The 143,143-nt window shown below is 45.5% G+C and overlaps 3 protein-coding genes across 8 annotated transcripts; 2 read left to right on the top strand and 1 right to left on the bottom strand.

Annotated features, from left to right (window-relative positions):
• Nucleotides 1-47,022: 47,022 nt before the first annotated feature.
• Nucleotides 47,023-53,414, top strand: PTMA (prothymosin alpha). 2 transcript variants are annotated; one of them, XM_084891899.1, is made up of 6 exons: nt 47,023-47,157; nt 48,750-49,000; nt 51,558-51,629; nt 51,838-51,931; nt 52,435-52,508; nt 52,681-53,414. In XM_084891899.1, the coding sequence occupies exons 2-6, from the start codon at nt 48,956-48,958 to the stop codon at nt 52,726-52,728; spliced, it is 333 nt and encodes a 110-aa protein (XP_084748025.1). In that variant the 5' UTR covers nt 47,023-47,157; nt 48,750-48,955; the 3' UTR covers nt 52,729-53,414. The 2 variants fall into 2 exon arrangements, with proteins under 2 accessions (XP_084748025.1, XP_084748024.1); XM_084891898.1 differs by lacking the exon at nt 47,023-47,157 and having other exon boundaries at nt 48,755-49,000; nt 51,835-51,931.
• A 10,927-nt stretch (nt 53,415-64,341) lies between these two features.
• Nucleotides 64,342-117,841, bottom strand: PDE6D (phosphodiesterase 6D). Its single transcript, XM_084891890.1, has 5 exons — nt 117,597-117,841; nt 68,573-68,661; nt 67,676-67,801; nt 66,948-67,053; nt 64,342-64,949 (listed from the first exon to the last, which is right to left on the bottom strand). The coding sequence occupies exons 1-5, from the start codon at nt 117,644-117,646 to the stop codon at nt 64,868-64,870; spliced, it is 453 nt and encodes a 150-aa protein (XP_084748016.1). The 5' UTR covers nt 117,647-117,841; the 3' UTR covers nt 64,342-64,867.
• A 377-nt stretch (nt 117,842-118,218) lies between these two features.
• Nucleotides 118,219-142,281, top strand: COPS7B (COP9 signalosome subunit 7B). Of its 5 annotated transcripts, none has more exons than XM_084891867.1 (7): nt 118,219-118,407; nt 125,361-125,538; nt 129,985-130,060; nt 133,356-133,444; nt 135,408-135,610; nt 137,637-137,742; nt 141,088-142,281. In XM_084891867.1, exons 2-7 carry the CDS (start codon nt 125,377-125,379, stop codon nt 141,244-141,246), a joined length of 795 nt encoding a protein of 264 aa, XP_084747993.1. In that variant the 5' UTR covers nt 118,219-118,407; nt 125,361-125,376; the 3' UTR covers nt 141,247-142,281. The 5 variants fall into 5 exon arrangements, with proteins under 5 accessions (XP_084747993.1, XP_084747996.1, XP_084747992.1 ...); XM_084891866.1 differs by lacking the exon at nt 118,219-118,407 and adding an exon at nt 123,557-123,711; XM_084891868.1 differs by lacking the exon at nt 118,219-118,407 and adding an exon at nt 123,569-123,674.
• The last annotated feature ends 862 nt before the right edge of the window (nt 142,282-143,143 follow it).

Below are 143,143 nucleotides of genomic sequence, written 5' to 3'. Positions count from 1 at the left end.
AAAGTGTATTCTCCGGATCACCTTTCCTTGTGGCAATGGTGTGGGACAGTGCTGCACCAGAGAGACAGCAGGGTGGGTGATGGGGGAGGCAGAAGTCTGTTGGCCCCTCCTGTAAAGGACTTCTCATCCCAGACATATGGCTCAGCATCCAGGCTCCGGTTACCTGTAATCCAACCTCCCAGCTACTTCCCAGGAGCCTGCCACTTGTACCTCTGCCAACTTCTCTCCACTGTGTCCTTGCCCATCTCCTGGGTCTCAGTCAGCCCAGGTCCCACGCCCCACAAACCTCAGAGTGGGAAATTGAAGGGGAAAGAAGTTCCTTTCTATGGTCACAGAGCCAGCAAGGGGCTGAGTTAATTCTCAGACTCACCCCAACTTAAAATATTTCTAATCAACTGCATTCTTTATTAAGATACTAAAATACAATATAATATTCTGGCACAGTGTGCTGAGAATTTAAATAAATATAACATAAAACAGGCTGAGAGGAATTGAGTATATTCTCAAGAAATAGAGAGAAAAATTATAAATACATTTTTTTTTCTTTTAGCAATAATAATGCAATGAGCATTTTTGTAGCTATATCTTTTGGATACCTTAACGATTCTAGAGGTGAGATTGACAGGTCAAACAGTACTGGTGCCCTAACTGGTTTGGCTCAGTGGATAGAGCATCGGACTGTGGACCAAACGGTGCTGGGTACAATTCTGGTCAAGGGCACATACCTCGGTTGCAGGCTCCTCCCCTGCCCGGGCCCTGGACCAGGTGCAACCAATCGTTTTTTCCCCCACATCGATATTTCTCTCTGTCTTTCCCTCTCTCTAAAAAAATCAATGGAAAAGTATCCTCTGGTGATGATTTAAAAAATAATAAATAAAATAAAAACCTGGGAGACCAGGTTATCTCACCCAGAGATTTTATTTCATTCTTTGTTTTAAAAAGAGGTACTGGTAATTTTAAGGGTTAATTTTCTTCCAAAAGGCTCTCCCAGTTATCATGCATTTTTTAAAAATATGTTTTTATTGATTTTTAGAGAAAGAGGAAGGGAGAGGATAGAAAGATAGAAACATCTATGAGAGAGAAACTTCATCAATTGGCTGCCTTCTGCATGAACCCCCACTGAGGATTCAATACCTGGTAGGGGCACATATGGGAGGCAACCAATCATTGATGTGTCTCTCTCTCATCGATGTTTCTCTCTCCCTTCCTCTCTTTAAACATATCCTCCGGTGAGGATTAAAAAAGGGATTTAAATGTAGTAGGCTTTTTTTGTTTATTTCTGTCTTGGGTGAGGCACCAATTAATCTTTTCAGGCATAAAAAGTAAGAATAGAATGGAGCCCAGCCAGAGTGGCTCAGTGGTTGAGTGTCAACCTATAAACCAGGAGGTCATGTTTCACGGTTTGATTCCTGGTCAGGGTACATTCCCTAGATTGCAGGCTCAGTCCCCAGTAAGGGGGGTGGGGGGACGTGCAGGAGGCAGCTGATCAATGATTCTCTCTCATCATTGATGTTTCCCTCTCTTTCTCATTCTCCCTTCTTCTCTGAAGTTAATAAAAGTATATTTTTTAAAAAGAATAGAAAGGAATTTGGATGGGGAGAGGGGGAATATTTAATCTCTGGGAGAACAGGTTGAACATGTGAGACTTCAGTTCACTAAAGGTGACTGTTCCAGATTTACACAAGAATCCCTGAGGGGGAGGCGAGGAGAGAGAAAAAGGACAAAGGGCAGAAGGATCTGCATGGCAGGGAAGAGCCTGGCCACACCCAGTGTGTAGAAGGTGGGTGGGTCCTGTTTGGTGATGGACTGGAGAGAAGCCTGGGAGACCAGGTTATCTCATCCAAAACACACAAATGTCTGAAATATCTAGAGAAGGGGGCAGAATCTACACAAAGGGGTTGTCCTGGAACCCAAATGTGGTCACCGTTGTCCACTAGACAGGCAGCCTAGAACCCCATGCCGGAAGCTCTGCCTACTCCCAAATAAAGACAGAGTGACACCAGATGGAGGTCCAGTCCTCAGTTTATACCCATTCCCCAGACCTGGGGGCGCTGCCCAGAGGAGTATTTTCCTGTTGTTCATGCTACACTTTCAGACTCAAGGTTGCTGTTGTATCCTATTCACCACGTGGGGATTCTAAGAATCACTGAAAAGCTGGTAAACTTGCCCCTCTCCTGCCTCCCGAAATGGAAAAACCCTCCAGCTTGGCTTGTCTGTGAAACTGAAAAACTGTCCTCGAAGTTTTCATTGTGTGTTTAGTGTTTGCATATTGAATTTGAAAACAAAGGTCAGAGGCATTCTTTGTGACTTACTATGGACGTTTCAAAAGAGCGACCTTTGTCTAATAATAATAAGTTACAGAAATAGACTATTTGGTCACTGGCTGATTACGATGGAAAAGCCAAAGGTTTTCCAAGAGGAAACAAAGGGAGGTAGGGAGTTTAGACTGGCCGCTAAGTAGAGTGTGTCACTGAGATGCCCCATCACCACATAGGAAGTTTGGGGGGCTTGCCGAGGCCCCCAAACTAAATCTGGGTGAGCATTTTGGCATATGGATGAGCAGGCTCTTTAATTACACAGCTGTTTCTGACTTGACTTCCTGGTGGGTTTATTCGCTTGATGAGAGGATCTGCATTGAGCTGCCTGATGTGGGCCTGGCATTATGGGTTTCCAGGCAACCCAGGGTGTCTGGGTGTGTCCCCTTAGTGCTCTCTCTCCCGATGATGTTTCTGGGTGCAGTCTCTGTGCTGGCTTCTGGGCTGTGCCAATCCCCACGTGATCAGGTATGTGACAGCCCCTGGACTCTAGGCTCCGTGAACACACACAAAAGCACAAACGCTGGCTGGGTCGGCTGGGGTTCTTCCAAACTGCTGCCCTGGGAGGTTGTGGCTGAAACTGTAAGTTTCCATTTGGCCAATGGTGCACAGGGCCCTCCATGCCTGAATATGGGACTATTTAAGGTTCTAGCAGGACCCTGCTTGTGGCTGAGGGTTTAGAATGGAATTGGCCGCTCCCAGAGCAGAGTCAGTCCCTCTCTGGGGTCTGGCCTAGGCCATCAGTAGCTTTGCAGGAGTGATGGTGCCTGCCAGACACTTCTCACCATCCTCACAGGAAGCTTTTGAATTGGATATTTGGAACCAGCCCAAAGTCGATCCCTCTAGGCAGAAAGGAAACGTCTGGGTCTGTAACAAGGCTGACTTGTGAGTGCCTAAAACTGGTCCTGAAAGGACCTTTTCAGAAAATAGAAAAGGACTTCAAAAATATTTTGAACAATGAAAGAAAAATCTTTGAAATAGAGAACTTTCTAGGGTGATTCCCTTAGAGTTCTGTTCTGTTTAGATTTTTAAGAGATCTATTTTAATATTCTAGAGGTGAAAAAGTGGGTTCCTTAAAGGAGTTATTCACTCAGACCTCTGCACAGGGAGGTGGAGCAGAGCTGGGACCAGAACTGGCTCCTGGGGCCCCAGGGTTTTCCTGGCCTGTTTGTGTTTCTGTTTACATCTGTGTGTCTCTGGGCGTGTCCCCTCTACATTGTGCACGGGCAGGCTCTAGGTGTGTCCCAGCCGCTCAGCAGCCAGTGTTTCTTCACAGCAGGGAAATTCCAGGGGCAGATTCTGCCTCAGCTGCGGTGAGACAATATTTCCTTGGGAGGAAACCAGCTCTCGGAGCCAAGAACCAAACAGTTTCCACTCCTGGAGTGGGGAGGCAGGAGTGAGGAGGGAGCAGAGAGGAGGGAGGAAGCAGGAAGGAGTAAGGGTGCAGGGAGGCAGCAAGAAGGAGGGGAGAGCAGGAAGGAGGCAGGAGGGAGCTGGGAGGAGGCTGGAGGCAGGAGGGAGGAGGAAGGAGGAAAAAAGAGGAAGTTAGAGCTGTCCTCACGGAGATCCCCCTGGAAGGGAGCTGCCTCAGGACCCACAGGCCCCAGGCTCTTTGAACCCTCCAAGACACGGTTTAAATTTAGATTTTCTATTCTGGTCCTTGTAGCTTGGCCTCACCCTGTAGCCTTACAGCTAGCCAGTTTTCCCAAGCACAATTCCTCCTGGACCCAAGGGCCAAATGTGCAGGAAGCTTTTCTCCCAAAGGCAAGTCATACCCTAATAACTGTTTTGTGGATTTGGGATGGAAAGAGGGATGGAAGAAAGATCCAAGCCAGAAAAATCCACCATCCTAACTCACTTTTCCAAACCTGGTGCTCCTCCCTCCCCATGTTCACACACCCTAAAATGTATTTGTCCCACAGGCATTCCTGGAGAGTTAGTCACTGAACAACTGTGATGGGAACCCACTCAGTCCATTCACTGTCTAGTAGAAATTCAGACAAGAAAAGAACTGGTTGAGTGGTGGGGAAAGTGCTAAGGATGACAGTTGCTAGGGGGTTGAAGGGGTTGGGGTGCTGGATAAAAAGGTGAAGGGATTAAGAACTATGAATTAGTAATCACAACAAAGTCCCAGGGATGTAAAGAGCAGCATAAGGAATATAGTCAATAATCCTATATAATAAAAGCCTAATATACAAAGTGTCTGACTGTTCATTTGACCATTCAACCAGTCAGTATGACTGACCACCAAGGGGCAGACACTCTGACTGGTAGATTAGCTTGCTGCTGGGGTCCTGCCGATCAGGACTGGGTGAGACAGGCCAGACACGCCCTGGAGCCCTCTCATGGTCCTTCCCTGCCCCGATTGTGCACCAGTGGGGCCCCTCAGCCTGGCCTGTGCCCTCTCACAATCCAGGACCCTTCAGGGGATGTCAGAGAGCTGGTTTTGGCCTGATCCCCACAGACCAGACCGAAGGACCCTACCGGTACACAAATTTATGCAAAAGGCCTCTAGTATTATAATATGTGTGGTGCCAGGTGGGTACCTAAAATACCAAGGGAACAACTTTGTAAAGACTATGATTGCCTAATCACTATGCTGTTCACCTGAAACTAATATAAATAACTAGAGTCCCGGTGCATGAAAATTCATGCACTGGAGAGTAGTCTCTCAGCCCGGCCTGTTCCCTCTCACAGTCCGGGAGCCCTCAGGGCAGGAGGTGACCCCCAGAGGGGAAGGCGACACCCCATCACAGCTCTGTTGCTGCCACTGCTGGAAATGCAAGCCTCAGATGGCTCTGGTTACCTGCATCTGGGTCCAGCCCTAGGTAGCTGAGCAGCCAACATCCAAGGCTTGTCTGTGCCTTGGGCCAGCCCTGGGTGGCTGCGGGGGTCTGAGGGGACTGAGCGCCACCATCTTTGAGGGAGGGGCAGTCAATTAGCATATTCCCTCCTTATTGGTTGTGGGCACCATCATCTTTGAGATGGTGTGAGGGTCAATTAGCATATCCCCTCTTTATTAGATAGGATACTGAATGTATTAGTAAACTGTAATTGAAAAATAAAATTTTAAGTCAAAATTTAAAAGAAAGAAAGAAAATGCTCTGGGGATGTTCAGGTAAGGCATCAAAATAACATAATTCTAACTCTCTAGAATTGATGACTCAGGGGGGAACAAATTTGGTTCTACTCACTGCTTCTAGAGAGGTTAGCTGTATTAACTGAACACTTGCTATGTGCCAGATACTGTTTAAGTGCTTTAAATGTAATATCTAATCTTTCTTTCACACAAGGCTGACCTGATCACATTTTTCTGTCAATTCCCTTGCATACATGTGAATTAAAAACCTGTCTTTTTGGCCCTGGCCTGTGTGGTCTGGTTGGAGCATTGTCCTGTACACCAAAAGGTGATGGGTTTGATTCCCGATCAAGGCAATACCTGATTGGGACACATGTGGGAGGCAACTGCTCAATGTTTCTCTCTTTCTAAAATCAATAAACATATCCTTGGGCGAGGAGTTAAAAAGCACACGCATCTGTCTTTTCTCTTGCTAATCTGTATTTTGCCAGTTAATTTGCAGCCCCCAATATAAGAGGATGGAGAAAAAGGGTTTCCCTATAATCTGGAGGGAGAAACACTGGTGCTGCCATCCTCCAGCTAGGAGGGGACCTTCTGACACCAGTTGGTGGTGGTCAGGATGGATTTGTGTTTTTTTCTCTGCCTGGTCACTGTGCACCTGAGGACACTATAATTCTGCAACTGAATTTCTCTCACATAAAGCAAACATATAATGGAAACTGCTCCCTCAGCCTCATCAACACACTTCCAGCTGAAAGAAGTGGTCCAAGTGTTATAGCTCAGAGAAGAACCAAGCAAAGCTTAGAGAAATGGAGTTACACAGCTTTATTACACTAGCAGACTCAGAGGAGGTTGCCTCTCAAATTCTGAGCAAACCAATATGGTGGAAGCCCTTCTTTTATCCCTTTTGGTGTCTTTGTCCCCCAAATATGGATTATACTTCTGAACCTTTCACGGGCTTTGCAAAATGCCCCAGGTGTTGGGGGTCTTGAGACCATACCTAAGGGCCTGGCCTAGTGCCAGCACTAATAACCTCCCTCTGGGGGCTGTGTCATGGTTTATGGCCTCTGTAAAATGAGAGCATTTAGATAACAGATCTTACAAGAACAGTTGTGGAGAAAGGGACAATGACTTAATTATAGGTTATCAAGAATGTACATTGGGACTGTTGTCACAGATTCAGATTGCTAGTTCCCTCACGCCCCAGCCCCCCCCCCCAAAAAAAAAAAAAAAAAATCAGTGTTACACTGGAATTAGCCTTTCAGCCTCTCACAAGCAGTGGCTTGGCTGGCCTGAGAGAGCAAGTGGATACTTACTCTGGGGAATACACGATGTTCTGAAGTGCTGCCCTGAGCTCTGTGGGACAGAGGGGATCCCTTTTGGCAGGACTGACTCACACTAAACAGACTCATCAAGCACTGATGTAAAAACCAGAAAGCTCTCCTTGCCTCTCACTACTTGAGCCAATTAGGTAGAGACAAGGTTGAATCATAGATGCATGTTTATTCCAATAATTCCGGCAGTAGGGGAGAGCAGCAGGTCATCCACAAAAATCTGCTCTGCCTCTGTCCATAGACCAGCTGCTTATATTGGGTAGAAGGACAAAGATTACGTGAGAAAGTAGGAATTACAGGCATGAGAAAGAAAGTAGGCACGGGATAATCATTACAGGTTACAAGTCATGCGGGCTGGAGAGGGGTTTTCAGAGGGCTGACCCCTCCAGGCACCCAAGGACCAGATAACAGGTAATAGGGACTGGGAGTTGTAAAGAGCAGGTACCTCTGGGACTAGGGACTAGATTGTTTCAACCAAGAGGTTGTAAATCTTCCCATAGTGACAGGCAGTTCTCGGGACAGGAGGATGGACTGCATTCCAATGTTAGGCGTACAAGACTCAGCCAGGTTAGAATGTGTTTCCTCTAATCAGAACGGAACCATCATAGTTAATAGAGCATGGTCAATATTATAATTATAGCTGGTCCCTAATATTCTATTTCTGCTCCTAACAGGGACACCACAGATAGTCTTCTACCCAAAAACCAACCTACTCCAACCACCCCACCTGCCCCAAATTCTATCATGTGGTTGATTTTTGTTGTTTTGTTTTTGTTTTTTTAATTGATCCGAGAGAGGGAGAGGGAGAGGGAGGAAACATCAACGATGCCAGAGAATCATTGATCGGCTGCCTCCTGCACACCCCCTACTGGGGATCCAGCCCAAAACCCGGGCATGTGCCCTTGAGGCACAGAGAAGATGAAGAAACCTGCCTATACTGCCCAGGGCATCTCCTGCCCTAACAGTCACCTTGCTAGCCCTCTCTTGTTGCGCTGTGTGTGACTGGCACCTTTCCTTGGCAGGCTGGCCACACGCTGCCATGTGTGGGGTCAGTGCTTGTGGTCCTCCTATTCCTCTCTGACCAGGACCCTTCAGTCCACAGACCAACACTATCCACCACGCCAAACCGACTAGGGCGAGGCCCCTTCTGAAATGCAAATCTGCCTAAGAGGAATTCGGAACTATTTAACCCAGTATTCCTGGAATTTTGAAGGTGAGTAAATGAATCCAAGAGTTATCCTGAAATTTCTGGTTAGGTCTGAGGACTCCTGTTTCTGTGGAAAGGCATTCTTTAAAAAGAAACAAAAAAACCTACTTGGAAATGACCAGATAAATACCTGAAATGAAAGGAGGATGGAGCTATTTATATGTAGACAAGGAGCAATTTCCAAGACAATATTGTTAAATAAAAAAGCCAGGTGCAGAGCAGGTGCCTAATATCCTAGTCTTTAAATAATAAAAGAAACCTAATTTGAGCTGTAGATGTGGAGAATGGCTCTGGAAGGAAAGAGACTCTGGTAAAGTTTGAGGCTAAGGGACAGAGAGGAAGAGAACCTTCTCACCACATTCTCTTTTCAACTTCTCAATGCTGTCTCATGTGCTCATTTATCAATTCAAAGAACATTTTTCCCTTGCTCCAAAAACCCATTCAATATATTGTCCTCAGATAGAGGACATATCAGGCGTTAAACCGATAAGAACAGATACCACAAAAAAAAAAGAAAAAAAAAAAGAACAGATACTACATTGGAACTCAGCCAAAAGGCCGAGAAGCTATAATAATTTGTTTTTAAAAATGCATTTGGCCTGCCCAACCAGTGTGGTTCAGTGATGGAATGTTGACCTATGAACCAGAAGGTCATGGTTCAATTCCTGGTGAGGACACATGCCTGGGTTATCGACTCGATGCCAGTAGGGGGTGTGCCGGAGGCAGCTGATCAATGTTTCTATCTCATCATTCATGTTTCTGTCTCTCCCTCCCCCTACCTCTCTGAAACCATAAAAGCATATATTTTTAAATGCTTTTAGCTCCACAGTCCAGTCCTGTGCTCTGCCACTAACCTGCTCCCAAGTCCTCATCAGGAGCCAGACAAAACTGCATGTCCATGGCCTGGGGACCTAGGGACCAGGTGCCAGAGGGAGTGGCACATGGGGTTCTATGGCAACCATTTGGGGCATGGTCCCTGTCTTCACTTATACCTCATAATGCCCAGAAGGAATAGGAGGACCACAAGCACTGACCCCACACATGGCAGCGTGTGGCCAGCCTGCCAAGGAAAGGTGCCAGTCACACACAGCGCAACAAGAGAGGGCTAGCAAGGTGACTGTTAGGGCAGGAGATGCCCTGGGCAGTATAGGCAGGTTTCTTCATCTTCTCTGTGCCTCAGGCCCCTCTAGAGTCTGGTGAGACCTCTGGACCTTTCTGAGTGAGGTTTTTTATTTTATTTTAATATATTTTTATTGACTTCAGAGAGGAAGGTAGAGGGAGAAAGTTAGAAACATCAATAATGAGAGAGCATTACTGATCAGCTGCTTCCTGCACAGCCCCTCCCGGGATGGAGCCTATAACCAGGGCATGGGCCCTGACTGGGAATCAAAACATGACCTCCTGGTTCATAGTTCAACACTTAATCACAGAGCCAGCTGGGCAGAGTTAAGTTTTTATTTTTTTAAAATATATTTTATTGATTTTTTACAGAGAGGAAGGGAGAGGGATAAAGAGCTAGAAACATCGATGAGAGAGAAACACCGATCAGCTGCCTCCTGCACACCCCCCACTGGGGATGTGCCCACAACCAAGGTACATGCCCTTGACCAGAATCAAACCTGTGACCCTTCAGTCCGCAGGCTGACGCTCTATCCACTGAGCCACACCAGTTTCAATGTAGAGTGAAGTTTTTAAATGCATAAAGAAAATAGCCCACCTGGTGTGGCTCAGTGATTGAGTGACCTAGAAGATCATGGGTTGGAGTCCAAGTCAGGTCACATGTCAGGTTTCGGACTTGATCCCCAGTGTGGGACTTACAGGAAGCAGCTGATCAATGATTCTCATCATTAATGTTTCTATCTCTCTATCTTCCTCTCCCTTCCTCTCTGAAATCAATAAAAAATTGTGGAACAAAGGGGCCACATGCTAACCTGATAAGCTCAGGGAAGGCCTCCATGGCGGTCTTGAAAACTCAGAGACCTAAAGTAACCACAAAGGATGGTCTGAAGTTAAACTTTAACTAAAGCAGTTATGGTTGCCCTAACTGGTTTGGCTCAGTGGATAGAGCCTCGGCCTCTGGACTCAAGGGTTCCAGGTTTGATTCCTGTCAAGGCAGGGCATGTACCTTGGTTGCGAGCACATCCCCAATAGGGGGTGTGTAGGAGGCAGCTGATTGATGTTTCTCTCGCATTGATGTTTCTCTCTCTCCCTCTCCCTTCCTCTCTGTAAAAAATCAATAAAATATATAAGTACAACCAATGGACACAAAACTCTGGGGAGGGAGGGCATCTATGGGAGGGGGGGGCAATGCTATATGTACACAGATAATATTTAATTTAAAAAAATTTCTTTTGACATGTAAAAAAAAAATATATATATAAAATAAATAAAAGCAGTTATGGTAGGTAGTTACATCCTAGGCTGCTATCTTCACTGACAAGGTCAACCTTTATCTTAACTGAGCCTACGTCTCTTTTTGCATCTATAATAACATACCCTTTGAAATGTCTGGGTAACTTGTAACTTCCCTTTTTCTAGACCCCTTGGGGCACAACCTAATGTGCCTGGGCGCCAGAACAGATACAGAGGGAGAGAGAGAAACATCAATGCGAGAGAAACATCAATCAGCTGCCTCCTACACACCCTACACACCACAAATCCCTTCATTGTTATCATGTTAATTTTTCCTGCACCCACCTGAGTGTGTGTCTATCATTTTACTTTTTATCCATTCCCAGGGTTTTCCCTGCTTTGCTTTCTCTCACCTCTCTAGTCTATCACCAATGGATTTTATGTAAACCCTCCTATATTCCTTCCTTTGATTGCAATGTATAAATATAAATGTAACCCGCCATTCTCCAGAACATTATCTCAATCTGTTGAGGCTCTGCTTCTTAGCAATTGTTGACTGTTTGGCTCAAATAAACTCACAAAAATTCTTTACAGGTTTGAATGTTTTTATGTCTCCTGTTAATCTGTCTCATGTCAGTTTGATTATTAGCCAGAAAAATTTAGAAAGGTAGAAAGAAAATTATTTTTCCTCCCTGACATGAGCAACTGTGGTGTGATATGAGAAGAGCTGTGACTTCTATTGTTAACAAAGTCCCAAGGACCACCTATAATACTGTGGTGTGATTTCTACGCACACAATGGAAAGAAATGCTAGATTTCAATGAAAGATTATGGAAAATACCGTATTTTTGGGACCATAAGACGCACCGGACCATAAGACGCACCAGTTTTTAGAGAAGGGAAATGAAGAAAAAAAGATTCTGAAACAAATAGTGTCCTAAAATATTTTATGTGCATTAAAACCCAACATCACAGTCATAAACACATGTAATCAACCCTGTAAAATAAACAGCAGCATTTAGAACCATTTTAGAGCTGGGCAAGCACACAGAGACCACACAGAGCCGGGCAAGTAAAAAAACTTTTTTTTTTACAGTATATGTGTAGGCTATATTTGGACCATAAGACGCAGGGACTTTTTCCCCCCACTTCTGGGGGGAAAAAAGTGCGTCTTATGGTCCGAAAAATACGGTAAACATGTAAATTCTACTCATTCAAGTTCACCACCTCCCAAAACCATAACTGCAGGCTAAGACTCTAAGGAGTGAAAGTTTTGAAAGGGCACAAGTTGGGTAGAAAGCATGGATTTCTAGACCAGCTCCCTGAACAAATGTTTACCTAAAAAAAAAAAAAAAAAAAGTATTTATTTATTTTAGAGAAAGGAAGGGAGGGAGAGAAACATCAGTTCAGTGTTCCGCCTATTCATGTATTCATGGGTTGATTTTTGTATGTGCCCCGACCACAATGGAACCAGAAACCCCTTGGTGCAGGGGACGCTGCCCAAACAACTGAGCCACTGAGCAACACTGGTCAGGGTGTTACTTTTATTTTTAAAAATATATATTTTATTGATTTTTTACAGAGAGGAAGGGAGAGAGATAGAGAGTAAGAAACATTGATGAGAAAGAGTCATCGATCAGCTGTCTCTTGCACACCCCCCACTAGGGATGTGCCCACAACCAAGGTACATGCCCTTGACTGGAATCGAACCCGGGACCTTTCAGTCTGCAGACTGACACTCTGTCCACTGAGCCAAACTGATTTTGGCAGGGTGTTATTTAAAAAAAAAAAAAAAAAAGTTTTTATTGATTTAAGAGAGAGGGGAAGGGAAAGGGAAAGAGATAAAAACAATCAACTGCCTCCTACACACACCCTACTGGGGATGAACCCACAACCTGGATATGTGCCTGACCAGAATAGAAATCGGCGACTTTTTTTTTTTAATATATATATTTTTTAATTTTTATTTATTTGTTTATTTATTTATTTATTTATTTTTACAGAGAGGAAGGGAGAAGGATAGTTAGAAACATCATTGAGAGAGAAACATCAATCAGCTGCCTCCTGCACACCTCCCAAGGTACATACATGCCCTTGACCGGAATCGAACCTGGGACTAATGCTCTATCCACTGAACCAAACCGGTTAGGGCCAGCAATCTCTTGATGCATGGGAAGATGCTCACACCTGTTGGACGGAATATACAATAGCGACCTGTGGGCAGAACAAAGGGGGTCACATACTAAACCTGACAAGCTCAAGGGAGACCTGCATGGGGGCCTTACAAACTCGAGACCAAAAGTAACCACATAGGATGGTCTGAAATGAAAACTTTCTAATTAAAAGTGAAGCCTGTATCTTCCCTGACAAAAGTCAATCTTTAACCTTGAGCCTATCTATTGTCTTTTTGCATCTAGAATAACATTTGGAATGTTAGGGTTACTTCCTTTATCCAGATCTCTCAGGGCACAATTATTGCACCAGAGCAGTCCAAAAAACCTCTCATTGTTATGTTGTTAACTATCCTGCACCCACCTATGTAAGAGAACTTAGTGTCTATTCCTTTCATTTTTTATCCAATCCCAAAGATTTTCCCTAATTTGCTTTCTCCTGCCTTCCTCATCTATTACCAAAGAATTTCATGTAACCACTTTAAGCCTCTTCCTGTTATTGTAATGTATACAATGAGGTGCAATACTTTCATTCTCTGAAGCATTTTCTCAGTCTAATGAGATTTGGCTTCCCAGCAATTATTATAAGTTTGACTCAAACTCATAAAAATTCTCTACAGGTTTGAAGATTTATGTTAAAAATAAAAAACAATTTCTGCCACTTTTTTTATTGAGCATCTACAATGGTCTATGATCCTAGCACTTTACAAATATCATCTTTAATCTCCCCCATCCCAGATATACACACATACTCTCTTCCAGGACATATTCTTATCCATGTTTTACAGATGAGAAGACAATTAGGAGTTAGAAAACTTGGCAAAACCACAAGTTAGTAAGTGTTAAAGGACTTTCTTTTACAACATTTAAGAAAAGGCAATTATCTAGAGAGTTTTTCACAGTTGCTGGAACTTTTCTAAGGACATTTCAAAATGCTTATTAGGAATTTGTGATTTAATAAAGAAAGGAAACAAAAAGACAAGATATCTATGTAAAACCTGAAATTATATCCTGTTTCCATTTCCTACTTTTTCTCTTCTAAAGATTAAAAGCACTATTTTCCCCCCTCGTATTAATGAAGAAATAATGAATAAAACTAAACCTGGCCTGCATGGCTCAGTGGTTAAGCAATGACCTATGAACCAGGAGATAACGGTTCAATTCCTGGTCAGGGCACGTGCAGGGATTTTGGACTTGATCTCCAGTGCAGGACATGCAGGAGGCAACTGATCAATGGTCCTCTCTCATTTTTATTTTCTAATATTATTCTTTTTAAAATATATATATTTCCATTAACTTCAAAGAGAAAGAGAGAGGGAGAGAAAGATAGAAATATCAATGATGAGAATCATTGATCTGCTGCCCCCTGCAGCATGTGCCCTTGACAGAAATCGAACCTGGGACCCTCCAGTCCTCAGGCAGATGTTTTATCCATTGAGCCAAATCAGGTAGGGCTCTCTCCCATTATTGATGTTTCTATCTCTCCCTCTCCCTTCCTCTCTGAAGTCAATAAAAATATATATATTTAAAAATAAAAATAAAAACAGGCAACCTTTGTTACTTGGTAAAGAAGAAAAGCCAAATCCATATTGTAATAAAAGGCCAGGCGATGTAATGAGTAAACTGAAAGTGGGTAAAAATGGGTTTTGATAAACAAGAGAGTTCTTAAAGGTTTAAGAATGGGAGTAAGGAATGTCTTGGCTGCATACCTCTCACCTGTTTAGAACCGATGCACTTTCATCACGCAAGAGGAAAGCACCTACCATTTATCTGCTGGGTTTGGGGATTCCCATCTTGTTAAAAGTTTACACATAAAAAACAAGCAAGTCTGGCCCACCCGTGTGGCCCGGTGGTTGAGCACCACCATGAACCAGGAGGTCAAGGCCTGATTCCCATCAGGGTTGTGCAGGAGGCAGCCAATTGATTTCTCTTTCTCCCTTAAATCAATTGAAAAAAACATACACACACACACACACACACACACACACACACACACACACGCATGGACATAGTTGCAGATCCTATGGAAGCCAAGGACTTGGAGACTGAGTTGCTGGGCAGCCGCCTCAAAACGTGAAGCGCCTCTGCTCCGTTGTTTGTTTTGTTTTTTAATATATATTTTATTGATTTTTTACAGAGAGGAAGAGAGAGGGATAGAGAGCTAGAAACATCAATCGGCTGCCTCCTGCACACCCCCCACTGGGGATGTAACCGCAACCAAAGTACATGCCCTTGACTGGAATTGAACCTGGGACCCCTCAGTCCGCAGGCAGCCGCTCTATCCACTGAGCCAAACCGGTTTCGGCTGCTCCGTTGTTAATGGATGAACTTGGGCGAGATTTTTGGGTAACTCCCGGCTGCTTCACCTGTAAATGAGGCATCATTCCTGCACTGCCCTCTGCCTTGAACTGCTACTCTGATCTGTAAAAATACGGTCCTCGTAGACTCAAATGAGGGAGACTAAAAGTAAAAGGTGATGGCCTGAGAACATACTACAGCAGAGAAAACGGAGTGAGGCTCTTCCTTCAGAAAGGGTCACATGAGTCATGAGAATTCCCCAGGGATCACTGGAGGCCCACTGTAAAGCGGGGTGCTCCTCAGACCTCCCTAGAGCACCCCCATCCCCCTCCTTTTACACACCACCCCGCCCCCGCCCATCTCCCCCTTGCACAGGATGGAGCTGCCCAAGGGCCCCCTCCTGAGCCTGACTTTCCACCGGCCCAACCCCGCTCTCCATAATAAAAATGGCCCCAGGTTGCACGAATGACATGAATCAAACTTAACGCACAGAAAAAACACCGCTGGGACCACACCAGTGTGTTTAACCGTGGTTATCGTGGAAAGTGGGTTTATTCCTTTTATTTTCCCGCACTGTAAGTACTTTTAGTTTCTCTCTGCACACGGTTATGGAAATTAAAAAGCTAAAAAATAGGGCCTGGCAAGAAGTACTCAGGGACTGTCAGTTATTTCTTTTGAAATTACCTACCGAGAACATAATATATGGGGGGAAAAAATTAAATCTTTTACTGCTTATTGCTCTTAACGAATCTCTTTAATGAAAAAAAAAAGTTTTTTCACTTTTTTTTTGCATCAGTGTCCTCCCCCCCCCCCTCTCCAATCCATTCCCAATTTGAAGTAGCAGGTTGAAAGCTTTCGCAGTAAATTTGTGGAGTCTGCCTTTTTTTAATAAAAACTCTGGGGATCACACCCAAAGCTTTCTGAAGAGCCGCATCTCCCAGCTTCCGAAGCGCAAACCAAGGAAAGAGTTTGGGAGAAGGTCTCGGGCGGTCCCCGAGGCGGCACTTCGCTCCGCCGCGGGGAGGAGCGCCCGGTTCCGCCATTAGAGCGCGCGAGGGAAAATGGAGGCGTCCGGCCCCCTCGGCGGCCCCAGAGCGGCGCCTGCGCCCTGCGCGCCCGCCCGCCCAGGCCCGGCCCGCGCGGCGGTTACAGCGGTTGAGGAAGGGCGAGGGGAGGGGGAAGGGCGCCACGCCACCCCACCCCCGCCCGCGCGCGGTTCCGTCGAGCCCGCTCCAGCCCAGTACTCCGGTCCAGGCCGCTTCGGGCCGCTAGCCGCTCCGCAGGCACTAGTCGCGCTCCGCGCTTTCCCTCCAACCCTTTGTGTCCGGGCGCGCGACGGAAGAAGCCCGGGAACGCGCGCCGCGCTGTGCGCCTGCGCCTGGGGGCGGGCGGCGCGCCCGGCCGGGAGTCGGGAGTGGGCGCTCTTCCCAGTCGCCCCGCCCTTGACCCGCCCCTCGGCCGCCATTTCGTGCTCCGGCGCACGCGGCCTCAGCGTGATGGACGCCCGGGATCCCAGACAACAAAAGCCTGAGCGTAGGACTTGGGCGGCCTGCTGGTCTTTCCGATGCCCGAGGGAAGGAGGTGGCACCCAGCGACTGCATTATGCCCGAGTATGGGGAGGAAATGGGCTTGCGAGTGTGCACGTGTCCCCAAACCCATATTTGTATCTTTCATGTAGGTGTCCGTGGCTTTACACGTAACGCCTGTGTGCAAGACCTCGAGGATGTTCTCTCGAGTGTGCCCACTCTTGTGTTTGCTCCGCCTGGTTACTTACACAGGTCCGGTGTGCATGTACTCGTGTTTTCACCAGTCTGGGACATGCACTGACACATGTATTCATGAGTTTGATTTATCCACTGACCTTTTCATGCCCCGGATGTGCGCAGACCTGGAGTGCAAGCCCTGCCTCCGAAAGTCTGGGGTACCCCCCAAAACCATCCCGTTTCTGGCCTGTTTTGGGTTAATTCCCTCTTGTTTACATGCAAAGCATAACCACCAGCCTGCTACCCTGTGCCATTCTTAAGCTTGGCTTCTTTTCTTCCCTCCTGTTCACTGCTCTCCTGCTGGCACCCTCTAAGGTCCCAGCTGAGAGGTTTGCGACTTAGAAGCAAGACACGGGATCCAGGCCATTAAAAGGGGGGAAGGTTTTAATCTGCGCTCCCAGGCGAAGCTAGCTGGTCCGAGGGTGGGCCAGGGAAGTTAGCGCCAAAAAGCGGCATAGGTACTTTTTATTTTTATTTTTATTTTTTATTGATTTTTTACAGAGAGGAAGGGAGAGGGATAGAGAGCTAGAAACGTCCATGAGAGAGAAACATCCGACCAGCTGCCTCCTGCACACCCCCCACCAGGGATGTGCCCGCAACCACAGTACATGCCCTTGACTGGAATCGAACCCGGGACCTTCCAGTCCGCAGGCCAACGCTCTATTCACTGAGCCAAACCGATTTTTGGCAGGTACTTCTTTTATACAGCTGTTTAGGGAGGGGAGGGTGGAGGGCATGAGAGGCATGGAATTCCTGCCTGGGGCCAGGGGTCTAGGAAGGCGCCAGCTAGCCAGCTATCTTTGTCACCATCCACCTTGCAGATGCTTGTATGGGCTCTGGGCTTCCCCCCTGCCTCGACCTAACACACCCCAACTTTGCACTAGGGACAAGTGGAGACAGTGACCCTCTTTCTGTGAGAGTAAACAAAATGGAAATCAAAGGCATGATACAGCAAGAAAGGAGGAGCCTGAAAAGCTTCCTGGAGAAAACCATGAAGCAAGGCCAGTGCAGGTGGTCAGGGCCAGGCCCCAGAGGGAGCCAGGGCTCAAGCTTGAAACTATGGTTCTAGAAGGCATTTAAACAGAAGATGGCACCAAATCCACATTTGTGGGAGGACAGGGGTTGAAGCAGTGGGAGCAGGTGATAGAGAGGAGAGTGTAGGAAAAGGAGGCCTTTGGGGGCCCATTGAGGCAAGAGACCTTGGGGACCAGGTTCAGGCAAAAGTGGCCTCCCCAGGAAGGGAAGTGGAAGGAAAAGCAGGATGGGGGACTGATCTGTCCAGCTGTTAATACCTCCTGCTGCTTCTGGCTCTTCTATGTTAAGCACATGCCTCTCCCCAGGAATGGGACACGGACTCAAGTCCTTTACCAGCTGGGCACCGGGCAACACCTACTCAGCAGGAATGGAGGGAGATACTGCCTGGGAGAGAACAGCCTGGGTATGCAGTAAGTGTTCAGTAAACATGGGATGTTAGCATTTGAGCTGGATTGACTTTAGAAGTCCCCTTGTCTAGCCCTCCTTCCCCTTCCACCTCAAAACCACCTCATATGGCCAAGCGGTAGTTGAGTGTTGACCCATGAACCAGGAGGTCAGGGTTCAATTCCCCGTCAGGGCAAATGCTCAGGTTTGGGGCTCCAGCCCCAGTGCATGGGATTTGCAGGAGGCAGCTGATCAATGATTCTCTTTCATCATTGATGTTGTAGTGCTCTCTTCCAATCTGAAATCAATACAAATATATATATGTTTCTCCATCTCCATCCTCTATATATATTAAACCCACCTCAGCCAGCGGACCAAGAAGTCACAGGTTTGATTCTGGGTCAGGGCATATGCCTAGGGTACAGGCTAGATACCTAGTGGGGGACATACAGAAGGTAGTTGGTCAATGATTCTCTCCATTTCTATCTTTCCCTCTCCCTTTTCTGAAATCAATAAAAAATATTTTTTACAACCCATCTCACTTGTGTACCTTTCATCTCCTTATGGATAACCTCTTATTATGCTAACTATTCCTAAGTACGTTTTAAGGACATGAGAGTCCATTTCCTCTAACATTCCTCTGCTTTCCCATTGAGAACCCCTCTACAACATCCCCAACATATCATTAAACCTTCATTTGAATGGAGAATGGGCCACTTACAAATTTAGCATGTAAAGTTTAGCTTAAGAGGCCCAGATCTTTGCATCTGAAATGAAGGTACTCCCCCCTCCCCCCCCCCCCATCATTCAAAAGGTATTTTCTGAGCCATCTTTGTGTTAGGCCTGGAGATAGAGTAGCCAGACACAATTCCTGCCTCTAAGAGCTTTTAGAATAAAATTTCAAGACACCAGGGTCCAAGAGCAGAAAATAGCTTCTTCATATTTGATATGACGGTGTTGAAAGTCTATGCAGTGTGGCTATCACACACTGGACTGTTATGTGCGTCTTGAATTAAAACTGTAGGGGCTCTGTGGGTGGGATTGGATTGAGCACATGTTCGCCTCCCCACATGGGGTTTGACCATGTCAAGCACAACCTAACATCAAGCACAACTCCTCCATCCATTTCAGTTGCCCCAGGCCTGGGCATGGTCCATAGTTAATGCTATTGGGGTAGGCAAAGCTGATCCCAGTGATGGGAAGCACCAGCCACTTCATACAGAAAGAACCAACAGGGTCCCTCCTCAGAAGGGGGCTGTGGGCAAGCCTGAGGGGTGAGGTGATCCAGCTAATTGAGCCCTCTCAGCAACAACTCTGACAACCCTGCCTGCCTGGGAGGTGGGGCTTTGGGATAAGTGGCCGTTCTATTCTTCGGAGTCACTCAGGCATGGGGCAAGTTTTTCTACCACTTTAATCTGCCAGCAGGAGCTTCCTAGGAAACCAAGTCTGTGTGACCGGAAAGTGGGTGAGGTGGTTCTACTTTCCCTTCTGCTGAAAGGACGGACAAGTAGTACCAGATTACTGCTCCACATTTCACCCTTTCCCTGGATGATGTCAGTGATGTTATCCTCAAGGGCCCTTTCCTGGAGTATGCACTCCAGAGGTGAGTCCTCACCCCCAGTCCCCCAGTACTGGGCCCAGAGCTGCCCCTGACTGCTACACTGGGTTTGGGGGTCTTTGCCCAGAAAACACCTGGTGGGGAATTTCCCTGGCTCCCAAGAATGAACCATGAGGACCTACACCAGCGGTTCTCAACCTGTGGGTCATGCATGACCCCTTTGGAGTCGAACGACCCTTTCACAGGGGTCGCCTAAGATATCCTGCATATCAGGTATTTACATTACGATTCACAACAGTAGCAAAATTACAGTTAGGAAGTAGCAACGAAAATAAGTTTGTGGTTGGGGGGTGACCACAACATGAGGAACTGTATTAAAGGGTCACGGCATGAGGAAGGCCTTCCTTAGGCAGCTTCTTACCTCCAAAAGGTCACATTTAAGAGAGGAGGGGGGGTCCCTGGAGAAATGAGGCTGTTTGCAGAAGAATAAATGCCACTTTGTGCCTGCTGATTTCCTGTAGAGGTCTGTGGGCTTGTTCCGGGCCTGTGTAAATAATTTAATGGAAAACTCCAGAAGGCAGACAGCCCACGTGAGCCTGGCCTTGCCTGCCTCCAGCAGGCAGGCTATGAAATGTTTCCCCTCTGAGCAGCGGCTGGGTGGGGGTCGGGATACTTCAGTCACAATCCGGGGAAATAAGGCATTGCTCTGGGCTCCTGGGGAGGACAGCGGGGCGGGGGGGATTTCTTCAGGGAGCCCAGCCCTCCATGCTGCCTCCCAGGCCCTGGCCATAGACTTCAGGATGTGGCGCCTCTCAGATGCAAAGCCAGGGTCCCTAGGCTCTAGGCTGTCCCAGATGTGTCCTGCTCGCCTCCCCCTCCCCCACAGGGCAGCCTGGGGGCCCAGGCAGTTTGCTGGGTTTAGGGGCGGGGAGGTTTCCTGCCGGTTCCAGCCTCCGCTCGCAGGATGTCCCTCCCTCCCCTCCCTCGGGCAGCAGGGCTGGAGGACCACCGAGCACGGCCCCTGCCCACCCACTTCCCGGCCCAACCCACTCCGCCTTCCCTGCCATCCGGCCAGGCCCAGGGCGGTTCCTCCTGGGTCCAACCGCCCCAGTCCGGCCCGTCTGGGAGGCGGCCTGGGCGGGGAGGCGGGAGGAGGGATCCAGTGGAGTCACTGCCCAGAGGCCGCCGCTGAAGCACAAACATTTCCTTATGTGGTGGCTCTGCAGGCCCGGCTGGGGCGGTGCCCTGGGGCTGCTGGACACGCCCTGGGTGATGGTGACCACCCTGGTCTCAGAGGCGGGCCGCTGCCCAATGGGATCTCAGCCTCATCCTATAGCCTAGACAAAGAGGAAAGGCCGCTGGCCCTGATCTTTGTCCCCTGGAGTGTGTCCCTCATCCCCCAGGAGGAAGTGGCCATTGCTTCTGAACCAGACCCTCCTCCCCTCCCCCAACTTCCCCCGCATTTGTGGGAAAGTGTCCCGGAGATCTGAGGTTCAGGCTGAGCCCTCAGGCCTGGGCGAGGAAGGGGAGGAGGGGTGGGCTGCCTGGCTTTCTTGCCTGGGGCGCCATCCTGGCCCCTCCCTGGCCCCTGTGCACGGTGCAGCACCCTGGTTTGCCTTGGGAGCTATATTTGGCCATGGGGATAACAGGGTGACTCATGGGAGGGACAGCCCTATGGGGAGTGGATGAGCTGCATCCCTCCGGCTCTTTCTGTTCCAGGCCTGCTTCAGGCCCTAGCCCTCCAAGGACGCTGGACAGGAAAACGGGGCTGCCAGGCCTGCCTTCGCACAAAGGCAGGTCTCCGGGGCCCCTGCCTTGCTGGGGGTGGGGACAGCAGTGACCTGGGCAGGTGCCCAAGCTTCCCAGAGCCTGATTGATTAGTGCAGCTTCAGCCTTAACACCCCCTCTCGAGGTTCTGGGGTGTCTGCTCTGAGCCCCTGAAGTGTCCTGGATTTTTAGGCCAATATCTCATTTCTCCAATATTACAGCCTTTGAGCAGAATTTAATATCTGACAGGATAGGTTCCCTATGGGATATTTTTTAAAGTGGGGCTTTTAGCAGGATATTTGCTCATCCCAGTGAATTTCTAATTGGTCTCATTTCAGGGATATAATTTGAGGCTGCATGTGAGAGAGAATTCCTGTCTGGGAGGCTTGTGCACGCAGCAGCACCCCACAGGCTGAGGGAGAAGAAATTTTCCATGCCAGGCCCCAGCCCTCCCACCAGCTTCCTGGTGATTCTCATTCCTCCTCTGGGTCCGTGATCCTGGCTCCCTGGGGTCTGTTCCTGTGTCACAGGACACTCGCCCAAACTGCCTTCTACCATTGCCCTTATTACCCATTTCCAGGTTCTCCTCGGCACACAGACACACACACACACAACCATCCTGGTTCAGTGGGATGGGACAGGATTCAAGCCCAAAATTAAACCCCTGTTCTGTAAGATGCAAGGTCCTAGGAGCTGAAGTCAAAATCCTGACAGTAAAAGGACAAAGAGCCATCCTTGCCCAGTGCACTAAAGCAACGTCAGTGGATTAGGCTGTCCAGTTTTAAGATTCTCTTTCCACACCTGGGGAGAAGTCCCCAAGGAATCTGAAGAAGAGAGATGGGGAAGTGGACACTCAAAAGCAGGAGACCCTGTAATCCATACACTGACAAAATGGCCAAGTGTCCCAGTTAGAAGGGATCAAGTAGCCATCTCATTCATCCTGGCTACCGAGGGCAGAACTCTCTTCTACGTGAGTCCTGGAATGCTTCGTGAGTCCTGGAATGCTTCGAATGGCAGGGAACTCTCACTACTGGGATGTGCCGTGTCAGATTGTCTTCACAGCCCTTGTCTGCCAGGCTGTGGTCTGACGGCAGGGTCCTGGTGAGTCCCACTGAGGGAGCATGGTGATGTTCAATGAATGTGGAGCCGGGATAAATAAGTGCCACCTTGAAGCCCCCCACCCTAGGCCAAACTATTCCAGCTTTTCCCACAATCCCATATATGACACTGTGTCCTGAACACTCTTCATCCTTCCCACCTGGACACCATATGCAGGTGGCAGTGTTTCTTCTTAGCAGTGGACGCTGAAGCAAACTCAGTCCTCCAGATGTGCCTGGACCAGCACAGCAGTGGAGCGGGGCACCTCTCGCTGTGTGCTCTGCTCTGTCTGCTCTGCTCTGTCATCCCTGCAGCCTGGCCTTGCCAGGCTGTATTTTTAGCTCCTGCTGTGGTTGCATCTCTAAGCTCCAGGCTGGTCCTTTGTGTGGCACAGCTGTAACTTCAACTGTCACAATTCTAACCAAGAGGAGGGCTCCTTCCTGCAGATGTCAATAGTGCCTTGTCCTAAGATGGGCCCCTGGCATCACAGGGGGCAGCCCGGGGAATGGGCATTCTCAGTCCTCCTAGGGTTCCTGCTCACGGGACCAAGACTCACTCTGGTTGTGGGCAAAGATGCCAGAGTGTGCCCTTTGCTCAGGAAGTAAAACCTGGCTGTGGGGCTCTCCCCCAGGCCCCAAGCTAGACTCATAATTGGCTAATCAGCAGATGCCTGACTACCATCAGCCCAGGGCTCCCAGATGCCTTGCCCTCGACATACTGAACAGTGTGGGGTAGCTGAACACACAGCTCTGGGTTAACATGTGTTTGTTGACTGAGTCCTGGGTGGCTAAGAGGTAGGGAGCAATCCCAGGAGTGTCCACACCCTGGACACCTGCTTCTCCTGTCCCCTCTGCAAGGGCCAACTCACACCTCTTGCCCTCGGTCTGTGGATCTGATGAAGGGTGGCGAGAGGAGGCTCTGGCCCTGAAGCTGCCTCCGGCAGACTAGGAGTCTGGCTGGGACCAGGCCTGGCCGGAACTTGCAGACCAAAGACAGATGGTGACGTTCATAAGGTCTTCCCAAGAAGGATGGGGGACTCTTCCCAGAGAGGTTTTCCTCCCAGAAGGGGTTTTATGCCACACTGAGTGCCCACCTTCTAGAATGACCTGTCAGCCAGGGAGAGGGCAGGCATCCATCCAGGTCACAGCACCTGATGGTGCGCTGGTGGGAGCTCAGGCAGGGGCCTGGCCTGTGGGGAAGGGGCACGAGGAGGGAAGGCGCAGGACCATGGCTCCGCTGAATCCCACTGCAGCTCACTGTGAAGAGAGGGAACCCCAGAAACCCACATGCCAGTGCAGGGCAACTGAAAGGAAGATAAAACCAAGTCTAAGAGGAAAGGAGGGCTGGGGAGAGACCCCTGGGTGGCTCAGATGTACAAAGGAAAGCAGGAGCCCCACCCAGATCCCACCCTCCCATCCCCTGCTCTCCACCCAGTTCCTAACACACCTTCCCACTGTCCTCACCTTCCCACTGTGTTGACACTAAGTGTGGACAGGTGCCATCCTCCCTGACATTGGTGTGGGTTTGAAGACATGCTCAGGCCCAGATCCTCGGTGCTGCCCCAGGACTTGGAGACCCTAAGAGAGCCCCCCTGGGACCCTTGCTGTCTAGGCAGAGGCAGGCTGCATGTAGGAAAAGAGCCCTGGACAGGTTCTCGGGGCCAGCATGGAGGTCCAACTCTGACCGTAGCTGGCTGGCAGATCCCAACTCTGCTGGTCAATGTGTCATTGTTGTGATGTTCAGAGCCCAGGCCATATGAACCTTCCCTAGGTAGAAAGGAGCAGTGAGGAGGTCAAGGCCAGACCTGATGTGTGAAATAAATAAGAACCCAATATGTAAATCAATGTTTGCTTCTCTTATGACAAGGTCCAGGGTGACCCAGATACCCCCAAGGAGTGCTGGCACCTGGGTGTCCTCACAGAGAGGAGCAGTCTGGGCACCTCGGGGGCACAGTGGCATTGACCTGTTGGGGACAGGGGCCCAGATGGAAGCCAGCACTCCCCTGCATGAGCCCAGGGCCCTTGGTCCTCTCCCCAGTGAAATGCACAGCATTCTGTTTCTTCTACAGGCACTTGTTTCAGACAATGTATTCTTTATTTCTTGTTGATCCCTTATCATTTCTTGATGACTCCTTATTAATTCTAGTTGATCTCTTTTCATATCCTCATAGGTCTTATCCATCTTTTCTAGGAAATTCTTGAAAAACCTTATAAGCGTAGATTTGAACTCTATATCCAGACGCTTTTTGTCCTCCATTTCTTTTGTTTGTGATCTATTTTGTTGTCGCATTTCGCAGTTACAGATGGGACTCCTTCTACAGGCACTTGTGTCCTGGGTCAAATTTAGACTATAGGGGGCAGGTATCTATCCCCCTAGCTCAGAGGGGAACATCTTTCAGTCTGGGGTGGAGCTGGCCCTATGAGTCTGGGACAGATGTGGCAAAGACCTTTGAGGACACCCACTATAATAGGAACAGTTGTGGCTTTGGGTAGGGGTCTCTGTAGGCCAGGCCCCCAAGGCTCTTTCTTGCATAAAATACCTTGGGAGTGAGAGAGGGCCAAGCTCAGGACCCTGCCTCAAAGGATGCCAGGCATTCAAATGATGCAGGGCTAGGTGACACCACCCTGGGGGAGGGGATAGCTGTTTCCTGCGGCTGCTGACCAAGCAGGCAGCTGGGCCCTGGGCCCTGGGGAGTCCCAGATGTTGTCTCTTTTCAGCTCATTGCTTCCCAAAGTGAAAGGGGGGAGACTGGAGAGGCCACAAAGAGGAGCCAAGGGGCCCCCAGGGTTTACTAAGGAGCAGTCAAGGAGGGAGAGAGGGGGACATCTGTTCCCCAGGCTGCAGGCTTCCAGGACTAGAATGGGCTGTGGGCGGGACTTCATAGCACCAGCATGCAGGCCTCCAGGAGTGGACTCCAGGGAGTCCTGGTGGGGGGCCTAGTGGGTTGAGGAAGAGATAGGTTCCAAGACCCCTGCATAGAGAGAGCTCCAATCAAGCCCTAGGAATTTGTTATGAGGGACATAAGGCCAGGAAAGGAGGTTAAGTACACAAGGGAAGATAAGGGGGTCCACCCCCAGGTCCTCTCCCCCTGCCTGCTGGAGATCCTGAATGAGGCCAGAGGTCCCCATTTTACTGAAACTCTTGTTTTCCACTGAGGTTCCAACCCTCTTTGAGGGTCCTTAGAATTTCCCTGAAGAGCTGGGTAAGAAAGGAGGAGGCATGGGGATGGGGTTACTGACCTGGGAGGCTGTGTCTGGTTCTCCCTCCTCCTCCCTCCTCCCTCAAGTACCCACCTCTCTGGCCCTTCCTGTCCTCCCTACAGGTCCTCTGTCTGCCTGGGTCTCAGTGCTGTCATTCTCCCTCCCGGAGTGGTAGGGGGCAGGGGAGAGGTTGGACACTGGCATCAGACACTCTGGGTTTAAAGAGGTCTCTGCTTACCAGCTGGGGGGCACAGGGCAAGTTCCTTCACCCTCTGGGCCACCATCTCCTCAGCTGTAAAGGGGGGAGGACAACATGGAAGCCGTCTCCCCACATCCTGGGGGCTGGGAGGATTTATTTGTTTTTGTTTGTTTATCCTTACCAGTTAATGTTTTCCCCCATTGATTTTTAGAGAGAGTGGGAAGGAGAGGGAGAGACAGAAGCACTGATGTGAGAGAAACACATCGATGGGTTCCTCCTGCACGTACCCAGCCAGGGCCGGGAGCCTGCAAACAAGGTACATGCCCTTGACCAGAATCAAACCTGGGACCCTTCCGTCCACAGGCTGATGCTCTATCCATTGAGCAAACCAGCTAGGGCCCGGGGTCTTAGGATTCAGAAGCACTCCTGAAGCCCGGCTGTCACGGGGCAGCTGCTGCTCAGAGGAGCTGGAGGGAGCACCAGTTCTAAGCTCTGCCTAGTGGACCCTACACAGCTCCTCTGACAGCGATGGGCCAGATAACCAAGGCGAAGGGTCATGGAGGGTTTCAGGCAGTTGGGCTGATGTGAGAAGCTACATGCACTCTCATGCTTACTTCTCCTGAGGACATTTTGAGGTGCTCAGTCATTTGCAAGGAATACCAGGTCTTTCTCCTCTGCTGTCAGTGCTCCCAAGGAGATCAAATCACTCCTTCCCCACACTGGGCATCTTTACCTTGAACCCTAGGTCCCTGGGGCATAAAGGGTAGAGGCTGGCAATAGATGGGTTAACTCTTGGCCTGCCTCCTAGAAGGGGCACTTCTTAAGGTATCTTCCCGCCTCCACTCCTGGACTTTCTTTGGTCCCCAAAGCAGCCAGCACCCCTCCTCTCTTCACTCACCCCCTCCACTCCCTCTGATCAAAGGGGACAGAGGGCTCCCCCAGGTGGCCAAATGTGCCAAGACCAGAAGCTGGGGAGTCTGCAAGGACCAGTTTCAAACCTTTTGCTCCTTCAGCCCCATAAATAGATCTGCCAGGTCAGAACAGGGGTAGCAAAGTGGGGTCTGGAAAAGCAGGTCATCTGTATGTACATTTACATCTGAATGAAAGGGGCAGTCCGTGCTGTAAAGTATTCTGAGCCAGGCTGTGGGGAGTTGCTTATAAGACTGCCTGCAGGGCCTGGCCTAACACTTGCCTTGTGTCATGGGTCACAGGACACAGAGACATGGGGACAGGAAGCACAGGGCAGAGGCCCAGCTAGAAGCCAAAAACACACCAGCAGCAGTAATCACCAGCATCTATCACGTGCCTTCTGTGTGCCTGCTACCCTGTCCCAGGCTTTCCATTCTTTGTTTACTTCTCACAACAACCTAGGAATTAGACATTATTATAATCCCCATTTAGCAGATTGGGGATTATAATCTGCTAAATGGGGATTATAAGGAGGAGGCATGGGGATGGGGTTACTGACCTGGGAGGCTGTGTCTGGTTCTCCCTCCTCCTCCCTCCTCCCTCAAGTACCCACCTCTCTGGCCCTGAGGAAACTGAAGCTCAGTGAAGTTAAATCCCTTATTTAAATCACACAGTTTGAATTTGAATGCAAACATGTCTGACTCTAAAGTCCTTCCTTTTACAAAAGTCTACCAATACACAGGAAGATAATTTTGCCCAATAATGTAGGAGAGACACGAGTATCTCATGCTGTCACCACAGTGAGTTCATGAATGAAGATGTACAACTCCTTCCTGCCCCAGAAGTACACACAGCAGGTGATCAGCAGAAGCAAATGGAATGATGACAGACCAGATACCATACTGTGAATACACACACGTATGAAAGAAGGGGCCCAGGCCCTACTTAGTACCTGCCAATGCATGCCGAAGGCTTGCAGCTTGGGCACTGGTCCTTCTAGAATATGGATACTTGGACACCAGAAAGTTCCAGTGATGGACTGCAGCTCACCCTCCGCTCACTGGCAGGCTGAGGCCCAGTGTTCCCAACCTAGATAGGTTCTGGTGAGCCACACATATTCATGTATGTGTCTCCACTACACATTCATGAATTCTCCACCACACATGCCTCTTCCCAAGACAGAACCTGCTGCTGCCATCTGTTCTGTGCAAACAAGTTGAACTCTTGACCTCATCAGCACACAGTCCTGCTCACACTGACAAGTTACATACACAGCTCTGACAGAAGAGAAAGATCGAGTTGGATGGGGGTCTGAAAATCCCTGAAGCTCCATAGACATTTGGGGACTAAGCCCTGGGGACAATCCCCTGGGTTCAGCGTCTGACCTCATGTAGAAGTCTTCCAGCTTCCCAGGCCTTGCCTGAGACTGTCTTCAACCCTCCCATTTTAAAGGTTGGACCAAGGCTTGGAATGCCCACAATGGCCACCAGGGGGCGGATGAGCATTGAATAATCCCTTCAGTCCAACCTCTTCACTAAAACCTTATCCACTCATTCCTCAATATGTATTAAGCACCCATTCTGTGTCAGATGACAGGACACAGAAAAGGGGAGAGCAGGGGAGAGCAGGGGAGGGAAGGAGAGAGGAAACAGGACAAGTGAAGAGGCAAATCCCTACGCTTCAGTGGGACTGGAGGTTAGCTGGGGAAGGTGTTGGCAGGAGGTGCTGGGTCCAAAATACCAGCTAGAATGTACTGAGCACCAGCTGTGTCTAAGCTCTTCTAGATTTTGATATGAATTAACTCATTTAATCACAACTGTAAGTGCTCCCATTATTCTTTTATTGTGGGTTTTATGGGTACACAGTAAAGCAGGCTCCATCCCAGCCTCATATCATAAGATAATGAGTTACTTATCTCATAGAGTTGTGGTAAGGATTAAATGGATCAATGATTATGTGCAAAGCACTTGGAATACTGCCCAGTTGTTATCATTATCCCATCCCCATTCCACAGATGGGGAAAGCAAGTCACTGTTAGCCTCAGAATTTAATCACCAGCAGGCTGGTTCCAGGTGTGGGCTTATGCAGTTACTAGACTGAAAGGTCCCATTAGGGGGTCCTGGGGGCAGTGGGGAGCCACTGAAGAACTTTAGCAGGGACGGGACAAAACCTAATTTGCATTTCATGCTGTCACCACGGTACAGGTGTGACCAGGATGGCAGTGGAGGGATAGAGAAGACAGATTTTTCTCCCCTTCTTTTTCTTTTTGTTGTTAATCCTCACCCAAGGATATTTCTCTATTGATTTTCAGAGAGTGGAAAGACAGAGAGATAGAAACATCGATGTGAGAGAAACACATCCATTGATTGCCTCCCACACGTGCCCTGATCAGGGCTGGAATCGAGCCTGCAACTGAGGAACGTGACCTTGGCCAGAATCGAACCCAGGACCTTTCAATCCATGGGGAGATGCTTTATCCACTGAGCCAAACCAGCCAGGGCAAGAAGACAGATTTGAAAGACATTAAGAAAGTAGTCTAGCCGAAACCGGTTTGGCTCAGTGGATAGAGTCGGCCTGCGGACTGAAAGGTCCCGGGTTTGATTCCGGTCAAGGGCACGTACCTTGGTTGCGGGCACATCCCCAGTGGGGGGTGTGCAAGAGGCGGCTGATCGATGACTCTCTCTCATCGATGTTTCTAACTCTCTATCCCTCTCAATTCCTCTCTGTGTAAAATCAATAATATAAAAGAAAGCAGTCTAGATGTCTTAATATCCAATTTCATGCCAGAGATGGAGGAGGAAGGAGGCAGAAAGCCATAGATGGTGAAGCACAGTGGGAGAATGTAGGGGCACGGGGGCCCCCAACCTGCTCTCTGGCCTTCACGTGGGAGATGGCTCCAGCTCGCAGGTCAGGACTGAAGAAAAAGGAAAAGTAGCCCCCAGACCCCTCTGCCCTGTTTTTCCTGGAGAACCTGGGGGTGGTGTGAGGGCCGGGACCCTAAAATCTGCTTCCCCTTTGTTCAGGGCCTGTGGGGCTCTGAACTCCATGGGGATGGCACTATTCTCTCTCATTTTGCCCCCCAGGAGTCTCACCGCCCTCTCTGGCTGTCCCAAACATTGACACAGAATGCTAACACCCCTCTCCCCTCCCACTCACCCAGCCGAGGCTTTCTCTCACAAAACATCCCTTCTGCAGGATCACCTTTAATCCTCACAAACACCTGGAAGCAGGCTCTTATGATCTTGATTTCACAACTGTAGGGGTCACGTTTGTGAGAAGGGGGTGCTCTGGGTCACAGAGCTTGTGCCTGGACCAGCCCTCTGCCAGGACTTTGCCGCATATCATGGGCTCTTTCCACTCGGCTCCAGCACCACCAGGCCCTTGGTGGCCATCTTGGGAGATGGAAGCAGCTGTGCTTTGCAACTTGTCTCTGCAGAGCTGAGAAGGGGGCCAAGAGAGGCATGGTTTGGAGTCATCAGGACTCCCGGGCAGAACCAGGGTCCAGCTTCTGTACCAGCTAGCTAGGGAAACCAGTAGAGGAGGGTAAACAGCTGGGTGGGGCAGGAGCCTCCGAAGGGTGGGGGTGGAGTGGGGCGTGCCTGGGCAGGCGAGTGGGGACAAAGAGGACGCCAGCACACCTGGCAGCCATGCAGCGGAACCCGCCAGCCCGGATTCAAAACGGAGCCGAGGCTGTGATTGGTGGCCCGGGCCTCTGGCTCCACCCCTTCCCTCTCACCTCCCAGGCGGCGGGGAAGGAGGGATGGAGTTGGGAAGGCCCTTCACTCATCCTAAGTCCTTAGCCCCGGCGGTGGCCTGGCTGGCAGGTCAATTACCTCCCCCTCCGCTCCTCTCACCCCCAGGCGGCTGCTCTGAGTGTCCCCTCACCCTGACCCCTCTCCCAGTCCAGCCTCGAGGCCCTGGCCAGGCTCCCGGAAGGAGCAGCTTCCTGAGCCCGAGCCCTTTCCTTTAGGCTCCTGGTCTTCCCGGGCCGGGAACTCTGGCCGCCAGGCCTTTCCGCCTGGGCCTGGGGGCGACGGTGGGCGGGGAGGGGGGGCGGCGGGGGACACAGGTCGCCCAGCCAGGCGAGGGGGGCTGGGCAGGAACCGGACTCCGGCCAGCGCCCTGCCCCGGGGGCAGATGGCGGGGGCCGGGCAGGTTCTGGGCCAGCGTTTCAGGCTCAAGTTTCGGCCTCGAGGGGCGGGGCGGGCTCTAGGGGCTCCGCTGAGGCCTCGGCCAATCACCGCCGGACCGGGACTCGCAGCCACCAATCACGGCCCGGCTCAGTTGCCCCCGCCCCGCCGTGTCCTTTGTTCCCTGTTACCCTGGCGGCCCTCGGCGCGGCTCCCACGGCCGGCTCCCGGCCCCCAGCCCTGTGGCTTCCGGCCCGCGCAGACCGGCTGTGTGCACGCGACCGTGTACTCGGTGTGGGCACGCGCGTGTGCACGGCCCGCCCCCGCCAGTCCCAGGGCACTTGGGGCCCGCCACCAGGCACAGGCCTGCCCATGATCTTGCACATTCGAGTGCCCTCAGCTGCCCAGGGGACCCCGGAGGGCCTGGCCCAAGCCTTTTCCAGAAAAGCTCTTTTGAGAGGCTGAACTTTGACCTTGGGCTGGGGGCAGGGGAACTCCGAGTGAGCACCAGGACTGGGCAGTGGTCCAGCTCAGGCCCCACCTTTCCTTCCTGGGCCGCGGTTTTCCTCCCTCCCTCATGCTTCCTTGCCTTTGCTCAGTCTCCTTCCCAGTCTGCTGCCTTGCAGATACATTCACCTAATGAACCCGTGGTCTTCCTTCCAGACCAATCTTAGAGATTGCATCCTCTGTGATGCCTTTGGGAGTCGTGGGTGCCCCCTCCCTCAGATGTCCCCACCACCACCACTCAGCTAGCATGTGGTCCCCTCTAATCTGGGTTTGGGAATCTTAGCAGTGAGGCGCTGAAAAACTCAGACTCGATCACCCCAGCTTGGCAAAGTATAGTGCTCCATCTTTGCCTAATCAAGAGACTGCAACAAGCTATCTCGGTTGCACCTGAGAAAGGCTTGTTATTCCCAGGCCTATTACAGGATTAAGAGCTAAAATCTGCCGAAAATGGTTTGGCTCAGTGGATAGAGCATCGGAATGAGGGGTCCTGGGTTCGATTCCAGTCGAGGGCATGTACATTGGTTGTGGGCACATCTCCAGTGGGAGGTGTGCAGGAGGGAGCTGATCGATGTTTCTCTCTCATAGATGTTTCTGGCTCTCCCTCTCCCTTCCTCTCTGTAAAAAATCAATAAAATATATATTTTTTAAAAAGAGCTAAAATCTATGAAGAACAGAGTGAGTGCCTGGTAAGGAGCCGCACAGTCCACAGCCCTTACCTCTTCCAAGTTCCCAAATCCAGTGCACACTCTTCTTGCTCTCCCTCACCTACTCCTTAACTCCCCCCGCCCCCAAGTCTGCTCAGGATGCCATCCTCAGTCCCTTTCTTCCCATATTCCCTTTGCTTTCCGTGAGCTCATCTACTCGTAGACCCCCATCTGCCCTGCCCAGACCTGTTTCCTGGGTCTCCTGGACACCTCCACCTCAACATCCTTCAAATATCTCAAACCCAGTTTGTCTCAAACTCAAGGTCCTCATCCTGCCACACCATCTTCTGTATCTGTAAGGACTCACATCCTCACCATTGCCTGCCAAAACCTGGGTGTCATCCCCACCCCCCTCATAGACCAAGTCTCCCAGTTCTGACTGCCCACTCCCCCAGGGCCAGTGCCTTGGTCCACACTTTTGTAGTTTTTGCTTTTTCTCCTAATGGGTCCCCTTGCTCTCTGCCTCCACAATCTGCAGGGCCTGCTGCTTGCAAGGTTCCCTCTCCCATTGCCCATGACCAAGCACCCAGTCCCAACTCCTGGGTATAACTGACAGGGCCCTCCCATTCAGCCTTGCTTGCCTTCCTGTCTCAGCCACAGGCACACAGAATTCCTTCGATTAAAGCCCTTGACACAGGCCAGGACATCTTTCCGAGCACCCAGTAGAAGTGATGCTAAGCCCTGGGGTGACCAGAGGAACAGTTAAGCTTGGGGAATAGACTGACTCAGCAAACAGGCACACTTAGGTCTGGTCCCTGCTCTGCACTTTGTGACCTTAGCTTTGTTACTCTCTGGATCTCATGTCCCAAAGGGATTTAATATCTTTGAAGGGCTCAAGGAGAACTTTGGGCCCAGGGCCAAGAATGGACAGGGGCCACCTCCCCTCCGAGGTGCTCCCCAGAGTCCCAGTTTTAAATCACCTGGGGGGGGATAGGCAGGACCTGAGATGGATGAGCCATTTGGGAGGCATTGGGAGGAGAGAAGGAGCTGGGGGGCGGGGATAGAGGGGGAGGGAAGGCTGACAAAAGAGACCAGCTGCTGTTTGCACACAAACCCCGAGTTGATAATGAGTAGAGGGGCTGGGGAGGGGCAGGGAAATGTGTTGGCAGGAGTCTGCCCAGAATCACCATGCCCCTCCCTCCACCAGCCCCCACTCTGGGCCCTCACTACTCGCTCCCACCCATACATCTGCTTCTAGGACTGCAGCAGGGAAGGGCAGGAAAGGCCCATTCTGGTGACCTGGCCCCCTCAGCCCAAGGCTCAAATCCTCCCCTTCAGGCCACTCACATCTTGAGAGCAGCCTCAGGGAAGACCGCAAGAAGGACCAGAGCCTGTGAGAGCACAAGGGCATCAGCGGGCCTGAAGCAGCCCCGTCTCTAAGGCCCTGGTCAGAATGAAGGTCATGGAGGAGCTCTGAGTGCCTGGAGCTCTGGAGGAGAGAGGAGACTCCCAGATATGAGACCTGGAAGAGTTCCTTATCCCCGGGTCCTCCCGCACAGGGGCAAAGGGGCAGAGCAAGGGCTGGGGGGTGAGCCAGGACATTCCTATCAGCCCCTTGGCCCCAAGTAATACCAGGAGGGGCCCTGGGTGACCCAACAGACAGGGTGAACATTAATAAGGCTCTTAAAGAAGACTCCTTGGTATCAGGAGTGGGAACCCCCACCATCATTTGGTCACCCTTGCCTGTTGAGGGTCATAGAAGGGCTTCACTTCCTGTGGCCCCAGGGCCCTTGCTCCATCTCCCCCTGCCCCATGGTCATGTTATCCTGTTGGCACCTCCCCTGGGTGAAGAGCTGCCCCGTGCCCACAGCCAGCTCCTGCCATGTGGGCTGTGGGTGCAGCTGACAGGCTGTGTCTGCAGTGAGACAGTGTGCTCCCACTGCTGCCATGTGCTAGCCTAGCAACCACTCCCAGGGGCCTGGAGAGGTGGTGCGGGGAAGGATGGCAGCACTCATGCTCCCTTCTGCCTGCTGCCTCTTCTTTCCCTCCATGCTTGAGCTCCCTGTCAACACCTGCTCCAGAACAGGTCAGTCTGGCACCCTCCCTCCCTCAGTCGCTCCCTCCCTCCCTTTATAAACTATTAAACATGAGTAATATCATTTTTTAAAAGAAGGCTATTAGTATTGTAGAAAAATAAAGCTATACTTTTCCCACATTTGTGCGTACACATGTGCCCATTTTGTTGAATGAATGTGTGTTTGGGGACATTTTCCCTGAGCTGGATTTCACAAGTGAGCACAGGCCCAGCCTCAGCAGGGGCTTTGGGAGCACCGGGCCCTAAGGATGGAGAATGCCTACTTAGGACCCCGATCCCAGTGCCGAGGCCAGCCCGTGCCACCCTGAGAGGGGACCAGGCTGGCTGGGGCCCAAGGCCTTACCCGGCCCACCCTCCCAGGCCCAGGCACAGAGGAGGCATTGATGGGAGAAGAGGCGCCCAGAGCCACTGCAGCTGGCGGACCATCACTGGGCCTTGGAGGGGGGAGCAGGTTGATCCCACAGCACCCAGGCCTCTGTTGGGCTTGAGGCCCAGGTCTGAGCATCTGTGGTCAGTGTGGGTGCCCCAGGCATCCTCATCCTGAGGTACTTCTGTGCACAAGGTGGGAGAGCCTGCCTTGGTGCCTGCATATCCCTAGAGGGAAAAACTATGGGCCTTCTTTCCCAGGTATTGGTATGAGGCAGAGGGTCCCCATCCACCCTTGAACCCCACACAGGTAGTCTCTGCCCTGCCTAGACCTCGACAGCAACCCTCCACCACCAGGCAGTATTGGGGCACCTGTGCCTGCCCCCCTCTCTGGACTGCCAATGGATCTTTCACTTGCTCGGCTTGCCCTCACCTTCCTCTCTGATTCTTTGCTTTCTATGTCATTAGCCCTTTGGGTCCCCATTTGAAGACAAGTCACATTTGTCTTACCCACTTGCCTGCCTGACCAACTCTCAGGCTTTACCTCAGCTTTACCTTCATGGATGAGGCAAGCCTCAGCTCGGGCTTGCCTCATCCATGAAGCCTTCCAGGATTGTTCCAGGCCTTACTTAGGCTTTCCTACGCTCCCTCTGCATTTTGCCAGCACTCCAGCACAGTTATCATTTTAATCATCATGCTAGATTACAACTGTTCCCATGCATAGCTCCTTAGGGATGGAACTCATTCAATATCTTCCTTTTTTTCTCCTCGAAGGCACTAAATAACAGAGTGGCCAATGGCCAACTCTGTTAATGTGTTGTCCCCTGGAAGAAGGCCCCCTCAACACTGAAATGGGAGCTACCGTGTTTCCCCGAAAACAAGACATCCTCCGAAAATAAGACCTAGCGCATGGAAAGATAAGATATCCTTTGAAAATAAGGATATCTTATCTTTTTCTCCCTAGCACAACTTTGGGAGAAAAAATTAATATAAGACACTGTCTTATTTTTGGGGAAACAGGGTAGGAACCCAAAGGCAAGACTTTCAATCCCCCCCTTTCACCAGTGTACAGCCCTTCTGGCCCCATTGAGCCACTGGTGTGGCCTTCAGTTTCTGAAGGACAAAAGCCGAGTCCTGGAGCTGTGCCAAGCAGGTCACACATGGGAGTCATTCAAGACCTGCTGCTTACAAGTTAAGGGTGAGTATCTACCCTTCTGAGTCTCAGTTTTACCCTCTGTAAAATGGGCACCCTTAACAGTCCCTGCCTCCCAGGTGAATGCGAGGACAAATGCAGCTCGCAGAGATCTGGTTTGGGGCTGGGCACATAGTGCATGCAGTTGGCTATTATTCCTGTGCTGAGACCTTTCCTGGCTGAGTCTTTGGGATGGTGTTTGGAGCCCAACAGAAAGTCACTTACTAAACCTAGGGACATGCACAGGATGGGGTTCAGCCCTAGAATGTCACACTTCCCCCTTCGGGGAGGACTAGGCTGGTCCTTCCTGTCCACACCCCCATATGCCCTTCCCTGTTGTCCCATCATAATTAGGCTCTTTGTGGCTTGGGGGAATGGAGGGGAGTCTGTGCCTCCTTTCCACCCCCAGACTTAAGCTGGCCCCAGGTAGGGTCTTCCCTCCCTCAGGGGCATTGCTGCCTCTCCTGAAGGCAGGTGGGCCCTCACATCCCCTGCTGCCCTACTCGTTGTACATTGGTCAGCTGCGCAAGGAGCTCCACAGGGCCTGTGCAGGCTGCTCTCATCATGAGCCGTCCGGCCTCACTCCAAGTGAATTAGTTGGTCCTCAGGGAATGAGTGCTGAGGCCTGCAGGCTCCTAGCACCAGCCAGTGATTCATTCACCACAGCCGCATCCCTGCCAGAGGCCAGCAGCATCCCTGCCCCAAGCCACTGGCCTGGTTCTCAGCTGGGGAGCAGGAGGCTGGTGCCCAGAGTAGCCCTGGTTGCCCTTCCATCTGCCCCCATCATCCTATTAATCATGCTGCTCCCCGCTTGGGTCATGCTGGCCTCCATCCGCCAGCCCCTCCCACATGCAGGCCTGGTGGCCCTGGATCTGCTCCTGGCCCTGCTTCCGCCAGCTTGGCCCGCCCTGCCAGGCCCCTGGGCACTTTGAGTGACTGGAGGGAGGCCCACTCATCTTCTTTCCTCCTCCTGTGCTTTCCTGCCCCCACTCAATCAAGGCTCTGGGGTCCACTTAACTGGTCTTGATGAAAAACAGAGGCTCTACCCATGCATAGAAGGCTCCTGCTAACTGACTGGGACTGGTCCCTGCCAGCCTCAGGCTGGGTCTTGGCTTTAGCACTAATGAGGACAGAGGAATAACCCCTTAGGAGCCCACACACTTCCCTTCAATGACTCCCCTTCCTTGTTTTCATTGACTTAACAGGATATAGGTGTTCAGAAGCAGGTATTGATGAATGAATAAGTGAATGAGTGAATGAATGAATGAATGTCCTTCCCCCATAGCAAATGTGACTTATCTTCATCAATTCCTGTGACTCACATCTGCTCAGATCTCTGACTTGAAATCTGTCCCACTGCAGCTGCAGAGTAGGAGCATCCACATTTTGCTGCCAGAAGACCCACATTCTGGACCCAGCCTGATGTCTAAGACCCGACTAAGCCAGTGGTCGGCAAACTCATTAGTCAACAGCGCCAAATATCAACAGTAAAATGAATGAAATTTCTTTTGAGAGCCAAATTTTTAAAACTTAAACTTCTTCTAACGCCACTTCTTCAAAATAGACTCTCTCAGGCCATGGTATTTTGTAGAAGAGCCACACTCAAGGGGCCAAAGAGCCGCATGTGCCTTGCGAGCTGCAGTTTGCCAATCCCGGGACTAAGCCAACAGGTCCTCATGGTCAAGTGGGGATGACCTCCCCTCCCTTCCCCAGGCTGCTTTAAGGATTAGAGGCAGTTTATCTTGTTTGAGAATGAGCATAGATACTCCCCAAATGGAAGCCTCGAGAGGACTCTGCCCGCAGTGCTCTCCAGGGGGGCCTCTCTAGCATATATACCCGTATGTGCCATACCCCTGCATTGTTCTTTAACCTTGATGGCTGCTAATTGCCCTCAAATGGTCTCATCATAATGAATATCATCTGCAGAGCAGTTGAAAGTTTACAAACTGTAACTTCTTCCTCATTCCCTTCCCACCTTTACAAAAAGAAACAGAGGCTTAGAGAAGTTCACCGATTTCTCTAAGACCACACAGTGAGGAATAGGCAGAGCTCGTGGGCCTGCTGGTCCCCAGCCCAGGATGTCCCCAGTTCCAGGCAGGGGAGAGGCACAGGGAGGGAGCTCAGCAGGAGGCAAGGCTGATGGCCCATGGGGGAGGCAGGCTGGGGGTCATCCCTGTAATGTGACTCTTCCTCCTTCTCCCAAGAGGGGAGGACTAGGCAGGCTGGGTGCATGGGTGTCCCTGCAGGCTTGTGTGATCACCTGCGTGTGCAGGTAGGTGTTCAGGCTGAGACCAGGTGGCCCCGAAGGGAGCGTATCGAGGAATCACGCCTCCCAGGCTGGGATGTGGTTCTGGGTTACCTTCATCACCTCTTTCTATTCTTAGGCTTAGGTGTCTCAAAAATATTTAGAAAAAGACTGGGCCAAATGAAATGTTTCTATTGGAACTAAAGTTTCATTACCACGCAGATAAGCTACATTTTTTGCTGTTTGACTTCTTATTTTTGTTGTTGTTTTGGTCAAAAACGGAGGCACCATGGAGATATGTACCAGAGGCACAGTGAGGGGTTAGAGGAGAGATGGATACAGCAAAGCCAGGAGCCACGGGTGGACGGGCTCAGCCTGAGGAAAGGGGATGGGGACAGGGAGGAGCATGAGCAGGGAAAGATCTCCTCCTCTTTGAAGTACCCGCTCAGAGGATGCCTTCCCTAACTGCTCCGGGGGAGCTCGTCTCTCTCCTCCGGTTCCTGCTTCTGTGACCCTTGCCACACTTACTGTGGACCTTCCTGACTGTGCCTGCCTCTCCCTTGGGTGTTGAGCAGGGCAGGGAAACTGTGTGTGTGAGCTTACATTTGGGAAGGTTTTTTAAAAAAAACCACCATAAAAGTATAAAGGAGAATGAAGCAAACACCCATGTGCCTGCCGGGAAGCTTCCCTGGACGGGAAGGGTGCTTGTTGGTCTGCCAACATCACAGGCACATGCACGAAGACACATCCGGCCCCCACTCACAAAACATGTCCCTGATATGGATATGTGTTCATGGTCATACTTCCAACGCAGGTGCACACCCATAATCGGGATGTGGACGGACTGGAAAAGGGTGGTTCCAGAGAAGAAAGGTGGTCTGGCTCCTAGATGACTTCCCCACAGTTTGGATACATGGGGACTGAGGGCAGAAACAAGAGCCTTGAGGGCAGAGCTGGGTGGCCTCAGAGCAATTACCACCAACAGCACTGCCACAGTTTCTTGAAAGGCAACAAATCATGAGCTTTGTGTGCCAAGAAGGGAATTTACCACCAACTAATAAAAATAAAACTTACCAACAAGTTTCTAAGTTGTGGGTTGCTTTGTCACTGAGATGTCAACCGAATGACTCCTGCCAGTGTCCTGGCAAGGCTCAAATGCTCCCACATTCTGCAGAGCCATTCAGCTCTCTCCACTCGACTCCAACTCAGCTCCAGGCCCAGGTGGCTGGGAGTGGGGGCAGCCACTCACGGAGCCAGGCCAGTGGCAAGGGGAGGCCAGTGCTGGGCGGGTGGGGCGGTAGCATGGGGTGACCTGTCTCCATCTACCAGCTTGTTCTGGGAGCCCAGTTTCCTCTCCCGTAAAATGAGGCACCTACCTGGATTGGTGTGAAGCTTAAATGACACAACCTGTGAGGCAGTGCTTTAGGTAAAAAAAAAAAAAAGGCTCCACCCAACTCTTTAACTAATTACCATTTTAATTAGTTGAGGCCTCAGTTCTAAAGTTTCTAGAAATACTTAAAGGCTAATAGGGGGGAAAAAAAGTCACTGAAGAAGTTGGACTAAGGGAAAGGAGAATAGGAATGGGAGGAAGCCAGGTTAGGGTTAGTCCCACCCACCTGAGGTGGTTCTGGAACCCAGAAGTGCCTTCCAGGTGGGCGCCCAGATGGGGAGGGAAATGTGACTAGTTACAAGACACGGAGGGTGTGTAAACAAAAATGGAATGAATGAGCCGAGACCGGTTTGGCTCAATGGATAGAGCGTCGGCTTGGGGACTGAAGGGTCCCGGGTTCGATTCCGGTCAAGGGCATGTACCTTGGTTGCGGGCACATCCCCAGTAGGGGGTGTGCAAGAGGCAGCTGATCGATGACTCTCTCTCATCGATGTTTCTAACTCTCTATCTCTCTCCCTTCCTCTCTGTACAAAATCAATAAAATATATTAAAAACAAACAAACAAACAAAAAAAAAACTCATAATCTAAAAAAAAAAAAAAAAAAAAATGGAATGAATGAGTTGAGAGAAGTCTTAGAAGGCTTCTAGTCTCATTTTGCAGGTGAAAAAACTGAAGTTCGGCTGAAACCGGTTTGGTTCAATGGATAGAGCGTAGGCCTGCGGACTGAAAGGTCCCAGGTTCGATTCCGGTCAAGGGCATGTACCTTGGTTGCGAGCACATCCCCAGTGGGGTGTGTGCAGGAGGCAGGCGATAGATGTTCCTCTCTCATCGATGTTTCTTTCTATCCCTCTCCCTTCCTCTTTGTAAAAAAATCAATAAAATGTTTAAAAACAAAACAAAACAAAAAACCAAAACACTGAAGTTCACTGGGGTTAATCTTGCCCAACGCGCACACTCGAAGTCACAGATGCAGGCATGACATGATGTCTTCACAGGACAGGAGGGGGAACCCAGCGTTTGTGCCCCTGACCACCAGGCAATATTGCCTGATTTCTGAGGCCCGGAGAGATTGGTCCTGTGGGTCGCTCTGAAAGGGACCTTGAGCAACACTGTACCCCAGCCCAGAGCCAGGCTGTGGTAAATGGTAGCCTAGAAAAACAGCCAGGGCAGATGTTACCAATTGTCTTCTGATGCCATGGAAAAGCACAATAGAACACCCTGGGAGCTCATGGCTAACTTCCTGCTGAGCCCTTGGCAACAAACAGTTGCAAAATGCCCTTCTCCCCAAGTCACCAGGTCCCACCGGAAAAATCTTGTCTCACAATCAGAAGCCACCTATATGCGAAGCCTTCTCTGCCCCCCACACCCAGTCCCATCCCACTCCCCCGCCCCAACCTGAGATGCATTTGCTAGGGGATGAGGCCTCAGTTGGTGAAAATAAATTCCTTCTGACCTGGGACTTTTCCCTTTGAAAACGGAAGCTGCACCTACAACTGCAGGTGGCATGGGGCTCTGGAGTCAGGCTGCTGGTTTCAAATCCCAGCTCTGCTTTCTTTGTGCCTCAGTTTCCCCTTTAGTAAGTGGGTTAACAGCAAGCCTCATAGGATTCAGTGAGTTAATGTGTGTCTAGAACTCCGAACAATGTCTGGCCAAAAGTTTGTTGGCTGCTCCATTCTCACATGGCCTCTCTGCCTCTTGCATTGAAATGTGCTGGGTTGTGGCAATGGTACTTCTGCCCCAGCCTGGTAGCGATGCACCAAGGTAGAAGGGCACACTTGGAATGCCTCTGTGTGATTGGGCAAGCCAGGCGTCTGCAGGGAGGTGGGTGCTTACATGTCTGTCCACCCCCAGAATCCCAGATGATGGAACAAGGTAGGAAAGTGAAAGGACTTCTTAGAACCACTGTCAAACAAGCCTCTGGTACCCCACTCCTGGTGGCCCCAGCTAAGGATGTTTTCCTGTTGTTTTTTTTAAAATGTTTTCCTGTTGTTTTTTTAAAAATTATTATTATTAGAGAAAGAAAGAGAAACATTGACATGAGCCCTAGGCAGTTTGGCTCAGTGGATAGAGCATCAGCCTACAGACTGAAGAGTCCTGGGTTCGATTTCTGTCAAAGGCACATGCCTGGGTTTCAGTTTTGATTCCCAGTTGGGGGCGTGCAGGAGGCAGCCAATCAATGACTCTTTCTCATCATTAATATTTCTGTCTCTCTCTCCCTCTCCCTTCCTCTCTGAAATCAATAAAAGTATTTTTTTTAAAAAAAGAAAAAGAAACATCGATGTGAGAGCAGAACATGGATTGGCTGCCTCCAGCACACACATCCCCTCCCCCTCCACTGGGGATCAAGTCCTCCTGAGCCTGGGCCCTGACTGGGAATCAAAGTAGCAACCTTTTGGTGCAGAGGATAACACCTAATCGAGCTACACCAGCCAAGGCTAAGGATATTAAAAAAAATTTTGTTAATTGATTTCAAAGAGGAAGGGAGAGGGAGAGTAAGAGAAAAATATTAATGATGAGAGAGAATCACTTATTGGCTGCCTCCTGCACACCCCCTACTGGGGATTAAGCCCAACCCAGGCATGTGCCTTTGACAGGAATTGAACCTGGAACCCTTCAGTCAGCAGGCCAATGCTCTAATCACTGAGCCAAACCTGCTTGGACTAAGGAAATTTTTTAATGCTTGTCCCTCCCTGATTTGAGCTGTTTCACTTATTAATATTATTCTTTTCTAATTGGCCTTTTATGTTTCTGCAAGTATTCAGAACACATTTTACTTCCACCATGAAAGCTCCTGAATCCAGACTCAGCCTTGTTTAATAGTAGTGGTGATGTCTGAAGAACATTCGGGAATATATTATCCTGACAATCTTAGTTGAGGAAATCTCCAACATACCACATGTGGCCCAAGAGGGGGTCTCAAAACCAGGTCTTGCACCGCAGAGCGCTGTGGCCCTATGAGCAGCCCAGGACAGAGCAGGTACAGGCAGCCATATTGTTCTCTCCCTGGGAGCTGGGCCATATTCTTGTCTCCATTCAGCAAGTGGAAAAACTGAGACTTACCACCAGCCCAGTGGATGGGGAGGTCTTTGGCCCATGCTTTTTTTTTTTTTTTTTTTTTTTTTTAAATATATTTTATTGAATTTTCACAGAGAGGAAAGGAGAGGGATAGAGAGTTAGAAACATCAATGAGAGAGAATCAACGATCAGCTGCCTCCTGCACACCCCCTACTGGGGATGTGCCTGCAACCAAGGTACATGCCCTTGACTGGAATTGAACCCGGGACCTTTCCGTCCGCAGACCGATGCTCTATCCATTGAGCCAAACCGGTTTTGGCTGGCCCATGCTTTTAAGTAACACTCTTAAAGCACTTAGTGGCAAGAGTGGCCTAGGGAAAGCTGCCGAGAGCCTGTAATGGTCACGATCAAGACCTGGCCGGCCACGAGGCAGCACGTTGAGATCGGTGAGATACCTGGACTCGAGTTCTCCTCTCAGGCTTTATTTATTTATTTTTTTTAATTTTTAAAAAAATATATTTTATTGATTTTGTACAGAGAGGAAGGGAGAGAGATAGAGAGTCAGGAACATCGATGAGAGAGAGTAATCGATCAGCTGCCTCTTGCACACCCCCTACTGGGGATATGCCCGCAACCAAGGTACATGCCCTTGACCGGAATCGAACCCAGGACCCTTCAGTCCCCAAGCCGACGCTCTATCCATTGAGCCAAACCGGTCCCGGCTCCTCTCAGGCTTTAAATGTATGGAGCTCACACGTCCCTGGAAAAGGTTTGAATTCTGAGGTAATTCTATATTCCATTTTGAGATTTTCCTATCACATCATTCAACTGAGAGCTACACTATTTCCCCCTGTGAGCGTCTCAGAAAACCTCTTAGAGGGAGAACGTTTTTCAAAGGAGCCCAAGGGATCTCCTCCTTCAGTTCTAGAGACTCTTGCTCCCACCTGGATCTAGAAACTAAGACTCCCATGTTTACAGTCGTCACCGCACGTGGCAGGTGTCACCACACATGGCAGGTAAGAGCCGCCGGAGGGTGTGGGGCCGCTCATGCCCGCGCTGCCAGCTTGCTCTGTGATTTTGCTAAGCCCTTCAGTCCCTCTGCTCTGCCCTGTGCAAACCAAATGCTGCCTGCACCACCCTGGGTTCTCCACCGCAAAGAGAAGCAGAATCTAAGTGAGAGGCTGTCTTTGGCTGAGGGTCACAGGTGACAGGTGACGGCCTTGGTGGTGGCTGTAGATTTCTTCAGGAATGCCATTCTTACCAGCTTGTGACTAAGGACTGGATAGAGTGCCTAGGAATTTCCTGGTTGTAGCACTGGGAGCTCTCCCTCCAGGAACAACCTGGCTGTACTACCCTTTGGGGTGAGAGTAAGTCCTGGTTGGGCATGTGTCCTCCTGCCCTTACACCTTCTCCCCCCAAACAGGACTGGGGTGGCTTCTCTGCTTAGGGTGACAAGAAGGTAGAAAAGACCCATTTGAGATTAAAAGAGCAGAGGAAAGAGGATGCTCTGAGATATCAAAGAACCTGCCTCTCCTCAAATTCAGGCTTACCTGGGCACACAGATCCTCAGCGAGGGCCCACTGAGGCTCCTGTCTCTTGGGTTCTCCTGTGAGGTCAGGTGGCAGGAGGTGACAGATGTGCAGGTGCCCAGTTAAATGCCTCCTGACAGTCACAAACAGGTGTTTAACATTTCCTGGGGCACACTGCTCTCACAGGCAAGGGGACTGGGCGTGTGTCTGCACCTGCTCCCCCAACTGGCACCGTCACCTGCCACCATGCTGCTGGGCCCACGCACTCCTGAACGGGTAACCAGAGCTTAAGCAAAACACCCACGGAGTTCGAACTATGCAAATAGACACACACTCAGATGGATGCAGGGAAGGGGAGGGGGCTGGGAAATGGAAGAGGCAGGAGATTCCTGAGGATATGGCATGGGACGTGTGTGCAGGGAGTCCAGAAGTGGCACCTCTGCTCAGGGGCCGGTACACACACTTCCCCCAGGCTCCTTTCCCTGCCTCCAATTGGGCTCCAGTTTGGCATTAGATTTGGGGCAGGCCCTGAATGTCAGGAGATGCCCCCACCCTCTCCCTGCCAAGCAGGGGCAGCCAGACCTGTGTGGGTACCAGGGCCCCTGGCACAGCTTCCCGGGAGACCGGGCAGGCCCGGGCGTGATGCACAGGGAGGAGGTGTTTGGGGGTGGCTCTGAAAAAAGCCCGGCTCGGCAGGGCGGGAGAGTTGAAAGGCCCCTGGCAGCTCCCCAAGCTCTTGTGCCTGGGCAAGGAAAGCACAGCCTGAAACTCCTGGTTTCTGAAGGGTGGGAAGGAGGGATTTTTTGAGGCCTGCTCCATTCAGGCTGCCTCCCAGATTCTGTCATTCCTCTGAGGCCAGAGGGGCCGCCAAGCGTGGCGGGCACCGAATCATAGGCTTCCAGAAACAGCTAGGCTGGTGCCCTCATTTCCCACCGAATATGGGAAGAATTTGCCGAAGACATTGTTCCTTTGACCAGGGTTCTACAAACACTGTGAAATGAACCCTCTTAGGTACAGACAGCAGCTGAAAACGGGGTCCTGGAGGTGCCAGACACTATTTTAAAGCACTTTCTGGATATTAACCCCTTCAGTTCCAATTATACCCCTAGAAAGTAGGAACATTATTGTCGTCTCCGTCTTTTAGAAATGAGAAAGTAATTTGCCCAAGTTCACACAGCTAGCATATGGCAGGGCTGGGATTTGAACCTAGGACACTTTAAATTCTGTTTCTTTGGGAATCAAGCAGACAACCATTTAGGAATAGGTTGGAAATGGCTCGGGAGTAAGTATTGCAAACTTGAGTGCCTACAGGGCCAGGGAGGTGAAATAGATGTGTGACTCAGGCTGGACAGGGAGGCCTGAGCTCCAACTTGAGAGGTGTCCCTATGCAAATTCCGAAATACAAAACTTGCCTGAGGCCATTTTGTGGCTAGCTTAGAGAAGCTCTAACCTAAACCCAGTGCACTTGGGGCTGAAAACAGACCCCAGCCAGGAAAATGTGGCCTACCAGGGCATTTCACTTGTTTTGGGGATGGCCTGAAAGGCCACAGAAGAAGCAAAGGTAGAGATGGATCAATGACAAAGTGGGGAGTTGCTTGTCACTGGAGGAACAAGGCTCATGTTAGCCTAAGTCAAATGCCACACCCCTACGGCTAGGAGGAGATGGTCCAAGGAGGCTACTCCAGCTCCAGGGCTTGTCTAGCACATGGATTCCTCCATTCTAGGATTTTATTTTATTTATTTTTTTAAAAAGTGTATTTTATTGATTTTTTACAGAGAGGAAGGGAGAGGGATAGAGAGTTAGAAACATCTACCAGCTGCCTCCTGCACACCCCCTACTGGGACGTGCCAGCAACCAATGTACTTGCCCTTGACCAAAGTCGAACCTGGGACCTTTCAGTCCACAGACCAAGGCTCTATCACTGAGCCAAACTGGTTTCGGCCATTCTAGGATTTTAGCTTCAACCCCATTATAGTTCCTTGCTATAATCCTTTAATCTGCTTTTCTGATCTGTTAAAAGTAGAGTGATAGCCCTGACTGGTTTGACTCAGTGGATAGAGCGTTGGCCTGAGAACTGAGAAGTCCCAGGTTCAATTCTGGTCGAGGGCATGTACCTTGGTTGCTGACACATCCCCAGTAGGGGGTGTGCAGGAGGCAGCTGATAGATGTTTCTCTCTCATCGATGTTTCTAACTCTCTATCCCTCTCGTTCCTCTCTCTAAAAAATCAATAAAATGTATTTTTTTAAGAGAGTGATATCATATTAGAGGCCGAATCTATATATGTGCTCATTTTCAGTTGGTTTTGACCTACAAAAATATCAATTTCTTACGATTCAACCCTATAATTTTCCTACGTACCTTGCAAGGTTCAGAGAATAAAGGAAAATGCTGAAAGCCAAAGGCTCACTGCCATGCACATAGCAGGTGCTCAGTGAGTGCTTGGTGAATGTAAATGCTGGTTCCAGAACCAGGTGGGCATAGCCTTCCCTCCTCACTTCTAGCCAAAGTCAACTTGATGCAGACAAGTCAGGCAAAGTAGTTCTTTGAGGGAAATTCACGTCCATACAGCTCCTCCTGGATACTCTCACCCCCCCATCCCCACCATAACAGCCAGAATTCAGAGCAGTCATCATGGCCAGTTTTCAGCTGTAGACGGAGACAACCGCCCAAGGCCACCGGACAGGGAAGACGATTCAGACGCTTAGATGTGGCACAGACCAAGCTCTTGGTGCATCAGGTTTTTCGGACTACACGATCCCCTCGAGAGAGAGTAGCTAAATGGATGCGCCCCAGGTAGAAGGCCCTCTCCCGCGCTATTAACCATGAATGTGGCACAAAGGAGGGGGTGGTGGCGCCTACGGCCAAGGACCTCCTTTCTCCTCTGAGACGAAGAGTGGCCCCAGGCCCGCGCCTCAATAAAGACGGCTGGCGGTGGTCCCCAGGGGACCGAACAAGAGTGGGGACGCGTGGTCCCTAGGATTGGCGCGCGCCCACCTGAGAGAACCCCACCGTCAGCCATCGGGACGCCTTGGACAGGGCGGAGACGCGGCGAGCGTTCCCTCCGCCGCCGGGAGGGGACAGTCCGCCGGGCTGCGGGAGGTGGCGTGGTTCCCTCTCCCGGTCCAGAACCAGCCCGCGTTTCTACCGGCCAAAGGACAGGGAGGGCGGACCTCGCCCCCCCCCCCCCCCCCCTTAATTCTGTGGAGAAAGCCCCACGGGACAGCGAGCAGGCGGGCAGATGTGATGGGGATGAGGCCGTACGGGACGGGCAGAAGGGGAGCGGGCTCAGAGCCGGCCGGCGCCCAGGCATTCCGGCCCTTTCCCGGCCGGGTAGCGGAGTCGGAGGCCCGGGGGCAGCCGGCAGAGTGCAGGGTAAGCTCAGCCAGTGGGTTTCGCGGTGGAACTGGGGCCAGCTGGCCCCTGACCTAGGAAAACCAAAAAGGAGACTCAGTCTCTCCTCTGCGCCAGGCTTACAGCTCCACAGACCTTGGCAACCTTCCCTGTCCTGCGATCCCAGACTCCGGGTTTTCTCCATTCCCAAATCGGCGGCCCCAGGAGACGGACAGTGGAACCCGCCAATGGAAGGACGCAAAGCGTCAACTTTGTGTTCGCCCGCCACTCTCAGCCAGTGAGCGCTCGTTCCTCCGGAGTCCCGCCTTCCGTGTGGGGCGCCCCCTTCTGGCAGCACAGGGACGAACCCTGTCAGTCGCCATGTTGTGTGTGGCAAAGATATTTTTCTGGATCGTACTTGCACCTCTTCTAATCTTTCCTCCCACACAGCTGGTTTCTTAAATCGACAGCCAAGTGCGGTGTCGATAAAGAGGGAGCAGCTTAGGGGTTTACGATCCTCTGCTTGGGGTGGGTCGACACGTCACGCCACGCTCGCGAAGCCCGACGCCATTTTGAGTGTGGCGTTTCGATGGTTCCCTTCTCCCGGCTCCGCGTGGTCCCCTACAGGGCGCCCCAAACTTCAAGGAGCCCCCCAAGGATTAACCCAACTGATTATTGCCCCCTTATACTTCATCGCATTCATGTGCCCCTCGCAGCCCCTTCAGTGGGAGGGGAGCCGGGGAGACTAGGTGGCCGGGCTCTGGAAGGAAGCTCCCCGAGGCTGTCGCGACGGCAGTGACCGTCGGGGAAGGCGCTATCCCGAACCCTGAGACAACGCCCGTGGGCTGCCCAGGTCGGGTAGTAGCCCGCACCGGTCCTCCGGGCCCTTCGATGTATGGGACACCGAGTGTGTGTGCTTGGCGTGGAGCCCGCTCGTCGGCAGTCTTTGGGGGTGCACGCAGGGGCAAGTGGTGGGTAAAGGTGGTGACATCCCCAAAGACTCGGAACCCCCGCGGCTGGGCAGAGGGGGCGAACCAAGTAAGAGAGTCGTGCGGACAGCCCAGGCGCGCGGGTCTTGGCCTCGCAGCCCTCAACGCTAGTCGTGGGACCTATGCCCACTTGCACTGGAGCAATTCTTGGTGGAAGGTACCCAGGCTTGTGGGGCAGGGATCTCTGCGGGCACTGCGCAGGCACCGCCCGGGGTGAGCGCAGCCCAGCACCCAGCCTTCCCCTCCCCCTCGCTGGCAGCCGTCGTTCGCGCAGGCCGCCACCTCCTCTGCCCTCCCCCTCCTTCCGCGGGGAGGGGTGAAGGGGGGCTGGGCGGGCAACTTTGCCGCGCTTTGGCTTTTGGCGTCGGCGGCTCCAGCAAAACAGCGGCGGGAGCGCGCGCCCAGAGCTCGCGCGCGCGAGCCCATCCCCCGCGGCCTCGGCGCCGCTGAGACCCAGCAAACTGAGGCCCTGAATGACAGAGCGACCTGCGATTGCGCAGCGCGGGACGCACCGAGGCACTGCCGCTTTAAGCACGCTTGCCCATTGTTCAGATTGGAGCCAATGAGCGAGCGCCCGCTCCCTAAGCTCAACCAATAGCATTTGGGTAAGGGAGGCCGGGCGCCGCCCACTAATCTATATTAAAGGTTCTGGCGCCGCGTGAGTCCCCCACTGGCTGCTCCGAAAAGCCATCTTTGCATTGTTCCTGTGGCTTCCTCTCCGCTCGCTGCATCCACCTCCGCCGCGCGCCTCCTCCCCCGCCGCGGACTCCGGCAGCTTCTTCGCCAGAGTCCTCCAACTCTCCCGTTTTTTAAAAAAAATCCTCTGCACAGGATCACCGGCGTGCCCCACCATGTCAGACACGGCCGTGGACACCAGCTCCGAGATCACCACCAAGGTGAGCTGGACGCCGCCGCCCGCCCCTTCGGGGTTGGCGCGCTGTTGTCGCCTGAGCGGTGCTTGGCGCGCGGCGGTTGGGCTTTCCTGAACCCGCTGTTGCTCTCTCCCGCGGAGAGCTCGGCCTAGGCCCTCGAGGCAGCCCACTCTTTGTGTGCGGGGGAGGGGGCGGGAAGTGCTGCGGGCAGACGTGATGCCGGTCGTGGAGCGGGCGGGCCACCCTCGGAGACTCGGGGAGGGCGGGAGCGGAGGCTGAGGGGCTCGAGGAAAGACTGCTCCTCGGCTCTGGAAACTTGCTGGACTCTCCCGAGCAGTGGCGGGAGGAGAGGGGCCCAGCCAGGGGGTCGTCGGCCAGGCGGGCGCACGGAAATAACTTTGAAACTCCTGTGCGTTTGGAATCGGAAGCGTTGTGGGGGCGCGTATGCGGGCTGGCCGCGGGAAGTGGCCGCTCCGCGGTGAGCGCTCGCCGGCGGCGCTGCTCTTTGTTTGGCGTGAGGTTGCCTCGTTTCGCGCCATGCAGCGGGTCCGAGGCTTATCTGCGCAGAGCTCTGATAAGCGGAGTGGGAGGCGGGCCGTCCGCGACGTCAGTTTTCTCCGCGGAGATGTTCGGTCTTATCCTCCCTAGGTGTGGGGAGGCGGGGGTGGACGTCCTCCCGGGGCCAGTGCGCCGGGAGCCTCCCGGTTTTCGTACACCAGCGGAGCCGGGCTTGGCGGAGGAGAAGCCCACGCGCCGGAGGGAGGAAACAGAAAGTGAAGGAGCTGCGCCCCGGGGCGACTATGGGCGCCCCCCGCGGCTGCCGGGAGAGACCGTGCGCGCAGCTCCTCCCGGGGCGACGCGGCCGAACAAAAGCTGCGGCCGCAGGTAGCCCGCTGTGGGGTCGTGCGGGGCCCCAAGGTGATCGGGATCCTGTGCTGAGGGGTCATTGCCGCCTCGGTTTTGAGGTCCTGCGCGCTTGGCGCAGCGGGGCTTGTGCGCGCCGCGTCGGTCCCTTGCCGGCCCCGGCAGTGTCTCCGCCGTCGGCGGGAGCGCGACCCTTTAAAGCGGACTAGGTTTTTTAGCCCTCGGCTCTTGGCCTCGTCTCTAACGGCCCCGAGTCACCTTGGCGTCTCCTTAACCCTAGTGCCCCTGGCGTCACCTCTGGCTCTCCCCAGGGGCGACTCTCCAGGCAGACGCGGGCTTGCGACCGGCTTTCTGAAGAGGCTCCCTCCGACCCGCTCTGGGCACAGCCGGAGCCTGGTTTAGATAGGAAGGTTGTCCCTCCGCCGTACGGGCGTACGCGCTTGCTTTCCCCCAGGGTGGTTTCCCACCAGAGGCATTTAATAGCCGGGTGGAGCGCGTCCCTGACGGCCTCGGAGCTGCGATACCGAAAAAGCCCGGCACACTTTGGGGCGGCCTCCCGCGGGACTTTGCCCGCCAAATGCAGAGGCGCAAAACCCCGCGTTTCTAGTTCTGCCGGGCGGGGTGTTGCGCAGTCGTCCGGAGCCCGGAAAGATTGGTGCACACCTCAAGCGCGCGGCGGGGCCAGCGCAGCCCGCCGGCGACGGGTCTCCAGGGTCAGGGGCACACTCGGCGGCCCCGGGCCACGTGCTCTGCGCGCGCGGTGCGTGCAGAGCCCGCGCGCAAAGCTCGCCGGGCGGGGGCTGCGCGCCTGCGCAGTGCGGCCTCCCCGCCCCCACTCGTTCCCTAGGGCTTCAGCCGCCAGGGGGCGGGAGTGGGCAGCGCCCAGCGGGGTCGGAGTGGGGCGGGCCGGGGCAAACCGGGCCGACAGGTGCCCCGAGGCCACTTTCTGGACGTCGCCCGGGGCAGCTCGATGCCTGTCTGTTGGCAGTTGGCCCAGCCGCACTATATGGAAAAAATTACGGGGCTTCAGGGCGTCCGCAGCGGCACTGCCCTTTGGAATGCCGGCCGTCTCGCCCCCCTGAGGTGCGCGGGGGGGCTAGAGGCATTTGGGGCCTAGGCACTGGTTACCTTAGCCCAAACCCGTTTCCAGACAACGATCTGCAGCCCCCTGGGATAGCTGTCAGATATGGGGAGCTTGGTGGAATTTGGTTTTTTTCAAAGGCCTGAGCTTGCCAGATCCTAGACCTGCGGCTTAGGGCTGGAGCTCTGCTGCAAGGACTCTGGCTGCGAGGCGGCCTCCTCAGTTCTGCCTGTTAGCTCCATCCCTTCCTGGGTTAGTCCACCCCCGGAACTCCCGAAGTGTTAGGGTCCTCCCTCTGCCTTATTTATGGCGCATACCTGCTGCCTTCCCAGAAGGACTTGGGAGAGGCGGAGCTTCCTCTGGCTGGAAACAAGTCTGATGAGGGCGGGTGAGTTCCCTGGGCTCGTCCACCCAGTCAGACGGGTTTGGGGCTGTGGTGCCACATGGCATTTTAAGTGTTTCTCAAGGACTGAAAAATCGGACGACAACCTGACCACAGACAGACTGTATTTGTGGCCTTTTCTTCCGTTGGGTCCACGTGTTAAGTGCGGCGCTTTTAACTTGGGCATCCAATTAGCACTATAATACCTGGAGTCTAGGGCCCATTAAAAGACTTTTCCTCCTTCCTCTTTGAAGGACTTAAAAGAGAAGAAGGAAGTTGTGGAGGAGGCAGAGAACGGAAGAGATGCACCTGCGAATGGAAATGCTGTGAGTGCCCACCACTCTCAATACCCCCTAGCTGCTCCTGGCGGGAAAGTTCTCTTCCTGGGCTTAGTCCAGAGTCGGGGAGGAGGCTGGACAGTGTTGTGTCAAGTCACCTGGTGTCTCTTCAGGGGTAGAAGTGTATTGGGCAGGGTTTGGGGCAGCAGTGATGCTCTGTCCTAGGTAATAACCTGGTATGTTTTCTGTCGAGGAGAATGAGGAAAATGGGGAGCAGGAGGCTGACAATGAGGTAGATGAAGAAGAGGAAGAAGGAGGGGAGGAGGAGGAAGAGGAAGAGGAAGGTGATGGTGAGTAGCCTTGTCTGCCTCCTCTTTTGGGGGTACCTTTCCTGGGTTTCTGTCACAGGGGGAGGAGTTGGCTCCCAGAGTGGGGGCCAATATACTACCTACAACTGGATTTGTGCCTGTGGAGTGAGGGCCTGCCTTGTTTTAGATTAAAGCTGTGCCTCAAACTGTCTCACCCGATGGAAATTTCCCTCCACCCACTGATCTGTGTGGGTCTGGCCTCTAGGTGCATCTGCTTGCACTTGCACCTCTGGGTCCTCTCTCACATCTGAAGACAAGTGCCTGCATGGATAGTACGGGTACCCCAGCTGCTCTCTCAGGCAGCGGGGACATTACACCTGGGAAATCTGTTACTGGGAGAGTCCTTAAGGAATGCAGTCCAGTTTTCCATTTTTCCTGCTGCTTTCCCCTGAGTTCTGGGTCCCACTGGGTGGAAGGGAGCCAAGACCCTCCCTGGTTGGTTGGTTTCTGAAGGGTTGTGGTTCACCTGGGGTTTGATTGTCCAGGTGAAGAAGAGGATGGAGATGAAGATGAGGAGGCTGAGGCAGCTACAGGCAAACGGGCAGCTGAAGATGATGAGGTGGGTTCTGGCTTTTGAGGACAGGGTCTGGGTGAGGGGACTCGGTTGTATTTGGGTGCTGGGTATTTCTGAGTTGCTCTAAAGGCCTCTGGAACTATCAGCAGGAGCGGAGGCAGTTGGTGGGTGGGCCCAGTGGGTTGAAATGGACCTTAACAATGTTTTTCCTGCTCAGGATGACGACGTTGACACCAAGAAGCAGAAGACTGATGAGGATGACTAGACAGCAAAAAAAGGAAAAGTTAAGGCCTCCGTGACCTATTCACCCTCCACTTCCCGTCTCAGAATCTAAACGTGGTCACCTTCGAGTAGAGACTCCCGCCCGCCTGCCCCCACCCACCGCGGGCAGCGCCACCTGCAGATGACACGCGCTCTTCACCGCCCAACCAAAACCACAACGTGAATTTGCAACGGGAGAAAAAAGAACCAAAACTTCCAAGGCCCTGCTTTTTTTCTTAAAAATACTTTAAAAAGGAAAATTTGTTTGTATTTTTTATTTACATTTTATATTTTTGTACATATTGTTAGGGGTCAGCCATTTTTAATGATCTTGGGATGACCAAACCAGCCTTTGGAGCATTCTCTGTCCTACTTCTGACTTTACTTGTGGTGTGACCATGTTCATTATAATCTCAAAAGGAGAAAAAAAACCTTGTAAAAAAAGCAAAAACAACAACAAAAAAACAATCTTATTCCGAGCATTCCAGTAACTTTGTGTATGTACTTAGCTGTACTATAAGTAGTTGGTTTGTATGAGATGGTTAAAAAGGCCAAAGATAAAAGTTTCTTTTTTCCCTTTTTTTGTCTATGAAATTGCTGTTTATTTTTTTTGGCCTGTTTGATGTATGTGTGAAACAATGTTGTCCACAATAAACGGGAATTTTATTTTGCTGAGTTGTTCTAACAAAACTGTCTCAAGCCTGCTTTTTCTTGTTTTGGTTTCTTGAAATCTGGGGAGGGACAAAGAGATGGGAGATGATCTTGAACTCAGCTCCAGCTCTTGATTGGGGGAGGGATAGGGGTTGAAGTCTGGGCATCGGTGTATTGTGGGGGGCGCTGGACTTAGGAGCTGAGGGGAGCTGCTTACCAGGTTTGTCTCCTGGTGATAACAAAAATCTTTTCCTGGGACCACATTATTGGATGCTAAGTGAATCTGTGTGCCCTGGAAGATGTCTAGGGCCTCAGACAGGCACAGACCTGGCTACACAGCAGTGTAGCTACCATTCTGGATGCACTCTTCCAGTGAGACAGCTGGCCTTCCCCTGAATAGGCCTTATTGGATTTGTTAGCTGAGCAGCTCCCCCTCGTGGTGGTAGGTGGCACCTTGTCCCTTAGGATTTAATTTCCAGGGCAGTGATGCACTTTGTCCTCATTCTGTAAGCTCTGGCCTACAGAAATGAGTTCCTTGGTTAGTCTGGCAGGCCATCCTGTCCTGTGAGCATAGCTGAAGATGATAGGTGGGCCAGTTTTGACTAACTGGAGGAGGTGTGCGACCTCAAGTTCTAGGCCTCGGAGGAAAGGTGATGGTTAGGAGCCCACCAAGAATCTTCTGGGGCCTGTTTCCTAAGCTGGGGTCCACAGGTGAGCTTTAGGGGCAGAAGTCTCCTGTAATTCAGTGAGGGAGGTTTGACAATCCAGCTGTGGAGATACAGGGGATAGGGTGGAGGCTGCAGGACATTGCCAGATCTAAATATACTGATCCTGATTTCATCTGTGCCTCCTTTGTCTCTCCTGAATAGTCTTAAACATCTCTGGTGTCTTGGGTTACAAGTGAAATACTTGTTTTGGGTGAAAGAAAACCAGTTTGGCTCAATGGATAGAGCGTTGGCCTGCAGACTGAGGGGTCCCAGGTTTGATTCTGGTTAAGGGCATGTACCTTGGTTGTAGGCACATCCCCAGTAGGGGGTGTGCAGGAAGCAAGGAGGCAGCTGATTGATGTTTCTCTCATTGATGTTTCTAACTCTACCTCAATAAAATACATTTTTTTAAAAAGGGGTTGAGGGTGGGGTACATGACTACTCCCCGCGGCCCCCCCCCCCACACACACTCCTTAGCCTGGAGTTCAGATTTTGTAGGGCTGGGTGTGGACAAAGATGGGTGGGGGACTGAAAAGTCATGTACCCACCCTGCCCCTTCTAACACTGGCTATGTGGGGGTTCCTTTTCTCACCTTGGAATGGGGGCACACTGCTTTATCACAAGAGTTTCTGGGGCTCCAGCCCCTTCTAATAGGAGACATTGGGGGGGGGGGGTGGTATTTCATCCACACCTCACACTGGGGCCTGGGGTAAGGGGAGATGCTGGAAGGGAGAGAAGCAGACACACTTAAGACATCTAGGGTAAAGCATCATGATTCAGAGATGGATTGGATGTTGGAGCCCTTCCCATGGAGGATCCCCCAGGCTTTGGCCTTAGCCGTTGAGCACAAGAAGGAGCCATTTACCACAAGGAAGGGGGGCAGAGATGAAGGTCTGGGGGTCAGGAGAGAGACCAGGGCTGCACCAGAGTAACAGGCCTAGGTGTGAATAAGGCAACCCAGTGCAAGGGCACAGCGAGAAGAGACAAGGCTCAAGTCACACACCAGGGACCATACCACGCTGGGCACTGCCCCTCCTGATATAGAAAAACAGACCAGGACCTCCTCTCGCTCTTGACTATCCTGTGCCTCACCTCCCTTGCTCACCAGCCAAATCAGCCTCTTGTGTCCACAGCAACCTTGGTCCTCCTTTATAGCCTTTGCACTTGTTCCTGCTACAGGTATGTCTGACTTCCAGACTTCTCATGACTCACTCCATGTTAGGTCTCAGTGCCAACGTTATCTTTCCAGACGCCTTCCTTGGTCCCCAGAGTAACAAGGCCCTTCCCAGTTCTGGCCCTCCATTGAAGAGCAGTTCTCACAATGTGAGCTTATATATTTACCAGCTTGTGTGTTTTGGCCCACTGAGGTCAAGGGCCACTTCTTTAAAGAAAAATAAAATAAAATAAAATAAACACACACACACATATACACACACACAGAGTGGCGAGATTATTATGACCACCTGATGTTTGCAGGCAAATTAGCCATACACTGCATTGTATGGGATATGGAAGCCAAAGGTCTGTTCGAACACCTTTGCTGTCTGCAGTTACCAAGATAAAACATCTCCAATTCGCACAGGAACACAAGGATTGGACAGTCGAGCATTGGAAAAAAGTCACGTGGTCTGATGAATCACATTTCCAGTTGCATCATACAGATGGCAGAGTGAGAATTTCATGAAAGCATGCACCCTACATGCATGAGTACAACCCTTCAAGCTGGTGGTGGCAGTGTTTATGGTTTGGGGCATTTTTCCTGGCATTATTTGGGCCCTTTAATTCATGTAGAATAACGTCTGAATAGCACAACATACCTAAGTTTCGTTGCTGATCAAGTTCACGCTATCATGTTGATGGCGTATCCCAATGGAGATGGCTTCTTCCAACAAGACAATGCGTCATGCTCATATTGTGCAGGAGTGGTTTCAAGAACATGAGGGAGACTTTACCTTGCTTAGGTGGCCCCCACAATCACCAGATCTCAATCCAATTGAGCATTTGTGGGACGAAGTTAAAAGAGCCATCAGGCAGCTGGTTCCACAACCATTAAATCTCACAGAACTGGACAGTGCTATTCATCAGGCATGGTGTCAGATTCCTCGCATCACCTTTCAACATCTCATGGAGTTAATGCCAAGAAAAATCGCTGCAGTATTGAAGGCAAAAGGTGGCCCAATGAAGTACTGATAGGGTGTTCATAATAATCTAGCCACTCAGTGTAATATAGAGTATATATATTTCAGAGAGGAAGGGAGAAATAGAAACCAGTGATGAGAATCATTGATTGGCTGCTTCCACTGGGGTTTGAGCCTGCAACCCAGGCATGTGCCTGACCAGGTATTGAACCATGATCTGGTTCATAGGTCAATGCTCAACCACTGAGCCATACGGCCAGGCCACTTTTTTTCTTTTTTAAAATGTTTTCATTGATTTTAGAGAGACAAGAAGGGAGAGGGACAAAGAGATAGAAACATCAATGAGAAACATTGATTAGCTGCCTTTTGCACGCCCCCTACTGGGATCCAGCCCACAACCTGGGCATGTTCCCTAACTAGGAATCCAACTGGTGACCTCTTGGTTCATTCAACCACTGGAGTCACTTTTGGGGACAATTGGCTTCTGACTTTTCAAGGTAAGACTGGCCAGCTGGGCTAGGGGCCACTTCTTATTAAACACTTTCTCCTCCACATGGTAAGTATTCTGTCAATTCCATTCATTTGTTCATTCGTTCATTCATTAGTTTGAAATACATACCTGATGCTTTCTGTGCTAGACACTATAATAGGCTCCAGAGATAAAAGAACAAGAAAGACAAGCCCTCCTCATCATGACATGACTGGTGGGATACCATGCACGACCATTCCACACCTGTCTCCACACATTTGTGGTTTCTCCAGATGCCCAAATTCTGGGAAGGCCCCTCACCCCTTCACAGGGGCTAGAGCTCAGCTTTCCTCACTGGGCCACTCAGGCCCCAGAATGCCCATTCTCCCATTGAATTGTTCCCAAACTGCTGCCAGGTTCAGGGTTAGATAAAGGCAATGTAGGAGGGAATTTCGACCCTGTGTGACCACCTTACAGCCTTGCACAGGCTGGGCTGCTGACTTTTCAAAGTAAGACTGGCCAGCTGCTCTCTGTCCTGCTGCCCAGGACAGTACAGTCTTGATGATGTTCCCAAGGCCTGGAGCCCAGGGCCACTTAAGGCAGAAGAAGGGGGTTAGGAAGGTCACATAGCAGGCAACGTGAAAAGCTGGGGTCAGGTCTAACCCAGCTCCCTCAGGCTGTGGCTCTGCTCTGCTCAGAGCTACTACTCTGCAACTCCCCGGAAAAGAGGTGAGAAGCTGCCCCATACACAGACATGGCAGTTAATAAGGGGCAAATAACTGAACCTTACTGAGTCTTCATTTGTTCCTCTGCACAATGAGAACAATAGCATGAGGCATGAGTCAGGGTGCAGGGCTGCCTCTCTTGGAGTCCCACATCTGCACTGAGCTCCCAGTTGTACCCTTTGTCCAAGCACCCCTTCACTCCACCAAAAGTTTGGCCTGGAATAGCCCTTGCTGACTCCAGCAGAACGCCCTTTTCTCTTGTCCTGAGCCTGGCACATCACATGATAAAACACTGCCTGGGAACCTGTCCTCAGGGTCCAGAGTCACCTCCATCCTACCTACTTCCAAAGTCTCCTCCGACAGCAAGGACAGATTGGAAGATTTGTGAGAGATTGGCGCCCTCTCGTGGCCATAGAGGAACTACAGGGGGCTCCCTGAGTTCTGCTCAGTCCAGGAAAAAGCCCTTCAGTGGGCCCTGGGCCCAGGGGCAGCTCACCCCCTCCACCTCGCAACTGCCCCGCAACAAGATCTTCCTCCATCTCTGTTGCTAAAACCTCAGTCAGACATGACAGCCAGTGGTAATTTCCCAAGCTGTCCTGGGCATCTAAGGGTCCAATAAGGCTCGACCCTTTTCCTAGGAGACCCCAGGCCTCCTCAGAGCTAAGAGACCACAGTTGGCTCCTCCAAGGTCAGCAGCCATCTCTGGGTTTTACCTCTGGGCTCCTCTTGTTTAGCTCCATTAAAGAGCTTGCTGTGCAAAGCACTGTCCTCAGGAAGGCTCATCTCTTAGTCATTTCTGGGCCCCGTTGTAGGACTCCTCACAGTGGCCACTGTCCTGATACAGCTGCAGGTCCCTAGGTTGCTTGGAATTGGGGTTTGGCTTTGGTGGCCAGAGGCACCCATCTGCACTCCATGGCAGGCTACCCCAGGTCTGAGAGCCAGGATCTGGTGTCACCTCTCCGCTGTCAGGGCTGGCACAGGGTCCAAAGGCCTCCTATATCTTAGTCTCCCCAAGGCCCCAATGCCCGACCTGCTTCTACCAGCATCTGCTGTGGCCTCCTGTGTTCTGGACACAGGCCATTCCATGGTCCCTTCCTGGTGGAAGTTGCTTCATGGGGATGGAAGCCCTGGTCCCAGCTTTACTCAGGATACTCCAATTTTGCATGTGGTTGCTTATCTCTTCCTCACCCCAAACCCAAGACCAGTCCAGCCAGGGAAGTGGCAAGGTTGTCCCCAGGCCCTACCCTTCCAGGGACCTCAGGCCATGCTCACAGGGTCTGATCTGAGAACAGAGGTGATGGAAGCTCAAATTAGGAAACATTCTAAAACCACCTGGGAGCATTGACCTTATGTACTGGGTGAATGGTATTCATTATTTATGGAGAAAGTCTAGCAACCAGTGGCTGGTGTGAATTCTGTGAGTGGACCCAGCTTGGAGGGTGCGTGCGCTCATGGGCTCTCTGTCATGTCTGCTGTCTGTAGCAACATGAAGTGCCAGGTGGTCACTTGAAACAACCTCATTTCACATGCATCCATGCATCCTTGCAGGAAGGAGCTGCTGGTGAGGATTCCAGAAGGTACCAGGAGACAGCTGTTGTTTTTGACACCAGCAGCCATCTCTTCACCCTGCTTTGGCAATAATCCCCTGAAACAGTATCCAGTTTTCCTTCAGGAGAACTTCCCCTACCCCACTCTCAATCAAAGCAGAGAGGAGGGCAGAGCATGTGACTTGGTCCTGGCCAATCAATGCCCCGATGCCATCTGTCCATACTACTGATTGGATGGAAGTTGACACATGACCTAGTTGATCCAGTAAGAGTGAGCCTTGGGATTATTTATTTATTTATTTTTTAATCCTCACCTAAAGACATGTTTGTGGAGAGTGGGGGAGAGAAAGGAGGGGAGAGAAAGATTGATGTGTGAGAAACATGAATTAGTTGCCTTCTGCATGCACTCTGATTGGGGTTGGGGATGGAACCTGCAACCTAGGTATGTGCCCTAACTGGGAATTGAACCCACAATGTTTTGCTATATAGGACGATGCTCCAACCAACTAAGCCACTCTGGCCAGGGTTACCCTGGGATTTTTTATTGAGTTTCTGGAGAGGAAACATTTTTGTCCCCTTTGGAGACTCAAATCTAGGCAGCTGAGAGGCTGAGGCTGCAGCCCACACAGATAGGGAGCAGAGTTGAGTTATGAGGTTTTCTGTTATCTATAACTAACAGAACACAGGGCTCCAGGTTTCAAGGCCTCCGTGAACAAAGACAGCTTGAAAGGGATGAGCACAGAGTGTGGGGGATCTCTTCTGTGGTGTGGTCTCCATGATAAACAGAGCGGCGAATAGGCCTCAGAAGGGGTTGTGATGCTCATGGTCCATCTCTGGACAGGATCAAAGATTACTGCTTGAATCATTCCCACCCAGGTTGCGGGGGATGGCCCAGGCTAATCTGAGCTGCCCACCATCATCCCTCTTTTCCAGCCTTCAGTGATAGCTGGTCCTCTGACCTCTCAGGGACACACTGAATTTCCAGTGTTTCCACCCATGCCTCATAGTCATACCGTCCACCTGAACTAACTCAATTGCCCTGTGAAGTCCTGGATAAGGAATGAGACCCCCATCTTCATGCAGACTGGCACCTCCTAACTCTGTCTGCCTGAAGGTATGCCTAAGAGGTGAGATCCATCCTGTTTGGAATAGTGCTAAGGTAAGCAATGTTAAAAGGGCTTTCTTTCTGTAGAACTCACTGGGTTTTTAACGTACCAAGGAGTCTCCAAGAGGAAGGTTTAACATGCAGCTTGTCCCAAATTTATTTATTTTTTAAATATATATTTTTATTGATTTCAGAGAGGGAGAGGGAGAGATAAAAACATCAACATGAATTGTCGATTGGCTGTCTCCTGCACGCCCCCTGCTGGGGACTGAGCCCACAACTTGAGCATGTGCCTTTGACTTGAATAGAACCTGGGACCCTTCAGAATGCAGGCTGATGCTCTAGCCACTGAGCCAAACCAGCTAGGGCTGTCCCAAATTTATTTTACTTGGATTTTTTTTTTTTTTTTTTTTTTTTTTACAGAAAGATTTATAATATTGAAGGATATTAGTGCCAAGAAAAAAAGCTGATCTGGCACAAGGACCCTCACCAAGGTTCAGGGAACATTTTAAATAGATTGACTGGAAAGGATTCCTTTGGGAACTGCTGGCCAGAATGGTGATGTATGTTTTTAACTCTCTGAAAGGCATATTTTAAAACCAAGGGCTTACTAGAGGCCCCCAAACATTCTCTGCTCACTATATCTTTAGTGACTCAGTAATTTTTGCAGTTACTTTATTTGGGCAAAAAACCCCACCAAACTAATGATTCCCTTTTTTAAACACTTAGGTCCAAATGACTTCGGTATTTATGTCCTAACACTGGCTGCCATATTATTTCTTGGGGGGTGGGGGTTGGGGGAAGGAAAGCCATATAAATTGAGAGAAAAAATATTTTTATTTCATTTATAATCACAATGACTTCCTAATGCGTGTGCCTGTTGGGCACGGCACTGCTTCTTAATCCTTGGAATCAGACTGGACACCACCATACTTATTGTCTAGTCACATTATTCTTGAAAGGCAGTAATTGCTTCTTATCACCAAAACCTTCAAAAACCTAGTTTACCAAAGATACCTCATAAAAAAAGAACATAGTGTGTTCTACTGTTGAAACTGAACTATCTTGAGCTAATAGTTTGAGCAATATATGACAGATGTCCTGTATTACTGTATTTCCTTTGAAAATTAAAAGATCCTGCAGCACCTCTGTGAGTTTGCTGCAGAGCTAGAGGGTGCCTTTGTGTACAGTTTGGGAACCTAATGAATTCACCAAATCTCTGCTTTTCACTCCATTCCATTCTGCCCCTCAATTTATTCAAAGCTACAGTCAAAGCTGCTCAGTTTCAGACCAAATAAAAGCACCAGAAAGAATTGCAAAGCCGGATGATGTCTTCACTTTGAGCACCATTTTAACTGGGCACTCCAAAAGCCACAAAACAACAACCAGGTCACTAAGCCAGAAGTTCTAAAAATAACGTGGTAATACAAAGGGATTGACCATCAGATACACATCTTGGGGCTCTCTCTGGTTGTGAAGGATAAATCAGAAGGGGAGGCAGTGCCATCAGCTGGTCCAGCCCCAGATGGTTGTAGGAACTGCGGAGGGGGAAGAGGGAAGGAGGACAATGGGGGACATGTTTAGAAGGAAAAGTCAATAGGCCTGGACCACTGCGTTGTGGGACAGCTCATTCTTCCCCATGAACTTCCTGAAGTTCTCATCTTTCCCCCACATCCGGGCAGATATTTCTATCCACCCCTCCCACCCATGGCTGGGGGTGGAGAACAAGGACGTCACCTTTGTCCTGCTTCCTCCTCATTTCTCCTCCCCATCCTACACCAGGCCCCATCCTACACCAGGCTGGAAGGGGCAGGCTTCTTTCTCACACAGGGCAGGGCCTTTCCTATCATATTCTGTGTTCTTTGTGGGAAACTAGACAATTAAGTGTGCGCACCTGGTTTCTGCTTTGTTGATGATAGCTTAAGGATTTTTAAAAAATATTTTCTTTCTACAATAGTAGAGGCTGGCTTTCCAGGCTGTTAGCTTGGTGGGGAATGGTCAACCATTTTGGTGGTCAAAAGCTAAACGCCACCGAAACTGGTTTGCCCTGTGGATAGAGCGTCGGTCTGTGGGCTGAAAGGTCCCAGGTTTGATTCCGGTCAAGGGCATGTACATTGGTTGTGGGCACATTCCCAGTAGGGCATGTGCAGGAGGCAGTTGGTCGATGGTTCTCTCTCATTGATGTTTCTAGCTCTCTATCCTTCTCCCTTCCTCTCTGTAAAAAAATCAATAAAATCTCTTTTAAAAAAAAATCTTAAAAAAAAAAAAAAGCTAAACGCCATCTACTTCCTTTTTCATCAACTGCTTACTCCGGATGGATAGTGTCATTGCTCTGTCCTGTTTTCTTCAGAGCCCTGGTTACTATCTGAAATTATTTGCCTTCTGTCTCCTCACATTAGAATCTAATGGTAGGGACAGACTCATCTTGTCCAGTAAATATCTCCATCATTTAGAACAGTGTCTGCTACATAAAAAGTGTTCATTAAATATGTGTGGAGTGAATGTATTATGTGTAATGCTTAAAGAATGCACACATAAGGCCCTGGCTGGGTAGCTCAGTTGGTTAGAGCATCGTCCTAATACATGAGATTTTGAGTTCGGTCCCTGGTCAGGGCACATACGATAATCAACTAATGAATGCATGAATAAGTGGAACAACAAATAGATGTCTCTCTTTCTCCCTTCCTCCCTCAATCAATAAAAAAAAAAGTGCATGTAGCATGTTTTCAATAGGCAATAATTAAAAAAAAATGCTACCAACAAACATTTTAGGGATAAGGTAGCTATAAAAAAATGAAGATCCTCAAAGAAGCAAGGAGCAGGACACCCAGGAGAAGGGAAGTCCTTTCTCCACTGGAATGTGTCCAGGCCCCTGATAGCCCTGCCTGTTGGAATTCTGGGGAGCAGATATGGTTCAGGAAAAGGAAAGAAGATGAGTTCACTCTGAGAAGAGATGGCATTTTCAGAAAGCAAAAGGAAACATTCACTCATTTTTACCTAGTATTTTATCCAATCTTTGATAATTAAAAATTAGCTTTTAAGACAATAGATCTGTGAGGGACAGAACTGTCTCTGAAAAATGGCAATAATATACTAAAAATGTACAGCTTCTCCCGTTCACCAATGTAAACAGCCCCTTCAGCAATAGAGCAGGGACTGGGAGCAGGGGCTATGGCAGAGGGCAGGTCTCTGAGTGTACTCTCCTCGCCCTGGGACTTACTACCACGGTAACCTGAAAACTTTTAATTGTTGGTATTTTATATTTATTGATTTTTTTTTCTTAGAGAGAAAGGGAGGGAGTGAGCAAGAAAGAAACACTGATTTGTTGTTCCACTTATTTATGCATTCATTTGATGATTCTTTTTTTAAAAAATATATTTTTATTGATTTTTTTACAGAGAGGAAGGGAGAGAGATAGAGAGCTAGAAACGTCGATGAGAGAGAAACATCAACCAGCTGCCTCCTGCACACCCCCCACCGGGGATGTGCCCGCAACCAATGTACATGCCCTTGACCGGAATCAAACCTGGGACCTTTCAGTCCGCAGACCGACGCTCTACCACTGAGCCAAACCGGCTTCGGCCATTTGATGATTCTTGTATGTGCCCTGTCCAGGCCTTGACCTGCAACTTTGGCATATCGGGACGATGAGGTACCTGGCCAGGGACTAATTATTGGTATTTTATAAAGGATAGTGGAGGGTACTGGTAACTCAGAGGTAAGTTCCTAAAAAAGAACACTTTTAAATGTTCTCTCTCACATCAGACTGGAAAGCACTATAGATGTATAATCACTTCTCTCCCACATGAACTTCTCTGACTGACTTTCACGGCCTCCCAGCATCCCACAGCATTCCAGGTGCTTTCCCAGTGCTCTCCGGTCAACTTCAGAAAGAGCTTTTCTTCATTCTGTACTTATTCTCTCATTTAGGAATATAGTCCCTACCCTACCAACTTAGCACATCTACTCTTTCTGGAAACCTCTTAAACAAATGAACATTATAAAGAAATAGAAAAAGTTAAAAACATAAAACAAAGACAGGGTGCATGTATGCTGTGAAAGAGAACCACTAAATATAATGTCTAAAAGATAAGTATTAAGGTCATAGGTCTTGCTATTCTTTGGAAATCAGCAATTGAAGCACTCAGGAACCGTAAGATCTATCAGCCGGTCTCTGGAGTAAAACAGAATTGTGATTCTACGGTCTGACAAATGTCATTTTCTCATCATGGAGCCAAGTTTGCAATCCAGAAAAAGGAGAGATGAAAACAGTGCCATGTTAAAGACTGTAGGAATATTTTAATTCATATTTCAATTCATTACATAATAATATCACAGTCTATTTTACAAGTTAAATGTATGAGAATGTATGAAATAGAAAAGGTAGGAAAAGACTAAATATGGGTCAAGAACATGAATTTTTCCAAAGCCAGCGGCCAAAAGAAGATGTGTGCCCTGTAGGACCCAAGGAGGAGGCAGGGAGGGTGACAGGAACAGCATCGGCTCCTGCACTGGCTCCCGGTGTGTGTTTGTCCTGTGTTTTCCCTGGGAAAGAGTCGAGGCATGCCCTCTGCCCTGGTCTGAGGTGGGAGTTAGCCTGTCAGCGGAAGATGGCAGCTTGAGGGGAAAAAGCCATCTGGTTACCTATGCAGAGCTGGTCCCCTTGTGGCCGAAGGTGGGTTTTCTTGTAGAGGGAGTTAGGGGTGGAAGTGTCAAAAATCAAATGTGTGGAGGAAAAAAGTAAACAGTTTCCTCCGTTTCCCCCAAAACCCAAATTCTTGAAATGCAATACATTCTTCTCTCAAACGTAGAAAAGTCTCACTCTGGATGTGCTTACGAGAAGATCGTCGTCAAAAAACTTTGTCTCTATGATAACATTCCCACTGTGAGTAAGAAGAGACGGCAAAAGAGTGATGTGTTAGGCAACAGATTTAATTTCCAGAAAGTTATTTCAATCTGGGTTTGATGGGCCCCTGGGACATATACCCACCTAGCACCTTGGCTTGGGGACATTCAAATCTGTGTCTACATGGGGTTAGAAGTCTAATATGACATTTAACTTATGTGACAAGGTTTGTCTTCCTCAGGTTCAGAAACCAGAAGAGAGAGCATTTCTTTCTTTCTTTCTTTCTTTCTTTCTTTCTTTCTTTCTTTCTTTCTTTCTTTCTTTCTTTCTTTCTTTTCTTTCTTTCTTTCTTTTTTTAAAATTATCTTTCATTAAAAAAAAATATATATATATATTTTATTGATTTTTTTACAGAGAGGAAGGAAGGACAGAGAGCTAGAAACGTCGATGAGAGAGAAACATCGACCAGCTGCATCTTGCACACCCCCTACCTGGGGATCTGCCCGCAGCCAAGGTACATGCCCTCGACCGGAATCGAACCCGGGACCTTTCAGTCTGCAGGCCCACGCTCTATCCATTGAGCCAAACCGGTTTCGGCGAGAGAGCATTTCTTAATCCTTGGTACAACTTCAAGCCCTTAGTGGAGTGCTCTGCACACAGGGTGCTTATAAATATGACTGCTTTTCTGATACACAGAGGTGGTATCTTTCCCTACAACACTGCTGTGGTTGGTCTGTCATTCCTCTGCTCTCCTCACTTCGGATAATAGCACTTTGCTCTTCTTTTGGGGAACCACCCATCTCCAGTCCCCCTCCTGGCAAAAGGGTGGACAAAGGATGTAATTTGGCCAAGCAGGCTCTCTCCCTTGAGCAGGATCCTTCCTTATGGCTGCTCCTTGAAGAAAACATCCACAGATTTTTGCCACCTTCAAGTTGCCTAGAGCTCAGCCCTTTCAACTCTGTCATGTTAGCCAGGGTCAATTTCTATGGCTGGCAACGAAAGAATCCCGAATGACAGATTGGTGTTGGGAACCGAGTTAAGGGCAACAGAGGTATTATTTTGGGGTTCTAAAAAAAGTAACATATGACTTCAATAACCTAAATATATTATCAAAGACTTACTGGTTCTAGTACCTAAAAGAAATCAGGCGTGGCCAAGAAGTCAGATTATGGTTAATAAAAATCTAAAAAAGCCCTTCTACACACTATGCTGTATTTTCTCAGGACAATTAATAGCCAGAAGATACATTTTTGCTGATAATTAATTATAAGGTAGGTAAATAAGCAATTCAAGATCTGACTGGTTTATAGAATATAAAAATACCTACTGTTGTAATTAAAAAACTACTAAAGACTTAACTCATTACTAGGCACTTTACTAAAACCTTTAAAAGACAAATATCTTTTTCTTAAGATAAAATGGTGGGTGGGCAGTTATTGACAGTGTTTTTGGACAAAGGACAAAGTGATTATTTTTTGAGTAGGAAGAATAGCTATAAATACGGAAAGGTATAATGAAAAACTGTAACCAAACATTATCTCTAAAACAGAATTAGGACTTTACCAGATTCTGTTAAAGGCCATTCAAACAAAGTACAGAGTACCAGAAGTTTGGTAGTCAGGAAAGGGAGGAAATTAGCATAGATTTAATATAATATATATTATATGCCAGCTTCCTTCTATGGCATCTCACTTTATTCTCACTACACTTCTGTGAGAGAGAATTATTAATTCTATAAGGAGAGAGAAGAATAAGGACCAGAGAGGTAAAATATAAGATTGTCCAAGATTACATAACTAGTCAAGTTTCATCAGGAATTTACACTAAAGGTCTAAAGTTTTCTATCCCTTCCATTTGATCACACTGCCTTTTTCATATGACAAAAGTCAGCACCTGTAAACTCAGATCGCCCTGGATATTCTTTTAGCCTCTTTTTAGAGTAGGCTGCCTGCTCACTGAACGGGACCATGAGTCCCACCTGTCTGGAATGCCTGCTTCTACACACATCCACAGTTCCTGCAGCCTGCTCACTCACGTTAGCACGCTGGCGGTCATCATCTGGGACTCGGGCGCTGCCTCTATCAGGGACTGCCAGGTGTTTGTGGAGTTCGGGATCACAAAGCCAAACTCGAAGGACCACTCTGCGGGAAGAAGGAAGATTGGATCAGTGGGCATCTCAGATAGAGTCTCAGGGCTCCTTGTCCCCCTCCGTTAGAGCGAGCCTCTTTTTTTACCTTGAGAACCACCAGTGAAGCCATCAGAAGCCTCCCAGCACAGAGGCATAGAAAAGGACTCCCTTAGGCTGTCCTCTGAACCACACCAGAGGCCTAGTCCCTATGCTCTTGAGTCTAAAGAACTAGGACCAGTGAGTGAATACAGTATAAGCAAAGTTTTCTTAGAAGGCTGGATGTAAATAGAAGGATAGAACAGAAGTATAGAATAGGCCTTTTCACTTGGAATTGTAGCTCTAGGACACATATGTGCACTCATACTTCATGGTGAAAACTCAATGCAGAGTGGCCCTGCCAGTCAAATCTGTGAGCCTGTACCAGACCCTAGTCAGCAGCTTCGCTGTGACCGTCAAGCAGGCACCAATGCCTGGCCCATAGTGTCAGGAACCTTTTGTTGAGCTCAAAGCCCCTTATAGTGCCAGCTTTGTTTCTGACTATTCTCACTGGGGTCCCCAATCTTGCAGGGTGTAGGAATCCTGTTACAAACTGAGTTGCAAAATGAATGGATTTCAGGCCCGGAGCAGCAGAATACCTTCTAGGCATTGCCCTTTGAAGTAAACTTTTTGTTCCAGGCGGAATTTTTCCATTTGTTCTGCTGAAGAGAAGTTCAATTCTCGAGACACTGCCTTGCACTTGAGAATTTTCTTCGGAACACGGGCTGATAAAGAAAGAGAAATATTGAAGCCATTCTAAATTAAAGCACATTACTGTGGTGCTTCAAGTTTCTGGAAACTGATTTAGAGAGCCCATTTTCTATGTCTAATTTCAGAGAATGCCTTGGTAACAGAATTACACTTTTAATTAAAGAGGTCCCCAATTGGTAAAGTGTATCTGACTGAAAGATCATTAAGGCACATCAGATTTAGTGAGTTTAAGGGTTTTACCTAGCTGAATGGGCACCTTCTCTCTACTCTGTTCTATTGGTTTTAACCCCTTAGTTTTTCTTTTTATTTAAGGGAGATTAAAATGCAAATTTTATTTGGGGGAAATAGTTGAGTCTTAGTTTATATCTTTAGGTATATTCTAATGCTAAAATTTCAACACAAAGTGGGTTCTGGGAAGTGTGAGACAGAAACAAGAAAGAAACTAGAAATCTCAGTAACATGTAGATTAATGTGCTGTGCCTCCAGGGTTCACCCTCCCATTAGGTCTGCACTCTATAATGTAGGGGTGTCGAACTCAATCAGAGAAGGGGCCAAAATCTAAAATCCAGCCAAAATCGCTGGCCGAATGGTTTACTGAACAGTCATAAACTAACAATGTCATAAACTGACAGCGGAGTGCAGTGATGACAGCGCGGTGCGAGCCACATTGCAAGGCCTGGCGGGCTGGATTTGGCCCGCGGGCCTTGTGTTTGACACATGTGCTATAATGCTTAGGCCCTGCTCCCCAATTATCAAGAGCTTTGCAGACAAAGGGTCGGAAATACCTTCATGCTCCACTCCAGGGACTGATAGGTCTTCCGTTCCTTGCCAGAGTATCTTCCCTGTCTCAGCATCCCGGAGGTTCATCCAATTTCTGATCAAATATATTGAGGAAAATTAAGGCACCAAAAGTGACTTCTTTGTACTTGGCCTAACTGCTAAGTGCCATCCAAGCCAATAAGTTTGTGTAGGCGAGTCCATAAGACATGTAAAGGAAGGAGCATGAAACCCGGAGGAGATATTTTCATCTATAACATAAGAACCAAAGATTTCACACATCTAGAGAGCGGTAAAAAATGAACAGTGCAGCTCCGCCAGCGTGGCTCAGTGGTTGAGCATCGATTCCTGGTCAGGGCACATGCCGGGGTTGTGGGTTCGATCCACAGTGGGGGGCATAAGGAGGCAGCTGATTAATGATTGTCTCTCATCACTAAAGTTTCTATCTGTCTGTCTTCCCTTCTTCTCTGAAATAAATTTTAAAAAAATTTAAAAAGGACACGCAGAGAACAAAAAAAGAAATCTAGAAAAAATATACATTAAAAAATATATTTTTTTTATTGATTTTTTACAGAGAGGAAGGAAGAGGGATAGAGAGCTAGAAACATCGATGAGAGAGAAACATCGACCAGCTGCCTCTTGCACACCCCCCACCGGGGATGCGCCCGCAACCAATGTACATGCCCTTGACTGGAATCGAACACGGGACCCTTCAGTCCGCAGACCGACGCTCCATCCACTGAGCCAAACCGGCTTCGGCAAAAATATACATTTTGATAGCAGAACCAAGTAGTTCAAATGGAAACAAAGGTTTTTTGTTGTTGTTTAGTTTTTAAAAACTATGGACAAATCATTAAAGGAAAAGAAGATTAATATTATCCATGCATGGAAGTGAAAGATGGTTAATATTTGTAAAGAAATTGAGCTTCAATTCAAATAGTTGATATAGCTTATGTCCTTTTTTTTCTTTTTTTTTTTTTTCTGTCTAGCAACCAAATCCTCTTCCCAGCAGCACACTGCAGCCTCGCTTCCCCAATTGGAGGCAGTGACTGCTTTGCACTATAGCAACTAGAAGATCCAGAACCTTTTTTCCTGGCCCTGCAGCTGGAGGCAAGGACATAATTAGGCTAAGACACCTGGGTACTTCATTCTGGGTTCTGAAACTGTAGTCACACAGGACTTGAGGAAAAGCCAGCAGTTCTTCAGGGGGGAGGCAGCAGGTAGTGTCAACCTGGCCATTCCTGCAGTGTGACCACTGCTATGGGCCTTGGTCCTCCACTGCCAGTCAGTTTCCAAAGCCCCAGAGAGCCTTTGAGCCTTTCCCACTGTTTTTTGGTAGCTTGCAGCTGACAACCCTGAACAACACCGTTTTTTGTTTGTTTTGGTTTTGGTTAATCCAAACCAGAACATATATTTTTATTTTTTTATTTTATTGATTTATTCAGAGAGGAAGGGAGAGGGATAGAGAGCCAGAAACATCGACCAGCTACCTCCTGCACACCCCCCACTGGGGATGTGTCCGGACCCATGTACATGCCCCCTGACCGGAATCGAACCTGGGACCTTTCAGTCTGCAGACGGGCTGTGAATCAAGCCTGCAACCAACGTTACGTGTGCTTGACCGAAATAGAACCAACGCTCTAAAAGTGGTTAGTAGGTCTAACACGGTTTTTTAGGATCATTATGCATGTACTACATTTAATTCATTGGAAAGATTATTTCTACATTTTGCTGTTGTATAAGAAAAGTTACAAAAGATAACTAAAGGTTATCCAGCAGAGTGCCTTGAATGTGATGGGTATACTAGCTTCCTGTGCCCTCCACCTGCTTGTGAACCTCGCACCCACTGCTTTAAGTTGTGTTGGCTGTGCTACTCTCCGCCTGGAGTGCATTCCTAACAAGCTCCCCTGAGCTCATTACATCGCCAGGTACTGCTGCTCTTCTATATAGAGGTGGTTTTCTCTCTGCCTCATATTTCTAAACTCCACTTCTTTTTTTTTTTAAACAACTAAATTAAAAAGCAAGTCAAAAGTATACACTTGTTTAGGTCATGTCTTACAGTTCTAATGACTACAAATATGTTTACCCATTTTGGGATTAAGAGAAAGCTTCCCTATCTGGAGAAATAAAACAATAGACAATACTGCTCTAGCAAGTCCATTCTGAGCTCAGATCTAAACAGAATGGCCTTAGCCTTAGTTGGTTTGGCTCAGTGGATAGAGCATTGACCTGCAGACTGAAGGATACCGGCACATACAGCCAATCAATGATTCTCTTTCATCATTGATGTTTCTCTCTCTCTCTCCCCCTCTCTGAAATCAATAAAAATATATTTAAAAAATAAACTGAATGGCCTTAGACATTTAAGCCTAAGGTTTTCAGAAGATACACTACTCATTCAACCTCCTTTGTGCATGCTTTTCATTCTTCCTCTACAGAGAGTCTCTTATATACCAATCCAGCCACAGTGGACACCAGACTTTCTTTCCTTAAAAAAAAAAAAAAAAAAAAAAAAAAATATATATATATATATATATATATATATATATATATATATATATATATATATATAAAATTGATTTTTTTACAGAGAGGAAGAGAGAGGGATAGAGAGATAGAAACATCAATAAGAGAGAATCATTGATCAGCTGCCTCTTGCACACTCTCCATTGGGGATGTGCCCGCAACCAAGGTACATGCCCTTGACCGGAATCGAATCCGGGATCTTTCAGTCCGCAGGCTGACGCTCTATCCACTGAGCCAAACCGGTTTCAGCAGACTTTCTTAAATAATAAAAATAAAATTACTTCTAAAGTTCCAGGCTCATATTCAAGTGGGGGCAAGACTACTGAAATAAGGGGCTTCCCTCATAAAGCAACAACTGGATCAGACCTAGCAGCTCTCAGAAAAGCATTATTGTCATTGGCCCAGGTCAGCAAAGAAGAGCCTTAATAAATAATTCGAAATTAAAGAAATAAAAACAGAGCTCCATCCAACGATGATAGGCCTGAGGCCACTAGAGACCCTCCGCGCTCGGTAGGTTTAAGGGTGAAAAGGAAGGTGCTGAGTTCATGGTGGAGATGCAGACCTTTGGGAACAGCTTTATAAATACTAAAAATACAAATCCATGATAGCCTACTAGTAAAAAAAAAAAAAAATTGAGGTAGGTGTCTTAGAAAAATAATAAGAAAATCTGGTCCTCTAAAGAGGGAGCATATTTGGCTAAAAATGTTGGAAATGAAAGGTAAGCTTTGATGGCCGGTCATCATCTGGCTGAAAACATTTTTGTTAGGACAGCTTTTTGCCAACCAGATTTTTCAGAGAATTTAAGACTTAAATGGCAAGTCACTTCCAATCTTGAGAGAGGAGAGGATTAGTTGGACAAGCTTTAAGGAGAGGGCCAGGAGAACTATTTATAAATACCACCTTCTGGGTCACCCAGGTCTTACATGACCAGACTACCTGGCATCCATCACCCAGACCGCCTGACATCCAACTGATAAGTGTCTTGGACCAACTAAGAATACAGAACTGATTAGTCTCTATAAGAACTTATAACTTTCCTTTCTTCTTCAGTACACTTCTGGGTTTTTGTCTAATTGTGTTTTCAAACTCTAAGACCTTGAATATATTTTTGTTGTTTATTTCTTAAAAAAAAAAAGAGAAAAAGAAAAAGAAAAAGAAAAAGAAAAAAGCTCCAAGGAACATTCCTCGACTGGGATGCCATGGCTCAGGGGAAAGCTGTCCTTGGTGGCCTTTTATTTGCAACTAGACAGACAAAAAGAAGCACTCTCATATGTAAAAGTAAGAGCATCTTTAAAATAAGCTTCAGAGCCAAACAATACACTTCAGAGCATAATCAATAGTTTGTAAACAGCCAAGCCTTAGGAAAGATTAAAAAGAAAAAGTAAATGATAAACATTATGGAACAAAAAGAGACTTGGCTCACCACAGAAGGTAATGTAAGTCCTCTTATGTTAAAGAATAGATGTGATCTGGTATGACTTCAGTTCAGGGCAGGAACTGGGGACAGATCTGAGGTAGAAAAGGCATCCATGGAGGTGGTGGCAGAGTGGGAAGGGAAGGCTTGGGGTTTGGAAGAAACCAGTTAGATGAATGGGTACTAGGTAAATTTCCTCTAGAGATGTGAATGCAGGGACTGGAATAAAGAATTTAAAATATTTTGAAACGACCATCTAAAAGCATTTTGGAATGATATACTGACTCTTGGAGTCTTAGTTTTAAATAAAAATGATTCATATATATATATATATATATATATAATTTTTTTTTAATAATTTTTTCTTTTTTAAAAATGTATTTTATTGATTTTTTACAGATAGGAAGGGAGAGAGACAGAGAGTTAGAAACATTGATGAGAGAGAAACACTGACCAGCTGCCTCCTGCACATTCCCCACTGAAGATGTGCCTGCAACTAAGGTACATGCCCCTGATCGAATCGAACCTGGGACTCTTCAGTCTGCAGGCCGACGCTGTATCCACTGAGCCAAACTGGTCTCGGCTCACATATGTTTTTATATATTAAATAGAACAGAGCCACTGTGCATGCCACTACCTCACTGGTCAGTTGAGGGAAGAGAAAGCAATGAGGGAGATTTGGGGAAGGGAAGATAGTAGAGAGAGGGAACAAGAAAGGCAAAGATGGGACAAAGGAAGGAAACACAGAACACACACAAACAGAGGGAGAGACACAAGAGTGAGAGTGAGAGAAAAAAAGTTACTCAGAAAGAGACAGTGAAGAAACAGCACCAAGACAGAGGGGAACAAAATAGAAGAGCTCAGCAAGTTTAGGATTAGACTCCAGTTTTTTCTACTTTAACCTAACACTGGCTTATAGGAGTTGTCTTGGCTACTGCCTTTCATAGAAGGATTTGGATTGATGGGAAGTGGAGGAAGACTGTGCACAACTGTTCAGCCCCTCTGAAAATGTTAATGGGCTGATTCAGTTTCCTGTAATTTACCATCCAAACTGTGGTGGTACTTCAGAGGAGAGGGTGCTAACTGGATAGCAAACTTAGATAAGTTGTTCATGTAAAGTGTTTAGAAGAGTGCTCAATGCGGAAATTGGTTTGGTTCAATGGATAGAGTGTCGGTCTGTGGACTGAAGGGTCCCAGGTTCGATTCCGGTCAAGGACATGTACGTTGGTTGCGGGCACATCCCTGGTGGGTGGTGTGTAAGGAACAGTTGGTTGATGTTTCTAGCTTTCTATCCCTCTCCCTTCCTCTCTGTAAAAAATCAATAAAATATGTAAAAAAAAAAAAAAAAAGAAAAAGAACAGTGCTTGGTGCATTATCAATTACTGTTACTATTATTATTTCTTTATCATCTTTCTATCAGCCTCCTGATGGTTTTCCTTGCTTCTATTTTTGCTTCCTCCTCTAATCCATTCTCCTCACAGAAGGAAGTTGTTTCTTAAAATTGTAAAATAGATGTCAATCCCTGTTTTCCTTTGTACTTAAAACAATTTTTGAGTTCTTTGCACAGTTTACAAGACCCCCTCAGTCACAATGCTCTACCTCAATGGACTTCTTTCTTTTTCTCCAAAGCACTATTACAGAGTCTCTTCTGCTTGAGGTGCCCACACAAGTGCTCTTCCCCTTAACTCTTCAGACCCGCAGGTCCTGGCTTGTGGCACCTCCTCAGACTTTTGGGACTACTCAGTCTAAAGTGGTCTCTGAAACCAGATCTGCCTGACTCCTAAGAAAATCACTAGAAAACAATGATTTCCCCCCCCCCCCATTAACTTGCCGTTAAGTTAGATCTCATAAGGTATTTTCTCTCTTTTATATTGTTGATATAATGATATTCTAAATAATTTCTCTCCTTTAATCTCTAGTTCATTGTTTTGCAAGGTATAGTTTGATGATCTTGTTAAAAATGTTGTTTCTTCAAAACAATGAGGTACCATCTGACACTGGTCAGAAAGGCTATAATCAACAAATGACAAGTGCTGGAGAGGATATGGACATAAAGGAACCCTGGTGTACTGCTGGTGGGAATGCAGACTGGTGCAACCACTGTGGAAACAATATGGAGATTCGCCAAAAAGTTAAAAATGGAACGCCCATTTGACCCAGTAATCACACTTCTAGGAATATATCCTAAGAAACCAGAAACACCAATCAGAAAGGACATATGCACCCCTATGTTCATAGTAGCACAATTTACAATAGCTAAGATTTAGAAACAGCCTAAGAGCCCATCAGCAGATGAGTGGATTAGAAAACTGTGGCACATCTACACAATATAATACTACGCTGCTGTAAGAAAGAAGGAACTTTTACCATTTGCAAAAGGATGGATGGACCTGGAGAGCATTATGCTAAGTGAAATAAGCCAGTCGGACAAAGATAATTATCACATGATTTCACTCATATGTGAGATATAATGAACAACATAAACTGATGAACAAAAATAAATCCAGAGACAAAGAAACGCTGAACAGACCATCCAATCTCAGAGAGAAGGCCGGGGAGGAGGGATAGGAGATCAACCAAAGGACTTGTTTGCATGCACATTAGCATAACCAATGGACATAGGCCTTGGGGCAGTGGGGGGCGGTAATGGCAAGGGCAGGTCAATTGAGAAGGGGGGGAAGGAGACATGTAATACTTTAAACAATTAAAAAAAATATTGTTTCTTAGGCCTCATCTCAGACATATTTAATTAGAATCTCTCTAGAGGCCTGGGAATGCTTATTTTGAAAAGCAATTCTTATATTGCAATAAAGTTGAAGTATCAGTTGTCTAGTCTTTATAATCTGACTAGAGGCCCAGTGCATGAAATCTGTGCACTGGAAGGGCCTCCCTTCCTTCCCCCCACCGGCCCCGTCCCCTGGTCAAACTCCCAGATGAACTCCCGGTAGAAGGGACAATTTGCATTAAACGCTTTTATTATATAGGATACATTGTGACTAGAATTACATCCCTAAAATATAAGCTGGATCATATCATCACTTCAAAGAAAATTTCCTAACTTCTTAGTTTAGCACTTAAAGTTATTTACTCTAGACACAAACATCTCTCCAGTCTCCCTTTCCACTTCATACCCTCGCAATACCCCCACTCTCATCTAGGCACAGTGACTTCACCATGAGCTCATGCACCTCTCTGTGCTCCATTCAGACACTTGTTTGAAGTCTCTCCCCAGAAGAGCCAGCAAAATCAAGAGTTGACCCACAAGGCTACATGAGACAGGCTGATTAAAGGAGGTGTGAGGAAAACTTTCATTACCTTAAAGGGACCCCTGTGGAGGCAACTGTGACAGAGGGAAATGGGACTAACAATGACATGGTAATTATCAGTGGCAGAAGCTGGGTATAATTGTCCCAGATGTACCAACTGCAGAGAAAAGCCATCCATATCAATCCAAGAAAATCTCTAAAATATATCAAGTGTGACTAGTCCACTTCTACCACTGAGAGAAAAAAACACTTTTGCCATAAACACTGTGCAACAAAACTTGTTCCAAAAAATAGCAGAGTTTCTCATTGTGTGATGAGACTAAGAGAAAAGCAATAATGCAGATGTTAAGTGTCCTATAAAGTTACAGAGCTAGGATTTGGAATGATGGTCAGACTGTGAAGCTCAAGCTTCTCCCTCTGTTCCCTGTTGCCTCCTTCCCATGATAAGGAATAAAGCAACAATAAAACAACCATCTTATTCTTGGTGCTCTACCGTAATCTTTCTTATCCTTTGCTCCAAAGATTAAAGTTCACCCTTTTTTCTATTGCCACTTTTAAAAAATTACCGTGTCTTTTTCTTAACAAAATGAAAAACAACTTATTTGTAAAAAAAAAAAAAAAAAAAGATAACACTGAAAAACTAAGTCTTAAGCACTTCTATAAACATCCAACTGCTCAAACCAATGGCAACTCTGATTTCATTTAGTTTCATGAAAGTGATTCACAGATAAAATATAACTTTTAATCCTTTTGACCATTAGCAGATCAGTCTCGCTTAGTTTGCTCATTCTTATATATCCTGAGTTTTATGGTCATTGGCTGGTATAGAGTAAAAGATAAATATTAGGTGATAGAAGAGGAATATAAGTGTTTTTTAAAAAACATATATTTTATTGATTTTTTAGAGAGAGGAAGGGAGAGAGATAGTTAGAAACATCGATGAGAGAGTCATCGATCAGCTGCCTCTTGCATGCCCCCTACTGGAGACATGCCTGCAACCAAGGTACATGCCCTTGACCGGAATTGAACCCGGGACCTTTCAGTCTGCAGGCCGATGCTCTATCCACTGAGCCAAACTGGTTTCGGCCAGGAATATAAGTTTTTAACAATGAATTAAAAGAAACATCTTGTATTCAGGGAAGAAAAGGTGTCAATACATATTGAGCCAGGAGAATAAAGGTGTGTGTGTTACTGAATTTAATAATTAGTTTATGTGTGCCATGAGATGAAAAAGGTTGAAAATCACTGCCTTAGAGTTATTATAGTTCTTATTTTTTAGCATTTGATTCTTATTTTAGTCTATTTAAATATAATCAAATTCTACAAATAATCCTTTCCTACCATTTTCAGAACAGTTTAGAATTATAAATTTTGGAAAATATAGATCACTAAAGATGCTACAAATTCAAAACGGGGCACATTCCTAAAGCTGTGCCAGAGAAGCCAAGATCATTACCTCTATTATCATGAAACTTGAGCAGGTGCAAAGGTATCATTTCAAAATGGGATATTATCTATACAGATAAAGAGGTAATATGCTAATTGTCTGTTGGTGAACCAGTAACAACCAATTAGCATGGTGACAGACCAACAGGAGGATGCGCACACAGCAGGGGGAGGGAGGCCAGAGCCAAGTTGGGGGAGGTTCTGATGAGAGTGCCTGACAGGAGCCAGGGCTGCAAAGAAGAAAGAGGAAGTGGCCACAGGGAGCTCTTCCAATCCCCCTGCACGCACACCCGGGGGGATGGGGAGGCTGACGGACAGGGAGAAGACCCAGCCTCGGGGGTAGCTGCAGTCCACAACTCTGACTCCCCATCTCTCCCCCTGCCACCCCTGCCAGGGGCGCCCATAACAATAGCACGCAGGTGACCACTAGTCAGCGCCCCCTCCCCCCCCGACATGGGGCCCTTGGCCTACTGCTGCCAGCCCCCTCTGATGGGGCCAGGCACGCCTCTCCTCCCTACAATTCCAGACCTGAGTGGAGGCAGGCTGCATGGCCCTCCAGGGTCAGACCCTTCCCCTGGACAGCAGCAAGGCCATCTCTGCAGCTGAAGCGTTCTGAACCTTGCTGGGGGGGGGGGGGGGTGTGCAGCTAAACCCGCCCTCCTAGCCAGCCTGGCTACCCCCTGGCCCAGCCCCCACCCCCCTCCAGAAGAATGGAGCCCCACCCTGAGTAGGTACAGCTGAGAAACAGCCACGTACAATTTGAAGAATGGCACCAAGAGGGAAGGTTTGACAGTTACTCCCCATTTGGCCTCACTGTCCCAAGTCCCCCGCCAGCACCTCCAGGGACAACCCTCCGAGGCCTGCTGAACTCTCTGCAAAGCTTCCATAGCTACAGTCCCCGGAAACAATCATGCCCTCCTCCCCTAATCAGCACCTGCCACCTGTGGGCTTAAAAATAACAATCCCTTCCCGTTTAGACATCACTAACTTGAAGACACATTTCTAGGTTTATTAGCTCAGAACTTTCTCATGACAACCCAGTGAGGTAGGCAGAGAAGAGATTATAATTCCCATGGTATATGCATATAAATTCAGAAATGAAGCTCAGAGAGGAAAAGTGTCAAGCCCAGAGGTTCCCAAGGTGCAGCATACGCCCCACGGGGAGGGCAATTTGATTTTAAGTGGAGGCAATTCGAGAATAACAGTGAATTTTTTTGCATTTCTTATGGTTCTAGGGGGCCTCATCTGCAGTGTATCCTACATAATAAAAGGCCAATATGCAAATGACCGAATGGTGGAATGACCAGTCACTATGATACATGCTGACCACCAGGGGGCAGACGCCCAATGCAGGTGCTGCCCCCTGGTGGTGAGTGTACTCCCACAGGGGGAATGCCTCTCAGCAGAAGCCCAGCTAATGGCTGGTGAGCACAGCAGCAGTGGTGGGAGCCTCTCCAGTCTCTGTGGCAATGCTAAGGATGTCTGACTGACTTAGGCCTACTAAGCCATCAGTTGGACATCCCTCCAGGGCTCCTGGACTGCGAAAGGGCACACGCAAGGCTGAGGGACAACACCCCCTCACAAGTGCACAAATTTTGTGAACAGGGCCTCTAGTTATAAATAAACTAGTAGCCCTGTGCATGAATCCATGTGCCAATAGGTCGCTGCCGTCCTCCTATTGCTCTCCACCCATTGCCCTGCCATCCTGTAGCTCCTACACCCCCGTAGCTTGCTCCCTCCTGTTGCTCTCCACCTCCTGTTTGCTTGCTGCCCTGCCCCTTCCTGTTGCTCTCTGCAACCCCACTTTCCTGCAGATCCATGATCCAGTCATTACACGGTTGGTTGTTATGCCTCAGGGTGTAACAGATAATTAGTATATTCCTCTATTATATAGGGTAGCAGAATCATTCTCCTTTATATTTTCATACAATTTTTAGAAAATTGCTAGCTTTTAAAAATGAATAAGTATAGCCTGGCCAGTGTGGCTCAGCAGTTGAGCATTGACCTAGGAACCAAGAGGTTGCCAGTTTGAATCCTGGTCAAGGCAATTGCAGGGTCAATCCCAAGTGGGGGTGTATTCAGGAGGTAGCTGATCAATGATGTTCCTCTCTCAGTGATGTTTCTATCTTTGTATTCCTCTCTTTAAAAATCAATAAAAACATATTTTTAGAGAAATTAATGTGTATATCTGTTTGTTGCTCATCTGAATGTACACATTTAGCTAGAAAAAGGTATTACATCTAAGATTCTGTTAGATGCCCCAATATAAGAACCTAGAGAGAGAATGCTTTTCTATGCAGGTGCATTTAATTTTAGCAATTTAAAACAGTCATGTGAGAATAAGGATTTTTTTTAGTAAATTAAATGATTTACAAAGCTTTGTAGGAATTTACTGTTTTAAAGGTAGTGAATGAATTGTTTTATGAATGGAGTAACTTTTCTCTGATAAAGCCCTAATTTGAGAGTTGTAAGTGAATTTCTATTCCTGTGATTTCCTAAGGCCATGATAAGTCTTCATTGTGATAGGGAAGAATTCCAGTCATGTTAGATGATAACAACTTTTAAATATTATGCCCCATTTAGACACACTCACATTTCAGATAATGAGCCCCCTAAAAAGCCAGAACTTAATTTGTCACACCACCATAATATATCTTTACCTACCTCACAATACTTCCTCTTTAAAAAAAATTCCTTTCATGTCTTTACAAAGTTCCTTTTTTAAAATCCAAAGACCCTGAAATGCATCACTGTAATATCAATGACACCTCATAAGAACTTTCAATATCGCCTCAAGCAAGGATCAAGATCAAACTATCTACCGCAAACGTTTAAGGCAGCACTAACTTTGACCAAGAGAACCTGAAACTGCTATATTAGTAACAGCTGGCAGGGAAGGCTGCTGTCAATTTGCGCCTGTTACATTATTTTGCTTTGTCTCAGTCAGAGCCACAGATGAGGGTGACAGGGTTTGCTTTTGACTTGTAACAACAGCAGAGGCTATGGATTCCCTCTGCTGACTAACTTAACTCCTGGCTCCTCCCCTGGAAACAGTAAAGCTGGAGACAGAACACACCAAACAGGATGAGTAATCTGCTATTCCATGAAACTTTCAGTTGGCTCCTCGGGGAACACAGAAATGTCCCTCAGAAGGAACAAAAGGAAATTTTGTGGAGCTGGCTTTGACAAAAAGTTCTTATTTTTTTTTGTTAATCCTCACCTGAGGATATTTTTCCATTGAGTTTTAGAGAGAGTGGAAGGGAGGGGGAAGAAGGAGAAAGAAAGAGAGGAGGGAGAGAGTGAAACATCAATGTGAGACACATCAATTGCCTCCCACATGCACCTCAACTGGGGCCAGGGATTGAACCTGCAACCCAGGAATCAAATCCAAGACCCTTGATGCTAACCACTGAACCATGCCAGCCAGGGCTACCCTTTGTTCTTTGCTCAACATCTCATTTCTTTTAATACACATCTACTGACTGTCGGTAAATGAGATAGCTAAAAAGCAGCTGGTTGGTTACATGACTGTTTTGCATGGTTATTCAACAAATGAACTCAGGGTAATTCTAAAACATGTTATCCAGGTAAAACAGTAGTTAGTGGGACTATATCAATGTTTATTTCTGATTTTGATAATATATTATGGCTATATAAGATGTTATCATTAAGGGACATTGGATGAAGAATACATGGGAACTCACTGTACCATATGACAACTTCTTGTGAGCTAAAATTATTTCAAAATGAAGTTTAAAAATAAAAAATAAAAATAAACAAAGACACCCATATGTACATCCACACTACTACTTTCTAAGACAACATTTAGGACTGTAAGGCTATGTTTTTCTCTATGGCCTTCAATATCCCATTGCTGTTTTACTTATGTTTAAACCTTATCACTTGGGTTTTTCCTTTAGTAATATCAGAGTAAATGATATTCCAGTATATAACAAAACTTTCAATAGGGAAATTAAACAAAGAGAGGCCAGGAGGGGCCTCTTTTCCCCCCTCTAAATATATTTTATTGATTTTTACAGAGAGGAAGAAAGAGGGATAGAGAGAAAGAAACAGATGAGAGAAACACCAATCAGCTGCCTCCTGCACACCCTCTATTGGGGATGTGCCCGCAGCCAAGGTACATGCTCTTGACCGGAATCAAACCTGGGACCTTGCAGTCTGCAGGCCGACATGCTATCCACTGTGCCAAACCAGTTTCAGCAGAAGGGGGCTCTTTTGACTGGGAATTTATTTCTCACCCTGATAATTACTGGTTTTAAGGTGGGGAAAGATACAGAAGAGTTAATAGTTATGGAGAAAGCTGCTGAGTTATGAACAGCTGGTGGTGGTTTTGAACCAGAGTAACTAGAAAAACAATGGTACTTTATAAAATTAAGGAATTTAGAGAGAAAACTGACTTTATTTTAGAGAGGAGAGGAAAACTGTTGATAACAGCCAGGGCCGGTTTGGCTCAATGGATAGAGCGTCGGCTTGGGGACTGAAGGGTCCCGGGTTTGATTCTGGTCAAGGGCATGTATCTTGGTTGCGGGCACATCCCCAGTGGGGGGTGTCCAAGAGGTAGCTGATCGATGACTCTCTCTCATTGATGTTTCTAACTCTCTCTCTCCCTTTCTCTCTGTACAAAATCAATAAAATATATTAAAAAAAAAAAAAGATTGTTAAAAAAAAAACACCAAAAAAACACACAAAAAAACTGTTGATAACAGTCTGGTGAAGGAGGATGCTAGCTGGGAGGGCCCTAAAGAACCTCAAGGATGAAATGGAAAAATAAAAGAAGTTAAAATAGAACATGTAGGTGGCAGAGGTGGGAAGTACACTAGAGTATAAGTTAGGCTATAATAATTAGTGTGGTGCTAGCACAAAAATTGGCAGATTGATATACTAGCAAACCTACCTGTGACCCCAACACATGTTGACTTTAATATTTGCTAAAATCCAAATCAGTGAAGAAAAATGGTTAATTATCCCATTGGTATAATAAGCAATTATTGGTATAATAATTGCTTATTATAATATATACCAATTGATCACAACAGTTAGAATAAAAAAGAAAATATAGGTGAATATTTATAAGAACTACAAATGAGGAGAAAAACATAAGGAGAAATCATAAAAAGAGTAAAGCATATATAATTCCACAGAAAAATTTCAGAACCTGAGTGGTTTCAGCAAGAGAGGGAGGACACTAGAGCTGGGAACTGAGATTAAAAGAGATAAGTTGATCCAAATGGTTTTAAATTTTTACAAGAAGAATGTTATTTGTGCATTACCTGAATTAAATTAAATTTTAAAAGTATTTCAGAAAATAAAAATATAGAATAACTTCTATACTTCAGAGTCATAACATTCAGCCAAATGAAAAACTAGAAAAACATTTATAATACAGCAAACAAAAGGACAGGGTCTTTACTATATAAGGAGCACTTATATATGAAAAAGATAAACCAGCTCAAAAGAATACTATCCAAAACTTAGGGAAAAATGCAAATTTTCACCTATCAAACTGGCGTCCTGAGCTTGGCCCTTAGAGCAGGTGAGGAAGAAAGAGCTGTCCTCCCCAGGGGAATGGCCTCCTTGGGAGCGGGCCAGGTTTCAGTGTGGGAGGCAGGTGAGAGGGATGCTCAGTGAAGAGCTCCAGAAGGGAGGGGATTTTGTTTAGGATGAAAGGAGCTTTCTGACTGGGTGGTGCTGGGAGAAACTGGTGGAATATATTACCCTGTTTCCCCGAAAATAAGACAGTGTCTTATATTAATTTTTACTCCCAAAGATGCGCTAGGTCTTATTTTCAGGGGATGTCTTATTTTTCCATGAAGAAGAATACGGTACACATTTATTGTTAAATGAAAATAAAGGAAATTTATTACCTGTATATGGTACAGTAGTACGGTAGTTGTCAACACAAACCAGACAAACTGTGAATCCTACAGTATCAAGAATTTACTCATTTATTCAATGACAATCATGTCATCATCTTCTGGAACATCATCATAACAATCCAATTCCTGAATTTCCTGGTGAATTTCTTGTGACTCCATTTCTTTCAGAATCAGTGGACCAAATCTCTCATGTTTAGTCTAGGGGGAACCTTATTTTTGGGGGATGCCTTATATTTCACTCAGAAGGAAACCTGTAAGTAGGTCTTATTTTTGGGGAAACATGATATAAAGCAAGGGGAGGAGACTACCAGAAAGGACTATTGCCTGGAGGAGACTGCATTTTGGGAGGTACAGGAAATTTACAGAAATGAGGATCATGAAGTCATTTACAACTTATTCTCAAGGTTTCCAGCTTTGGTAAAATTATTTGGGTGCCAAAATTATTCTTGAGGGCATTGTCTCTTTGGGCATTGACCTTCATGACCAACTCCCTCCCCCTCAACCTTCCTTTCCAATCAGTCACCAAGCCCTGCTATTTCTTCCACTGAAATGCATTTTTATGTATCTCCCCCACCCCACTCCAAATCCAATCTACAAAGGACTGCCAACCTATCATTTCTAAAATACCAGTTGGATCATGTCACCTCCCTGCTCAAAACCCTCTCAGTGCTTTCTACTGTCACAGGATCAAGTGCAGACATATGTCATTGCCTGATACCCTTAACTATGAGCTGTCTCCAGTTCACCTCAAAAACGATATGCTCCAGCCCTGGCGGTGTGGTTGTCGGTAAGATTCCAGTCAGGGCATATGCCTGGGTTGTGGGCTTGATCTCCAGTAGAGGACCTGCAGGAGGCAGCCAATGGATATCACATTGATGTTTCTCTCTGTCCCTCTCCCTTCCTCTCTAAAATCAATAAAATCATATTTTAAAAAAACCCACAAAAACAACCCACCTGATTCAGCCAAAGTAGTTCAAATCATTGACCTGTCCCTATAAGTGACATTATCCCTCAAAACCTTGTTTTATGCTTTTCCTAAGCCTTATTCCCACCTGAAACACCCTTCTGTTTTTATTTCTCCATATTCTAGCATTCTTTCATGTTCAGTTTCAGTCTCTCTCCTCCTACCAGTAACTGGTACACCATGTGGTTAAGGCACAGGCCTGAAGTCTCACAGCCTTGGTTATAATCATGGCTCTGTCATTTAATAGGTTTGTGACTTAGGGCTTAGTTTGCAACTCCAAAAAGCAATAAAAACTTAACATGATTTTTGTGAAGATTCTATGAAAATTAATTAATGTATGTAAAACTATACAGTGTCGGGAATACAGTGAGTACTCACAAGGATTAGTATTAATATTATTGTCAAAATCAATAAAATATGTAAAATAAATAAATAAATAAATTAAAAATAAATAAATAAACAAGCCCCCTCCCCGCAAAAAAAAAAAAAAAATTATTGTCAAAATCACTCTTTTCTTTTGAGTATAGTCTTTTTTGAGCGCACCATTATTTTATCTCTTACATTTAAACTTCTTTATCTAGTTGTTTCTTCATACTTTATATACTTCATCTCAAACTTCTTACCAGTGTGCCAAAGCCCTGTATAAGGTGCTTTAGACACAAAACCCCATGAGTTAGGTATCATTAACTTGGTTACATTGCTTTCTGAGTGGGAAAATTAAGTTTTGGAGATATTGAAAACTTTACCAATATTAAACAGCTGGTTAACAATGGGATGAAGAAGCAGGTGATATTCTGATTGAGTTTTAAGACTGAATATTGCCTAGTTCTATGAATGATCACTGAGCAGCCCTAATGAGCCAATTCTGTCCTTTCCTTACCTGGAGAGAGAGTTCCCTCAGGGAGAACTGATCACTGTCACTAGATCTGGCATTAACATCACTCTCCAAACAGCCAGAGCCTATGCTTTCCTCTAGGGACTGCCACAACCCTTTGACTTTCAGAGAGAAAGCACACTAGAAGCTCCATGCTTTGTTACAAGAGAGAAAAAGATCATTTCCAGAGTGAGAAATCAGGCATCAAAAACAAAAACCAGGTTTCCATCAGCAAAAAGCGATCTTTATACTCTTTAGTTTCCTGAATGGGGGGTTTGAGGGGGGAGAGCGGGGGAAAGAGAAGCTCTTAAGAGAAAGAGCCAAGCCTTCTGAGTACAAAAGAGGCCAACTTTTCCCAAAGGTAACATTTAAAAGAATGTGAGTCTGAAGAGTCAGAAAGACAAAACCCTAAAGGGCATGGGAAGGACAGAACCCATAACTATTTACTTTAATCGATTACATGAGAGTACGACTGTATACAACTATTTTTTTTTTAAATTGAACACAAAAATGGGCCATTATATTAACTGATATTGCAATTATGTTTACAAACTGATTTCCAGTGGAATCATTACAGATTAGGCCTCTGTATGAGTCTAAAATTTTCAGGCTGAAAATCACAGTCTCTGAACTAAAGATAAAATTTTGTCTTGCTAACTCTGAAACTGTTTTGGCTGATAAAGTTTAAAGAACTCCTCCAAAAAAGTCAAACAAACCCTAACTGGTTTGGCTCAGTGGAAGAGCATCAGCCTGTGGACTGAAGGGTCCCAGGTTCCATTCTGGTAAAGGGCATGTACCTTGGTCACGGGCACATTCTCAGTAGGGGTGTGCAGCAGGCAGCTGATCAAAGTTTCTCTCTTATCCATGTTTCTAACTCTATCCCTCTCCCTTCCTCTCTGTAAAAAATCAATAAAATATATTTAAAAAAACACACAAAAAAGTCAAACAAAAGAAACAAACAGCCATAAAACAACAATAAAAAGCAAACTTTTCATGTCCAGGAAAGTTAAAGGCTTAAAGCAAGCTATGTCAAACTCGCAGTCCATGGGCTGCTTGTGACCCACAATGAATATATATATTTAAATATATTTTGTTGATTTTTTACAGAGAGGAAGGGAGAGAAATAGAGAGTTAGAAACATCGATGAGAGAGAACCATTGATCAGCTGCCTCCTGCACACCACCTACTGGGAATGTGCCCACAACCAACGTACATGCCCTTGATTGGAATCAAACCTGGGACCTTTCAGTCCATAGGCAGATGCTCTATTCACTGAGCCAAACTGGTTTCAGTCACAATGAATATTTTTGCGGCCCAGCCAATATAACGGTATGTAAGAAACGTTTTAATAAAAATGTTGTAACTTAATTTTTACAATACCCTGTTATACATAATTATACAATGTAATAAAACCCTAATATGCAAATAGAGCAAACAGAATAACCAGTCGCTATGACGTGCACTGACCCAAGGGGGCAGATGCTTAACACAGGAGCTGCCCCCTGGTGGTCAGTGTGCTCCATAGGGGGAGCGCAGCTCAGCCAGAAGCCAGGCTCAGGGCTGGAAAGTGCAGTGGCTGTGGCGGGAGCCTCTCCTGCCTCTGCTGCAGGCGAGCAGTAAAGAGCAAGGAGTCCTGGACTTTGAGAGCCCCGGACTGCAAGAGGGATGTTTGACTGCTGGTTCAAGCCTGATCCCCAGAGCAATTGGTCTGAGCCGACAGGTGGACATCCGCTGAGGGGTCCTGGACTGAAAGAAGGCACAGGTTGGGCTGAGGGACCCCCACTCAAGTACACTAATTTCATGCACCAGGCCTCTAGTTAATAATGAACTACAACATTTGCTATTGACTGATTACTATAATCGTGTTGCATTCATTTTCCTTATGGGCCTTATGCGCAGGCACACTATTTCTCTCCACTAATACTAGCAGCAAATATTTTAGCAGCCGATTGGCACATCATTAGTCTTGTACTGACTTGATTGGCGTGTGCAACAGGAATTATTTCACTTTTGAAGAACAAGAAAAATAGGTTTATTTGCATTACACTTACTAATTTGTACAGTTATTCAGTGTCTGATAAGTTAATGTTCAAGAAAAAATATTATTTTTATTAAAAAGTTCTATTATTTTATGTTAACGATTACTCACTTATTTCAGCCCTTTGTATTCATCATGTCTCTATAGAAATAAACGTATATTTCTATGAAAATTGAAGATTTTTTTTCTTTCCGGCTCACATAAACTTAGACCTTGTTTATTTGGCCTGTGTTAGCCTTTAAGTTTGACATGCTTGGCTTAAAGGGTAAAAAACAAAAAGTTCATCTACTTAGGAAATAACATGCCTTCCTGTTCCACTGTCTCTAACCACCGAGGATAGTTTCCAGAAGGAGTGGAATATACATCCCAATCAGTAGGGGACAGCCCACTGTCTGCCTCTGGAAACCCAAAGGCTCAGTATATGCAACTCCCTTAGTTGGGAGGCTGGGATTGATGGATAACAGGAATTCAGAGATTTTCCATTGTTCATCCACTTGTCAAATTCTTCCCAGAGGCTCTCTATTTGTGGAAGGAAGGCAAAAATTTTTATTCTTTTGTTTTTAACTTTTAATATTTTTATTGATTTCAGAGAGGAAGGGAGAGGGAGATAGAAACATCAATGAGAGAGAATCATTGATTGATTGTCTCCTGCATGCCCCGCACTGGGGATTAAGTCTGCAACCCAGGTATGTGCCCTTGACTGGAATCGAAACTGGAACCCTCCAGTCCACAGGCCAACACTCTATCCACTAGAGCCAAACCAGCTAGGGCAAGAATTTTATTCTTTACGGTGTTTTTTTGTTATTCTTTCCTACAGGTATAAAAAGGATTACATGAATCAGACTAATTAATATTAAGATGACAATACTTCCCAAATTGATCTATAGGTTCAATTTAAACCTTATCAAAATCCCAGTTGGTTTTCCAGAAATTGACAAACTGATTCTAAATTCAAATGGAGCCCTATCCAGTTTTGCTCAGTGGATAGAGCATTGACCTGAAGACTGAAAGTTTCCAGGTTCGATTATGGTCAAGGGCATATGCCTGGGTTGTGGGCTCAATCTCCAGTAGAGGGTGTGCGGGGACAGCTGATCAGATTCTTTTCATCATTGATGTTTCTCTCTCTCTCTCCCTCTCCCTTCTTCTCTGAAATCAATAAAAAGATATATTGAAAGAAAAAAAATACATTTTTAAATCATAGATCTGATAAGGTAATTGTATCAAGATTATACAATACAAAGAACTCTTACAATTCAATAATAAGACAATCCAACTAAAAAATGGGCAAGAATCTGGATAGACATTTCTCCAAATATATACAAATGGTCAATAAATAATGAAAAGATGCTCAAATCACTAGTCATCAAGGAAATGAGCAAAACCTCCAGAAGGTACCGACATACCTTCTAGAATATGTTGATTAAAATGTAGATAAACTGGAACCCTCAGCCACTGCTGGTAGAGATGTAAAATGGTGCCACCGCTTTAGAAGAGTCTGGCAGCTCCTCTAAAGGTTAAACAGAGTGACCACATGGCCCAGCTATTTCCACCCTAAGTTTATGCCCAAGAGAAATAAAAACATATGTCCACACAAAACTTGTACATATATGCACATATGGCATTACTAATAATATCCAAACCTGTGGAAACAATCCAAATGCTCATCAACTGCTAAATGAAGAAATAAAATATGGTAATTAACGTAATGGTCTATTATTTGGAATGAAAAATGGATTAGATACTGATACATGCTACAATATAGATAAGCCTTGAAAATACTATCTTAAGTGAAAGGAACCAGAACACAAGACTACATATTCTATTTTATGATTCTATTTATGTGAAATATCTAGAATAGGCAAATCTATAGAGACAGAAAGTATTGTAGATTCACGGTTTCCCAGGGCTGGGGTGAAAGGAAGGGGAAATGGGGAGTGATTGCCAATAGACACAGGGTTTCTTTTTGGGGTGATGAAAATTCTAAAAGATTGTGTCGATAGTTGCACAACATTGTGAATACAGTGAAAACTATTGAATTGTACATTTTAAAATGGGTGAATTGTATGGTATAGTGGATTTTCATCATATATCTCATTAAGGTTGTTATATATTTAAAAAAAGAATTATAGAGATATCAAGAAAAATTCTTCAAAATTAATAAAAGGGTAATAAATATTTCAAAAGGCAAAAATCTAATAAAGAATCAGAGAGACAGCCCAAACCGGTTTGGCTCAGTGGTAGAGCGTCAGTCTGCGGACTGAAAGGTCCCAGGTTCGATTCCGGTCAGGGGCATGTACGTTGGTTGCGGGCACATCCCCAGTAGGGGGTGTGCAAGAGGCAGCTGGTCGATGTTTCTCTCTCATTGACGTTTCTAGCTCTCTATTTCTCTCCCTTCCTCTCTGTAAAAAATCAATAAAATATATTAAAAAAAAAAAAAAGAATCAGAGAGACACTTACTAAGCATATGAAAAAGGGGTCTTTAAGAATACAAAGGATCTAACACAAAGCTAAAATGTATTCTTGGTCTGAATCTATTCTGAAAAACAAAAGAAAAAAACATTATATGTCAATTATACCTCAATAAAACTGAAAACAGAAAACACTAGGGAGAGGCTGTTCCACCTTTTTTTGAAGTTTTATTTTATAACTGACAAAAAAAGGTCTGGTCTGCATATGAACTCTGTAGATACATGAAAAACTTAATAGTTATTTTTCATGCCCAAATATACCTTCCACTCTAATGTTTTCTAAACCATTGCTTTGATAGTAACAAAAGAAATACAGAATGGACTATCAAACCTACTAAGGCTATTAATGAAATCCATAATTCACTTGCATAGCCTCTTAAAGTTTATAAATTACTTTTACACATATTGTATTATCTCAGCTGACCCTATCCTTTTAAAAATGAAGAAACACACTCAGAGATATTAACAGACTTATTTAAAGCCTCATAACTAGTGAGAGGTAGAGAGACACCATTCTTGACTAAGTCACCTCCTAAGTTTATAAAGAAATCACTCTTTTGTATAGAATATTCCTTTTTTTAAAAAGTTTTTACTGATTTTATTGTTATTTTTAATCTTCACCCAAGGATATTTTTCCATTAATTTTTAGAGAGAGTAGAAGAGAGAAGGAAAGACAGAGATTGATGTGAGAGAAGCCCATAAATTGGTTGCCTCCTGCACAAGCCCTGATCAGGGCCTGGGCCTGGGCAGGGTAGGAGCCTGCAACCTTGACCACATTGGAACCCAGAACCCTTCAGTCCTCAGTCCAGAGCTCTATCCACTGAGCAAAACCAGCTAGGGCTAGACTATTTCTTTATTTTACTATTTTTTTTTTCTCAGTAAATTTTCTCTTACATATATTTTCTGAAACTAATTTTATTTATTTATTTATTTATTTATTTTAAAGCAGTTTTTCTTTTCTTTTAAAAAAATATATTTTATTGATTTTTTTACAGAGAGGAAGAGAGAGGGATAGAGAGTTAGAAATATTGATGAAAGAGAAACATTGATCAGCTGCCTCTTGAACACCCCCTATTGGAGATGTGCCCACAACCAAGGTACATGCCCTTGACTGGAATCGAATCTGGGACCTTTCAGCCCTTAGGCCGACGCTCTATCCACTGAGCCAAACCAGTTTCAGCCTGAAACTAATTTTAAATAGCAATTTGGTATATACTGAAACATAGATTAATATATAGATAACATATATCTATACTAATATCAATAATATATTTCATTTTTTATAAATAAGAAAACTGTTACTTAGGATGAACAAACTCCAAATTGACTACCACAAGTAGCTTTGGACTAATAGTTAAGAAGTCAAAATAATGCTTTAGGGCAATACAAGACAATCCAAAAATCAAACGTGTCTTATTCATTTAATTTACTTATTATATCAGTGACCAGAGAAATATTCTTTCCTTAACTTGTGTTTTCATATCTTATTTAAGAGTTAATGCCCTGACCGGTTTGGCTCAATGGATAGAGCATCGGCCTTTGGACTGAAGGGTCTCAGGTTCGATTCCGGTCAAGGGCATGTACCTGGGTTGCAGGCACATCCCCAGTGGGAGGTGTGCAGGAGGCAGCTGATTGATGTTTCTAACTCTATCCCCTCTCCCTTCCTCTCTGTAAAAAAATCAATAAAATATATTAAAAAAAAGAAAAAAAAAAGAGTTAAGGCCCTAGCCCATGTGACTCAATGGTAGAGTGTAGGCATGCACACAAATGGGTCTCAAGTTTGATTCTGGGTTAGGGGCACTACCTGGGTCGCAGATAGATCCCAGGTCCTGTGCGCAGGAGGAAGCAAACAATAGATGTGTCTCTCTCACATTGATGTTTCTCTCTCTTTCCCTCTCCCTTCCTTCCACTATCTCTAAAAATCAATGGAAAATATCCTTGAGTGAGGATTAACAAAAACAAAACAAAACAAAACAAAACAAAGCTAGAGTTAAGAGACTATGATATTTTGATTAACATCCAAAACATAATATCATTGTGAACATAAATAAATGTGCTCTAAAAAAACAACCCCTAAATTTTGATATAATTTTAAATAGGTTTCATAATTACGTCCCCTCTAGAAAGTACAGAATAGCCATCTACTTTACAGTTGTTAAACACTAGTGTTAAGTAGTGATCAACTTTTAAGTGGTGAAAAAAAATCAAGTTAACCCAGATTTGAATATGACCAAAGAGTTTTGGATTATAACAAGGTTGAACTAGATATTCCATTTGTCTAACATTTAGACATGCTCTCTGTGCATGCTCCCTGGAGTTCTCCTCCAGGTAGGAAAAACCACTTGGTAAAAGAATAATTACATTGCAATGTGAGAAGGACTATCTATAATGAAGGCCTGTACAAAGTACGATCTTTTGGCTTGCTTGTGATCTGGTCTTGTGAGATAAGATAAGTATCAGTGTCTAAAACATGCCTCCAAAGCTGAATATACACTCACGAACCCGTATCACCTTTCAATACTGTGCCATGCCCAGGTATCTGGTCTCTTCCTGATTTGCATATCCAGGCAAGATAGCCAAGGCCGATAGCACTACCATCTCGAGTTAAGGCACAAACTCAGAAGTAAAAGCACAAACTTAGATCAAACACTACTCAAAGGGAACAATATCCCTAGTCGGCGAGTATAGCTCCTGAAGTCTTCTTTAGTTTGTGAAATGCCTTGGAATCTTTCTCCTCAGAATGCTAAGTTTAAAAGCTTTGTTAATTCTGTAAATGAAATATTGAGTCTATTTTTCTAAAACTAAAGACTGCATATAAAACCTTTTATATCCTGATTTTGGTTGGGAAAAGGTTAAATGAGGTAAAAAGTTGACAAACAGAACTTTTCTCTTGCAGAGTAAAATACTATGCATCTTTATTATAAAGATTCCCCAATGCCCAGCTTGTGTGGCTCAGTGGTTGAGTGTTGACCTAAACTAGGTCACTGTTGGATTTTAGGTAGGGGCACATGCCCAGATTGTGGGCTCAATCCCCAGTGGGGGAGGGGGGGCATCCGGGAGGCAGCTAATCAATGATTCTCTCTCATGATTGGTATTTCTTAAATAATTTAAAAAAAAAATCTTTATTGATTTCAGAGAGGAAGGAAGAGGAAGAGAGAGAGATAGAAACATCAATGATGAGAGAGAATCACTGATTGGCTGTCTCTTGCACACCCCACACTGGAGATTGAGACCACAACCCAGGCACGTGCCCTGACCAGGAATCGAACCGTGACTTCCCAGTTCATAGGTCTACGGTCAACCACTTGAGCCATGCCAGATGGGCTCATTGATGTTTCTATCTCTCTCCCTCTCCCTTTCTCTCTCTCTGAAATAAACAAAAATATATTTAAAAAAAATAGAAATAAAAGATAAAAAAAGTTCCCCACATGTAGAATGTAATGCCTTTCTTCTTTTTTGTAAAGAGATCATTAGCAAAATTATTCTCTTCCCATATAATGCAACTTAACTGGGTGAAGGACAGAACAATTTTATAGGAAGATTTAAAAATATATATTTTTATTTATTTTAGAGAAGAAAGGAGAGGGAGAGATAGAAACATCAATGTCGAGAGAGAATCATTGATTGGCTGCCTCCTAATACACCTCACAACAGGGGATCGAGCCTAGAACCTGGGCATGTGCTCAGACTGGGAATTGAACGGTGACCTGATTTATAGGTCGACATTCAACCACTGAGCCAAAATGGCCAGGCGGGAAGATTTTTTTTTTAAGTTGTAGGACTGGTATTCTCAGAGTTTGGGAAAGAGGATGCACTTAACTTGCTCTGATTACGACATAGCTTGGCCAACTACACATCATTGAGGTTCCCTAAGGATTTTCCATCTTTTCATGTCATAATTTCCACAGAGGAAGCTGTAAGAAATGCTAGTTGTCTTGAAACACAATTCCAACTAAACCAACAAGGATTTGAAGAGGAAGTTTAGAAATATAATTCCATCCAATGGGACGTATAAGTTGCAATCCAAACATCATTGAGAATTCCCTGTGGTGCAGTATCTTTTGGGATCGTAAAGTCCAGTTCTATGTATTAGGTTTAATAGCTCAAACAAATGCTGGTACTCATTTAACAATAGTTAGAAAAACTTCTGGGAAGGTCTGATCTGACCTCACTGCAGTTTCAACATCTCCATCTAAACATCTTGCCTTCTGTGGACAAGAAAAGCTTTCAAGTACTAAAGGTTTCCAAGAGTTAGTCAGTCTCTCAAAGGCCCTACCTCAGTATTAAACATACTTGTTAAAGTAAAAATCCAGTCATGCTGAAACCGGTTTGGCTCAGTGGTAGAGCATCGGTCTGCGGACTGAAAGGTCCCGGGTTCGATTCCGGTCAAGGGCATGTACCTTGGTTGCGGGCACATCCCCGGTAGGGGGTATGCAAGAGGCAGCTGGTCGATGTTTCTCTCTCATCGATGTTTCTAGCTCTCTATCTCTCTCCCTTCCTCTCTGTAAAAAATCAATAAAATATATTTTTTAAAAAATCCAGTCATTCTGGGTCAGGATTCACTTTAAGCAATATAAAAGCCAGTGTAAATTATATTTAAAGGTATGAGAAAATATTTGTAATATACTGATACATGAAAAAAGATAAAAAATTAAAAAATTAAAAAGCAGTTCACAAAACACATAGAATGTGATTACATTTACTAAAAAGTATATATACACATGTGAGGATTTTTAAAAAATATATATTTTATTGATTTTGTACAGAGAGGAAGGGAGAGAGATAGAGAGTTAGAAACATCAATGAGAGAGTCATCGATCAGCTGCCTCTTGTACCCCCCCGACTGGGGATATGCCCGCAACCAAGGTACATGCCCTTGACCGGAATCGAACCCGGGGCCCTTCAGTCCCCAAGCCGACGCTCTATCCATTGAGCCAAACCAGTTTTGGCTACACATGTGAGGATTTTTAACCAACAGAATTCATGGCTATTATAAAAGTTTGGAAAATAGAGGACAAAAAAATGTAGCTATAATCCTATAACCTAGAGATTACCATTTAATATTTTGGGGGTCTATATTTCCAATGTTTTTCTATTCATATATACATCCTCCCAATAAATGTAATTAAAAAAATATAGGTGAGGTTGTTTGTTTGTTTTTTAGTTATTAGTCTTGCCTTGATTTATACCTAATGATATCCTAAGAAACTAGGGAAAATTATAAATTCGTGCACAAGAGTGGTTCTAAACCTTGGCTGCATATTAGACTCACTTCGGGGATGTTTAAAACTCCCAATGCCTGGGCCACCCCCCATACCAATTAAATCAGAATCTCTGGAGATGGAACCCAGGCATCTGTCTTTTTCAAAACTCCCCAGGTGATTACACTGAACAGCCAGGGTTGAGAACCACTACTTGATAAATTCCCCTCCTTTGAGCAAAACATGATTTACAGCAATGATTTCTTAAACTTTGATGTATATACAATTCACATTCAGATCTTGGCAAAATATAGATTCCTGTTCAGTAGGTCTGGGGTGGGACCTGAGATTCTGCATTTCTAACCAGCCACTGGTCCAAAGACCAGACTTTGAGTAGCTTTAGGGTTCTGGGGGGAAAAGCCTTTTAAAGAATGGAAAGAAAAAATTATAGACACTAAAGCCATATTCTCAACCATTACACAGGGAAGGGTGGTCTACAGTGGTTAAATAAAGAATTCATATTGGGAGTTAAAGGATTTTTCTGGGAAATAAGTTCTTATAAAACTAAAAGTTTGAAATAGCAACACATTTTTCAAGGGAAAACAGTCACTGGGGCTTAAATATTTTGAGTGCACAAAGGATGGAAGACAAGCATAGGAGAGAAGAGAGGTGGACGGTGAGGGAAAAAGATGAAATGTCTAAAAAACTGCTTGAAAAAACCAAAACCTTTGGCTACAGTGCTAGAAAGGGATAAACACTATAAGGGAACTTGCAGAATTTATTTCTCTGCTGAAAACATGTTTGGGAACTAGTACAGCTAATAAACTGAAGTTGGTGCAGATTAATAACCATCTTCCACCAACGTCCTCTTGGGGACATAAGAAGAGACCCAGGAGTGTAAGTCTCGCCTGGCAGCGCTTTAGGAACCAACAATAAACAATGGACTATTTTCCCAAATGCTTCTCTTACTGTGCAGAGAGAACAAGAAGCAGCTCAAAGACAGGGGCTCTTGGCAGCTTCTTGGCAATACAGTCTTCAAATTTCTAAACTTCACTAGAGATATAACAACAACAACAACAACAACAAGGAAAATTTTTTTTCTTGAGGGCTTTCCCATGGAAATTGAAAATGTTTAGCATATTTTTAGACTGACAAATATTTAAAAATATTCATAAGTCCCCAAAATAACTTCTAAAAATAACAAAATAGGAAAACTTTCATATAACATTATCTGGCCCTATCTGGTTTGGCCCAGTGGATAAAGCATTAGCCTGCGGACTAAAGGGTCTCAGGTTCAATTCCAGTCAAGGTGCATGCTTGATCACCTGTAGCGGGCATGCAGGAGGCAGCTGATCAATGATTCACTCTCATCATTGATGTATCTCTCTCTCTTCCCCTCTCTAAAATCAATTTTAAAAATATACATATGTATAAATAAAATTATCTGGAGAAATTATATAAATCAGTTGGTACACTTTATCAGACACTCCTTATCAAATGGGCCATACCTAAGAAAATGTCTGTTTATGAACAGAAGAAACTGAAGGGGAAGACTTTACCAAGAATTCTATTGTTAGATAATTCATGTTACACATCTCTTGTGTGTAAGAATCGTTGGAGTAACATGCACAATAATAACAGTATCACTGATCTATAATGATCATGGCTAACAAGTACTGAGTGCCAGATATTGGCTAAGTTCTTTATCCAGATCTAACTTAATCCTCACAAACCTATGAAATAGGCATTATTATAGTCCTTATATGGATGAGGAATCTGTGGTTTAGGAATGGCAAGTAATTTGCTCAAAGGACATAAAGCCAATAAGTCATAAAGTTGGTTGTTGAGTGCCTGATTTCAACATCCGTTCTCTTAATATTCATATGACATGATCTGCTATCCTGTCTGCCCAGTCTGTACCAGGAAGAGACTATTCTCAAGACCTGGGTATAGAAGATGAATACGTCATGATCCCTAAAGTTTATGGTATAGGCCAGTGGTTGGCAAACTGCGGCTTGCGAGCCACATGTGGCTCTTTGGCCCCGAGTGTGGCTCTTCCACAAAATGATATGTGCGGGCGTGCATGTACAGTGCGATTGAAACTTTGTGGCCTATGCACAGAAGTCGGTTTTCGGCTCTCAAAAGAAATTTCTATCGTTGTACTTTTGATATTTGGCTCTGTTGACTAATGAGTTTGCCGACCACTGGAATAGGCCAAGCAGTCTCTCCAGGACATGAGGCTAGAAAGGCACTTTCAAATATTGCAGGATATAGGATGCCTTTTGGTGTTGTGGAATGCCAGCTCAGATTATGCTGCTAGTGTATTCCACAGGGCAGAACTCATTCACTATTGGGTTCCCAAATTCTTTGTCTTTCATTATATATTCTTGATGAGTAAAAGGCATACATATAAAGAGGATTTGTTGCATGTCTAGAGACACTTTTCTAGCTTAGGCTAGCTTCCCAGAAATTATTGAACCACATTAAATTGTATAAAATTAATGAAGCCACAACAATGTTCAGGTAACAGATCTAGTACTAGTTGATGAGTTGGTCTTTTCTACAATACATTCCAATGGTGAGAAATGTCACCAGACAATCAGTCCAGTCAGGAAAGCAGATATTAGTCCAAGACTCAGATTCTTTTCTCTCTTCTGAGTTTCTATAAAATCTCCAAAGGTTAAGGGAAACCCAACTGATTGTATTAGCCTAATATGGCTATAAAGTTAAATAATTCTTAATCTATGGTTCATTACCAATGCAGACAGATAAAGTCCTAATTCTTGCATTTCTCAGAACTAGCTTCCTAACAGTCTTGTTTAACTTGATAATTGTACAGTATAAGACCAGAGAAAAGATGAACAATATTTCTAGACTTATTTGGCACCTGACTATATATAGTTAGTCCTCAAAGAAAGGAGGCAATATAAAAAAAGTAATATTTGAATACCTACATTCAATACATATGCCAAACACTGTACAAGAGCCCCTCTTTTATATTTTTTAATTTTATATAATTTAACTAGAGGCCTGGTGCATGAAAACTCATGCACTTGGGGTGGGGGGTGTCCCTCAGCGCGGCCTGAGCCCTCCGCAGTCTGGGACCCCTTGGGGGATGTCCACCTGCCAGCTTAGGCCCTCTCCCCAGGGGATTGGGCCTACGCTGGCAGTCAGACATCCCTCTGGCAGCCTGGGAGCCCTCAGAGGATGTCCGACTGACAGCTTAGGCTCACTCCCACAACCACAGTTGGACATCCTTAGCGCTGTGGAGGAGGTGGGAGAGGCTCCTGTCACCACCACAGCACTAGCAGTTGTCAGCCCTGCTTGTGGCTGAGCAGAGCTCCCCCTGTGGGAGCGCACTGACCACCAGAGGGCAGTTCCTGCTTTGAGCGTCTGCCCCCTGGTGATCAGTGAGCATCATAGTGACTAGTCGTTCCCCATTAAGATCAATTTGCATATTACTCTTTTATTATATATGATGATACTTACACCCACATGAAATAGTGCTCTCAGAATTTGAATATATTTCTCAGGAATTTACAGCTAGGAAATAACATAGCTAGCATTCAGGCAGAGGTTTGTCCACACTACATACTCTTGGAAAGAAAGTGGCTTTAGGCAGTTGCAGAATCCTCAGTATCTTTGTGAGTACAGGCCTCCAGAGCTAGAATAGCTGAGGGAACTGTTGAGAGAGTAAGAAAAGCAGGCAGACCCCCAAATATACCATGAAAATGGTTCTTTTGCCCTTCCTAACAATGTCCTCTTGGGATATGGCTAGTAGAGAATGAGGATAATGTATTGAGTTATTGATGCTGTACTTATCTACAATTGATACAGAATCCTATATAATAAAAGCCTAATATGCAAATAGACCAAACAACCGAACGAATGGTGGAACAACCAGTCGCTATGGTGCACACTGACCACCAGGGGGCAAATGCTCAATGCAGGAGCTTCCCCCAGCCCGCAGCCCCGCCAAAGGAAGTGCCAGTGAGGCCCCCCGCCCCAAACCCCCATTGCCCAGCTGGTTGCCCCACAGATTGGTCCTGATTGCCGGCCAGGCATGAATTTTGTGCACCAGGCCTCCAGTTCTACTTATAATAACCAAACTTCCCTATTATAAATTGCATTCAAACATTAAATTCACATATTTCAAAATAATGACCTCCTTTGAATGCAGATATGTGTTTCAATATTAAGAAATAGATCTCCTACTTTCCTATCCCCTGAATGACACCATAAATCCCTCGTATTTTCACTGAACTGAAAATTTGCAGTGTTGCAAGCAATATGAAATTACCTTAATTGACATATAAAGTTTGTTAGTTACAAAGTTTTTGATAAAGAGACTTATTACCCTACTCAGCTAATCTTCTGAGAAGACACAGAAGGAAATGGAAAAAACCTCAGGCAGGAAAATCATTTGACAGTATGGTCCATATTATTACATGTAGAGATGTTTTGATTAGAAGACCATGGTTAGTATTTTAAATCAATTCTAGCCACTTGCAGATTTGCTTGTGAGACCTAGATCAGGTAAATGGGTTGACATTATTCTGCAGATATTCAGAGTTAAGTTTTACATATTTGGCAAGATTAAAATGAACATGTCTCAAAAATTGAACCAGGCGATTTGCTAGTGCAAATTCATTAGTCAACAGAGCCAAATATCAACAGTACAATGATTGAAATTTCTTTTGAGAGCAAAAATTTTTAAATTTAAACTTCTTCTAACACCACTTCTTCAAAATAGACTCGCCCAAGCCATGGTATTTTGTGGAAGAGCCACACTCAAGGGGCCAAAGAGCCGCATGTGGCTCGCAAGTCACAGTTTGCTGACTACGGTGCTAGTCTATATCAGTCTCACTAGAGAGCCAAAGGATCGACCTTCAGAAAGACTGATGAAAATAAGGTTGTTTTGCAATAAGGGTAACATTATTACAGTACTCTTTACTTTTTCAACCAATTCCCTCCAAGTCTCCAAAGAGAGCCGTGACTGTCATTTTTTCCTTCCTATTACTATAATCATGCTAACCATCTCATTCAAGTATTTATTCCCCAAACATGCATCGAAGTTCTACTGTGTATCAGGCACAAGCTGCACCGGGGAATTCTATAGCTTTGCTACTCAAAATGTGGTCCCCAAACTGGTGCTAGTTTGTGAACACATTTGTTATTAGTCTGTGATAAGTATTTAAAAATTTTGATAGCAATCTGACAGAGTAATTTGTTTGTTGATTATACTAATAAAAACTTCTTACTTTTATTTTATATGCCACTTTTCTAGGAATTTATTTTCACTTAATTCCTAAAAATATTGGCCTGTGAGGATTAGAAGTTAAAACCTGGTTCTTTACCAGTAATAATGTAAGAAACACAGTCTAGGATAGAAAGACCTCTGCTCTGACAGATCTCAGTTTAACCTTATGTGAGTGTACAAGTCCTTCTATCCTCAGATATTTCTGAGGAATATATAAAGTTTAGGCTTTATAAATAGGCTTGTGGAATGTTGATTTCTTTAAAAAGGGTTATAAATTAATAGAGAAGGGTGAGATAGGAAGATAGTGTTACGTAGAAAGGACAATTTTATACAGAATAGGAAACCAATAGGCAACTGGGAGGGCAGTAAGTATAATAAATTACTATAAGCCTGGGGTAAAGAAGTCAAGACAGTAAATAAAGATTTATTGGAGGAAGATAATCAGTCTAGCCTCTGCTATTCAGTCCATTCTACATTCTTCTTACCCTAGCTTCCAGATGCACCCATCCCCCAGCTATTTGTAAAGATATTATAGTCGTGTGCTTCAGTGCTTATACTGATCCACTGCCTTAGAACAAGCATCATACCTTACAGTATGTTCCTTAATGACCCAGTGCTATGTCAACCTCCTCTCTGATTGTAGTCCCTGATATACTTCGAGGCAAAGCTATTTGATCCTTTCTCAGTGCACTCACACACTTGTTTACACCTGCATCGCAGTTCTTATCAGAATGTACTACACATATAAGTTTGCAAGTCAAATTCCATTGGCACTGTATTATTTATCCTGTCTTCTAGGTACTCAGCACATGACTTACACTGAGAATTAAAGAGTAAGTCTCTTTTGAGCTGAGCAACCAGAAAGCAAGGCTTACTAAAGGGTATCTAGAAACTAATCCAGGAGAACTCCTCATTCTGGGCTCAGCAGGCTGTGAAAAGGGCAACTTAGAGCTGGAGCTCAGCAAAACACAAAAAGCAAACTAATCAACCCATCTCCCCAAAAATTCTCCCTAAGGAGAATAGCTAAGTCAATCAGCAGAATTGCAATTAAAAACATATTAGAATTTAAAAGCTCACTCTGCATTAAGTTGAATTCATGACTTGGCAGAGTACCTGTAACTTATATATGGGCATGTGGCTCATTACCTGTCTGAGGAACTTCAAGGTAAGTATAATTTTCAGGCAAAGTGGCTGACTAAGCACATAATGGTGTATGCTAATGTCTACCACAGCAGACCAGAGCAATATGAGGCAAAGCTTCAATCCAAGATCACAGGTGTAAAGAAAAACCTCTCCCTTCTCCTTTCTCTGGGGGTGAAGCAGCAATAACTAGCAGTAAAAAAGGGGAATTTCTATTTAGAGGTATCTGAGCATTTTCATCGTAGGAATACCTTTCTTCGCTTTCCTAGGTTTTTTCTTTTTTCTTCTTCTGTTGTGTTTTCTTCTTGTTGTTCTCTTTTAACTCTCTGCCTTTATGATCTCTCCCCTCTTAACTCCTCCTTGCTCACTTTTGGAACTCATTTCCTTTTCTTACTCTTACCTTCATGAATTTTAAGTATCATTTCTGTCAAAGCCTTTCTTCTAGGCTGCTTCTGCACAAGCATTGGTTATACAAAGCATCCTGTCTTTTAGTACATTCTTAAGCACCAATTTAATTTGTGGATATTTAAACATCTGTCTCCACCAAAAATTTCCCAGTGATTTTCCTTATGGTGTTTTTATTTATGGGGGACAAGGTAAGAAAATTTAAATGGTTTCCCTGAGAAACCAGGGTTCAGTATCCTTGAAACATAATATGCAGCACTGTAATCAGTGGTGAGATCCCTGTGAAATAATACTCTGGCCCTGGCAAAGGTACTATGCTTGGAAAGCATACAATCAAAATTCAAGCTGGCCTGGGAAACAGAGGAGGTTAGTAATTTAGTAATGAGAAAAAGATCACTATTTGAAACATAACACTGTCTTCTCACTAGCAAAGCCAAACAATGAAACAAAACTTTCTTTCTCTAGTAGGTTTATTATTCTACTGATATGTGCCGTTATATACCTGAAACTGGTCAGAAACAAGCTACACTAGACATATCCAAAATATTCCTAGAGACTCCCTTTGCATTTTTATTTGCTTCCCAGAATTTCCTGATTGAAGAAGAGATAATACAAGGCCTTTTCCCAATGGCACATTTCCAAAAGGATCAGCCAGTTTCTTATGTTTTTTTTGGAGGCATAGGGACATTCCCTTGAATTCTATCAAAATCCAGTCAAAGGTCCCTGAATTTTACTTAGTTTTAGTAATTATTATTATCTTTAAAATCCTTATCCAAGGACATGCTTAGAGTAAGAGAAAGTGAGAGAGAGAAACATCAACCAGTTGCCTTATGAATGCCCCAACCAGGGATCAAACCACAAAGGTAGGTATGTGTTTTGACAGGGAATTGAACTGGCAACCCTTTGGGGCACAGGATGACGCTCAACCAAGTGAGCCACTCTGGCTGAGCAAAAATTTACCTAGTTTTTAGAAAATGCTGCAGTATTGAGAGGGAAATCAACTTCCTAAAGTTGTAACACTCTTTTTTAAAAAAATAAATTTTTATTGTTCATATTATTACAAATGTTCCTTCCCCCCTTCCCCCTACCCCTCCATTGCTCTCCTCCACCAGGTTCCCACCCCACCCTCTGCCCTTTCCCCACCCCGCATTGTCCTCATCCATAGGTGCACAGTTTATGTTCAGTCTCTTCCCATGCCCCCCTCTCCCCTTTTCCCCAAGAATCGTCAGTTCACTCCCCTTCCATACCTCTGATTCTATTATATTCAACAGTTAATATTGTTCATCAGATTTTTTTTTAATTTCCTTGGTTTTTAGATTCACTTGTTGATAGTTACGTATTTGTTGTTCATAATTTTTAACTTTATTTACTTTCTCTTCCAAAAGAACCCCCTTCAGCAATTCATATAATTTTGGTTTGGTGGTGATGAACTCCTTTAGCTTTTTTTTATTAGTGAAGCTCTTTATCTGGCCTTCTGAGTGATAGCTTTGCTGGGTAGATATCTTTGGCTGTAGGTTCTTACTATTCATCACCTTGAATATTTCTTGCCATTCCCTTCTGGCCTGCATGGTTTCTGTTGAGAAATCAGCTGACAATCGTATAGGTGCTCCTTTATAGGTAACTACCTGCTTTGCTCTTGCTGCTTTTAATATTCTCTCTTTGTCTTTTGCTCTTGGAATTTTAATTATGATGTGTCTTGGTGTGGTCCTCTTTGGATTCCTTTTGTTTGGAGTTCTGTGCACTTCCTGGACTTGTAAGTCTAATTCTTTCACCAGGCGGGGGAAGTTTTCTGTCACTATTTCTTTCAGTATGTTTTTGATATCTTGCTCTCTCTCATCTTCTGGGACGCCCATAATTCTGATGTTGGTTCGCTTGAAGTTGTCCCAGAGGTTTCTTACATTATCTTCAATTTTCTGGATTCTCTTGCCTTCTAGCTTCTGCAGAGGAGTGTCTTCTGGCTCTTTATGTTCCAAATCTTTGACTTGATTCTTGAGATCTTCCATTCTGTTTTTAGGACTCTGTAAAATATTTTTTATTTCAGACAATGTATTCTTTATTTCTTGTTGATCCCTTATCATTTCTTGTTGATTCCTTATTAATTCTAGTTGATCCCTTTTCATATCCTCATAGGTCTTATCAACCTTTTCTAGGAAATTCTTAAAAAACCTTATAAGCGTGGATTTGAACTCTATATCCAGTCGCTTTTTGTCCTCCATTTCTTTCGTTTGTGATCTATTTTGTTGTCTCAGCATTTTCGCAGCTTCCCTGATGGGGCGGGGTTTCAGGGTGGAGCCTACAGCCTTCGCTTCCATCAGCTCTGCCCTATATGGCTCCTGAGTCTCAGTAATCCCCAGGGTCCTTCAGTACTCGTTGCAAGCACCTCTGAGAGAAAGGTGCCCTAGATTTTCGTCTGCTACCCAACAGTCTAGTCTCTCCCCCAATGAGCCCAGAACTGGGGTTCAGTTCAGTTGGAAGTGGAGTTGGAGGTGGTGTTCAGAGCAGTCTGGAGCTTTTGTCTCCTTCCCGCCAGGGCAATCCCGCGGCACAGCCAACCGTCCCTTCTCTGCGCACAATGTGCGCGCCTCCGGGACCTCCTTTCGTTGCTCCCCCGGGGTTCCGCCTTACAGCCCAGCTCCCTATGGATGAGCCTGGGTCCCCGGGGTCTGGCCTAGAACTGGGGTTCAGCGCTGTCGGGTCTGGGGATCAGCACAGTCGGAGCTTTTATCTCCTTCCCTCTAGGGAACACCAGCCAGGCACTCAGCCATCCCTCCTCTCCGGCTCCATTCTCTCCGCATGACTCTCGTAGAATTTCCAGTCAGTCGACTTTCCTGTAGTTCTGGGTAGTGTCCATTTTATATTTTAGTTGTATTTTATTGAAATTGTTGTGTGTGGCTGCGGCTAGGTGTTTACCTGTGCAGCCATCTTGGATTCTCTCTCAGTTGAAACACTCTTAATAAAAGCATAGGCCAAGATGATTTTGACTTTAAAATGGGACATATGTGTCACCCAGGGGGCTTCCTTTGTTATCAGTCCAAGAGCCACAGCTACTTCTCAAAATGGTGAAAAAGGCTTCAGATGTTTAACCTGGAATAATAAAAAATCACTAAGCCCTGGCTGGTGTGGTCAGTTGGTTGAGTGTCATCCCATGCATGCACCAAGAGGTTGATGAGTTGATTCCTGGTCAGGGCACATCCCTGGGTTTCAGGCTCCATCCCCAATGGGGGTGTGCAGGAGGCAGCCTATCGATGTTCTCTCTCATCAATGCTTCTCTCTCTCTCTCTCCATTCCTGTCTCCCTAAAAATCAATAGAGACATATTTTAAATAATCAATAAGTCTCTGGCTTTATCAACATCACACCTACAAATTTGAAAAATAGAAAGCAACTTTATTTATTTATTTTTAAAAAAGTTTAAAAATATATATATTTTATTGATTTTCCACAGAGAGGAAGGGAGAGGGATAGAGAGCTAGAAACGTCGATCAGCTGCCTCCTGCACACCCCCCACTGGGGATGTGCCCGCAACCAATGTACATGCCCTTGACCGGAATTGAACCTGGGACCCTTCAGTCCGCAGACCAATGCTCTATCCACTGAGCCAAACTGGTTTTGGCTAGAAAGCAACTTTAAAGCAAAGATAAATAAATGCTAGCAATGTAACAGTAAGCAGAAAACATTTGTAGAGCTATGGTTTTTAAACTGAGTTGGGAAGGATCCAAGATGGCTGCGCCCAGGTGAACACCTAGCCGCAGCCGCACACAACAATTTCAATAAAATACAACTAAAATATAAAACGGACATTGCCCAGAAGTACAGGAAGGTTGACTGACTGGAAATTCTACAGCGAGAAGCAAGGAGAAAACCAGAAGGAGGCACAGAGGAGCTGGAAAAGCCCAAGGTATGGAGACTCGGCGCTCAGAGAGGACGGAGCCAGAGAGGAGGGGGAGGCGGAGTGCCTGGCGGGCGTTCCCTGGTGGAAAGGAGATAAAACTCCGACTGTGCTGGGCCCCCGACTGCTCTGAACCCCAGTTCTAGGCCAGACCTCGGGGACCCAGGCTCATCCATAGGGAGTTGGGCTATAAGGCAGAACCCCTGGGGAGCGCCGAAAGGAGGTCCCGGAGGCGCGCACACTGCGCGCAGAGAAGGGACAGTCGGCTGTGCCGCTTGATTGCCCTGACGGGAAGGAGACTGGGGCTCCAGACTGCTCTGAACGCCACCTCCAATCCCACCTCCAACTGAACTGAACCCCAATACCGGGCTCATTGGGGGAGAGCCTGTTTGGCAGCAGGCGAAAATCTAGGGCACTTTTCTCTCAGAGGCGCCAGCAGGGAGCACTGAAGGACCCGCATAGGGCGGGGCTCAGGGAAGCCAAAGCTGCAGGCTCCACCCTGAAACCCCGTCCCATCTGTAACTGCGAAATGCGACAAAATAGATCACAAACGAAAGAAATGGAGGACAAAAAGCGTCTGGATATAGAGTTCAAATCTACGCTTATAAGGTTTTTCAAGAATTTCCTAGAAAAGATGGATAAGACCTATGAGGATATGAAAAGAGATCAACTAGAATTAATAAGGAGTCATCAAGAAATGATAAGAGATCAACAAGAAATAAAGAATACATTGTCTGAAATAAAAAATATTTTACAGAGTCCTAAAAACAGAATGGAAGATCTCAAGAATCAAGTCAAAGATTTGGAACATAAAGAGCCAGAAGACACTCCTCTGCAGAAGCTAGAAGGCAAGAGAATCCAGAAAATTGAAGATAATGTAAGAAACCTCTGGGACAACTTCAAGCGAACCAACATCAGAATTATGGGCGTCCCAGAAGATGAGAGAGAGCAAGATATCGAAAACATACTGAAAGAAATAGTGACAGAAAACTTCCCCCACCTGGTGAAAGAATTAGACTTATAAGTCCAGGAAGTGCACAGAACTCCAAACAAAAGGAATCCAAAGAGGACCACACCAAGACACATCATAATTAAAATTCTAAGAGCAAAAGACAAAGAGAGAATATTAAAAGAAGCAAGAGCAAAGAAGGTAGTTACCTATAAAGGAGCACCTATACGATTGTCAGCTGACTTCTCAACAGAAACCATGCAGGCCAGAAGGGAATGGCAAGAAATATTCAAGGTGATGAATAGTAAGAACCTACAGCCAAAGATAATCTATCCAGCAAAGCTATCACTCAGAATTGAAGGCCAGATAAAGAGCTTCACTAATAAAAAAAAGCTAAAGGAGTTCATCACCACCAAACCAGAATTATATGAATTGCTGAAGGGGGTTCTTTCAGAAGAGAAAGTAAACAAAGATAAAAACTATGAATAACAAATACGTAACTATCAACAAGTGAATCTAAAAACGAAGGAAATTAAAAAATCTGATGAACAATATTAACTGTTGAATATAATAGAATCAGAGGTATGGAAGGGGAGTGAACTGACGATTCTTGGGGAAAAGGGGAGAGGGGGGCATGGGAAGAGACTGAACATAAACTGTGCACCTATGGATGAGGACAATGGGGAGTGGGGAAAGGGCAGAGGGTGGGGTGGGAACCTGGTGGAGGAGAGCAATGGTGGGGGGGGGAGGGGGAAGGAACATTTGTAATAATATGAACAATAAAAACTTATTTAAAAAAATTAAAAAATAAACTGAGTTGGCATATGTTCGTAGTAGCATAATAGTGAAGATTTGGAAACAACCTAAGTACCCATCAGCAGATGAGTGGATTAGAAAACTGGTAAATCTACACAATGGAATACTATGCCGCTATAAAAAAAGATTTTTACCATTTGCAACAGTATGGATGGATCTGGAGAGCATTATGCTAAGCGAAATAAGCCAGAGAAAGATAAATATCACATGATCTCACTCATATGTGGGATATAATGATCAACATAATTTGATGAACAAGAATAGATACAGAGACAAATGGCAGGGGAGGGCGGATAGAGATCAACCAAAGGACTTGTATGCATGCATATTAGCATAACCAATAAACACAGACACTGGGGCAGTGGGGGTTTGCCCAGGGTGGGGATGGCTGGGGAGGGGGTGTCAAGCGGGGAAAAAGGAGACATATGTAAAATTTTAGACAATAAAAAAAGCATCCTAAAAATAATAAAATAAATTGGGAAAAAAATAAAGTAAGTTGGCACTTATTTAATTTATTTCATAACATCTCTATAAGGCAAGCATTATCCTTCTTTAATAGATGTTAAGCACCTTGCACAAAGTTGGATTGCTTAAATAAGTAATTTCAATCCTTGAATAAAATTTCTCCATCTACTCAAGCTACTCCCTTAATCTCTGCTTTCCTAAATTACCAGATTTCTTAAAAGAGTAATCTACTTGGTGACTTTATTTCCTCACCTATTATCCATTTTCAAATCTTGGCATTTTATAGTTTGTTTCCTCAAGTATCTGCCATTCTGAAAAAGATCACCAATGACCTATACAGTATCATGGGACTCTAGTTGGAACCTTAAGTATTCTTTGAATGAAATTTCCAGCAACTCTAAGGACTTGCTTTTGATCCTCATTCTTGATCCCAACTTCCTTCTGAAACACTCTTTCTCATTTTTTATGCCTTCACTCTCCTTCCTCTGTTACTCTCCAGTATCTGAAAAATTAAACTGCTCAAAACCTACTTATCTTTCAAGATTCCATTCAAATGACAATTCTGAAGTCTTCCACAATGCCTCTGACAGTAGTCATTCTTTCTCCGAGTTTCCATAGTACTTTACACTAGACACTTATCACATTGTATTCTGATCATTGACTTCTTTTTCTATCCCTTATACAAGTTCTTTGAATATGGAAACTAGCTTATCATTTTGTATCTCTTGTGTTCAGCAATGACCTGACACAGACCCCGCTAACAAAAATGTGAATGAACCGCCAGTAAGTAGCAGCACTACGGACAGAGGTCTTTGCCTTTGCTCTTCGCTAAGAAGATGGCTCAAAAACAAAGGCTTATTGTTAAATTTCTCCCCTCTTATTCCATGAAAGTTATCAGGCTAGTGTCTCAGATTTAGGCCGTTTTAAAAAAGCTTCCATTTAGCAGCGACCTGCCCATGAAACATCATTTTCAAATAGAACTGTCACCCAGATAGTGGTGGCACACATGATATAGTTATGATTCTTCTGTGATTTGTTCATCCACTTAAAAAATATATTTTAAAATATATTTTATTAATTTTTTACAGAGAGGAAGAGAGAGAGATAAAGAGTCAGAAACATTGCCGAAACCGGTTTGGTTCAGTGGATAGAGCGTCAGCCTGCAGACTTAAGGGTCCTGGGTTCGATTCTGGTCAAGGGCATGTACCTTGGTTGCTGACACATCCCCAGTGTGGGGGGATGGGAAGGGGTGCAAGAGGCAGCTGATCGATGTTTTTCTCTCTCATCGATGTTTCTGACTCTCTCTCCCTCTCCCTTCTCTGTAAAAAAATCAATAAAATATATATTTTTTAAAAAGAGTCAGAAACATCGATAAGAAAGAAACATCAATCAGCTGCCTCCTGCACACCCTCCACTAGGGATGTGCTCGTAGTCAAGGTATATGCCCTTGACTGGAATCGAATCTGGGACCTTTCAGCCCGCAGGCCGACGCTCTATCCACTGAGCCAAAAAACCTCCACTAATTTCAGAGAGGAAGGGAGAGGGAGAAAGAGACAGAAATATCAATGATGAGAGATCATCATTGATAGGCTGCCTTCTGCACACCCCACACACTGGGGATGGAGCCTGTAATCTGGACATATGTCCTGACTGGGAATCAAACTGTGATCTCCTGGTTCATAGGTCGAAGCTCAGCCACTGAACCATGCCAGCTGGGCTGCCCATCTATTTTTTTCTCCATTGAGAAACACAGGGAGAAGGTGGCCATCTGCAAGCCAGGAACCCAGCCTCTACCAGAAACCAAATCAGCTAGCACCTTGTTCTTGGACCTTCAAGCTTCAAGTCCTATTGTGTTATTTGTCTGTTGTTTAAGCCGTACAATGTATGGTATTTTGTTTTAGCAGCTCTAGATGACTAACACATGCTGTTTAAATACTTTCTGGAAGCCAAAACCAGTTTGGCTCAGTGGATAGGGTGTCAGCCTGAGGACTGAAAGGTCCCGGGTTCGATTCCGGTCAAGGGCATGTACCTTGGTTGCTGCCACATTCCCAGTGGGGGGTGTGCAGGAGATAGCTGATTGATGTTTCTAACTCTCTCTCTCCCTTCTTCTCTGCAAAAAAAAAATCAATAAAATATATTTTTTTAAAATAAATACTTTCTGGAAAATGTCTTTTTCTCCCCCCCCCCCCCCCCAGGCAACTCTAATTGTTAGAAAATTCTTACTTATCCTGGGTCAAATCTTGCCCTTTTTATCTGAGAGTTGAGGGAAACCAAGGAAAATAGGGGATACAACCACAATGGAAGAGAATAATTTTCAAGTGAAAAATAAACCTGTGACTTAAACATGAGAAAAAGTTTTAAACTCAAAATCAATAATACAGCAAAAAAATTAATTCGCCTGAGAGGCATTATGGTACACTGTAGAAAATAGTGGTTAAGGTTTAAATTAAGGTTCTGCCTTTATCTGAGTGATAGCTTCACCAATCCTTAATTTTCTACCTATGAAGTAAGGATAATACTGTAGAGTTGTTGTGATAATGTATCAAAGTGCTTTGAAAAACTGAAAAAGTCTATAGGAATGGCAAGATATTGTTAGGCATCCCCGTTCTTCTTGTGGCTATATTTATAGTATTATTTATATTAGTGTGATTTATGTTTAGTTCTGTATATTTTATCTAAATTCAGAGCCCATAACTGCCCTCTGTGACTCGAAATCAGTGGATCCACAATGCACAAAACATACTTCAATAGTATCTAACAATGGTCTGAAAAACAAACAAACAAAAAAATAGCTTGCTTTAATTATATCAAATCACAAAAAAAAAAAAAATGTTTTGCCTATTTTCGATGTAGTGCATATCTCAATGAAAATACTTGCTAAAAAGCATTCTTGTTAACCAAGAAAGATTGTCACCAAATCAAAGAATTGTAGTGTTGAAAAAGGACTTGAGTCTCTGAAGATCATCCACTCTAATGCCTCATCTGATGCATACATTATTTCCTTCTGCAATACTCTTGATGGATAGGCATCCACTGCTGTTTAAAATACTTTCTGGAAAATGTAGTTTCTTTGCAGGTAACTTTGTTAGAAATTGGGTTAAACTCTGTCCCCTGTAACTGCCACTCTTGAGTCTTGTATTTCTTTTAGAGCCACATGAAACACATTTAATTTTCACTCTTTAAACTTTAAAGAATTTTCAAAAATTGATTTTAGAGAGAGGAAGGGAGGGAGGAAGAAATATCAATATGAGAAACGTTGATCAATTACCTCCTGCATGAGCCCCAAATCTGCAACCTGGTTATGTGCTCTGATCGGGAATTGATCCTCTGACCTTTTAGTTTAGGGGAGGAAGCTCCAACCAACTGAGCTACTCTGGCCAGGGCTAGTTTTTTAAACTTTAGAAGAGAATACTCATGTTCCTTTCCCAACTCTTCAGCTTCAGGTTAAACTTCTCAGTTCTCCAATTATTGTTCAATAATATGGCACATTTCAAGTCCCTCTTCTCTAGAGCAGGTCCACTGTGCACACCCTCTTCATTGTACCTAAACAAATTCCCTACGTGTGTTCTTACAGTGGGATTATCACCTTCTTTGCCATAAATAGTGTGCTTCTTTAGTCCAATCTGCTGAGATCTTTATGGATACTGGACTGTAAAAAAAAAAAATCATAAATATATATATATATATATATATATATATATATATATATATATATACACACACACACACTTTCCATCTCAGCTTCAAATTACCAGCAGGTCAAAAGCAAAAAAAGAATGCTGCTCTTAAAATTTGAGTTTTAAGCATGCAAGCAATGGTTGGAACAGTCAGATACTAGATAAGATGGCTATTAAAATATATTACAAAGATGCTAGAGCTCAGGATTAAGGACAAATTTATACATTCCGAAGTCAAGTCCTTCTCTGTCACGGGGATTTATGGATGCAGAATGCTGGTAAAGGAAGCTTGTGATGGGCCCAGAGCAGCCGGGTCGGGAGCAGCCAGGCCCAGAGCAGCATCAGCCAGGCCTGGAGCGGCCAGGCCCAGAGCGGCCGGGCCCGAAGTAGCCGGGCCCAGAGCTGCTGGGTCGAGAGCAGCCAAGCCCGGAGCAGCAGCCACCAGGCCTGGAGCGGCCAGGCCCAGCGGCCAGACCTGGAGCAGCTGATTGTGGAGCGGACCAGAGCAACAGAGGCCAGGCCTGAAGCAGCCGACCCGGAACAGCTCGCTCCTCACCTGCCCATGCCCCAGGGCTGCTTCTCAGACATGGCTGGAAACTTTTGGGGGATCCTGAGGGTCTGCTGAATCAAGTGATGAAGGCTTAGATCTGGAGGTGGTGAGTTATTATAGCGCTGGGGTGTTGATCTGTGAGTGCCTTGTGTGGGGTCTGGATGAGGTTGGTTGATCTATTTGGAAGTGTCTTTTGTGTGAAATATATCTTTGGGCATGTGGAGGTATTATTGATTTGAGAAAATACTAAGTAATTGATTTACTACCTGAAAAATTTAAAGTTCTGAAAGTTTAAGGTGTCTTGCCAAAAAAGGTTTTAAAGCTAACACCTTAATTTCAATGGAGAAAGGGGAGGACAAGCCCTTCCCACCCAGAACAGGTAATCCAATTCCAGCCAGCAGCTATCTTTAAACAATGTGTCCATTTACATTTGAATGGCTACGCCTTTTGATAGCCTAAGGGCAAATTTACTTGTAAACAAGTTTGCTTCTCAGTTCCCAGGGCAGAAAAAACAAGGTTTAAAATTATTAGATTTTAAAATTTATTCTTAAAAATATAAAAGTTTATTAATTAAAAAAAAAAACCAAGGAAATTAAAAAACCTGATGAACAATATTAACTGTTGATTATAATAGAATCAGAGATACGGGAAGGGAGTGGACTGACAATTCTGGGGGGTGGGGAGGGAAGGGGAAGGGGAGTGGTGGATGCGGTAAGAGACTGAACATAAACTGTGCACCTATGGATGAGGACAATGGGGGGTGGGGAAAGGGCAGAGGGTGGGGTGGGAACTTGGTGGAGGGGGGAAGAAATGAGGAACCTTTGTAATAATATGAACAATAAAGATTGATTTAAAAAAAAAAAAAAGGAGGCTTGTGAGGCAAAAGTGAGGTTAAGCCTAATGAGAATCTAGAGCTGCCAAACCTTAGCACCATTGCTAGCCCTTTATCAAACACAGTAATAACCAGAATTTTCCATGTGAGTCTTACCATGTTCTAGTCCATTTCTCCAGAAGCCACTAAAATGTTTCACTATAAACCATACTCGCAATTTTGGAAAGAAATTTAGGTTTGAAGAAGACTATAAGTATCTAATTATACTCCAAATTCCTCCCAAATAATGCAAAATAACATAATCAACAGGACATTATATTCACTTAATCCGTTCAGGATAATAGTAACAACCTCTCAGAGTCTATGTATGAGTGTCTTGGAAAACACACAACCAATCACAATCTACATGAAGTCCATGACTGGACAATCTGTGGTCAACATTGTTCATTAGATGTATGAGTGGTACCGTATTTTTCGGACCATAAGACGCACTTTTTTTCCCCCAGAAGTGGGGGGAAAAAGTCCCTGCGTCTTATGGTCCAAATATAGCCTACACATATACTGTAAAAAAAAAGTTTTTTTACTTGCCCGGCTCTGTGTGGTCTCTGTGTGCTTGCCCGGCTCTAAAATGGTTCTAAATGCTGCTGTTTACTTTACAGGGTTGATTACATGTGTTTATGACTGTGATGTTGGGTTTTAATGCACATAAAATATTTTAGGACACTATTTGTTTCAGAATCTTTTTTTCTTCATTTCCCTTCTCTAAAAACTGGTGAGTCTTATGGTCCGGTGCGTCTTATGGTCCGAAAAATACGGTATGTTTTGGTTGCTTTATCAGAACTGGGGTTGATAGTCAAAAACTGTATTTTAGAAAAGCATAAATATCAAACTTATTTTTAACACTTAGCCAAGACATCTATTAGGTAATACTGACATTCAAAAAAAGTTTGACAGTCTACTATTCTTAGTAAGGAAAACTAAGTGAATAGAAGATGTAAAACACACTATTTTTGACTAGAAGTAAAATCAAAGATCAGGTACTACAACAAAGAGGATATGTGGGATCCAGGACTAAACTGTGGAGAGGAAATGCAAGAATACAAGTGAAAGGTATTGTTAGAACCTTCTGAGCCAAACTAGTTCTCTTTGGCCTGGCTGGTTGGCTCAGTGGTTGAGTATCAACCCATGAGCCAGGAGGTCATGGTTCGATTCCCAGTGAGGATACATGCCAGAGTTGCAAGGCTCAATCCTAAGCAGGGGGCATGTAGAAGGCAACTGATCAATGACTTCCTCTCATCACTGATGTTTCTATCTCTCTTCCTCTCCCTTCCTTTCTCTGATATCAATAAGAACATATTTAAAAAAAACAACAACTAGTTCTCTTTTGGCCATAAATTGGAATGTGATTAATTCCTAGAAAACAAGGTAAGCACTAGGTATACATCAATGCTTATTAAACTAAATCATTTTTTCAAAGAGGCAAATAAAAAATATTATATTTTTCTCAGTTAGAAAAGAGAATAACAGCATGAAGACATTGGTTATATGTCAGAAAAATAAGTGGCTTTGTAGAAACATTATCTTTACTGTTATTATTAATAATAATAAAACAAATAATAACAGCACTTAACATTTATTACTTACAGTGCCAGGCAATGTACTAAGTATTTTATATACAGTCTCATTTAATCCTCATGACAACTCTCACAGGAAATGCTATGCATAGTGGGTTTCATAGTTTGGGTACTCTGCCTAGGGTCACAATAACCCTATGAGATAGGTACTATTTTTATCCCCACTTACAGATGAGGAAACTGAGGCAGCGGTTAAAGAAGTTGCTCAAGGACACAAAACCAGGAATGCAGGGCTGGGATTTCAATGCAGGCAGCATAGCTCTACAGTCCAGTATCACCTCTCCAGGAACCTAGTGATGGAGGGGAATATAAACTAAAAGAAGACATTGTTTGTTGTCCAAACTGGCCTCAAATTTTTAAAAAACAACATAGTCAACGTGGTAGGAGAATATCATGGCAATTAAAAAACAACGACTTTTTAGCCCTAACCGGTTTGGCTCAGTGGATACAGCACTGGCCTGTGGACTGAAAGGTCCCAGGTTCGATTCTGGACAAGGGCATGTGCCTTGGTTGCAGGCACATCCCCAGTAGGAGGTGTGCAGGAGGCAGCTGATCGGTGTTTCTCTCTCATTGATGTTTCTAACTTTCAATCCTTCTCCCTTCCTCTCTATAAAAAATCAATAAAATATGTTACAAAATAAAAAACTTTTTATAGAAATACACTCTATAAGAAAGTTCAGAAAAAAATTCAATAAAAGGTGGACAACAGTCAGGTAGTTTCTTAATAAAACAATTTTATTTTTCCTGAAGGTAATATCAAATCTTAGAACTTCTTTCCATCTCTCTCTCTCTCTCTCTCTTTCTCTCTCTCTCTCTCTCTCTCTCTCTCTCTCATTAAGCCTCACCAGAGGATATACTTTTTCTATTGCTTTTTTATTTATTTATTTTTATTTATTTATTTTAAAACTATCTTTATGTATTTATTTATTTATTTTTTATTGATTTTTTTACAGAGAGGGAGAGAGATAGAAAGCTAGAAACATCGATGAGAGAGAAACATCGACCAGCTGCCTCCTGCACACTCCCCACCAGGGATGTGCCCGAAACCAATGCACATGCCCTTGACAGGATTCGAACCTGGGACCCCTCAGTCTGCAGACTGACGCTCTACCACTGAGCCAAACAGTTTTGGCTTCTATTGCTTTTTTAGAAGAGCGGAAGGGAGGAAGGGAGAAAACAGAGTACACACACACAATCAATGGGATGTGACTTTCTTTCTCACACCAATTGGTTGCTTCCTGAACTTGCCCTGCCCAGGTTGGGGGACCAAATGGCAACTGAGGGACACACCCTTGACTAGGAATCAAACCGGAGACCCCCTCAGTGTGAGGGGGCCAATGCTCCAACCACTGAGCAACACTGACCAGGGCTCCTTTTTTCTCTTAATTCTCAGATGCTAAAAAAAGGCTACCAGAGGATAAGCATTCCACTGCTCCCATGCTAACTTTTTTTAAAGTGTGACTGCTTCCCTTATAATTTAATCAACCTATATCTAATTCCTTAAAAATGTGTTTTTTGACCCACTAATGTCATTACTGACTTGGTTAATTCACCTTCCTTGCTATTGGGCTGACAGAGGTTCTGCTTTCTACTGTTTTCCATATTTGTCCCTTAGCCTCTTTCTCAACAGGTCCAAGAACCAAGGTGAAAAGCTCAAACTTTCCCTTTCTGCTCTGTTCAAAAGTTAATAAGACCCCCACCTTGTTTTCAACAATATGCTATTGTAATTCCAAGCTGACAAAATATTGCTTCTGAAATATCACAATTCTCCGTAGTCTCTGGCTTACTTTCTACAGTATACATGTTAAATAACAATATAAATTACTTAAGGAAAAACAAAATCCATGCATAGCTTTTCTAACACTTCAGCTATTCTATTCTACTTACAGGTGCCATTATGAAGAGAAACATGGGAAGGTACATGGAGTTATATAAAACTACTGAAATGGTAGTATGCAAGGTGATGACTTCTGTTGTGTGATTTTTTTTTTTTAAACAAGCACAGCAAATCAGCTTCCATTTGGAAATTTTCATTTGTATATTCAAAATGTCTATTAACTTTTTTTGCATTTGTGTGCTAAAACGTACTAACAACTTGGTTTCTGACTGGGACAAAGCATTAAAATCTGCAGGGTTGAAATGGGCATGGTGAAAACACATGGCTCAGAAAACAGTGGTTTACTAAACCTCAGGGGAGGAGCCCTAAAGTGGTGACTACGTTATCACTGAGAGAGGAATTTACGAATGTTCCATTCTGTATGCATACGTTGTAAGAAGAGATTAAGGTCAGCAGGGAAATATAAAATTGGACTGTACAAGGTTGCGTATTTTTCACCTGTATTACACGGTTACAGATTTAACACTCCATTTAACACAAAGCTTCCTCACTGCGTTAAGGAGAGGTTGCACAAGCGGTACCACAACAGGCCCGAAGCAATGATTTCTATACCTTACGACGGTATATCCTACTGAGTCCCCGGCGCAATCAAGTAATTGCTGGACAGCTCCACCTTGTCTACCCGAGCTGAGATACCTTTGCCAGGAGTCCCACAGCAAAACCAAAACACTTCATCAAGGCATCAACGCACAAGCCTATGGTTCTCATTTTGTTGGAAAGAAAGCCGAGGAGCTGACGGAGAAGCAGCACAGTCCAAAGCCTCAAAGGCCAAGACAGAGTTAAGATGAGGGTGATGCGAGACCCCTCCCCCCCCCCCCCACACACACACACACACACACACTTCCTCTGCTCCAGCCCCGTGGAGCCACAAGTGAGGAAGAGAAGTTGTGGAAACAAGGAGGCGGGGGTGGTGTGGGATGGGGGAACCCAAGAGAGTTTAACGCAACTGTTTGCATATGTCCCACACAAGGACCGTCGCTCCAAGTCACTTTTCCCTGCTCCCCCGAGGGGCTTCCCGCCAAAGAGGCTACTTCTGAACCTCCAGGCCCACCCTCCTCTCCCCCGGCCCTTCCCCAGGAACCGCAGCCGCTTCGCGGCCTCTGGGGGCGGGCTGGAGCTCGGACCCCAGCCAGCCTCCCTGACAGCCGTTCCGGCGTCCGGTGCCTGCCCCAGCCCAATCCCAGGGCTCCTTCGCCGCCGCCACCCCCGCGGGGCTCCCGTCAACGTCCCCGTCCTCTCTCCAGACGCCCCGTTCCCCGCCTCCAGCGCCCGTTCCCATCGCGGGCGCGGGGAGCTTCTCCTTTCCTCTCCCCCGCCTCCACCCTTCGGGTGCCCACCTGGCGCGGCTCCCTTCCCCGGCCCGTCTCGTCAGCGAGCGGCCGCCTCCCGAGTCCTCCCGACCCCGCCCCGCTCCCGGGCGGATACAGTTTGAAGCCCCTCAGGATCTCCCTGGCACGCTCGTCCTTGGCTGACATGATGCGGCAGCCGCCGCCCGCGGCTCTCCCACGCTGGCCCGACGGAGCCTCGCAGACGGTGCTCCGGAGCCGAGGACCGAGCCGCAGCCCCGCCTGGACACCTCGGGCGAGCAGTGGCGGAGGCCAGACCTGGACCGGCCTCTCCCTCCCCTCAGCTCCCGCTCCTGATCCCTTCTCTTTCCCCTTTGCCTCGGAGTGCCCGCCCCAAGGCCAATAGAAAGCTCGTCTCGGAGATTGGCATCCTGCTCATCCAATAGAAACACTTAGCGGCTTCGCGGGGGGGGTGTTGAAGAGCGTCGGTGGGAAGGGCCCTCCCCGGAAAGTCCCGTAGGACAATATTTTCATTCGTTCTTGTTGCCTAGAGTTTGCACCCCCAGGAGGTTTGGCTTCAGATCTGCCGAGGCTCGAGGGGCTTGTTCCCGCGTCTGAGTGCTGAGATGACGGCAGGTTGCCCAGGGCGATGAACCAAAGACTACATTTCCCAGCATTCCAGGGGCGCACAGGGGAACCACAGGTCCCGGCGCGCAGAGTCCCAGGGACTACAAATCCCAGCATTCCATAAACCCTATTCCCCTGTAACTTAGACTCCAGTGTGCCGCGCAGTGTGCGCAAATTCATAAACCCTCTCTCAGGTTTGGTGGTTTTTGAATCTCGAGAGTTGGGACCAGGCGAGAAGACCATCCTCACTCTAAAAGAAGATGACAGCCCACAGAGAGGTAACTTCTGTTTACATGGAACTCAGAAATCTCCTGCAAATCATGGTAAGGCTGCAAACAAACAAAAACACTGATTAAACCGTGAAAGATATATAACAAAATAACTCAAATCATACTGGTTTTATGGTCTGGAGCGCCTATTACGTGTTTTGCGGGGGTTTCTATTGTGTTCCTGCGTTGGACTGGGAGAGAGTGATTGTATACCCAAAATATAAATATAGGAAAGGACTTTAGAGAATTTGCTAATCTGACCCCTGTTGTTTTACAAATGAGGAAACTGAGGCCCACAGAAGAGAAGAGATTGTCCATCGGTCACAGCAAGTTGGGGTAGAGTTAGAATTAGGCCCTACGAGTCCTGACCCGCTGTCTGAGCTTTTTGTACACCAGGCTGGTGATATTTTTAGCAGCGTGGCTATGTGATTATCAGTTTCCTTGGTGAAATTTCCTCATACAGGTAGAAACACCCAGAGATTAGGTATGCATTTATTTGATGGATTTCCTGTAAGTGTGATGTTTGTTCATCTTCAGTCTAGGTAGGACTTGGTAAACCAAGTCTGGATTTGGAATTGTTTGTCTGACATATGCTTGAAAATATCTTTTCCATCATTTTTTGTTGCTCAAGGTGACATTTAATGAGATTTCAGGAAGTAGGAATAGTTGTAGTGTAAGTTAAGGTTTCCTTGGAGATTTCTTTCTTTTTTTAGGCCTTCCTTCCTTTTTTTGTTCCCCTTTAACCCATATGGGCAGCCACCCAATTTTTCCTTCCATGTAATTCAACAAACAGTTTTCTCAGCTTCCCTTATTTTCCAGGCCCTCTGTCAGTAAAAGGTGAAAGACATGGTCACTGCCACAGGAAGATAATCTAGTTAGGGAAATGAGACTCCACTGAGATTTGAGATGGAGCATGATAAATGGCAAAAAGAAAGGACATCAGAATGCTACAGAGGCTGTAATGAAGAGATGTATTCTAGCTGGCAAAACTTGATAGAGGAAGTGGCATTTGAATATGAAGGATAGGATTTTTTTTCTTGGTTAAACAATTTTATCTTTAGATTTTTAACATTCAGTAAGGGCACAGTTTTTGCATATGTGTACACCTGTGTCACCACTGCCTAAATCAAGGTATAGCATTTATTCCAGGACCCATTGTGCCCCTTACAGTCAGTACTGCATCTTCGCATCCCAATAACCACTCTTTTGACTTCTATCACCATAGATCAGTTTTTTAAAAAAATATATATTTTATTGATTTTGTACAGAGAGGAAGGGAGAGAGATAGAGAGTCAGAAACATTGATGAGAGAGAGTCATCGATCAGCTGCCTCTTGCACACCCCCCACTGGGGATGTGCCGGCAACCAAGGTACATGCCCTTGACCGGAATCGAACCCGGGACCCCTCAGTCCCCAAGCTGACGCTCTATCCATTGAGCCAAATTGGTCTCGGCACCATAGATCAGTTTTATTTATTCTTGAGTTTCATTTAAACGTAATTATACAATATATACAATATGAATGTCTTCTTTCATTCATCAATATTTTTGTGACATTCACCCATATGTAGCAGTAGCTTTTAAAAAAATTGCTGAATAGTATTCCATAGTATGCATATAACACTGTTGATGGACATTTAGATTATTAATTATCGACTTTTGGCTTTTATTAACAAAGCTGAAATAAGCAATCTTTATTATAATTTTTTTATTGATTGATTTTTGAAGAAAGAAAGAGACATTGATTTGTTCTTCCACTTATTTATGCAATCATTGGTTGATTCTTTTTTTTAAAAATTGATTTTAGTCCTAGCTGGTTTGGTTCAGTAGATGATAGAGCATTGGTTTGAAGGGTCCCGAGTTCAATTCCAGTTAAGGGGATATGATCAGGTTGCAGGCTCAATCCCCAGGAGGGGATGTGCAGGAGGCAGCCGATCAATGATCCTCTCACATCATTGATGTTTCTATCTCTCTCTTCTTTGAAATCAATTTTAAAAACTGATTTTTAGAGAGAGAAAAACATTGGTTTGTTGTTCCACCCATTCACAAATTCATTGGTTGATTCTTGTATATGCCCTAACTGGAGATCAAAACCAAAACCTTGGCATATCAGGTTAACGCTCTAACCAACTGAGCTACTGGGCCAGGAGTTGCAATGAGCATTCTTATGTTTCTTTCTGTGGATTTGTGTATTCCTTTAGAGGAGAGGAGCTGCTGGCTATGTTGATCAGCAATAGTAGATGTTGCCAGTTTTGCAAGTGTTTGTAGCAGTTCTCATCTTCATCGGCAATGAAAGAGCTCTAGCTGATTTTTAACCTTGTCAATACTGGGTGCTGTGAGTCTTTTATTTTCAGCCATTTTGGTTAAAGGTGGCATCTCATAACATATAGTACTTATTTACAGTGTCTCTGGTATTGAGGGCCTTTCCATGTGCTCATTGGCTATTTGGATGTCTTTTGTGAAATACTTGTTCAAATCTTTTATTTATTTATTTTTTACTGGGCTGTTTGTCTTCTTATTGATTTATAGTTCTTTTTATAGCCTGGATATGGAATTATTTGTCTGACGTATGCTTGCAAATATCTTTTTTCAAGTCTGTAGCTTGTCCTTTCACTCTCTTTACTGGTGTCTTTTGATACACAGAAATTCTTAATTCTAGTGCAATAGTTGTGTTTTCTTTTATGATTAATGCTTTTTACATAAAGTTTAAGAAATCTTTGTGTACAGGGTTGGTAATATTTTATTTTAAAAACTTTTTTTTAAACAGTCATCTTTTATTAAGTACAATATGGAAGGATTCACAGGTGCTGGACAAAGGTCATGGTCAGGAATGTGGAGTCCACATTGGGCCCTCTTCAGTTTGAGTTCCTTATACGAATGGCAGTAGTAAGTTGAAAAACACAGAAGCTGCCAGCACCATAGAAACCCCATCGATGCTCCCTTTCTTGACATTGGTATACTTGTTGTAATACCGGTAGAAACCTCTTTGGAATGCTTCAGCAGTGCCTTTAGGGGTGAAATCCTGTATCAGTATTCAGCTTGGCAGCTCCTGTTTTGACATCCATGATTTTCTCCTCCTTCAATGGTACTAGTGACATCATCTTGGAGTTCAGGATATTGTTGGTGGGATTTTAGCAGGGAATTATGAGGAAGAGATTTGCAAAGGAGATAGAGCAAGCCCGAGGCCCTGCTGTGAATAAGTGAGGGTGTAGTTTGCAGTGGGCATGGGAAGGCCTGGAGTTTGGGCTGTAAAGAGAGTGAGGCAAGACAAAGCTGGGAGGGTAGGCAGGAGGCATAGTGCAAAAGGCTTTAGCTGCAGCCTTGGAGTCTGAACATTGTTCTGGAGGAAGTGGAGGCACTGTTGGAATATTTATGGTAGCATCTATGGTCTAAATGTCTCTAACAACATCCCTTCTTTTACATGCCCAACTGCCACTACCTTTCTTCAAGATCTCACAGTCTCTTATCTGGAATACATCAAGTCACTCAAGGGTTTCTCTGCTTTAGTTCTCTCCACATCTAATCCATTCCTAGAATAGCTGGTGTGATCATTCTAAAATGGCAATTATTCATAACTCTCTACAGCTTCAAACCCCAAACTTGGCCCTCAGTGTCCTTAAGATAAAATAAAACCTCTTGTTTATGGTTTTCACCATTTGTGATTTGTTTGCTTATTCTTCCTGGCTGAACTCAAGCCTCATCTCCAAGGAGAGCCTTGCCTATATTCCTAGGTGCCTATGGCAATCATCTATCATAGTCAGATAGGTCTGTCTCTTCCAGGGGACAGTAAACTCTCAAAGGTAGAAACTTTGCTGAATTTAGGTATTTACTGGGTATGGTTTCTAAGACCCTGGATGACCTGATTCCAGTTCTGTATCCCTAATTTCTGAAACCCTGGTTCCAGCTATTCTGGGTTTCTTTTCTGCATCAATATATGTTGCACAATGCAAACCCGTAAGTGTGATCACTGCCCCTTTCTTCCCATTTTTGCCTTGAAGATGCCTATTTTTTCTTCCTCCTCAACATACCATCCTGTGCTTCCAAAGTGTTGTTTCTCATAGCACTTAACACATTGAAGCTTTTGAGGGCAAGAATCTTGTTTTTTTCCTTCATATAACATTCTAGAAAATAACATGGTGTTAGGCTCCTTCACATCTGTCCTGATTTCTGCACTCTATAAAGCACAAAGGGCAAATAGAGGTCTTTTCCTCATCTTCAAGACCTGAAAGTTGGAGAGTCCCCACTTGAATCTCCTTTTCCAGTGAATTTTCTTTCTCCTAAACTCTAAGGCTCCCCACAGGATGTGCAACCAGTGGAGCAATAGGTAGCGGCATTGCTGTCTCCAAGGCCCATTTTTTTTCTGACTTTTCAGTGAGCTGACAACAGCCCCGCCTTGGCTCACCTCTTTCCCATAACATTTCTAGAGAGTCAAAGCAGGCCTGCCTAGGCTCGCTCCGGTTGTTTTATCTTAGGCCCTTCCTTGTTCCCAGCTTTAATAAACATATTAAAAAAAAAAAAAAAAGACCTGAAAGCCTGCTGTGTATACTGTACTTTAAAGGAATCAGCCTAAGTATTCAGTTATTATGTAGCCATCTCCCTTTGCCATCTTCCAGTGGAGTTGATAAGTCCCAAATGCAGCCATGAATGCTATTTTGGTCACAGAGGCATTGTTGACTCAACCCAGGTCTTGCTTATTTTAAAACATTTTCTGAATAGATGTCAAGAACATTGTCTTCGGCTTCAGATAGCCTAGGTGCCAAAGCAGACTTTGCTTTTTACTGGCTTTTGGATTTTTTAGGTGTAGTTAATTCACCTGAAAAATGGGGATTATATTATAGGCCTAGAATTATGAAAATGACAATGTTCAGCACTTAGCACATGAAAAAAGGATTAATAAACAGTTATTAGGATTAATATGTCTCCATACGCCAGGGTAGCCACAGTCGCCATAGGGAACTCCTGGGGGTAAAGCTCCACCAAAGGGGTGGATTTCAGATCCAGGAAATGGTGATGGTACTTGGGCCCCAGTACTGCCTAAGCGGTCGCCAATCTTTCGGACCCGCGCGGACCACGGGTTGGCGACCGCTCACCCCGACTCCTGGGCTACAGACCCACTGGGACCCCTTTCTCAGCGAGGGGAACCTAGTGTAGGCGGAACTCGAGTGCGGCGGCGGGAGGCTTCCGGGGGAGCGCTAAGGGCGACGGGTCGGCGGAGGTAGAAAAGCGTCGGACGCCGGGTCGATCATGGACGCTTGACAACCCGCGGGCAGGCGCCGGGAGGCCGAGACAGCGAGCTAAAGGACGGAGAGACCGCGAAGACAGGTCGGGGTCAGCGAGAAGGCGGGACCCAGCAGGCCAGGTTAGTCGGGGCTGTTCGGCTTCGCGCTCGCCGCCGGGAAAGCCCGCGGCCGCACTGCCCCGCCCCCGCCCCGGAGAGCGCGCCCCGCGGCTCCTCACTCCGCACTCACCGCTCTGGCTGGAGCACGCCGCCGCCGCTCCGCACTCCCCGAAGTCCTTCCTAGCCCGAGACCCTCAGCTGCTGCCCCGCGGCTCCCCTCGCTCCCCCATCCTCAAAGGCTGCCCCTTTGCCTCTCCGCGATCCTTCAAAATAGTGCCCCCCTCGACTGGAATTCATCATCCCTGCGTCTCCAGCCTCCTCCTCGGGCCCGCCCACTCCAGAAGAAAGCGGTCGCCAGCGCCTTCTTACCTCTTTGCCCCCACGGACTTTGCTCTTTCGGCCGATTTTTTTTTTTTTTTTTTTTTTTTTTAAGAACCGAAATTTCTGCCCATTTGTCGAATCTCAAAGTCCCCTACATTCAATCGTTTCACACGTGTTCCACATGGAAAGGTTTTCGCTCATCCTCTCCTAGCCATCACCTACCCCTCTTCTTCCTCCCACCTTCTTTCCTCTTCTCCTCTCTCCTCTGGCCTTCTCAGCAATCTTTATTCCCTGGCACTTCACTTTTTTTTTTTTTTTTTTTTTTTGTTTCCAACAAGACCTTAGGTAACCTTAAGTGAGGCGACATACTTATTTCTCTAATACTGTGAAAGGGCTGCTGCTGCCCTGTGTGCCTGCTTCCCCAGGAAAACTTCGTTTCTCTTGCACCAAAGTTGTCGTTCTTTGAATTGTCCTCTGCTTCAGCTTACTGTGATTCTTCGCCTTCATTTTGCCATACTGCCCCAATCCGTACCGTTCTTGGAGGAGTAAGCTTTTCTTATGCAGGATTCCTGTGCAGTAGGTGTGCAGTGTGTGCGTTCACATGCACTCAGCCTGTGGTTAGATTATGCAGTTGAGGGACTCTCCTGCCTCTAATGTCTTCATTGTTTTTTTGAGTTTCATACAAATTCTGAAGTCAAGTGTGGTAAAGTGTCACATATCAAGTAGGAGGCCGAATTGAGAGATTTTTTTTTTCATGGACTTACACACCATGTATTTTCTTAGTTTGAATATGTTGTTGCTTATCTTTCAAGATGATTTCCCCCCTTTTTTTCTATGCTTCAATAACTTTTCTAATTAAATGAGACACCCTTCTTGGTCTCTTTTTGGGTCTTTTCCTTATCTGTACCTGGCTGCAGGTGAGTCTAATGATACACTGGCAGCTGTAACTGATTGCTTTTGCTTATATCTGCCACTTTTGTGTATGGGAAATATTTCCTTTTTCTTAAGGAGTCTATAAGTAAGGTGAATATAAAACGGGTACTGAAAAATTCCCATGTGTTTAAGTCCTGGTTAGGTTTAAGGGTTTAGAACATGCTGCCTTTGGGAGAGGGTCAGATGGGGATAAAGTGGCTTTTACTAAGTATGTTTCAAACCTCAGCATAAGGACAAAATCCCTTTAATTCCAGGTTGAATCCTACTCATCTCACTAAGTGGTCATAGCATCTGGACTCTTTTTTTTCTTCCCTTTTTAATACTATAAAATTATTTAGATATCTGATCCAGCATTAAATAAGCATAGACTTTGCAAAGGGAAGGAAAAATGATGGCAACACCTTTATTTTGGACAGATCTTAAGACCAGAGAATGGCAGGTGAACAGAAACCCTCAAGTAACCTCCTGGAACAGTTTATTTTACTAGCCAAAGGTACCAGTGGCTCAGCCCTCACTGCTCTCATAAACCAAGTCTTGGAGGCTCCTGGAGTCTATGTCTTCGGAGAACTGCTGGAGCTGGCCAATGTGCAGGAGGTAAGAACAATTTCTCTATCTCCTTTATTCTAAGCCTTCATTTGAATATTCAGGTTTACAAGGAATTTCAGTGCCAAAGCACTGTGGACCTGTGAGGTACCCTGTTGAGGGAGAGATGGGAATTGGTGGGACAGGGAAAGAGAGCAAGGATAATGTCTTGGACTCCTACTAGTCAGCATTTTCATCTGAACTAAATTAGATTGGGTTGCTAATCTAATTTTGAAAGATAGGGAAAAGATCCAGTTAAACCTAATTAGTTAGAAACATACAGTGTAATTATAGACTGATGTTTAACAGGGGTAATTTTAGGCATTCTTAAGGATAAAACCTCCAGTGCAAATACAGACAAGGAAGACTGGTCAGGTGTATAATAGCAGAAAATGTTTGCTGTTGAACCTGAGATAGGCACGAATAAGGAATGTATTTTTCCCGTGGAAAAGGGCAGTGTTGTGTAGGTGTGTTAAGTAGATGTATAAAAAGGATATGACTGACAAGCAGTGAAGTAGTCCTTTTTGCTTGTTTGCTTCTTTGTTTGATTGTAGTTATTAAAACCTTGGGTATCCAGTTTTGGTTCTTGTGCCTTAAAAATGAGATGATCCAGTGAAGAATGAATAGGTGGAATAAAGAGATGTAAAGCAACTTGTACTTTTCAATTTTCACTTCCCACTTTGGATACTTTTATATGGTTATCCCTTAGTATCCTTGGGGGATTGGTTCCAGGAGCCCCCTGTGATGCTCAAGTCCCTTGTATAAAATAGCTCAGTGTTTGCATATACAGCGGGGTATGCTATCACATCACTTCATTCACATGGATTCATCATAGTGCTTGGTACGTGGCTAATTCAAGGCTTGCTTATTGGAACTTCCTGGGACTTCCCCTCCCAAATATTTTTGGTTTGTGGTTGGTTGAATCATCAATGTGAAGCCTCTGGATATGGAGAATTACTGTATTTATTTATGGATTGATATTTTTATACTTATTGACTGAGATAGATAGAAGTCTGGTGGCATCTTTATTACTTTGGGGGTTGTGTTCAGGCACTCTTTGTGGTGAGAGTTGGCTTCTTTTTTACCATCACAGCTTCTTTCTGGCTGCTAGGATAGTGCTGGCTCTGCAGATGGCTTCCATCACAAATATGGGCAGTACTTGTTCTTGTGGATTGTGTGCATGATATGGCTAAGGGTGGCCTGGTGTTCTTATTTTTGATGGTCCACAAATAGGCGTTTTTATTTTTTATTTTTTATCCTCACTTGATATTTTTTCCCATTGCTTTTTAGAGGGAGTGAAAGGGAGAGGGAGTAGAAAGGAAGGGGGTGGGGGAGAGAAAAAAAAAACAAACCACATTGATATGAGAGACACATCAATTGGTTACTCCCCGCACAAGCCCCGACTGGAGCCAGGGAACTTGCAACCCAGAAATGTTGACCAGAACCACCTCTGTGATCCCTGGGTGTGCGGGCCAACTCGCTTACCTCTGGGCCCGCCAGCCAGGGTGGAGGTGGTTGTCTTGTTGGCTGGTTCTTCACTTCACGACCACGAGGACACTTCTGCTGTCGGCTGCTGGCTCCACACCTACAGCTTTGTGGTGAATCAGCCCATTGTAGTAGGAGTTACAGGCCTTCAGATGACTGGCCTTGCTGCTGTACATCTGCTTATTCCTCTTTTTAAAAAAATATATTTTATTGATTTTTTACAGAGAGGAAGGGAGAGAGATAGAGAGTTAGAAACATCGATGAGCTGCCTCCTGCACACCCCCTATTGGGGATATGCCCGCAACCCAGGTACATGTCCTTGACTGGAATCGAACCTTGGACCCTTCAGTCCACAGGCCAATGCTCTATCCACTGAGCCAAATCGGTTAGGGCTGCTTATTCCTCTTAGTGAGGATATTGGAGCAGTTCCTTTTGCCCATCCATTGTAGGCACGTGGACATAGCGTCATTTCTTTTCTCTGCAACAGCTGGAGACCAAAAGAGCTGCTTTTATTTTTTTAATTGTGAATTTTTTTAAATATCAGTGTTGTTGAGACTTTGCTCCATTGTGCTCACCCTTGTTTCCTTACAGCTTAATATGTAGATGGACACACAGTGGGCTTTCAGTACAAATTTAATATATCAGAGATGGAAAAGGAATGCTACAAGAAAAATTGAGGAGAGCTGGGTTCTTTTTAAAAAAAATAGACTTTATTTTTTAGAGCAGTTTAAAAAAATATTTTTATTGATTTCAGAGAGGAAGAAAGAGAGAAACATCAATGATGAGAGAGAATTACTGATTGGCTGCCTCCTGCGCATCCCATACTGGGGATGGAGCCCACAACCCAGGCATGTGCCCTGACTGGGAATTGAACCATTACCTTCCGGTTCATAGGTTAATGTTCAACCACTGAGCCATGCTGGCCAGGCTAGAGCAGTTTTAGATTCACAGTAAAATTGAAAGAAAGGTAGAGATTTACCATATATCCCCTGCCCTCACACATGCATAGCCTCCCCCGTTACCAATATCCCTCACCAATGTGGAGCCTGCATTAACACATCATAATTTACATTGGGTTCACTCATGGTGCTGTACATTCTATGGGTTTGAACAAATGCAAAATGCCATGTATCCCCTATTACAGTATCATGCAGAGTAGTTTCACTGCCCTAGAACTCCTCTGTATTCTACCTGTTCATCACTCCCTTCCTTCTAACTCCTGGCAACCATTGATCTATTTGCTGTCGTCGTAATTTTGACTTTTCTATTATGCTGTAGAGCAACGGTTGCCACCCTTTTGGACCTCACGGACAACCAGTTGGGGACTGCTGCTCCAAGGTTTCCTTAACCAGTGGTCGTCAACCTTTTGGACCTCATGGGCCACCAGTAGTCTGGGGACCACCAGTTGGCAAACGCTGCTATAGAGGGAAGCATATAATATGTAGCTTTTTCAGATAGGCTTCTTTCCTTAGTAATATGCATTTAAATTTCCTCCGTGTCTTTTCATGGCTTGATAGTTAATCATTTAAATAGAAGCGATAACTAAGGGATAATCTGTTCCTTCAGGTTCATAAAAAGCCTGAATGAATATGCCAACTAGTTGTTTTGTAATTGTGAAAGATTGGCTAAGAGGAGATGGATGAAAATTAAAACTGGAAAGACCTTATTGATTTGGGCCAGTGGGAGAAGTTTTGGAGCATCTGCTCTAGAGGAAATAGTCTGTTACTGCTAGTTTTTTAATCATCTGTTTGAAAAGTAGGGATTGGATTAGATGGTTTCTTCCACCTCTGACTCAGGATCTCAGGAAGTTGTTAACACACCTAAAAGGTAGACTGGATATTAGGATGCTTGCTCTAATTTGAGGTGTTTAGCAAATCCTTTACCTCCCTGTAGTTTGTTCTGATTTTCCATACGTAAGCCTGGAATTAGCTGGTTGACTTTCAGTGGTTTGAAATTACAATTGTAGTTTCTTGGAACCCTTTATTAAACTTAATAAAATGCTTTTATTGATTTCAAAGAGAGGAAGGGAGAGAACTAGAAACGTTAATGATGGGAGAGAATCATTGATCGGATGCCTCCTGCACACCCCCTACTGGGGATCGATCCTGCAATCCCGGGCATGTGCTCTAACTGGGAACTGAACCTTGACCTCCTGATTCATGGGGTTGATGCTCAGCCACTGAGCAACACTGGCTAGGCTTGGAACCCTTTTTTTAAAAAGATGGTTAAAATTGAGTAGTATGTCATTGGTGTCCATAGAATAACTTGGGTATTCCTGTTTAGACTTCACTGAGTTTGGTAAATTGGAAGAGTTAACAGGTCCATATTTGTGAGTAAAAGAAACACCTAGTTAAAGTAATTGACAGCAGAGCAGAGCAGTTCAGGAAGAACACATTCTCTTTCGTTTTTCTTCTAAAGAAAGGTCTTTGACACCAACATTAGTGAGGAATAAGTAATTTTAATTAAAAATTTTATTTAGGGTGCCTGAAATCATGGTTTCTTGTCCAACCTGGCTCTTCTGTCGCACTTTAGGCTGTGCTAATCTCCCGGTGTCACAGTCTACATGGAGTCCTGAAACTTGGAACCAACCCTACATTTTCTTTAATTTGGATCGATAGTGGCTCATGCTGTACCTGCCAAGGTGGTGTGTGGACAAGATTGCTCCAGTGTTCATTTTAATGGCAAGGGAATCTTGAGAAAACTTGAACTGCTTCTAATACTGCTTTGTGTGCCTGGAAGCAAAAGCAGTTCCTTGGGCATGCTATGTGAAATGTAACAAAAGGACTTCTTGAGAGAGAAAAGTGAAATTGGGGGCTTTAATAATCTTAATACTTTTTTTCCCCCAAAGAAAGAGTTGGAAGGGAACAGCTAATAGAATACAGAACGGTGGTACATGGTCACTCGGCTTCTGCTTGAATACTGCCAGTGATTGATGGACAGCTTGGTCTCTGAACTGTTTCTTTTCCTCCTCAGCTTGCAGAAGGAGCTAATGCTGCATATTTGCAGTTGCTGAACCTGTTTGCCTATGGGACATACCCAGATTACATAGGTGAGTTGGTTAAGATCCTCCAAAGACTTTTCTCAGTTATATCCCTCTGTTTACATGTGTTGCCTCCAAGAGGATCACTAAGGTTTGGGATATAAATCATGAGGTGGGAACTTCTTGACCTGGCTGTTGTCCATTTTACTGTGCTCTGTAGGTGATCTTATATGAGGACTCTTCCTTCTCACCTTTTATTTCTTTTAAAAAAAAAATAGATTTCATTGATTTTTTACAGAGAGGAAGGGGGAGAGAGAGGGATATGCCTGCAACTCAGGTATATCCCCTTGACCGGAATCGAACTTGGGACCTTTCAGTCTACAGGCTACTGAGCCAAACCGGTTAGGGCTCACCTTTCTTTCTTCCTTCCTTCCTTTCTTTCTTTCTTTCTTTCTTTCTTTCTTTCTTTCTTTCTTTCTTTCTTCTTCTTCTTCTTCTTTTTTTTTTTTTTTTTTTTATATATTTTATTGATGTTTTTACAGAGAGGAAGAGAGAGGGATAGAGAGTTAGAAACATCAATGAGAGAGAATCATTGATCTGCTGCCTCTTTTACACCCCCTACTGGGGATCTGCCCGCAACCACGGTACATGCCCTTGACTGGAATCGAACCTGGGACCTTTCAGTCCGCAGGCCGACGCTCTATCCACTGATCCAAACCAGTTTTGGCTCACCTTTATTTCTTAATGGGTTAAATGGGGACTATGTTTATGCTCATCCATAAATATAGCCCTTGTTTACTTTCCAGATGAGATTCTTGAGGACTGGTGTTTGTAGAACACTTGGAGTGTTGTGAAATGTCAGAATATCCACTTGTAAAGTAAACATTTCAGATATTATCAAAATAATATTGCTATACTATATTGAAGAAAATTTGGAAAATAGTGGGGGGGGGGGGAGGGAGAATCACTCATAGTTGTACCAGTGTTAAACTGCTGTTAGTGTTATGGTGCTGGATTTCCCCCCCTGCTTGAGTTTTCTATTATGTATGTGTAATTAGATTACATACACAATTTTATATCTTGCTTTCTCCCCCACTTATTTCATAGGTATTTATTCATGTTTTAAGTCTGTGAAATCATTTTTAGTATTTCACAATCTGCTATTCCATAATTGACTTAGTCCATTCTCTTCTGTAGGTAATTTGAGTCATTTAAAATTAGAATAATAAATATTAGGAATGAAGTCCATGCATGTCCAAATGCTAACTTACCTCCCACCCAAGCCATTTTTGTCTGGCTTCTCTGGCTTATTTTAGTGGCATGACAAAGGCCTGGTAGTTTATTTTAGTGGTGTGACTCAGAGCATTCCCTACTATATCCCTGACTTATCCTCTTTCTTGCTCATCACTTCTGCTTACTCTTTGCTGCTGTCAGGCTATATAGTTTACCACTTGCCAGTTTTTCCTGATCTTCACTTTGTTCCAATGAGTGTGTCCTCTGTTTCTGTCCTCACTGTAGAGGCAGAATTGCACAAACTCTGGAACCAGATTGCCTGCATATTCTTTTTTTTTTTTTTTAAAGTTTGGACTGTTTTTAAAAAAATATATATTTTATTAATTTTTCACAGAGAGGAAGAGAGAGGGATAGAGAGTTAGAAACATCGATGAGAGAGATACATCTATCAGCTGCCGCTTGCACACCCCCTACCAGGGATGTGCCCGCAACCAAGGCACATGCCTTTGACTGGAATCGAACCCAGGACCTTTCAGTCCGCAGGCCGATGCTCTATCCACTGAGCCAAACCGGTTTTGGCTGCCTGCATATTCTAGCTCCACTTCCACTGGTTGTGGCCTTAGAAAATTAAATAATCTTCTCTGCCTCAGTATATTCTCTGTAATAATCCAGGTCTATAGTCCTCTATAGACCTGGATTATTGGACAAAATGTTTCAGAATTTAGAATTTGTGAGAATTAAAAAAGGTAATATGATGCATCTGCATTTTTATGTAACACCTTTGAGGGGTGTGGGCAGTCCTTGTAGTCAAACACAATCATAATTTGTTTAGTCCTCACCTAAGCATATGTTTTCTATTGATTTTTTAGAGAGAGAGGAAGGGATTGAGAGAGAGACAGATAGACAGACAGATATGGATGTAAGAGAGAAATATCATCAGGTATCTTCCCCTATGTGCTCTGACCGGGGAGTGAACCTGCAACCTAGGTATGTTCCCTGAGCAGGAATCAAATCGCAACCTTTTGGTGTACGGAACGACATTGTAGGCAACTGAGCCACTCAGCCATGGCTGCAATCATAGTTTTGTAGCAAAATAAGTGAATGTTCACAAATGGGATAAAAAGCCCACCTTAATTCAGGTTAGGAATTGCTAATAGATGAATTTTAGTACCATGCTCAAGGAGAAATAAGATCAGTTTGGATTTACCCTTTTGGAGTCCAGTATTATGGGTAAGGACTTGAGAGCTTTTAGAATCTATCTGATGCGTTGTTGTGAGGCCTTGTTGTGTGTATGTGCCTCTGGATCTGTGTGTGCATCTACACTAAGTTAAGCTTGTCCTGTATGTTACCTGTGGCTGCCGCCATGGCTATTGTTAGCGTCATTGCTATTACTGAAATTCTGCCTATCCTTCAATGCTCATCTCAAACTCTTATGTTTCCTTTTCCCCCTCTCCTGTACCTCCCAATGTGATTGGACTCACTCGTTCTCGGTCTTTCTCCTACCCCTCTCCCCCTTTCCTAGCTCTGTCTCTCCCTTTCTCCCACATCCCTTCCCCCTCTCTTCCTCACCCTTTTGCTCTCTTGTGATAGTTTGGACCTTCTATTAGTTCTGCCTTGCATTTGTAGCCGTTGAAATACCTGCTTGTAACACTGAGGATGAGTCCAGGGCCACTGAGTGACATAGCTCCAGGTGGTTGGTGCCCCTGGAGATGTGTAGTGCAGCAGTCCTGTCAAGGCCCATCTTATTTATCCTCGGTGCCCCTGAATCATTTAAGATTGTGCCTTGCACAGAACAGATGCTCAGTGAAGATGTGTTGAACTTGATTGAATGTCACAAAGGGTACAAATAGTACTATTCCATTAGGTTAATTGTCATCATTTTGTGCATTCATGCCTGGATTTTCAGGTGTTTAAGCTCCTTGTGTGTAGAGACTGAATCTTGTCTTCTTTGGAAGCACATGGTCTTCCAGAAAAGACAGGAAGTGCTCATGGAACATTTGCCTAATAAATAAGTGAAGAGTCATGAACGACTTAGTAGTAGATTTGGTGTGAGGAAATGGTGTGCTTATCCCATAAAGAAATCCTAATTTTATTTTGTGTCTTGATTTTTGTGGTGGGTGGGACTGAGCAGCCAACAAGGAGAGCCTGCCAGAACTGAGCACAGCTCAGCAGAACAAGCTGAAGCACCTTACCATCGTGAGCTTGGCGTCGAGAATGAAGGTACAGTTCTGAACCCTTTCCTGTCTCCTCCTCCCCTGAGGCAGGTCTGTAATTGGCATAAATGTGGGAATTCCCAGCTATGCACAGTAGAGCCATAGCATAAATGCATAAGATTTGCTTGGCAAAGGACAAAAGATAAAAAGATAATTAAAATAGTGTTGACAATAACTCACCCTCCCATTTAGGAAAAATATGCCCAGGAGTGATTGTGAATCAGCAGATCTCAGTTCTGGCATGCCGTGTTGCCTCATGTGGTGTGAGTATTTGCCATCCTAAAGGGAGACTGCTGTCTAAAGATAGGTATTTTTCAAATAGCAGGGCATCTCAGGGCAAGTTAACCACTTTATTTGCTGCTCAGTGTACAGTTGCTGGAGGAAAAATTTGCTTTGTTGGACTTACTGAGAAGTAATTTTTAATATGCTGCTTTCTTCTAGGAATTTTCTTCTTATTTATTTTTGTTAATACTCACCTGAGAATATTTTCCCGTTGATTTTTTATAGAGTGGGAGGAAATGGGAAAGACAGAGTGAGAGAAACACAACAAATGGTTGCCTCCCGTATTGGGGCTGGGAATTGAGCCTCTAACCAAGGTATGTGCCCTTGACTAGAATCAAACCCTGGGACCCTTCAGTATGTGGGCCAACGCTCTATCTACTGAGCTAAATCAGCCAGGGCCCTCTGGGAATTTTCAAGATTAATTACACTAATTGGAGTTTTTGCCTCATATGCTAGCTTTAGACCCAAACCTTCTGTAAGATGTCACTCCATTATATCTGAGTTCTCTGCCCCCATTCACTTTAGCAGCAGCCTTGCAACCAGCTGCTCACAGTCATTAACAAAGAAGATCCAGATTAGGTTGGCTGATAGTTGATTTGGCTGTCTACCCAATCCCAGCCTGAGTGAGTTTTGGCGGGGCTATGCCTTTGAAGAATGTGTTTTTGGATTTCCCCTCTGTGATGGAGCTTGAGAGGTATATGTTTGTTCTTGTATTGCCATTTCAGTTGCTGAAATCACTTTACCTGATCTAATCACAAACTTCTGCTTCTTAGCCTGACATTTCAGAAGGGAGGCCTATTTTGTTAGGGAATGATGACCTGTTATTTATTTATTTATTTTTGTCCTGACCATGGACTTCTTAAGTGTACCAAGAGTAGTAGTAACTTTTCCCTTTATTTTTGCAACCTGTCATTGTAATCTCACCCATCGCCCCTGGATTTCAGACCTTTAATCATAAAAAACCACTCTAGGTAGGTGTGCTCTCTCCTCTGTATCCATTTCCTCCTGTCAGTTTCTGCAGATTTGATCACTATGTTAGTTTTCAGTCTAAAAGTAATGTGTCAGGATTTGCAGAAAGCTGGATGTTTAGATATCCAATTGTCTTGGAGTCATGCAGAATGTTGGTACAGCCCAATAAAGGACTGTTTTTGGGAATTGACATTGGTTGCAAGAGTTTGAGAAAACAACTGTAAGCTTGAGGATGACTGAGCTGGTCACCTGTAGTGGATGTGTTAGCCTGCATGTGTTTTTGCTTGTGCCCTCAGTTCTCCTCGCCAACATCTGAGATTGGAGTTTTGTGATGAGCTGGAATTTTATGCAAAGTTTGCAAGCTTCCAGAAGGTGGCAGAGTGGCATATACCAAGTATATACCAAGTATTTCCCTTTCTCTTCTGGAAAGAGTCTTTAGGATCCCAAAGAGTTTGTTGAGCATGAAAGCTAAAGGTGGGGCAAAGTCCAGGAGGCAGAGAATCTTGGATAACGATTTTCTAGATGGGCTAATGGGTTTTGTTTGGATCCCATAGGTCTTATAGCTCATTTATCCATCTCTTGTTGCCATAGATGTTAATAATTATCATTACACTGCATTTCCCAAAGCCCAGAGGCAGCTGTTGGCTGTGTCGGTAATTCATGCATTTCTTTAATGTTTGCCAGTGGTTTTTGTAAATATCACTTGGCCTTATCTGCAGTGTATCCCCTACTCCGTGCTGCTGAAGGACCTGGAGATGCGGAATCTCCGGGAACTGGAAGACCTCATCATAGAGGCTGTCTACACTGACATCATCCAAGGCAAGCTGGACCAGCGAAACCAGCTTCTGGAAGTGGACTTCTGCATTGGCCGTGACATCCGAAAGAAGGACATCAATAATATTGTCAAGACCTTGCATGAGTGGTGAGGCTGAAAGATGGGAGGGTCCCTTCTCTCTAGGGAGGGGGATAGTTAGCCTCTGCTTGGGGAAATATGATCTCCAGGTATTAGCTGGGGCTTCCTGGGATCTGGGGTCTTAGGACGACAGTAAGCCAGAGAATTTGGACATTTGTGACTATAGCTGTGTGGCAACAGTAATCATTTCAGGCCTCCTAGTGCCTTGGTTGTAAAATAGTCTTGTTCTAGTGTAGCTGGGGACTATTTAATGGTTGGCTGTAAAATGCCCAGGGTTGGCAGGTGGAGCCTCTGAAGCCTTAGCTATGTGACACAGACCCTGTACTTTGCAAACTCAGGAAGTTAGTGTTGATAAGATTCTTTGGATAAGAGAAACCATGTTTAGCATCAGTAACATTGGGCTAGTATTTATAAAAACATTGTGAAGGATAGTGGAGACAAGGAATGGGTTACTCTAAGTTGGAACACAGACATATTAATATAACTAAATTCTGGTATATAAAAAGTGGGATATTTGCAAGTACTCTATTTTAATAGAATTTGATGTGTGCAAGGGCTATTTCAGGTTACAAGGGTTGTTATGAAGTTACTTAAATGACTTGGGGCTTATACAGCCAGATGGGCTTAGTTGGAGATGAGGTTTTAGCTGAGTTTTGAAGGAGGGCCAGCGGTAGAGCTAGGTTGGAGCTGAGGAGAATATGTTCCCAGGCAGGCTCATGGCATTTTGGAGGTCAGGAAGCAGAGTAGGCGAGCTTTGTGCTGAGTGAGAGGGAAATTATTTTCCATAAAATGGATGAACTCTCTGGCTTATCCCCAGGAGGAGTATATCCAGAGATGATTGGCCCAGCTTTGACTCTCTGGTGTCTCATGCCCCCAACCTCTACCAAGTTTCCCTCACTTTAGCTACTATTGGGCCCCCAGGGCATGTGCTGCCCACCTCTCACCCCGAGTTATAGCCCAGGGGTGATCCCAAACACTTTCCCTTTACAACCTCTGACCAAAGCAAGAGTTTTTAAAAGACTAGAACTGTTAAATAGGAAATAAACTTAGAAAACACCCCTAGCATAAAAATGGTCTGGCGTACACAATCTGGCTTTCCAACCACTACAGTTGGATGTCTTAGTCTGTTTTTGAGATGGCTGACACAGTTTTCACGTCCATGGTCTGGCTTCCTATGTTTTTTAGCCTCCAGTATGTTTCTACCTAAAGGTGGCATCCTAACCCCCATCCCAGGATGTTTACTGGTGCAGATTCTTAAAACTTGTGTTTAGGCATTGGAGTTCAATTTGAAGCAAAATTGGAATGCAGAGAGGTACAACAAATATAGCTGTTTACAGCTATTGAATCTTAAGTGAAGGGTATGTGGGTGTTCATTGTACTACTCTTTCAACATTTTTTAGGTTTAAAATTTTCAAAATAAAAAGTAGGGAAAAGAAAATGAGGGGGATGACAGGAAGTAATTTAAATTTCTGAGAAAGGGGACAATCTTCAAAATATAAGTTTTTAGAACATAATTTTTTCTCTCAAGATATGTGTAAACTCTCTCCTAATTCCTTTCCCATGGGATACAGAACTTGGAGATAAAGGCTGTATTCTAAGAAACTACCACATCCTCCATATTTGTTTCTTTGTGCCCTATGTTATATGCCCTGTTTAGAAATGCTTGTCTTTTTGTGTTTTTTTTTGTTTTTTTTAAAATATATTTTATTGATTTTACACAGAGAGGAATTGAGAGGGACAGAGAGTTAGAAACGTCTATGAGAGAGAAACATCAACCAGCTGCCTCTTGCACACCCCCCACTGGGGATGTGCCCGCAACCAAGATACATGCCCTTGACTGGAATCGAACCCAGGACCCTTCAGTCCGCAGGCCGACGCTCTATCCACTGAGCCAAACCGGTCCCGGCGAAATGCTTGTCTTTTGGAAGGAGTATGGGGATAAGAGCCCTTGTAAGAAGTTGGGAGGGAGATTTTGGAGTCGGCAGGAGAGCTCCAAGACCTTTATATGGCTCAGGATTGGCTATCTCCTCTGCAGGTGTGACGGTTGTGAAGCAGTTCTGCTAGGCATTGAGCAGCAAGTTCTGAGAGCCAACCAGTACAAGGAGAACCACAGCCGAACTCAGCAGCAGGTAGAGGCAGAGGTAAGGAAGAGAATTTTGTTCCCTTGCTCCAGAGGATCCCTGTTTGTTCCTTTATCTTGTTACTCTTGTTGTAGATTAAATAATCAGACATCAACAAACAGGCTCTGGCTGGGTGCTGGGGTAGAGATGAGTGTGACTCTTTAAGTTAGGATTAAAAAAAAAAAAAAAAAAATAGCCAGGACACATGGATTTGTTAAGGCTCACTGATACAAAACACGGCTTTGGAGATGGTGGCAGTACAGATTAGATTAAGTTCAAGAGAAATTAATTTGCAGAAAAGGCTAAAGATCCCTTCGATACCAATCTACTGATTTACTAATGATCATCTTCTAGGAAATCTGGAACAGACCACAATGAGAGGAAAGGGAGCATGTAGAGCCTTGTCAGTTTATCTAAAAGTCGATTTTTAGAGAGAGGGGATGGGAGGGGAGAGAGAAAAACATCAATGTAAGGACAGGATGTTGATTGGCTACCTTCTTTCTGCATATCCCTGACGGGGGATTGAGCACACAGCCTGACCTGGGCATGTGCCCTGACTGGGGGGGTAGGGTGGGGGGTTGAACTGGCAGCCTTTTGGTGCACGGGACAATGTCAAAACAACTGAGCCACACCGGCCAGGGCAAGTTTTTCCATTCAGTAAATGATGATCGGAGTACTGAGTGTAGGTTGTTGATCATTCCCCAGCAAAGGCTCACTAAATATTTGTTGACTAGAAAAGAAAATAAATCTACAAAGAACAAAAGTATAATTCTGTAATTTCTGTTGGTATTTATGCTTCTGTTACACTTGACCTAATTTTTTTTAGCCATTCTATCAACTGAGTTGGTGATCTTTCCTTATTTGTCCTTAAATTAGATTGCTTTTTCTCAGAGCAAAAACTTGATATTCTCCCCCCCCCCCCCCCCCCCCCCCCCCCTCCCCACACACACACACCCAATTTTTATAACAGCAGCTTCCCTTCGGTGAGTTGTTGCTTCAAGAATGTTCCCTCGCCAAGTCTGGTTTGGCTTAGTAGATAGAGTGTCGGTCTGCGGACTGAAGGGTTCCAGGTTTGATTCTGGTCAAGGGTTGCATGTGCTACAGTACCTTGGTTGCAGGCACATCCCCAGTGGGGGGTGTGCAGGAGACAGCTGATTGATGTTTCTCTCTCATTGGTGTTTCTGACTATCTCTCTCCCTTCCTCTCTGTAAAAAAAAAAAAAGAAAAAAGAAAAAAAAAGAACATTCCCTTTTAGTGCAATCATCTCTCACTTATTGCCTAAGAATATTCTCTCCCTTCACAGAAATAACATATTAATAAGTTACAATTCTAGCATACCTGGGGAAGATAGAGTAATAACATTGTGATCTGTTTCATAGTCTCTGAACAAGTACTCTGGAGGGAAGGAAACAATTGGTGGAAGCATCGGAGCATCTCCTTGTTTGTATTTGACTTTGGAGCATGTTTTTCTTCATATTTGTATGTGCATATGTCTGATGTGTGAAATGTTAATATATAGCTACCATTACATTTACAAAGCAGGCTTTGTTTGAGTCATGTAGGTAATAAAGTGTAATTGGACAAAGTAAGCCCAGTTTTCCATGACGCAGAAAACCCCCCAGGAGTTAGGTCAGTGACAGTCTTGAGGCTTGTTGGCTGTTAGAGCGCACCATAGGGTGCCTCCTGGTTCTTTCTGGCGAGTGTTCTCTCCATCTCCCAGCTCTTTCCCACTGTGGACTCTGCTTTTATCTACCTTTGCTTTATCTCACAACTGAGTGACATCTTCCTACCTGGGAAGCTCTGCTCTTTTCTTTTTCCATGAAGAGGAGGAGGTACTGCTAGGCAAGTATAGATGGGAGGCAGGTCATTGTGGGCTAGAGTGGTCAGGGCAGGTTTGTGGGAAAGGTGCTTGACTACAGGGAGGGTCAGATGTCTAGCTAAGGAGGAAGCTTGTCCAGGATAGAATAACAGGGGACTTCAAAGGTGAGATGAATGACAGCTCTGGCCAAGACACAGAGGACTGGCGTGGCTTGAGTGAAGAATGTGCGTTGGGGGAAGGAAGGTACAGGATTATGAGTGGTGTTTCAGATATGGAGAGAGAACCAAGCTTTCCCTTGGGGATACATCTCATTTCTTTTCCTTGTATGTGACCAGGGTCACCGAGCACCCAAAATAAGGACTTATTGGGAGGGCAGTACTTGAGGAGGCATTTGAATGAAAAGGGGGCAGGATGAGGGTAATTGTGCTTTTGTCTGTTTATTTGGTGAAAAGCTTTTGGCAGGATTCTGAATCAAAGACTTTTACATGGAATTGAGTTACCAAGAGACGGGGAGTCTGCATCACCCTGGTGGGGAGTGGTGGTAGGGATGGGAAGAGAACACAAATGTGCCCTCTGTGAATAGAGCTGGTGAGAACCTGTGAATCAGATTATGTTAAAGGATGTGAAACTGGGAGTGCTGAACCTTCTTTTGGGATATATATAGCAAAAGAGGCAAACAACGAAGTGTTTTAGTTAGTTAAACTCTGGGGGACTGTTGAGAGGCTGATGGGAGAGCTGTCTTGGTGCGTGGGGTGCATGTGCTACAGTACCAAGTCTGCTGGTTGGACTGGCAGGTCAGGAACTGAAAGCTCACTTCTATGACTGTCCTCCACAGATATTCACAAAAACATGCAAAGGTAAACATAGAAGGGTGTTGTAGGAGCTCTGTACTTGGTGAACAACAAACTGGGAGCTAATTTGAAGATGATAGAACCTTCATAGCACAATAGTACACAAATGGTACAGAGAATGTGTAGTCTGGCATGGAAAAGTGTTCAGGAGTTGCTTAAATAGATTTGAGCTCTTCCTTTGTTGAATGAAGAAAGGTATCCTGAAAAACAGTAGGGTGATAGCATTTTGCTAGTTGTTTTTTTTTTTTTTACTACATTTTCATCATTTATCAGTTAGGTGGCTCTAGTTGTTTATTCAGGAAGCGCTTGGGGAGCAGAATCCCCAGACTTCTTGTGGAAATATTTGGTTTCATACATGAACAGTAGCAGTCAAATTCTTTGTCATCCTTTCTTTTTCGAAGGCCATTTTAACCACTGCTTTCTTTCACTTCTTTGCCAAATGGTCCACTTCCACATGGCTTTTCCCCTCTTTTCAACGAAGCAGGCATTAGTTCCACTTCTTTGCTTGACTCATTTCCACATATCTCCCATGAGTAGCTCCAGCTTATTTCTCCTCATCTGGGTAAAGGTAATTTCACATTTTCTTGCAGAGGATTCTGGCTTCTTCCGTAGGTGGCCCCCATTAGAACGAGAATGAGTTTCGGTGAGTTTCTGGTGCTTACAGAAGGAGCACACAAATTCTGTGTCTCCCTCCAGGTCACCAACATCAAGAAGACCCTCAAGGCCACAGCATCTTCCTCGGCTCAGGAGATGGAGCAACAACTGGCCGAACGGGAGTGTCCCCCTCACGCCGAGCAGAGGCAACCCACCAAGAAGATGTCTAAAGTGAAAGGTCTGGTTTCCAGCCGCCACTAGGGCCGGCTGGGGCAGCTGGCACTCACCAGGCCTGGGCAGGTGGGGAGGGGACACCTAGGGCCTATTTCCTCCTCTCTCTACCTTCAGTGAGTTCCAGACCTGCCCGTCCCCTCACCAGCGCCTCCCCATCCCGTTGGTACTGTTCCAGAAGAACCGTTAACTCCTTTTCCTCGACCACGCCCTCCTTCCCCAGTTTCTCCCTTCAGACTCAGGGGCTCCACTGATGCCATCCCAACAGGGTCAACACTGCCCAGCTTCCCTCCAGGAGGTTCTTGTCTCTGTTTAAGGGCTTGTCTCTCCCAGTTTTTCTTTTGCTCCATGTCATTTGGTCAGGCTGGTCATAGCCAGAGGCAGCTTTAACCAGCCCACAGGGATGACTGCAAAGGAGGCTCCTCTGAGTGAGGAGGGGGCACTCCTCCAGCTCCATGTACCACAGTACCCACAATGGTGCAGGCACTCTAGCCAGGTCTCAAAATGCTTTGTTTTCCTTCCCCTGCCTTGTCCCTTGTTGGCAGCTCCAATCAGGCCGTGGAGGGATGTGATGCTGGGCTATGTTTACTCAGCCTCTTAAGCCCAGCTCAAATCTCTCATTAGTTCAGAGCATTAGGTTAACTGATGTCTGGTATCTGAGCACCCGTGGAGGGTGCTGTGGGTCTGCTCGGTGGCAGAAACTTCTTCCAGCTTGGTGTTCTCTGCTGCCTGACTACTCAGACTGGTTTTCGGTGTGAAGGCCCAGCTGCCCACTGGGACTGTCTGCCAACACTTGCTCTCCCCAGATCTTTAATTACTCCTGGCTGCATCTGTGGTGGGGATGGTGGTGCTGAGGCCCAGCCTGCTGGGGAAGGACCTGTTGCTGCTTCTGTCTGTTTCTTTCCACCCCTCCTTGGCTAATGACCCAGAGCCCTCTGATGATGGCATTCTCTTGGCAAGAGAAAAGGACTTGACTAGCCTTTCTGAACTTGAACAGTTTCAGGTTATATTTTAATTTTTTTTTTTGTACAGGTTCTGATTCTAATACATTTCAACATGCCTTTTTCCCCCCTCGTGTCAATATTTGTTATAGATCGCCGGGGATTAGTCACTTGCTTGGAGGGTGGTGTGTGTGTGTGTGTGTGTGTGTGCGCGCGTGTGCGCGTGTGTGTGTGTGCATGCGTGTATGTGTGTGTGTGTGTGTGTGTGTTTAAGGGGAATTGGAGGTCTGGACTAATTAAGGTTCACCGAGGGAAAAAGCATATTTTAGAACAAAAATTAAAGTGTAGTTACTGTGTGACTGTTGTGCGGGGTTGCATAGCTGGCACATCTGGAGGAGCTGGGATCAGGGTGCTTCAGGGAAATGTCCTGCTGTGTCAGTACCTGGAGAAAATCCATATCTTCTTTTCCAACATGTCCAGCAACTGCCTGCTGCTGACCAGATGTTAACAGTTATTCTCGTTTCCCCTTTAAGCTGGTCCATGTGCCCATATAACATTTTGTCCAATGGGAAAGTTTAATTCCCAATGTATGTTTCGTGAAACCTCTTGACAGATGCTCTGTGGAAAAGGGGTTCTGTTGTTAAATAAATTTGGCACATCCTGCATCACATATCCTCATTGGAAATTCATTCTTGTGGTCTCAGAGAAGGCCTGGGTGAGGTAGCCTGTTCCCACACTGATGTCACCACCAAATCATTTGGATACCTTGTGGAACACATTTTGGGGAAGTTTTTAAACATCATATTTCTCAAAAATACCTCTCAGCTTTATAGGTTTTTCTATAACTACAGTCATGTGTTGCTTAATGATGGGATATATTCTGAGAAAAGCATTGTTAGGTCATTTCATTGTGTGAACATTGTAGGTACACTTACACAAACCTAGATGGTCTAGCACAGTGGTCGGCAAACCGGCTCGCAAGCCAC

This window comes from Pipistrellus hanaki (genome assembly GCF_964339955.1).
Source record: "Pipistrellus hanaki genome assembly, chromosome: 8".
Taxonomy (NCBI): domain Eukaryota; kingdom Metazoa; phylum Chordata; class Mammalia; order Chiroptera; family Vespertilionidae; genus Pipistrellus; species Pipistrellus hanaki.
This window is presented reverse-complemented; position numbering and strand designations above follow the sequence as displayed.

Coding starts and splice junctions, on each gene's coding strand:
- PTMA (XM_084891898.1), top strand. CDS start 48,956: ATGTCAGACACGGCCGTGGACACCAGCTCCGAGATCACCACCAAG. Junction 49,001..51,557: donor GCTCCGAGATCACCACCAAG/GTGAGCTGGACG, acceptor TCCTCTTTGAAG/GACTTAAAAGAGAAGAAGGA. Junction 51,630..51,834: donor CACCTGCGAATGGAAATGCT/GTGAGTGCCCAC, acceptor TTTTCTGTCGAG/GAGAATGAGGAAAATGGGGA.
- PDE6D (XM_084891890.1), bottom strand. CDS start 117,646: ATGTCAGCCAAGGACGAGCGTGCCAGGGAGATCCTGAGGGGCTTCAAA. Junction 67,802..68,572: donor CCCTGGAGTGGAGCATGAAG/GTATTTCCGACC, acceptor TTTCTTTATCAG/CCCGTGTTCCGAAGAAAATT. Junction 64,950..66,947: donor ATGACCGCCAGCGTGCTAAC/GTGAGTGAGCAG, acceptor TCTTACTCACAG/TGGGAATGTTATCATAGAGA.
- COPS7B (XM_084891867.1), top strand. CDS start 125,377: ATGGCAGGTGAACAGAAACCCTCAAGTAACCTCCTGGAACAGTTTATT. Junction 135,611..137,636: donor GTCAAGACCTTGCATGAGTG/GTGAGGCTGAAA, acceptor TCTCCTCTGCAG/GTGTGACGGTTGTGAAGCAG. Junction 137,743..141,087: donor AGCAGCAGGTAGAGGCAGAG/GTAAGGAAGAGA, acceptor GTCTCCCTCCAG/GTCACCAACATCAAGAAGAC.